The sequence below is a fragment of the Camelus dromedarius genome, chromosome 9, assembly GCF_036321535.1.
Source record: "Camelus dromedarius isolate mCamDro1 chromosome 9, mCamDro1.pat, whole genome shotgun sequence".
Taxonomy (NCBI): Eukaryota; Metazoa; Chordata; class Mammalia; order Artiodactyla; family Camelidae; genus Camelus; species Camelus dromedarius.
In genome coordinates, this window is record NC_087444.1 from 44,373,416 (window position 1) to 44,498,250 (window position 124,835).

The window sequence follows — 124,835 nt, forward strand, 5'->3', positions numbered from 1 at the left end:
TCAAGCAAACACAAAGCCAACTCAGATTTAAGGGGAAGGGGCATAAACTTCATTTATAGATGGGAGGAATGTCAAAGAATTTGTGGCCCTCTTTAATCCACTTCACCATCTCTGGTACTAAGAACAAATGGGAATAAAGATAATAGGTACCTACTTACTCAGGCAGGTGCCAGATACTGCACTAAACATTTAAAAACACATTGTCTCAAAAATAAATAAATAAACAAACAAAGACATTGTCTCCTTTCAAAATACTTGAAACCCTATGAGAAAAAAACAAATACCCAAAAGTTATGAAATCTTAATCAAAAAAGGCAACAAATGTTTTATTTCTTCAATGCAAATTACTGTATTCACCACAAGCTAAAGAAGAGAACATATATATATATATATATATATTTATATATATTTTTGAATTTATGGAAGACTAAAGACATGGAAAAAAATCCAGCACCCCAACAAGTACGGCCAGGAAGGAAATCAGCTCTGTAATAGGACAGTTTAATGAACTACAAACGAGAAAGGGTGGGAAAGGAAGAAAATAATGTGCATTGAATTTAAGACACTGTAAAACTCAGAAGACATATTTACTATTCAAGTATAAACTCAGTAAGGACTTGGCATAAATTGAAAGGCAGCTGCTGAGGTACACCATTATAAAATAAGTTCTATGAATTTACAATTCTACCTTCCAATTTTCTGGGAGAAAAAACCAAACTCTTGAAGGTCTTCCTCAGAGACCCTGAGAGGGAATAACACTTTTGATGAAGATATAGTCAACAATCCATGATTGAATTTACTATTCAAAAACATGTATTTATTTTAAACAATAGGAATACGTGCTCTCAGACTGTCCTCTAAGAGTTTTTGAGACTAGTTCAAGAGTTGCAAAGTATATTACTTCCAAAAACAATACTGATTAAAAAATTTTTTTTAAACAAAACCCAAAAAACCTGATTTGATGGTACCTTAAAAAGACCCTAAATACCAAATTTTCTCCAGTCTAACATTGCAGTTAATTTAGGAATTCCTCCTGCATTGTTAAAACATTTTTTTCCTCACAAAATGTGGGTGCTGAAATTGGATAGATACACCATGAATGTGAAAATACCACCAATTTTCTGTAGTTAAAAAAAACTAGAATGTTCTTTGGAATCACTGAAATACAAAAATTTGGGGTTTTTTTTTCCCTACAGTCTGTGCACCTTCTTTCAGGCCCTCCATGTTGCTTGTAGTATTGACCTGTGTGATTCTAGTTTTACAGCTTCAAGTCTTGCAGTGCAATATCCATGCTTAACACAACCAGTGGCTCTCTGACCATCGGGAAGTTATGCTTACCCCAGAAATGCTGTCATTTACTTCTCTGTAATGACTTTTGCCCAAAATAAGAACTTTAGAATATGAGACAAAACATCCTGTGTTAAACAATCAAATGAACCCAACCTGGAGAATTCTGGTGTGGTTTCAGCACGCAGGAGGGCATGGTCTCCTATTGTTTTTCATGGAAGTACCACAAGCCTAGCTGTTAGCATTCAGCTTTCCTTGACCTTAAGAGGAATTTCTCAGGGCTGGCAAGTTGGGTTAGATTCTAGGAGAATTTTGTCTTTGACAAACTACCATTTTTTAGCATAAAATCTGGCCATGGCTATAAGTTTCAATGTGCGTACAACTGATTAGAGATTTTTTTTTTTCTTTGTTTTTCTTTTCAACATCGGCTGGAATTGAGTAGAAATAAGTCCATGATGCCTCTTCACATGTGTCATGAAATATGAGAAATCTGTCTGACTCTAGACACTATTTCTTTACGACACAATGGGCAGGTCTCCAGTTGCAAGGCACAATCCATGCACAGGTCACTGAGGAGAAAGACATAATAAATGCCAGTTAGTTCAATGCTTCAAAAGGTCAAACTGACGAACTGGTGACTCAACCTAAAATGTTAATAAGCATGTTAACTGAAAGGGTAATAATCACACGTGACTAAAACATAAAGTAAATAGATAAACAAGTCTCTCTCCAATTTCTGGTCCTCTATCTTCCTCTTCTGAAGAATAAGTTAAAAGTTCACGTGCATTCTTCCAGAAAGCCTGTATGTACACAGCCTATAACACACAGAAGTGTATGTATGTAGGAGTGATACCACGCTGTTTTTTCCATTTATCCCAATTATCATTTGCCAAATAGTCCATCTTTCACCACAGATATAACATAATGCCTTTATCATCTATTAAATTTTTATTTGTAACTAGTTCTGTTTCTGGGCTTCTATCCTGTTACATTCTTGTATCATTCTTTTCATATACTAGGACCAAACTATTAACATTTTTAAAAATTGAAGTATAGCTGATTTATAACATTATATTAGTTTCAGGTGTACAACGTAGTGATTCAAAATTTTTATAGTTTATACTCCAATTAAAGTTATTTATAAGATACTGGCTATATTCCCTGTGTGGTATAATACATCCTTACAGCGTATTTATTTTATACATAGTAGTTTGTGTCCCCTCTTAATCCCCTGCTCCATCTTGTCCCCACCCCCTTCCCACTGGTAACTACTAGTTTGTTCTCTGTCGGTTTTTGTTTTGTTATATTTATTCGTGTTTTATTTTTTAGGTTCCACATATAAGTGATAACATGTAGTATTTGTCTTTCTTTGTCTGACTTGTTTTACTAAGCATAATACCCCCCAGGTTCATCTATGTTGTTGCAAATTTAAGTTATTTTCATGTATTTTAAGATGCAGTAGGTAGGGTTAGTCTTCTCCATAACTCTTCTTTTTTCAGAATTTTTTTTGCTTTCATATCATTAACTTTTAAATTAGCATTTTGATTTCTAGGGGTAGGGGGATGTCATTTTTACCTGGACCAAATTAAACTTAGAGTTTAGGGGAAATTGTCACCTTTACAATACTGAGAGGTCTTCCTATTCAAGAACAGATCCATTGATTCAAATCTTTACATTCCTTGGTAGTTTAAAAGTTTTCTTCAGATAGGCACCACATATTTCTTGGTGTGTACTCTGAGGCTTTTTTTTTTTTTTTTGACTACTGTAAAAGGGATCTTCAAATACATGTTCTAATTAGTTGCTATTTATACATAGAAAATCTATTGTTTTAAGTTTTTTTTTTTTATAACCAACTAGCTTATTCAATTGTCACACTGATTCTAATAAGCTTTTTTTCAGTCAATTCTCCTGGTATTCAGGTATGTAATCTGTCATCTCCAAATGATGATTTTGCTTCTTTTTCCAGTTTTAATCCCTTTTCTCTTTCTTGTCTAACTACCTTAGATCATACAATGCAAGTCATAGTGCTGACAGCAAGCATTGTTGTCTTGTCCCCAGCATCTCTTGAAATGCTTCCAGTGTGTCACCACTAAAAAGATGCCAGTGTTTGGCTGAGATATATATATGTCTTTTATATATTTTTTTAATGTCTTTTATATTGTTAAGGAAGTATCCATCCATTCTTATTTTACACTATTTTATTCCCTACATCCATTTGTTTTGTAGCATTCCATCCATTGAGATGGATACTGATTTTTAACAAATGTCTTTTCAGCATTTTTGGAGAAAGTGTTAATTCCTTACTCTCCTGTCCCTCGGCCTATTTGAGTAAATTTTTTTTTTTTTTTTTGAGTAAATTCTCTTAATTTCCTATACTATACTATCCTTGCATTCCTGAAACAAGTACACCCTCTCCCCCTGAGGTTGTGTTGCTGGGTCCTATTTGCTAATAATTTATTTAGGATTTTTAGATTTATAGTCATAAGTTTTCTTTTTTATGTGCATTATCAGCTTTCACATGATTATCATACAGGCTATGTAAAAAGAATATTGTGGTTTTCCTATTTTCTCTATGGTCTGGAGAAGTTTAGATAGAATCTATCTATTCTCTGAAAGTTTGGAAGAATTCACCTGTGAAACCATCTGGGCTTAGTGCTTTTACGGGGGAAGGCAAAGGTAAGCTGTGATAATCACCTCAATTTCTTCTATGGTAACAGAAATGCTTAGACTTTCAGTCTCTTCTAGGGATTGACTTACATCATTCAGTTTAGCTAGATTTCCTTTCTCACCTCTACCCTTCTAGAATTGCTGTTGCTGAAAGTGGAGCTAAATTTTCTTCTCATTTTTTTAATTTCCTCTTGCCACTCTGTTTTGGATATCTCTAGGATGGAAACTGGTTATACTTAAGATACCTGGCTCTTAAGTTTTTAGATTTCAGCCCTCATTCATGAGCCCTTATTGTGTGTAAAACCACCAACAAGGGCCAGAGAGCTCAAAGATTCTGATTCAGAGATCCAGACTTTGAGGAGTCCTGGGATGCAGAGTTGATACAGAGGAATAATCACAGCTCAGTCACTGTGCTTTTCTTTCAGAAGAGAGACTGGTATAGCTAACGGTTAAACAGACAAACTCACTGCTTGTATTTCCCTTACCAGCTGATTAGACAGCAACCCATTTCATGAGATGGCAAACGTATAGAGGCAGAGTCAGGGGCCCAGGCTGAGTCAGACCTGGGGGAGACAAACTGAGGCCCATCAGTCCAGGCTCTGATCCCCTAGGAGACCTGGTAGCTAAAGTTACGTCAAGAATAAGAGCAAGGGAGGCAATGGGATGTGATGAATTACAGGAGCTGGCCTACAACATCAACACGGGGACTGCTCACATACAGCCAGCACGCGTGCCTGGGCCAGGGCTGGGCCAGCACACTGCCCGACTCCTAGTCCCCTCACTAACCTTAGCTGAGATGGCCTTTTTTAGGGACTGTCTTCCCTGCTGCTCTTGCTGGTGTTTGGACACTCTGTTACACAGGATCCAGGCTTCCCTCTGAGTTCATCTCACAAACTGAAATTTGGTGAGATGGCAGGAAGGCACTGCCTTCTCAATGGTTAGGATGGTAACTAGTAAGTTAATGAGAAAGCTCTAAAACTAGAGGGGATTGCCCAAGAGGCTCATAAAGAGCATTAAACCTTTTACATTTTGTGAATGAAAACTGTATTAAAAATATAGTCCTATCACATCAACAAGAGAAAGGACAAAAACCACATGATCATCTCAATCGATGCAGAAAAAGCATTTGATCAAATTCAACACCCATTTATGATAAAAACTCTCACCAAAGTGGGTATAGAGGGAACATATCTCAACATAATAAAAGCTATATATGACAAACCTACAGCCAGCATAGTACTCAACGGTGAAAAACTCAAAAGCTTCCCACTAAAATCTGGGACAAGACAAGGATGCCCACTATCACCACTCCTATTCAACATAGTCCTGGAAGTCCTAGCCACAGCAGTCAGGCAAGAGAAAGAAATAAAAGGGATCCAAATTGGAAAAGAAGAGGTAAAAGTGTCATTATATGCTGATGACATGTTACTATATATAGAAAACCCTAAAAGGTCCACACAAAAGCTACTAGAGCTGATTGAAGAATTCAGCAAGGTAGCAGGTTACAAAATTAACATTCAAAAATCAGTTGCATTTCTTTACACTAACGATAAATCAACAGAAGAAGAAAGTAAAGAAACAATCCCCTTTAAAATAGCACCCAAAGTAATAAAATATCTGGGAATAAATCTAACCAAGGAGGTGAAAGAATTATACACAGAAAACTATAAACCATTGATGAAGGAAATTAAAGAAGACTTTAAAAAATGGAAAGATATTCCATGCTCTTGGATTGGAAGAATCAATATTGTTAAAATGGTCACACTGCCCAAGGCAATCTACAGATTTAATGCAATCCCTATCCAATTACCCAGGACATATTTCACAGAACTAGAACAAATCATAATAAAATTCATATGGAACCATCAAAGACCTAGAATTGCCAAAGCGTTACTGAAGAGAAAGAAAGAAGCTGGAGGAATAACTCTCCCAGACTTCAGACAATACTATAGAGCTACAGTCATCAAGACAGCATGGTATTGGTACCAAAAACAGACATATAGACCAATGGAACAGAATAGAGAGCCCAGAAATGAACCCACAAACTTTTGGTCAACTCATCTTTGACAAAGGAGGCAAGAATATACATTGGAATAAAGACAGTCTCTTCAGCAAATGGTGTTGGGAAAACTGGACAGCAGCATGTAAAACAATGAAGCTAGAACACTCCCTTACACCATATACAAAAATCAACTCAAAATGGATTAAAGACTTAAACATAAGACAAGATACAATAAACCTCCTAGAGGAAAACATAGGCAAAACATTATCTGACATACATCTCAAAAATTTTCTCCTAGAAGAAATAAAAGCAAGAATAAACAAATGGGATGGGACCTAATGAAACTTACAAGCTTCTGCACAGCAAAGGAAACCAGAAGTAAAACAAGAAGAAAACCTACGGAATGGGAGAAAATTTTTGCAAGTGAAACTGACAAAGGCTTGATCTCCAGAATATATAAGCAGCTCATATGACTCAATAAGAAAAAAATAAACAACCCAATCCAAAAATGGGCAGAAGACCTAAACAAGCAATTCTCCAAGGAAGACATACAAATGATCAAAAAGCACATGAAAAAATGCTCAATATCACTAATTATCAGAGAAATGCAAATCAAAACTACAATGAGGTATCACCTCACACCAGTCAGAATGGCCGTCATTCAAAAATCCACAAATGACAAATGCTGGAGAGGCTGTGGAGAAAGGGGAACCCTCCTACACTGCTGGTGGGAATGCAGTTTGGTGCAGCCACTATGGAAAACAGTGTGGAGATTCCTCAAAAGACTAGGAATAGACTTACCATATGACCCAGAAATCCCACTCCTGGGCTTGTATCCAGAAGGAACCCTACTTCAGGATGACACCTGCACCCCAATGTTCATAGCAGCACTATTTACAATAGCCAAAACATGGAAACAGCCTAAATGTCCATCAACGGGTGACTGGATAAAGAAGATGTGGTATATTTATACAATGGAATACTACTCAGCCATAAAAACCGACAACATAATGCCATTTGCAGCAACATGGATGCTCCTGGAGAATGTCATTCTAAGTGAAGTAAGCCAGAAAGAGAAAGAAAAATACCATATGAGATCACTCATATGTGGAATCTAAAAAACAAAAACAAAAACAAAAACAAACAAACAAAAACAAAGCGTAAATAAAGGACAGAAATAGACTCATAGACAGAGAATACAGACTTGTGGTTACCAGGGGGGTGGAGGGTGGGAAGGGATAGACTGGGATTTCAAAATTGTAGAATAGACTACACTGTATAGCACAGGGAAATATACACAAAATGTTATGATAACTCACAGAGAAAAAAATGTGACAATGAGTGTGTATATGTCCATGAATAACTGAAAAATTGTGCTGAACACTGGAATTTGACACAACATTGTAAAATGATTATAAATCAATAAAAAATGTTAAAAAAAAATATAGTCCTGAGGAAACAAAATAAAACAAAACCATGGGCCTTCCATATCAAGCAGCTGTTTCTATTTCCTGTACTTTCTGGAAGACAGCCGTGTACTACTTGGCCAACTCTAATGTCTCACTGGGCCCACTTTGGATATTACCAACCTCAATGAACAGCCTTGTAACTGGTAACACTGTAAAGGCAATTCAAGAACAGGGTGAAACTTTGTCTAATGGAATGTACAAGAGAGGAAATAACCACACAAACCCTCTTACCTGTGTCCACATGGCTTCAATTGTGTGTCTGCTACCTCATCGCAACACAGGGAGCAGCAGTTTTCCCGGATACTGACTTGCTTCAACAGAGCAAGACGCCTGTGCCTGCATAGAAAACACAGTTTGAAACTATTTTGTCAACAAATAAATGGGGCCTGTTAGCAGTGATGCATACGAAAGACCTGGAAAATACTCCTGTACATGTGTGTCTATTATTCCTTAAGCTTTATTCAGGAAAGTTTTCACACAAGACATCTCATTTCAACCTTACGATGATTTTCTAAAATAGAGAATGAAGGAGGTATAGTCATTCCCATTTTACAAAGGAAAAGGACAATGATTTGCATAAAGTCACAGACAAAGAAATGATTTGCGTAGGTCACACACAATAAACAGATTCAGGAATTAAATTCAAATCTTTTGGTTCTAAGTCCAGTGCTCTTTTTAATTTATCAGCAAATTTTAACCTCTTAAGTCACACATCTCTAAGAGTGTGATGAAAAGCATAGGGCGTTTCCCCCCAAAAGTGCACACACACAAGTTTTCGTACAATTTCAAGGTGTTTATGATGGCCCGTCATAGTCACCCTCGAAGTCCAGACGCCTCAGGTTAGAACCCTTGCATTATACCTTCACTCAGCTTGGAATGGAAAAGCAGACAGGCAGAAATGCTGTGCTGAAGGTATAGCCCTGATGGATGCGCAAGAGATACACGAAACTTTCATTCAATTCACAGAAGACCTTACTACCTGCCAGGCACTGGTCCAAGCCTTGCATATTTAGCGTGGAGAGGACTGAAAAAGTACCCTTGCCTCTGAAAAGAGCTTACACTCCAATGGGGGGAAACAGATTTGTTAATCAGATAAAAAAGATATTCAGAATTTCAAGTGCTAATGAACAGTATGAAGAAAAATAAAGCAGGGAGGAAAATAAGGAGTGTGTATGTGCGAGGCAGGGAGTTATAACTTTAAATATGGCAGCCAGGGAAGGTCTCACTAAGATGACATTTAAGTAAAGACAAGAAGGGAGTGAGCCTTAAAGGTCTTCTAGTATGTTAATAAGGCAACTTTCAGAAAGCCCCCTAGGCACCTAAGGATGGGGCTGGGAACCAACCAGGTGATTAGAGGGTTGGAACTTTCAGTTCCCTCCTCCCTCTCCGGCCCCACCTCCCAAGAAGGGAGGGAGGGGGGCTGGAGATTGAGTTCAAACATTAATGACCAGTAATTTAATGAACTAGGCCTACATAATGAAGCCTACACAAAAACCCCAAAGGACAAGGCTTGAAAAACTTCAGGTTGGTGAACATGGGAGAGGCAGGGAGAGTGGCACACAGATAGCCTGCTCCTGAGTTGTATTCTTTTATAATAAATCAGTAAACTATTAAGAAGTAAACTGTTTTCCTGAGTTCTGTGGCAGTAGCTCTAGCCAATTAATTGAACCTGAGGAGGTCATGGCAACCTCCAATTTATGGCCAGTTGGTTACAACCTGGACTTGCAATTGGCATCTAAAGTGGGAGAGGGGATGCAGGACTGAGCCTTCACCAGAGGGATCTGAGCTATCTCCAGGTAAAGAGTGTCAGAATTTAATTAACTGTCTGGTGGTGTTGGAAAACACATTGAGCCTTTCTAGAGGCAGGGATAATTCTAGCTGCAGAACATTCTAGTGCAAAGGCCCTGAGGCTACAACAGTAGACTTGGTATATTCCAGGAGCAACAAGGAGGCCAGGATGGCTGATATAGCAGGTGCTTACAGAGCCTGGTAGGATTCAAGCTTTTACCTTACGTGAAATAGGAAGCCACTAGGTAAGAGTCTTGTGAGCAGAGACGTGCATAATCTAACTTATGTTGTAGCAAAGTCATTCCGGAGGCTGTGTTGAAGAGACTGAAGGGGGTTAAGGCAGGAACAGGGAGACTAGTTCAAGGGCAGGACAAAAATAATCCAGATGGGAAATGATGGAGGCTTCTACTGTGGTGGTGGCAGTGAGAGGGACAAGAAGTAGCTGGATCGGGGATATGTTCTGAAGGCACAGCCTACAGGATTTGCTGAGGGATCTGATGTGGAAATGGAAGTAAGTCATACACTGCCATGTCAAGGCTACTCCAGAATTATGGCCAGGGAAACTGGAATGACATGGAGCTATTAATAGAGATGAGGGAAGACTGCAGGAGAAGCAGGTGGCTGTAAGTGGATGACTAGGTGAGTATATGGTGCTTCACTGTGCTATTCTTTTTTTTTTCCTTTGTGGGTATTTAAAGTTTTCCATAATAAAAAGTTTAAGGAAAAAAAAAAGGAATAAATGGAAAAATTACAGACAGAGAGTATATACAACATACAACAATTTACAAAATCCCCAGCAGACACAGGGCCACTGATCTACCTCAAAGCCAGAAAAGTATATTATTCTAATGAGTAAAAAAATACCCTTGAATATAAGCTTTTGGAACATGGGCTGAAAATATTAATGGCATAGAAAGCAATTTTAGGCACGTTCACACTTAAAGCCTTAATTTGTAATTAAGTGCAACTGGAATGTTAAGGGGAGCAAGGTACCAGCAGGAGCTTGGCATTAAGGTGGCCACACAATTAGTCTCCGACAACTCCTCTCTTGGTGTCACTGTCAGACACAACGAAGTCTAATGCAGCATAGACGTGCCCTAGCTTGTAACTCTGCTGGTTCTTATCCAAGCAGACTGCACTGTGGGTGCCAAATTGATGTGGTACCATAAGAGCATGTAGAGGCTGTTCATAAAAGAAGACTTTCTGACAGTTGGTACCTATTGCCATCTGACTTTTGGACAGTTTACTTCTGTAGGGGCAGTTAACTAAATGCTAAAGCAGTCTTAACTAGGGCCAGCCTCCAGGGGAACTCTTAGATGGACTGGTTGTACCTTTCAGGGTGTGAGAAGGCAGACTTGTCTATGGGTCACATCCAAGGAGACAGGCTACGTGAAAACGTAACAGGGTATGACAAACAGAGGTGTTACTTCACACTTTCATCAAGAGGAATTTTAAGTCCAGAATCCCTGTCATGCACCAAGACAAGAAAAGTCGAAGGGAAGTTCAAAGACTAAACCTCTAATCCCTGAACTGGGATGTAAGTGGCCCTTCTGTTCCTGGGATATAAGGAGGCTCTGCTGCTGCAGGCAGGGCTGCCATCACTATGTGACATTTTCTAGTTCATCTGGAAACTGCAGAGCCACTCTCAAGCCTTGGGACACTGAGTCCAAGGTAAAACACAGTCCAGAAGGGCTCTTTACAGACCTGCTTTCTGAGCCAGAACAGGACCTAGGATCACACACTATGTTATAGACACCTCCGAGGGCATAAGGGCCCAACACTGGCTATGCCAGGGCCAGTGTGGTCTCCTTGGCTGCTGAGAGAGACTCTGTCACTGACACAACACATGTGGCATTAGTAACAGGAATGCCCTTCCTCACAAAGGCCCAACAAGCTGCTCTATTAAAAAGTGATAAACTTTGGCTCATACTGTGAGACAAGCTTCAACTTGAAGTAATTACCAGGAAGCAGATGGAATCTTTCCCTGCTTAAGGAAAAGACTATGTTCATCTCATAAGGAAGAAGAACAGGCATTCATCCAAGGCAACAATTAATGCCAATCAGTCTTTGGCAAACAAGGGCTGTGAAATTTTATCCAAGATGGCATTCACTGTCCTAATGGTTGTAGAACAGTGTTGGCATCTTTGTCACACAATAAAACCCAACAATAAGTCTGTTTTAATAAATCCAGGTCTGTTAAAAGATGTACTTGATTTCCTAATAGTCAAGATTTTTACACTTTATATTCAAGTGAAGCTAGTTTGTAGCTTTTTGTGTATGTGCATGGGTCATACTGTCTGATTTTTATACCAATGTTTTTTAGCTCATAAAACTTACTTGGAAGTGCTCTTTCTTCCTGGGTTCTGTAACATTTTAAATAGCAATAAAATTATCTGTTATTTAAAGATTTGGTGAAACCACCTGGGTCTGGTGCTTTTGGGGGTATAGCTCTTAATTTTTTTCAATTTAATTTTACAGTAATAATTGGTTTGTTTATCTCTCTTCTGTGATATGTTTTAGTAATTTTTATTTCCTAAGAAGTCATCCATTTTACTTAGGTCTCCAAATTTTTTGTAAGAAGTTAAGAAAGTCTCTTAGAAATTGTTTTAATTTCTTATGAGATGCATGTGAAGGTCTGCAGATAGCCTAAGCAGATTCCTTACCTTGGCAAAATGATTTTCTCTTCAGCTGTTAGGAAGGCATAGTCATTAAAAGTGCTAAATTTCATAGACGGTGGATATTTGAATGGTTTTGCTCCAAAATTGAACTCACATTGTTGATATGACATGAAACTAGCTGCAGCAAAAAATCCAGATCTACAAATAAAAATGAGGACAGTGGTCAAGAGAATTCATAAAAACAAAGTAAAGCTCATACATAAAGTGGTTTTCAGAAAGTCAGAATGAAAGTCAGAATGAGTCATACCCTCGCAGAAAGGAAGGGTGACAGATTCTGTTTACTAACCTGGACAGGACTGTGAACCAGAGAACAGTCTGCTCTTATCTTCCTATATCAAACTCTAGGATAGTTTTAGGTATGACCAAATGGGTCCCCAGTTAACTTGAGATAAAATGATTTCTCATCACAACTGACTACATAAATGGACAAAGTTGTTATTTTTTTTTTCCCCTTGAGAAAAGTACATTCCATGCATCTACTCACATTTTTGACTGAGAAAAGGAACTTACACAGTAGATGAGAAGACTTGCTTCTCAGGAGGCAGCTGGTTACCATTTAAAAAGAAGATCATCTGTTTTTCATTCAAGTCTAACAGAAATCCTACTGTGTCTCCTAGAAGATAAAGTGCAACACTGTTAGACATCCTAAAGGATTCTGCTGTCTCAAGGGTTTTAATGTCACTGCATTAAGCCCGCTTTTGTAGCCATGCATTCAACATGTTCATCTTTCTTGTTTCTTCTGCAACTGATATGACCCCTTCATACCAATACTTTAATGTACCATTCAGAGGAAAATGCTGCCAGTTAATGTATGAAAAGCCGTCAATTGTAAGATGCATCCCAATTTCAAAGATGTTAAAATGGGGAGGAAATGTGCATTTTGGGACCAGAAAACATGGTAAGATCAAAATCACGGGCTTCTTTGCCTCTCTGGTGAAAGTTAGAACTCCCTGAGGTAAAAACTGCCTCCACACATTTTTTTTTTCCTAAGGCATTCATCTTCACTCAAAGTTCTTGTTTTCTAAATTGTCAAAGATAAACACATGAAATTACACAGTGATGACAGAAAAAAAAAAAGAACACTCAATGCTAGTGGAAGAAAATCTGGCAGTATATAGTAAAAGCGTTAAAATTCTGTATCCCTCTCGCCAGCGAAGATTCACTTCACTTCTAAGGATTTATTCTGAGAAAATCCAGAATGGTTTATACTTTTTTAATAATAATAATTTTAAAAGGCAAAAATGTAACTGTCCAACTGTGAGGCATCGATTAATATAATACTATTATATAAGGGAATATTGAAAAGCTGTTAAAAATAATGTTATTTAAATAATCTGGAAAGCTGTTCAAGGCATAGTAAGTGTAATGACAAAAAATATATACACCGAATTGTGTTTTTTAAAAAAAGCTCTGGATGGAGGAATTACAAGGGATTTTAGTTTCACTTTGGTTTTCAACCCTATTTTCCAAATTTTTATAATAAACTTCAATAATCCTTTTAAAAATTATTTAAAAAAAACAAACAAGGCAGTCTTTGCAGACAGTGCCTCTATCTCACACTCTGTTAAATGAAGAAGTTCTATGTTCCTTAAAGAACCTGCGAGTCATTACAATTATGGCTTATGTAGGCTTTTCAGGTTTTTTACTTTCCCACACTATCAATTAGTTAATTAAGAGGAGCTGGCCCCTCAGGGCAGTGGTCAAATTCTTGCTCTCTTAGCAAGCCTGAAAATTCAGTTTACATTTATATTGCTGACTGGGGCGGGAAACAGAGAGAGGGCAGCTTGGAGAAGGAGCCTGGCTATATCCCCTATCTAGCTCCAATGCTGGGAATGAAATTTTTCCAGAGGTTCCATCCCCTACGATATGACTCTTCATCTTCAGAACAAGGCGGGGTCCCAGGAGGCCCGGTGCTATACCACCTGCCAGCAGGGAAGCCCTGTTTTCACTGTATGTTTATTTGAGGGTAAAAAGACTCAATAACCTTAATTGGACTAAGGCCTTGGATATTGCAAACTGATTGGAACAAAAACTGAATGCGGCAAAAAAGATGCTGTTGATAAGATATATTCTTTTTTTTTTTTTTTGGATAAGATATATTCTTGCTAAAATCCTAGAGTCATGATTGAGAGTCCTGGTAGCCTATGCCCTCTACAGCATCCCAACCCTGACGCCTGGAGAACTGAGGCTGGGCAGAAGTGTCTGAGGCCAAAAATGCTTGAGTCCTTCTTAAAAGCTGCTCTAGAGGCATCCAGAATGTGTCCACTGAATAGTGCTGATTCTCTGAAAACAACCTCATTTATTGGCATTACAATTTCAATGTCCTCAATATCTCCATGGCTGCTTTGATTCAAGACACATATCCAGAGAAGAAAATAGAATGATAATTTTCCACTAAATTAAAAATAGTTTATAGTCTGAAATATTTTGCTAAAGGAAGGGCTTGACCAGAGGTGACTATCAGGAGGGTACTGTTCACGTCCATGGCAGGGGATACAGATGCCAATATCCCTTTTCACATTTAATCTTTTTCCAGTAAAACATTTTAAGGCCTAACAGAATAGATGTCTCATCATAACCAGATGTCTTAACCTAGTTGATAAATTCATGATGGAGAGGAATGAATACCTTCTTTCCAACAGGGGTGTAGGTGAGGCTTACTTCTGGCATTATACCATATCAGCTGCCGGCAGCCATCATACGCACAGGAGTATTCGTCATCCCCAATGCCGTAGCCTTCCTGGGGGGAGACAGGGCCGAGAAGATTAGCAAGGTTCTGCCTGCTGTGTTCTGGGAAAAAAGAGTGTGTCTTTTATAATCATTAACCTAGTGGCTGGAATTTCTAAGCTTTTTGGTTGAAGGGAGAGTCTACGGTTCTTGGAAAATACTACAATTCTGATGTAGAGTCAAAACAGACAATGACTTCACCAACAAATACTTTCCAAGTTTATGTTCTGTGTTAAGAGGAAATAAAGGCTCACAGAAGTCAACCAGCTTGCACAAAGACATATTACTAAAAAGTCAAGTTTGGACCTTGGAATTATCTGATTCCAAGGCTGGTGTGCTTTCTACTTCACAGTGGCTTGGCAAACATCTTTCCTGCATGTAAAACTTCCACATGCTCAGAGATTTCAAAACTTGAAACAAGAGAAAGGTTACAGTGGATAATCAGCTAATAGGTATTCTGAGATCCGCTCAATTTGAACATCATACAGGTCCTTGGTAGCTTCTTTTATTACTTACTGCCTTTTAATCATTTCACAATTATTTTATTGTTAACATAAAAGGGTGGATGGGATCTTAAGAAATTATTTTGAGTACATATAAAAAAATTGAAATAGATGAAGCATGCAGATCAGACAACTGCTATCTAAGAGTCAATGGTGAAAGATTCTAGTGAAGAAAGGCAACGAAAATATGGGCCAAATCCAAGTAAGATTTCAGATCCTGACGACAGTCTTCTCACTCTATGTGATAAACAATGAAATAAGGAGATAGACTGGAAAAAAGACTCCAACATATTCCTTGACTACTTGGACTACAACATACTGAATTCAGATGAGTGTTCTCCGAAGTGAGACTTCTTAATCAGCTGTTCTAACAGTCCTACTCAGACTACTCAAGAGTTAAATGAACTCACAAAAGGATATGAAGAAATTCACCTGTCTGTTAGAAAGAACACCTGGCTAATCCCTTTCAAAGCCTGAACAAATAAGTAATAAACTTATTTTTTATTTTGTGGGTGTGGGGGCACAGGCAAAAGGCAAGCAATTCTTTTCTAGCTTCCCTTTCTAATGTCCTAGGAAGTCCTCCACAGAACACTTGAAATTCATAGAAGATTCCTAGTCACCAAGAACTGATTAACAGCAAATTTTACCATGCAATGTCTTCTGTGCCTGAATGAATTTCACAATGGAGTGGCACTGTGGGGCAAAGGAAGAACTCTAATAACTTTAACCACAGGTCAACTTCTACAGGCTAAGAACTAGGGACCTCTGCTAAGTAGAGATCCCTTTAAAAATCCCTTTGAGCTTACATATCAAAGAGCAATCTAGATGTATTACACCCTCTTCCAACATGAAAACACTCCCAGCAGGACTAACTATGGCTTCCATCAGCTGAGACAGAGAAATGAGAGAACAGGGTAGTTATCCTGGCACTTGGGGTGCTAATTTTGATCTGCCCGTTTCTGGTTATATATAATTTAGCAATGGAAACATTACTAAAAACAAACAAAAGGGTTTATCCATAGCGTGTCATTTAAGGAATATTTTGATTCCTTTCCTGTGGCGGTGGACACCATCCTTTTTTCTGCTCTCTAGCATCCTGACCCTTTCCTGTTATGGGGAGTGTAATGAAGATACAGTGTCCTGCCTTCTGCTCTGGAGGTAGAGGGGTAAGATGTTACCTAGGCTTAGCCAACTGGACCCGCCCATCAGACCCCCAGTGTGGTGTGAGTAGCCCCCCATGGAGGAATGGATGGGACTGATTTGTGGTGGCAGTGCTGACATCATGACCTCTAAAACACTGGCTGTTCTATTTCCTGTCTCTTGGCCTTCCGGTGTTGCCTGAGTCTGTCTAGTTCCCAAAGCCCTCAATGGTGTGGGATCTCCTGATAGGTTTATAGTCATTCTTTTTCTCTTTAAGATAACAGATTTATTTTCTCCAAGGCAAGAGGCTTCAACAGGGAAAGGAGCAGGGCTACCTTGATCAGGGTTTGAATTCTTCTCCAGTAGTTAGTTGGAGGCTAGGTGACTTTGGCAAAGTTTCTAAATTAATTTCTCTGAACTTCATTCTTTTCATCTTTAAATGGGAGAATAATACCTTCCCGGACTTCAAAATGATTAGAGATGGGTATGTGAAAGACCTATCACATGGTAGAAGCTCGCAAAACGATAAAAGATATATAAGTCAAAATGCACCCTTGGAGACTTGTTCCTGCCAACCCCTATAAAGATACACAGCTCAACACTCTGGTCATTCTTTCAAAACTGAAACCAAAGCAGTAAGAGTTAAAATAAGAAGCATTATGAATAGACTTCAAATCTTTGGAAACTGGGTGTATCCTAGGAATGACTTATTTCATAAAACCACACCCTGTCTGTACAGGCAAAAACATTCAGAATCACCAGAACAGTGTCCATTTGAAGCAAAGTTGTAAGTATGGCAACATCATTAAAATCCTACATTTGGGAAAAGATACATCAGACTTCATCCATTTCTAACCAACCAGTACTTGGATCAAGGAAAAATGTTTTGTTTTTATTTTTTAAAGAAATTAACAGTCTATCAAGCAATCTGGAGTATAGGAAAACTATTTTAAACCTCTTAATTTGAGAAGCCAAAGTTTATGCAAATATATGGCAGAAATTAGTTTCATCCACCAGATAAAATTATTCAGCTTCACTGCCCCCCCCCCCCAAATTACAACATTCAGTCACAATGTGACTACACCTAGACCTGCAGTGTGTTTGCTGCCAAATCAGGAGAGACAAATTTTACACTGAATCGTCCTCTCTAGAGAAATCCACATTTCTTTTAGTTCTGGAACAATTTTTTACTTCCAAATGAGGAGGCTAGCTAATTCTCTGGGATTTGCCCCATTTTCAAATGCAAAGAACACAACTACTGTAGAATAGAAAGGGGACTGAATTCTAGTCCTAGTTCCTTTATGCTCCCCTCTCAGACTTAGTTTTCTAATCTATGAAATGGAAAATGTGACAGTAAAAATTGTGGGGATCGGATGATAGGCTCTAAAATGAAGGTGCTCTGGAAAGTAAGATTTTTTAAGTCCTGAAAAACTCATCCTGAGGACATCATTTGGGGCGGGCTGTCAGTGTAACTTACAGTATGTTCTTTAAATCAACGCTCAAGTTCGGCACTAAAAGACTAACTGGCATTGTTCTTCAGACCCACTTACTTCTGACTACATGGTGCCACAAAAAAGCCTCATGCTTCCATGTTTCAATTAAGACCTAATTGACCAGGAGGCCTTGCATCAGGAAAGATTCCCAACAAAAGCAGTGGCAGACTGGGGTCTAGTTTTCCACGCTGGACAAGAATCCAGACCTGATCTCTCCACTGGCCCTCTTTCTTCAATTTGTCACTTTCCAGCAAGGAGTTTACTAAAGTGCCATGAACAATTCAAGGATGCTGTATGGCCTTGCTGAAAGGGCCCTTTAGAAACTATCCTTCTGGCAGGCAAGTTTAGTTTGACTTTGTTGAATCACTTTAAAAACCCATCCCAGGCCCTTATACATGGGATGGGAAGCTATTATTCAGATTAACAAAACAAAATCTGAGGGGCTTTTCTCAAAGGGTAAAAACCTTATGTCCACAAAATATTCCTGATCAAAACTGGATTAAATCCAAACGGCTTATAATGTGACTAATAGAAGAAAGCTCATTGGGCTGGGCATTAGAAGGGTATAAAGTGTCAAGAAATCAACATCTGTAGGGAAGGGAGGAACCCCAACCTCTCACACTGAAGTAAAAGTAGCCCAATCCTGCTCCCTCTACTGGATTTAATCTTCCCTTTTATGTTTCAGCTTTCAATAACAAAAGATAAATACTAAATATTGAAAAGAAATGTGCCTACTAATTACAAGGTAAAAGTAAAGTAAGAGGAGTCAAGCCAGCATTTAGTATCTATGAAAGTAACAGAATTCTATGAAGTTCCTAAAGCTTAAATGCAAGGTAGAAACCATCACTAATCCCAGTATAAAAACTGAGCCAAAGATGTGGCTGGATCCAGAGGAGAGCCTGCAAAGAAAAAGGACATATCCAAACTCTGGGTGGAAAATTAATGTGAACTTAAAACTCAAGGGGGGAAAAAAGGCTGAGGGACAATTTCACTTGTGTTTTCCTATTTCTGAAGCAGTTTAGAAAACCGCTGTAGGGATCTGGCCCCAGATGCTTCAGCCCAAGGAACAATTATTGTGCAAACCTGTCTGAAAAATGAGAATCCTCCACCCATTCACCAAAAAAAATGCTGCAGCCCCCATCTGCACAGCTGTCCAAGGTACTTACATGATTGAGAAATTTGCTGTCTCGTGTAGCCCAGCCGATCTGCATGACGCCAGAAGTGACCACTGTTACTTCATAGTACCACACCCCAGCATCCACACAAAAGGTGCAACGCACACTTTCAAAAGAGGAGGCATCACAGCGAGCCTGGCAAAATCAAAGAGCATGACAGCCCACCATTAATGTCTGAAGACCACCAGAGATGACTGACTACTCAGAGATTGAATGTATTCTTCCTCATTAAAGCTCCTGGTGGACTACTGTCTCCTTCTCTGTGCATTTGCAGTGACAAAAAGTAGAAAAGCAAATGAAGCACACTCTATTTTATAGTTTTATTTCCAGGGAGTTCTGGATTGGAAGGACTGGAAGACCTCAAAGTTAAGAATTAGTGAAGGCTACTGGCTTCATTTTTAAGTACTTACAGAGATTTGCTCTTATAGTAGAATCTTTTACAAACGCATAAACATTGCTTTGACCTGTACTTGTTACGGAGGGAGACTGAGGGAGAGGATATTGAAGGGTATAAGATGGGGTACCTAAAAATAATCTACAGCTGAAAACTACATAAGGCATTTGGCAAGACGTAAGATCAAAGAGCTGTTTGCAGCCATTCTTCAAATAGCTCTTTAATCTTGACATGTCTAGTGCCTTATGGTACCTTCCTGTATATAAGCAGCTCTTTCATCAAGCTTTATCCCCAAATCAGCAACATTTCCAACATACAGGGAGAAGGTGAAGCTCTAGACTGAATATCACTGGTTATGCAGGGATTTTTAAAAGGGTGGGCCTCTTCTAAAAACACTAGTCTTTGTACTTTTAGCTGAGTAAAATGGCTGAGATTAAAATCAGACATTTAAACCAGTCAATAAACATTACAGTGCTTATGGGACCACATGAGATATGAAAGAGTAAGTAATATCCTAAACACCCTCTCTCCCGCCACTTCTACCTCTAACCACTCTTTGAGTATGTAATAAACTTCCATCTATTTTGCAAGAAATTGCTTTTGTTCAGAACCAGGGCATGAAAATGAGAACAAGATTTTCTCCTCAGAATGGTCCGTCTACAGAAACTTTACCTCCAAGCCATGGGGCGAGATCTTCAGGTACTCGCTGACATCGTTGCTATTCAGCATGGCCCTAATGCTGTTCAAGTCCACCTTCTCATAGGTCAGCTGCCTACCTTCTTTTAAAACTGCAAAGAAAAAGCGGGCATGTTTCTGAGGCAGGTTGTTGTGGGAGAAAAGCTACTGTCATTGCTAGCTGCCATTCCAGGTAAGAAGTGGAGGCGGTCATGAACGGCACAGCTGGTAGACTTACAACCCTGGCTTTGCTGCTACCCTGCCGTATGAAGATTAATTAAGCAAATGCTCGTAAACGCGGCACTGCTAGGTTTCTATTTTTGTTCCCTACTGTCATTATTTTGCATGCAACAAACTCCGAATGCTACTTTTTCAGAAATATCCTTTAACTGGCACTACACAGGCCGTGCACTGAGCAACTCCCCAGAGTGTTGCAGTAGGAGCAGAGGCTTATATGTCCAACTGTGTTTTAGCACAGTGCTACCCATGGAGCTAGGGTGAGGATACAGCAGTAGAATGGTTTTAGTTCTAGTAGCCCTTGGAGGAGAAAAAGAAAAGTTGGGAGGGAGCAACCTTTATGGTATCAGTAAGACACGACTTGAGTTTTGAGGAGCAAAGTTGGGATAGAGAAAAGAGTAAAGAGAGGGAATTCCAAGTGAGGGGAACAGGCCCAGGGGTAGCAATGACTGGTACCTGCTCGTAGGACAGTGAGAAAAGAGTCTGTGTTGGGAAGAGTCGATTAGACAGTGCCATCTGATTAACAGCCTTGATGAAGCAGGAAATAGGGTAACTAGTAAGAGTTTTTGAACAGAAGAGTGCTGCAGTTAGAAGCATTCCATCTAATTGTCCGAAGAGCCCCTGGAATCCTTTTCTGCTACTATACAGCCAACCTAGCAGTAGAGGACCTTATATAGAAAGACTCACTCATTATTACAAAGGAAAGACCAGTGATCCTATACAGGAAATGGATTTAGAAATGTAAACAAGCATTTTAGTAAAGGACAACTCCCACTTACAGAGATTGTCTAAGCTCCACTGGGCGCAGAAACCAACTTGACGTTTCAGGTAATCAGGATCATCAGCCCAGGACTCCAATGTGACAAGCCGGTTACTAATACTGGATTCAGATATAGTCAATTTATTTTCACCTGTTTGGGAAGACATAAACCTTACATTAACCATGAAAGAGTAGGATGATTTGCCGGGCAGATTAGTGGAGGGAAGGAGTGAGAAGAGATAATTAGAGAATATGGAAACTATAATGATAAAGCCCAAGAGCTCTATTTTCTAGAAAGCAGCAATATCATCACAATTTTTAGCTCTAAAAAAGTAGGTAATCACAGTCACCGAGTTCTGACTCTTAGGTGAGAAAACTCTTGCCTTTGCTACTGTTACATCTTACTGGCCTTGAGGTGTTTACCCAGACACATCAGAATGTATGCATGTTTGATGGGGTTCAAAAGCGTCAGCTCATCCAGTAACTAAGAAAAATAAGATGTTTAACAAGTGATACAGAAGATCATCAGTGCAAGAAGTCACTATACCTACTTGTCTGTGCAAACTTTTCCAGAGCGATAAGTGCAAAAAGCATGACTGTGGGGTGGGACTGTAATTTCTGAAAGACAACAAAAGATAAGAAAACAAAAAATTATTCCCCTGCAGAGGCAGCAAGTTATCAATTTCCTTTTCTTATCCAATATGTGCTAGATTGTTTCCGGAGCAGTCAGAAGTTTTACTTATTCAAGTCCTTGATTATGCATTTGCTAATATTGTTAGTAAGAAACAAGTGAGTCTCTTAAAACTTTACATTCTTTTATTGAAGTTACAGGGTTCATTTATAGATATGGAACTTTCAAAAGTATCTTGTTAAATGCACTATGTTATTTTACTTAGTAACATTTATATTAAAGCTTTGTTAAATAAAATCATGCTGATTCTTATATTCATTTAAGCAAGCCAAACAGAAGCCTAGAAGTATAGCTAAAAATGGCTTTCTATTCAGAATCCTAGAAAGAACTTTTCATCACTAGTCCCCAAATTATAAATAATGATATTAACAACAAATGGTTTCATTTTCAATCTGTTCTCTGAAAGGAATTCCATAAATGCTGCTGGTAGGTGGAAGAGGGCAACAAGTGAGCTCTTTCAGTTACATTTAAGCTCATGTCACTCACATGTGTTCAGATTTAAAGAAGGTCTATCTGTTTAACATCACATCTCCTCAGATCCATCCTTTCCCATAGCTACGTTAGGGGCCTGCAAAGGAGCTCTAGAGCATCAGATGATTTCTGCTCTCTCCTCTGGTGACCAGCTAGGTTCTGCAAAGCCCATATAACCACTATCCTCCCCTGCGGCAAAGCCTGTTTAGCACCCTGCTTCTCACCATATCCATCCTCAGTCCCTCTGTCTGGCTTTGCAGGCCCTGAGTCCTCCTGACCTGGCTATGCAATCTATGTCCTCCTGCCTCTCAACACTGTTTTCCCACCAGTCAGTTCTCTGTAATGTGCTGGGAACATGGCCATTTCTATATCTGGGCTTCTGCTGGTGATGTGCCCTTAGCCGAGAAACCCAATTTTCCCCTCCTGTGTACACAATCAAATCCTAACCTTATGGCGTGACCCAACTGAGGTCCCACCTTCATCAGGAAGTCTGCCTCCCATGACTCCCAGCCCCTACCACTAATCCCTCCCACCTCCCAATCACCTTCTCAGAACTCTTGGCACTTAGTTTGAAGGAAGCAATTTCGTCCTTGATCATATCCTGTCATAAAATGGAGGCTAATTATCTTGTCTGAGTAGTTTTGTTCCCTCAACTAGCCAGGAAACTTCTTGAGGGCAAAGGACTGTTATGCCACTTCTGTATCCCTGCAGTGCTTGCCTAGCATAGTGTTAAATGCTTTAAGTACATCTCATATAGGTACCAAAAAATAAGGTCTTTCAGATTTTGAAAAAGGCCAATGCACACTAGGCCTGCAAAAATAACTTTTAAAAGTACAGACCAGTCAAGACTGCCGTCCAGCAATGTGAGAGATCCCACAGTACAGCCTCAGCCAACCACAAGCTTCACAGACAATATATCAAATGCTCCATGACAATAATTTTAAGAGCAGTAGAGAGTGGGGAGGGATGGAGGAGCAGAGATTTATATACACTGGGAATCTAACCTGACGGTTTCCTGGCTTAGAATGCCATGTAATTTTGTTTCCACTGGGAAGGTTCCTACTACCATTTGGCAGACTCTAAGGACACACACAAAAAAGCCAATCGTAGCAGATATCTTATGACTAAATTTAAAACCAGACCAACTCAGCTGTTTTTGCTTGCAATAAATTCCTATCCTGTCCTTTTTTTATTTTTTTAACATAGGCGGGAATAAACACTCAGGAAACACCTGCAAATAAAATTTATAGCTGATTCCATTCTCTGTGCCAGTGGCTAAACTGGTAATTTTCGAAAAATGCACAATTCTAGATGACTAAGAATAACTAGCTTTGATGTCTCACTTACCAGACACTGTAGCAAATATTCCAGTATTCCTGGGCTAAGTAAACCTATACTTGCAGGACCTAGATGAATACAACAAACACTGGATATAATTAAGTGTGCAATATGATTTTGAATTAGTAACTAATATTAATAAAATTGTTCATGTAGAACTCTTTTACAAGGTACTCAACAAATGTGTTATCTTATTCAAGTCTCCTGCTCTCAAGTAGGGAACAGTACTATCCCCATTTCACAGCTGAGCAACTGAGCCCACAGACTCAGTCCTGAAGTGACTTACTCCAGGGCACTGAGGGAGCACACAGCAGAGGCTGAACCAGACCCATGTGCTCTGATTTCTAACCCATTGTTTCTTCCACCATAAATGATACAACTAGTTGAGCTTTGCTGTTAACTGTCCTAAAATGGATAATAGCACTCATAAACAAGTTAAAAATCTGCCTGTATTCTCAGGAATTGCTCCAATTCCTCTTCCTCTACCTAGTATTTCTTCATCATCTAGCTAAACTTTATAAAGTGTGTGTGTATATGTATATTACATACATATACCTATATAATCTTTATCATACTGAGTTTAGCCTTTTCTCTTATTTTTAAAGAAAATAAGAAAAACTTTTTATTTTAAATTTCCCCCTGAAAGTCCTCAAAGCTAAATTAGCTTGCATTTACCTCTGTGGCCTCATGTAATTTTTTTCCAGTTAGACCCTGTCCCTCAATTTTTTTTTTTTCTTTTGAGACACTTCTTTCTGGTAAAGCAGGTTTGATCAAAGACCTGCAGTGCAATCTTCCCTTTAACGTCAAACAACTTAAGATCTTCCTTGGCGGAGCTTCCCAGAGTTACCTGCTAGTTTCTCAGCCAAGCAGCCTAGGACTGCAGATGTGTTCCTGTGTTTGGCAGGATGACCTGAGTCCTGGCAAGCTACTTCTCCATTTAAATTGAGAATTTCAGTCAATTTCTGGAGTGCATCCTAAAAACAAGAATATACAAGTGGACTTGACAAATATATTACTTAGGGTTCTTCCCCAAGGTACTTCTTTGACACAGAAGCTATAACCCGGTGTTAAATTAACTCAGAATGACCATACAAAAATAATATAATGTATCCAAATGATAACATATCCAAATGATAACAGTAGTGATGGGAAATATTTAATCAACCTGAAAATTTTCTCCCATGAATGGCTAAATACCATTTAATTTAAAATGCACCAGTTGTAGCAAATATATACTATATACTATTGAACTATTAAACAGACTAAATCCACCCGAATGCCAATATGATTGATAACCATAGGGCCTAGTGATGTTGAAGCAAAAAGTAACTTAAAAAAATTTTTTTTTTTACCAATCAAGAACAAATATCACCAGAGTTTTTGAGGCAAATTATAACAGAAACCTCATATAAGCCCAGGCAAAGGTTAATTAATTCATCAGTGACTAAGCCAAAGACCTTTCCCTTCTGTCCATATTTTCCATGTTGGGCCCAAATGTCTGAGGCTTAAACAAATGAAAGATGCCAGAATCCAAAAATTTTTTAAAGAGGATTCCATTGAACATATGGAGTAAGACCATGAAAGTTTGATACTTCTGTTCTACATAAGGGATAATCAAGGTTATACGAATCTTTAACATGTTTAAGACTCAAAAGTGCTTTCTGCATAATTGTTTTTTTCTCTTAATAGAAGCATTTTAAAAACTTTTGTTATGAGGAAATTGTTCAGAGAGAGATAAGAAAATTGGCTCAGCAATTGAACATTCACTTCCATTTCAAAGATTGCCATTTCAGATATAAATGCTTCCATTTTTAACATTTTAAAAAATTTAAACTGAAGTTTAATAGTAAGCTATTATTAGAAAGAGGGATGTAGCAATTCATTAGTAATAAAGAACAAGTTTACATAATGAAATTAATATTAAATAAGAGTGACCCACAATATATAAAGAGGAAATGCATTATATCAAAGGCTCTTTGTGATTATTCATCCTGTGTTTAAGCATAGATGTCAGTTTCACAAAAGATAAGCATTAACTTACTTTAGTGGGCAATGGACATTCATCTAGTAACAATGTTATGACAGCTGGTCCCAGTGGATCTTCCAATGGAATAACTCTAATTAAAGACTGGACAACGTCCAACCATCCTTCATCTAAGAGCAAATCAAGAAGATTATATGATGGAGCCACTATTTTTAAAATGTGAAAATATTTAACTTGTAGCACAAGATGACTTCACATTAAAATAGAAACAGCTTGGCCTTCATCCTATAGCTTTTAAGCAGCTGATATGTGGCATGGACATAGTCATCGATTGCTAGTCATCACAGTAGACAAAGAATCCTAACTTACAGGAGTCTGGTGATTTGGGGCTATCTTTTATTTGGAGAAAATTCAAGCTATGGTCCTAGGTTTCCCAATTATGATTAAAACAGTTTTTAGCATCTTATTTATGGCCTAGGAGTTAACTGAGAAAATGAAGTATCTGAAACAATTGTCTCTATCTTCAGAATGACACTTAGGAAATTGAGGGACAAAAAATTACCCTCCCCATCCTAGAAGTCAAAGACCTGTCAATGCCAAAAATAATTTTATTTTAATAATTTCCATGAGATAAAACCATTACTGAAAGATACAGCATATATTTGGAACTAACTATACAGTACTTATTAATTACTGCACTTGTACAGGAAAATTTCCATAAACTGAGGGCTTTTCTCTTTGTCATGTGTTAAGCATTTTTGAAATCTTTTATTTAAAAAGAAAAAGTGGCTACATTTCTTCACAATCATTAATTAATTAGGAATTTTTTTTTAAAAAAACTTAAAAAATACCTGTTTCTGCCATTTCGTGCAGTGTAATCATTGAATAGGGAGGTTCCTGATCACTGAAAAACAAACATTCAAGACATCAAACTTGAAGAAGAAACGACAATTTCAAATAAAAATTCAAACTGGAAGTGTAGGTGTAGGAGAAAGAAGAAATGAACATGAGTGAATCTAAAGAAAGAGATGAAAGAGACAATCAGAGCTATAACCTAGAAGGACAAATCCACACCACATGTGCTCATTTCCAAGGTCACTGTCCATGATGGCCCACAAATAAAATGGGTAGAAGGGCACATGGAAGGACCACCATGTGGCCTGAAGTCAAAGCACAGGAGTAAAACTGGAGATGAGAGTCCACTTTCAGCTTTCCTCTAGAGGCCCAGTGCTAGTTGAGACAAGCCAGGGAGGTCCATATCATCTTCCTCATACTTACCTTAAAGAAATGCCAGGAATGGAGATGACAATCCCAACTGAGGACTCATGGAAGCAAGGCCTACATAAACATCTTCATTTTTAAGTGTTCTTCTGGGAAATATCACTATATGCTTAAACTTCGTAAGATGATGTTAGAAAAAAAAAAACCCAAACTTAATCAAGCAGCTTTTTAATAGTCTAGTCACTGCTCTACAATGGCATTTCCCCCTTATTTCGGTGGATTTTCAAACTGTGATCCCAGGAATCCTAAGGAGGTGCTTTAGGGGAACTTTAACAATGAATAAAATATTTTCCATCTAACAATGATAATCTAATTATTTAAGGACTATATTCACCATTTATTTGTTTACATATTGTGGCTCTCTGTTTCACTATGAAAAATAAAATAAAAACTATTGCCTTCAATCATTTAATCCTCAGAATAACTTTGCAATATAGAAATTACTAAATTAACTTCAGGTACTCATTAGGTGCCAGTATTTGACACATCCTATCAAGAGAAAATTCTTATTTAAAAGAATTATTTTAAATGATATAATTAACTGATACAAACATTGCTTTGGGACAATCTGGCAATAATGAAATTAAGTATGCATATACTCAACAACGCTTTGAGTATTGAGATTATCACACAGGTGATAGATACATATGACGCTATTTGCTGCAGTGCTATTTGTAGGAACAAAAATTTTTAAGTGGTAAACTAAATGACCTAAGTGACCATCACTGGATCATAGGATAACAAAATAACAGTACTTTCACACTTACAAAGGAATACTCCATAGCAGTCAGAAGCAGTTGTAGCTTTACATTCAGCAACATTACATTCAGGTCTCAAACATAATGCTGACAGAAAGTAAAACCAAAGAGACTTATCTGTTACATAAATTAAAAAAAAAAAATCACACACAAAACACTGTAGGTAAACTTCCTTATACAGACATAAACAAACATACAGCAGGTAAACTGGAAGAACACCCCTTAAATTCACTAGAATGGTAACCCACTGATACTTGGAGATGGTGGTAAAGAGGACAATGAGATTAGGGAAAAAGGGAAAAATAATTAAAATGTGACAAGGTCAGTGACCTATAGGGAATATGAGCACCTGAATTCTATGCAGACACACTTAAAGGACACACATACCCCTACATTCAAAAAACAAGATAAAATTCTTTGTGGAACAGAAATGGAGCAGAAACTTTCAGTGGGAGGTAGAAGTTAAAGACATTAAGATTCCTGGACTCTGGGTCAGGAACTAGACAGAGGTGACCAGGAGCTTTATGCCTGCACGGTAGGTAATGGGACCAAAACCCCACCTGTGCAAGGGATGCGGGCAGACTCACCAAGTAAAGCTGGGACAGGGTTTCCCTCTCAGTGAAAGGAGTTGAAAAAGTTCTGAATGATAATCTGAGCTGAAACTGGTATAGAGCTAGAAGTCTTCAGTGACAGAAAAAGGCAGAGAAAGCCACGCAGCAGGACCTGGACTTCCTATAGCGGGATGGGAACTCAGAACCAGCACTTTTAGGTTCAGTCATAGACTGAGGGTCCCTGGGACCCAGATGGAGACAACAAAAGTGAAAGATAGGAAGGGAGGGAGGGACAGGGAGAACATACACACAGTGAAGGGGAAAAAACCTTCTATCAGGAGGAATCTGCAAACTAAAATCCCAAAGCACATGACAATAACTAATACCATTATTGATCTGAGGATAAAGTCACTACCAAAAAAAAAATGCAAATAATCAACCTTCAAAATGATTTTAAAATAAGTGTATTTCAAGTGTTCTTTCCTATAGCAACTCTCTCACAATGGCATTAGGAATGTGCTGTCTTCTCAAATCAAGGTCATCCTCTCCACAGTAACAAGTAGAGAGAGAACATTAAACATAGATCATTTTATAACTGCAATATCTACATACATCCTTTTACATATATTCTTACTAAGCTCATCTGTCCTAATTGCCTTTCATGTTTCATTTTAACAGTCTTATAAACTTTACAGACTAAGAAATTCTTCCCTTTAACAGTTTCTAAAAAAAACAAGCTATATAAATATGTTTACAAACTGTCTGAACCCCGTTTTACCATTATATTCTCCAACATGCCCCTTCACATTTGCTCTGCATCTGCCTTATTTTTCCATTCTCAGAAGAGTTTTAACTATAATTCAGTACAAATAGATTTACGGTAAAAGTTGCCGTATTATTCCAATGTACGCTACTTGCCTCCTGTAAGTGGATTATGTACTTTATCAACAAATTCACTTATAATTTGTAATGTTTTTCTGAAGCTTGGAAATAAAGCTCTTTCTTGCCCTCACACCTGTTAATCACCCTTTTTAAAAATACAAAGTCTATTGTATACCTGTTTTTCCTTAAATAACACTGCTGTGGCTTACTTTCTTATTTGAGAAGGACAACTTTTCATTACAATTTCACAGTACGTTTTAAATGTCACCATGAAGAAACTTTATATAACAACTTATATATAATATTACATACCCCAAACTTGCTTGAGTTTGGGGGATGTAAATGGCATAGATTTGTATTCAATAGATATTTCCTATAAACATATCAAGATTAAATTAATTCAGATACCAGAACTACTCAAAAGCTGGTTTTAATAAACTTAGGAAGGCCCTTCTGAGCTGGTTATGGAGAGTATCTGTAAGAATTACCTTTTCCCAGCATGTTCATAGTGGACAGAAAAAAATGTGCAAAATAAATTTACTTCTGTGAGGAAAAAAAAGAATACCTCATAATAATATGCACAGGTATACCCTGCTTTATGCTATAACTTTTGAGGAACTAAACAAAACTGGGTTTTTATAAATGTGATGATCAAATTTAGATACTTAAATTTACTAGCAAAGCCTGAAGCAAAAAACCAAAAAACAAAAACTCAGATATAACTTTAAAAAAATACTTTCATCTACTGAGCAATTGTTACATGCAAGGCCCCGTACTATATGCTTTATATACATTATTTCATAATAATCCTCATAAGAAAGGCATTATTCCCTTCTTATAGATGAGGAATCTGAGGCTTAAAGAAGTGATTTACCCAGTGTCATGTAGCTAGTTAAGGGGCTGGGGCAGAATTTGAACCCTGGTCCACCATAATTCTAAAACTTTTACTCCTAACTACTGTATAATAAGATTAAGTTAAAATATTTTTTTTTCAGCTGGAATAATGACCTTTAATTTCATTGTTATTCAATCTGGGATTTCATACTTAGACAAAGCAGGGAGAAACAACAAAACAGGTACAGGTGTGCCCTGCATTTTCTTTCAATTTACAAGCTTCCCAAATAGATCTAAGGGAGCCATCTAAGGGGTATAAAAGAGGGAGGAGGATGAAACTCGTCTTGACCTATGTCCTCCCATTGCCAACAGAAGTTATGTGCAGCCACGCTCTTGGTTAAACAACTGATCTTGCATCTCTGGTCAGTGGAGTAGATAGTCAAGCAAGATAAGAGTGAGTCTGTAAAACCATTTCCTACTGCAGTTTCAACACAAACTCACTCCATATTGACTACATTCTCTTAGTAAGATCATAGCTCTAATTAATGTTTTCTGCTACAGAAATGTTTAGATATTTCCAGGCAGGAGTAGATGCTGGCAAGTGAAAACAACAAATCTTATAATCTACTCTGCCATCAGAGGAGAAATAAAATATTCTCCCTTGGCCTGTGAGAAGCAAGGCTTGGCAAATATATCCTAATGAACTGAAGGAGTCCAAAAGTTATGGTTCCTGGCAGAAGACTTTTCATTAGATAGGAGGTGGCTGTGAGTCAGATACTTACTTATCTACAAGAGTCCGTATGACTGCCAGTGTGTCCAGCACTAGCCCGTCTACATTTTGTTTCTTTCTCCTTGGCTCATGAGGTCCTCGGCCCCTCCTTGGTGGCCGAACGGGGTCCCGGGGATGGCTCCTCATGTCAGCAGCGGGCAATGCACTGTTCTCGGCCTGTTGCCGCTGGGTGTCAACGCTGTCTTCTGCTCCACTGTCGTCTCGGCAGATACAGGAATTACCCATGGTAGCAGTGGCACCTCTAGTCCCCAGAAAGTGGGCTATGTGCTCAAGAGTCAACAGCAGACCCTGGCCAAGGCTTCTGCTCGCTAAGAACACGGCCCAACCAAAGACAATCATTTAGATAGTTATCAGTTTTCCAAGTACTGTTTTCATAATCAGGAGTGGAGGAACTTGCATCCTATTTGTTTTTAACAACTGAATGCTGAAGGAAGTTGCAGAGCTGATCTCCAACATTATCAGTTACAGAGAATCCTGGTCATCCAGTGGCAGTTCTAAAAGAGAAAAAAAATAAAAAAAAGGAAATGAATCAAAGGTCTTAGCTACTCAATTACTCAAACTTCCCTAGTTTGATTTTATAGACATTAGGATTACAATGAAGAATCATCTTTGTTTATTTTTATAGGTTTCCAACACAAAGAGTGGTCTTTGCATAAGAGAATTAACAACCAGTAATTCCTTTTTATTATAGTATAAAGTTGACTGCTACACTTTATCTTTGCAAACCACAGGAGCTACCCTTTAAAAAAAAAACGATGCTTTTATCTATACAGAATCACCTTAGAAGAATGCAATTGTTTTAAGGGGTCCTTTTGTGGAATACAAAAAAGTAAATTGTCTTTCTTAAAGGTATGAGAAAATGTAATATGTTGCAAATAAAATATCTAATTTCAGATGTTTGTTGTTAGCACCCATTCGATAACAAGAATAATAAAAGGATAGAATGTTCCATCTAAATAACACAAACTGCACAGATTTCCCATTTGGAAGCTCTCTTGAGAGTTTACAGAAATCATACCAGTAGTTACAAAGCTTTTCTGCTATGTAAGCAAGACTCTGTTTTGGGAAAGGTAAATATATATCTCAAGGTTACATTTTTACAATGATAAGTTTGTTGTACATGTCTGCTACAAAGTTAAGAATAGGGATGCACCAATGATCTTCGTTTGAAAATACTGACTAAGCAACTCATACCAGGCACGAGGTTGGCACCGGGAGAATAAAGATGAACAAGACACAGTCCCTGTCCTCCAGGAACTTGTCGCTGGCCATTCTTATCCCACACAGCATGTGTATCATCAAAAAACCTAATGACAGAACCAGCTCTTTATTAAACTGAGAAAATCTGATTAGGTCTGGAAAGAAGTCAAGACTTGGAAGCAGAAGACCAACATGCGGCTGCGTAGCAAAAAGTAAAAAAACATATTGAGATCTGGAGACTAGGACCCATAAGGACTAGAGATTTGTGTGTAGTCCCTACTCAACCCTTGGCTATTTACAATTAAATCCTCATATACTGATTAATGGATCAGGAATAACTAGCTCTACATAGTTCTAAAAATAATTTAGTAGGATTAGAAGAGAAAAAATTTTATTTCCATTATTTTGGGCGGGCTTACAGCAAATTCTTCTAAATACTTCCAGTTTAGTGCTCATAGGGGAAAAACAGAAGAAAAAAAAATAGATGGAGATAGGAAGTCTTATATACATGTGTATATGTGTGTGTGTATACATATATATACATATATATATATATATGTGTATATATATAGTATGTAATCTAATCTAACATGTAGAGAAGGGGAGGGAAATGGGAAGGGCAAGGATGGGAGGAGAGGAGAAAGGAGGTACAACAGACAGGCATTATCTCTTTCCAGACTACTGAGACAGCAATGATTGAGCCAAGTAATACCACAGACTTTGGTGGTTTCCTCAAAAGTCAGGCCATCTTCAAAATTTGGCAGTTGTACTTTAAAAGATGTGACTGAAGTACAGCTAGGAACATGATGCAAGGACTCAGCTGGAAATAAGTCTTTTAAAAGAGAACACATTCTAAACGAGCCAAGAGTGGAAGTAATACCATTCCCATCACTGCAGGGACCAGGGTATATAATCCCCTCCAGAGGGCAGATAACCAAGTGATTCCAATGATTAAAAGGACAGGAGACAGAACCCAGAAAAAAAAAAACGGTTTTGTTTTGTTTTGTTTTTTTAAAAACATTTATTTATTTTGCAGGGGGAGGTAATTAGGTTTATTTATTTTGATTTATTTTTTAATGGAGTCACTGGGGATTAAACCTAGGACCTCGTGCATGCTAAGCACACTCTCTACCACTGAGCTATACCCTCCCCTAGAAAAAAAAACTCTTTTAGAAGGTGCCTGGTATAAATTTTTACTGATCTTATAAATTATACTGGTTTCTGAGAAAGACCAAAAAGCAACATTTAAGAAGTGATGCTTTGGCCCTTCTTACAGAAAGTTCACAGAGAAGGCACTATTGGAACAATCTGGATGAAAGGAGGTAAAGAATCCAAGTTTTTGTAGCAGGTCTGCCACTAGGCAGTAGCCTAGCTGATATGCAACTGGAGCACTTCCTTGAAATCTTAAAATTATTATTTAAAAATTTTCATTCAGTGATTTTTTAAAATAAAGTGAATACACATTTGTTTTAAGACCTAAATGCTATAAAAGTCTTTTGCTGTTTTCTGAAAGGCTTTCTTTATGGCCCGTTCCCTTCCTAGAGATAACCCCTGCTAAAAGCTTCAAGAAATCTATTTCCACAACTATTATTATGTACTTACAAATTGGCATTAAAAAAAAAAAATTGGACATTGCCATGTTCTATGATTTGCTTTTCCCCTCTTAACAACAGATCTTTCTATATACCAGTACATATATAAAACTACCCCATTCCATTAAGGCTGCATAGAAATTCATATTCTGGATTATCATAGTTTCTTAACCACTAATGCTATAAAAATCTGTGATTAAACCAGCTAATACTCTGCAGATGGCAGAGGGAGTGGTCCAGGATTTGCTACAAAGGAACTCTATTTGGGAATGAATGTTCTCTACTGGGGAAGTGCTCTCTCACTCCCAGTGTCAACGTTATCAGAACAGGAGGGAATTCCACTGACTTCTCTAAATCCTTTCCACACAATCAGTATAGAAGTTGGGATGGACATGATATGGAAGTAGTAGATTTAATCCAATCCAACACTTTAAATTGGGGAAGGCATACCTGAGGAAGGGAGACCAATTAGGTACACTAAAACTGCTGGCAATGATTTGAGGATATCAAGGTGAATTTGAGTCCCAGAAAATAAAGTCTTGAAGGGGAGAGGACAGGGGACCCTATAAAGTTAGTTTAATGCTAACACTTATAGAGCTATTTAGAATAATTAACAGGAAACAATTAATGAGAGTGACTGTGAGAAAAGCAGTTGGGTTAAAAAGAAGTTTGCAGACAGTGAAAACCAGTGGAAAAGTGTGTTATTTGATAACCTGTGATGATACAACTGACTATCCATGGAGGGGAAATGAGAGTCCCATCACAAGCCATATTTAAAATTTCAAATGGATAAAATTTTTTAATTTAAAAATAAATAAATAAATAAATACAGAAATACATAAGGAAAGAAAGAAAAAAGAAATCTGTTGGACTCCAAACTCTTAAACTTTGTTCTATCCAAACAATTTTTGTCAAGGCTTAAATTGAATGTAGAATAATTAAATCTATGCAGATTTCCATTTAGCACATTTCAAAGCAAATGGAAGATATTCAATAATACAGGTATTTTTAAAAACCTGACTAAATTTGGAGCTGAGAAGAATTAAAACTTTTTTTTTCCTATTTCTAAATTGAACTCAAGTATAGTTCAGGTCAATTTCTTCCAAAAGAGTCTTTTTCCTTAAATGACCCAGAAAATGATGTCAACCTCAAAATTTGAGAAGGAAATGGGGAGTAAAAAAATAAAAAGTTTTTCAGCATTTTAAAACCAAAGACTTTCTTTTTTAAGAACTAGCTGAATAAGACCGGGTGTAAAGAAGTTAGCCAGGAGGGAGAAATCATGAGGTATTTCAAAGGAAAGACTATGAAACAAAAAAGGAAAAAAAAAATAAGAGCTGTTATACTTAAAATTTTTTTTTTTCTGAAGTGAGCATACAGAGTGCTCTTGAGGGTTAAAGTCAAAAGCAGGACAAATAAATGAACAAAGTGTATGATCTTTCAGATTAATTCAGCACTAAAAAATATGTACCTTTTCATCTTGAAATGGCTGTCACTCATGACACTTCTTAGAGAATAAATCGTGAACACTTGAAGCAAAAGACTGGGTGATGAAGCTAAACAATTACACTTTAGACAGTTTTGTTTTATCTCATTCCAAAAAGCATTATGTGGCCCACTTTCCAAGGACCATTGTTTTGAGACAGTAACACTCAGCCTACAGATTTTGTACAGGATGTCAGAGGCCACCTACAGTACAGGGCACCCGCTTTGCAGTCAGACAGTTTGGGCACAGATCCCAGCCCTGCAATAGTTACAGACACACATTCTAATTACCCTGACTATTGACACACTTTAAAACATAAAGATAGTAATAGTTCTTACACCTCACAGTAGTACTGTGAGGATGAAATGGAATAGTAAGTGTAAAACACATGGCACAATGCCCAACACTTAAACTAGATCCAAAAATGCAAGATGTTATTATAAAATGAGCACATAGTTAATCAGAAGTAATTAAATAATCTAGGAGGTGGGGGCTCTGGAATAAGACTTGTCTTAATTAAGAGCACTAAGATAACTAACAAATTTATCTTTTATAGAACTCATCTGCTCTGTACTCAAATAACTTTTACTTATCTATACTTTCAGACAAAGAGCCTTGGAAAAGATTGTAGCTTAATCATCCCCAAAATGATGGGCATTAGAATCACCTAGGTACTTCTTAAAACACAAATTCCTGATTCTACTCCAATAGACAGCATCAGAATTTCTAGGATGTGGCCCAAGCAAGTGCTTTCTTAAAAGCTCCCCAGGTGATGGTGGCCAGGTCTGGAATCACTGTGTTATAGAACCTGGCACAGTAGTCAGGACCTATTGACTGAATAAAGGGACAAACTGAAACACTAAAGGGTGACTCTTCTGGGGTCTAAAAAGTTTATCTTCTTTTCCAGAAAAATGAACTGAGACTATCTTTGAACCTGGTCTTTTGGAAAGGTCAGCCAAAATAACCATTAGAAAAGAGTTACATCCAATTTATGTACAGTATACTATCAACACAATGAATAAAAACAGCTCCCTATATTTCCCAGCAGATCCACCGTATGAAGCATCATCCTGAACCTAGATGGTACCCTGCTTATGGGCAATGTTATGCAAGGGCTGACAGACTGAATGGAATGGAAAATGAATAAATAAGACTAAAGATGATGTAAAGGCAACACAACTATAATACCTATATACTTTACCTTAACTTTGAAGACTACTTAGCATTAGATTGTCAAGTCAGTTTTGAAACCAGAAGAAAGAAAAAAAAAAAAGAGCTAGTCACAGAATTCACATAATTTAAATATATACAGATCTACGGCTGTGGCAATCATCAACTGATTGGATGATAATGATACCACTGGATGCCACTGCTTAGTAGAAATACTTTTATTGCCATCTAAATGGTAATGCTTTTTAAAATCATTACACTGTTCACAGCTATTCTGCTGCAAGAGCATAATTATAATCAAACATTTCCTTTGCAAATTTATTTCTCTGAAGTGTGGTATTATTTATTTTGATCCCTTCCCTTTGAAAAAAGAAAGTAAAGACTATTCTTTCCATTTCTATATCATTTATGATTTATTAATACATTTTATATGTTTTAAAGCTGCTCTGAGAGGGGGGTAGAATCACACTTGGGCTTTCAGTAAGTTTAGTGTTAAAGCAGTGAGGTCTAGTACTCAAAACACAGACCTCTACCATCATAAACAGCTCATCACAGAGACATCTGCCAACTGGTCTAACCCTCTCTAACAAATAGTCCAGGAATCAATGATTCATCTCTTCAAATATTTGCTTGCATTCAATCATAATACAGTTCAGTGACATTAAGAACACTTTCTTTTCTTTGAAAATAAGACTTCAGGATTATGCTGTCAAGAAAGGAGAGATTGGTTAAATGAATGACCATAGAAGAAAAAAATTAACTTTGGGCATGAAATTACTATTGCTGTCATCTTTACTTCATTGATCTAAAATAGTGTTACAGGATGCAGCACTTCTTTCCAATCCACTCCCCAACCCCCATAGGCTAAATCACAGAGCATGAACAATAACACAATATTATACTCTGGAATTTTAATCATTTTCTCTCCTTAGAAAATGTTTTAGATTTTTTCCTAAGGCAGTGACTGCATTACAAGCAATAGCTTCTAGTGTCATGTTTACCCTCTAACATTTTATTACGAAAAATTTCAAACATACAGCAAAGTTGAATTTTACAGGAACACTTATATACCCATTTGCATTTTACTGTATTTGCTTTATCACATTCTATACATCTCTACCTATCATCAATCCATCAATTTTTTTATGCATTTCAAAGCAACAGTATACTTTCCCCTAAACAATTTAGCATGCATATCATTAACTGGACTTCAATACATTTTGAGGTTAAATTTATATATAATAAAATGTACAAATCTTAAGCATGTATGTGTTGAACTTTGTCTAATACATGCACCTGTATAACTCAAACTCTATTAAGACAGGGAACTTTACCCAGAACTATACTTGCTTTTAAAATATCCTGCAGGACACCCTAAAGACCACAATTTTCTTGTGTTTGAGTGGGGAAAGCTTGGAGGTCAAAAAGATTATTTGCTAGTACAGTAAGTAAATAAGAAGGCGTATTGTATATCAAGGGTACACTTGTCAGCTGAAACAGAAACCACCTAAAGATGTTTTAACAAGAACATTTTTGTCTCTAGACACTAACGTATCTGGTATTCAGGGAGAAGGGAAGGGGAAGATTGTGAAATATTTGTTTGGAACTTCACTTTTCCCCCAAAAGGAAAGGCAGCTCTGATAAGGCATTTTTACATGCCACCCAGGTGTCCTAAACTATCTGCAGTCACACTGGCCACCTGAGGTTTCTGTCACAATGGGTACTCTTATCCCCTGGACTGTAACCTTAAGGTGGTCTGGGAAAAGCACTGGATGATTCTGATACTTCTCTTATGCACTGACATTGGTTTAAGACAGTACATCTTTGAGTGGACAGCAGGTAATTTTTCTGGTTGAACTGTTAGAGAAGAAATATCTAGAAAAGTCTCCCCTTAAATGTTGAAAGATTTTTAACCCAGGAGCAGTGGTGTCTGTGGGCAGGTGAGACTTACAGCAGAACAAATTATAGAATACAATCCTGACTTGAAACAATACAAAGTAGAAAAGACAAATCCTTTTAGCATTCAAAAAATATATATTAAAAAAAATTTAGGGCTAGGATACAGTGATGAATTTCCAGAAGCAAATAACAGTTAAAAAAAAAAAAGTGAATAATCCCTGCCATTCTCAAAGGTTGAAAAATTTGCCTAGGACCCAAAAAGGAAATGCTAAGGAAGAACTGAGGTAAGTGCTAATGATGGCTGCAGTACAGAGGAGAAAAACACATGCAGTACCTCATGTTACTTGGGATTTTCTCCTCCAGGAGAACAAATAACAGGAAATCATATAGATGTGTCATTCAAATACACACATGATTCACAAATCTGAAGGAAAAGTTTTTTTTCTGTTACAGAAAACTTTGCTATTAAGAAAAGCAAGCAAAATGTGTAAACAGCATGAACAGCAACTTTCCTTAAGGAGATCTACTTAAAATGGTGTCTGAAAACACTCAACTGCACACTCAACTGGATACCTACTAGAACCTAACAGGTATTCAGTAAGTACTGTAAGTGAATTTATTCCAAAATCTTTAAAAATAGAAAACATTGATGATCACTTTGAAAAGCTGAGACATCACTCAATAAATATATGAATCCAATGCTTATACACCAGGCACAGAGCAAAGATGAAAAAAGGTCCCTCGAGCTCTTGGTAAAGGGCTGAAGGACAGTGACAGACAACACAGAGTACCCAACTCATAATAAAGTACATGCCATGAAGCCCATGCCTAAAGCGTCAGGTCCACTAGCAGGCCTCTCACTCCAACATGTTTCCAGTAGAAAAGGAACTTAGTAATAACATTCAAGTATCGCTGTACAAGAAAGTTTTCAGGTGACTAAATACATGAGCATTAGCAAAAGGGGAATGAAGGATTTACACTTGCGTTGTAACACTTTTGTGTCTTAAATGACAAGCCAAAATATTCTTGGTACAAATATCCCTGACCACACAACTGAAAGGTTAACCGAAAGCCCATAAATTAAATTGACAAAGATGAAGCTACTAGTAATTCTAATGGATGGGTAAATAAATAAATAAAAGAGGAAGCACAATGAAAAACCAATTTGAGACAATACTGATGATGCATCCCAAACAAGCACCCTTCCTGAATATTGTAGGAATCCCCATTCTGCATATGACCTATAAGAAGCTTTGCATTGGTGCCAACTTTCCCAGGACAGAACTTTCTGGGAGAAAAAGGTATCAGAGACAACAGTAAACTACATTGTTGTGCTAGTTTTGGTTCATGAATACTGTGCTTTAGTAATCCTTAGCAATTCACTTGGTAGGTTATTAATAAGTAGCCTTTAGGCATAGGTAAGTATGAAGCAATAAGAACTAAAAAAAGGAACTGTACTAACAAGAAGGAGTAGGGTAGGAACCATACTTTGAGAATTACTACATTAAATCATTGCACAGGAGAGAAAACTTGATTCTTCAGGAGGCAGAAGGAGTAAGAAAAAACTAATGCTGAAACATTAAACTGAGGTAATAATAAACTTGCCGAGTAAGGCATTTCACAACCTTCTACTTGATATGTATAGGACCCATGAAATTATGCCTGGAAGCTATAATTTCAAGCAATAAGAAAGTTCTATGCAGGGTTCATTTTTTAATCAAGCTTAAGGAGTGCATCAATCCTTTGCTATCTCAAATGCATTCTTAGTTTTCAAAAGCTTAGAGAGGGAGAGAGGAGAATATTCTCTAAGAGCTCACTATTACTTACAACTTTACCTCATTTAGCCTTGTATATATCATAGTTATCTACAGTTAAACATGCTTTTACATATTTAACCAGCAAGCATTCCCTTTTGGAATGGACACTGAGAGTAATATATAACAAATGTGTACTTTTTTTTTCTAATCGTAAAGCTTTGCAAGAAAACTATTTCAAAAGTTGACTTACTGAACAGATAAACCAAAGGGAACATATTCACTCTTCTGCATTCCTAACTGTTGTGAAAGTCTCCTCCTAAAGGTTGTGGCCCAAGTTATGGTATTCACTATTTCATGACTTCATTTTTTTTCAATTTTCTAATTTGACTACCAGGAAAAAAACTATCCAAATTCAATTAGAAATGTCTTGAAAATGCCCAAATATTTGAAGAGAAGCTAAATAGTTTATTATGCTCCCTCCATAACTCTTTGAAATAGATTCCTGACTGTGATGCCTAATGACTTTCCACTTACTTCTGTAATCTTGTGACTATCACATCCTACTTTTCAAGAATCCCACCACAAAATAGAAAATTTCAAATTTAAAGTAGTGTAATAGTGATTACTATCCTCAAGAATTCCTAATAATTTCTCAAACTATATAGATACTAGATTATCCAAGAAAGTTGGAATTTTAAAGAATGCCAAGTGGCTTCTCATTTCATTGTAACAAATTACTTCATTACCAGGAAAAGTATAGGCAATTCCCAACAGACTGAATTAAGCTCAAGAGTTGAAACAGACTGTAGTAAATGCACTTTAAGGAACACACAATGATTTTTTTTTTTGGTTATTCTCTTGCCAAAACATACTTCAGAGTTGTTTTTCCCTAGTCACTACAGAATAACACACTACTACACAAAATGCTATGTTTTTATTTCCCCTTGATTCTTGGCCAATTTACTAACTGAGAAGTTATTTTGCTGACAAAGCAGAAAAAGTCCACATAGGCCATGCTGGAACACGTCCTATAATCAATAATGTAAAAAGAATCATGGAGTACAGAAATAATGAAGGGTTTGTGAAAACAGCAAAAAGCAGGACACAGACATTAAGCAGTAGGTCAGGACAACATGTATCCTGGGAACCAGAACGCTCACAAAATCACCACAATGACTTAAAAAAAAAAAAAAGACTCACGGAATATAAGATTAGAAAAACAGGAAACACAAGTTCGCTTTTTGTTAAAAAAAAAAAAACTTCAAAAATCACAAATTACTCAATATTTGTTAAACCAGCTCTAACAAATGCCACTTACCAAACATTAGGAAAATGTCATACATGGGCACAATTACCTTATAACCTCATAGAGGGACCTACAAAGCAAGATGTCATCCCAGGAAACACAAACTGGGATGGGGAATTTAAAAGAAATTGCTAATATGCCTCATAACCTATGGTTTGGGGCTACTACAGGAAGGCATAATATTCATGGAGAAAAAAAGGAATTCTCATTTACAATATCACAACTGAGGGAGGAAACATATCCATCACCTGTAAACATCCAAAGGCCATGAATATATATATGGAAAAAGGGGAGGTGGTTTGCAATATTGAGATCAAATTACCTGGAGGAAAATCTCAGCCGTCAGAAAAAAAAAAAATTCCTGAAGGAGAAGATTGTATCATAGATTATCTTCCGCCAGTACCATCAGCAGTTCAAAGTAAATTAAAACTCTGGGAGCAAAACTAGAAATTCCTCCACCCCCATCTAAACAGAGGTTGAAACCATGGGTTTCAGTTATAATATGACCTAAAAGGCTGTAAACCTTGAAGATTTCATTACAATATGGCTCCCATCACTCCATAGGTGATAAACACTGTATTAATGCTAATCCCTTATATCTACATGCTGCTCCACAATATAAAAAGTGCCTTCACTTTCACTCTTTAACAGCAACACCTTTGATGGTAGAATCACTGTTCTTTTCTTCCACACATTTTGTACTCTGTATTTTCACACACTGCGCTATTTTACAGAAGACACTCAAGGAGGTTAAGGAGGAGGTGGTAGGTAAGGGGCCTGGACAACCGCGGGACTCTATTCAGTCAATTAGACACTTCCAACCTTTAAAAGTACAAAGTATAACACTCCAGGGGGAGCAACCTCATTCAGGCAGAGAGACAGGATAGAACTGCGGAGTCTTAGTGGACCGTTTCTGCCTCAGTCTCTGTGCCAAAGACAGAGAAACTGAGGTAGCAGGTAGTAACAAAAGCCTGATGTGGAATCACGCAGGGAGTGCTGGTGGGACAGACTTCCCCTACTCCACCTGCACTATGCCCAGAGCGGCTGAATCCTGTGTTTGAGAAGAAAACCCTCGCCTTTCCCGCTCCCCTCTCACTATTCCCCACCCGGGGTCTTCCTATGGATGGTGGTCTCTTCTTCCCGGAACCGCGCAGCAATCCCCTCACCCCAGGCCCTTACCCGTTTTTCACATCGGGCCTCCGAGATAGGAGAACCCAGTGGCTCTGCCTCCCAATTCCTAGCCTCCCTCTCTCTGAAGCGTCTCTTGACTTCAAGGCACGTCTAAGCCTCCCCAGGGATGGTCTGTCTCCCACTCGCGCCATCTAAACCTCAAACTCCACAAAAGGAAACCATCCCAGAACGTCCTACCTTCTACACCTTCCGCCCTGGGCACCCCTGAAGAACATTCCTAAATATCAGGAGCCTCCCAGGAGCCACCTGCCTCTCACCTGGTTCCCTTTAGCTGCGGCCTCTTCAGAAGGGCGACACTCCACAACCTCCTCCCGTTAAGAACCCCCTAAAGGGGAACACCCTCTTCCCTCTTCCAGGAACCTCTTCGGGTGCCTTCAGCACGGGCCTCGTTGGAGAACCTCCGAGCTGTTTCCTGGGCTCTGCCCAACGCCCACCCTTCCTAGGCTCCTTCTCGGAGCCTCCCCCAGCCCCAGACCGGTCTCCCTGCCGCAGACTCGGGCGGCTGTTCCCCTCCCTCACCGACGTCCCCAGCCCTGGGACTCTCCCCGTTCTGCGTCCCCAGGGGCTTCCCAGAGTAGCGCGGCTGGGCTGCGGCACTGACTTTCTCCAGCTCCCGGGCCCATCCGACGGAGGGGGCGGCGGCAGCGGCGCGACTCCTTTGTGACAGGTCCGAGAGAGCGGTAAAGATGGACGCGAGGCCACAGCGCTGCCATTACGTGAGGGGCCCACCCCCGCTTCGTACCGCCCCGGCCCTCCCTCAGTCCCCTAGGAAACGCCCCTTCCTCGGTGGCAATCCCTCTTCTTTATAGCCAATCATCTTTCAGGAAAGGGGTCACGGGACGGCACGGCACGGCCCGCCCCCCCAGCAGGATCTGGCCAATCCCCTTGCCGACGTGTGAATGGCCCAATCAAGTCTCTCCGGCTAAATTTCCAGGCACCGGATCTCCATCTGTCTCCTGGGGAGAAAAAGAGATGCGGATTGGGTGAGGCTGCCGGAAGCGGGGCGGAACTTTGTTGTGGCGGTGAGGAACAGGAAGCCCTGAAGGGTCAAAAGAAATATAAAAGCAAAGGCTATTTTTTTTTTCTCTCTCTCTTCTTTTTCTTCTTCCTTCTTTCTTTCTCTTTTTCCCAAAGAGCGAGCGGCCTTTGCGGTGGCGGTTTGGGGTGGGCGCCGCCGAGGTGAGGGGGTCTCGCCTCCCGCACGCCGGTAGGTGAGTGCGGCCTGGGCCCTAGCCAGGCAGCGAGACCTCGGCTCCTGCGAGACCTCGGCTCCAGCTTCCTCGCTGAGGAGATGGGGGGTGCTGCGTTACGATGTGAGGTTTAGAGCCAGGCCTGTTCTCAGCCTGCGCCCTCGTCCAGTGTTCTGAGTCACCGGGGACAGGGTCTTGCGGGGTCCAGCCTGAAGGAAGCCGAGGGAGCCCACGGGAATGCCTCCAGGTCCTGTCGGGGAGAATCCCGACCCTTTCAAAGGGTCCTGGGACTTCAGGCCTCTTGCCGGCTGTCCTCTACTTTCCTGCCAGGTGGGGCCAGTGAGGCTCCAAGTGAGGAGTGGGCTCTATCCCAGAGGTGCTTGGAATGGCTGCAGGCTACTCAGGAGATGTGAGGGTGTCTGGTTGGAAATGACTGAATCGCAGATTTAGTGTAGGATGGGAAGCATTTATTATGTACCATGTACCGGTTGGTGTGCACAGTGCATTTTTTTCCCTAATAGAAAACAAACCGGCGTGCTCGTTTTGCAGAAAACTTAGGAAACTAAGACCAAGGGTTGAAGCATCTTGTTTGAGAGTTGCTGGCCCATGTGCACGGCGGGAAAAGGGGGAGACCTATTCGTTCGTAGCACTAGTTCTTAAACTAGTAGAAAACACGATCTTCTGCGGCCCTTTGAAAGTGCAGATCTCGGACCCCACCCCAGATAGTCAGACTCAGTAGGTCTGGAGTGGGACTCAGGAGGCCAAAGGGAGAGCCTGGTGGTCAGAATTCCCAATGACCTCAAATGTGTACCAGCTGTTAGATAATATATGTTCCTTCAGCTGTTTGGCTCATTAATATGTTAGTAGGGACACCATAAAATGGTTTGGAGGGCATTGCTTATAAAATCCTTGAGAGGAATTGGTGTGTAGTCTCCTTTTTGATATAAAGAATTGAACTGAGCCAGAAAGAGAAAGAAAAATGCCATATGATATGGGTTATATGTGGAATCTAAAAAAAAGACATAAATGAACTTATCTACCAAACAGAAAGAGACTCAGACATAGAGAACAAACTTAACTGTTACCAGGGGGTTAAGGGAGTTGGAAGGGATAAATTGGGAATTCGAAAATTGTGCCTCTTGGGGAGTGATGGAAACGTTAGCTATCTTGATTATGGTAGTGGTTTCATTGGTATATACAGCTATCAAAATTCATCAAATTGTACATCTGAAATATGTGTAGTTTACTGTGCAGGAACCATACCACAGGTAAAGGTGTTTAAAAAAAAAAGAATTGAGCTAAGACAGGTTTTATAGTCTTTAGAGTTTGAGAATAACAGATTGTAAGGATCTGAAAGCAGAGGCTGCCCAATTATCTTTTTCACCTGAGGTCTTGGTGTCTTTGCCCCGTGGGGGAATTCTTCGCTTTTGGAAGAAAGGAAGAATTATGTCAATATTATGTCAATCCCATTTACCTGGTTAGCAGTCTTATCTTGTACCTTCTAAAAATCTTGATGTTTCGGTTAGAATCAGGCTACTGCTTCAGAAATTGAAAACTACTTATCTGGTAAATGAAGTAATTTAAGTGCATAGGTCAGCCATAGACTCAGTCATAGTGTATTTATGTCTTTGTGGCAGCTAAATGAAGCAGTTACAGTGTGCTCACTATTGCTTACCTTTTGAACATGCTTTGTCTTCATTCTCAAATATGGTCTATTTCACTCTTTAGCATGTGATTTAAAGATTGTTCTGTCTTTGTCTTTGGGTTTCTGCATTTTCATTATAATGTATCCAACTGGATTTATTTCTGTTCAATTTGGTGTTTATTACAATTCGTGAATTTGTGAATTAGTGTCTCATTAATTCTGTAAATTTCTCAGCCATTTTATATTTATGTATTTCTTCTGCCCCATTTATCTTCTTTACTGATTTAACAGACCTTTTTACTCTATTCTTTACTCTTTATTTTTCTATACTACATTCTGGATAATTTCTTCTTTATTCTCATAAGTTATTTCTAATCTGTTAATAAACTCATCCATTGTAATCTTAAATTCTGTTATTGCATGTTTTAGTTACTGAAGTTCTATTTTTTCTTTTCAAATGTGCCATCCCACTGTCTTACAGTTTCTTATTCTCTGGTATTAATTTTGAGGCTTGGTTTTTATTTCTTTAAACATGGTAAGCATAGTTGTTTTATAATCTTATGTGTTAATTCCACTATCTGGATTTCCTTTGGGTCTGTTTCTGTTGCCCATTATTTCTGCTATTTTTTCTTGCCAGTTCACCTTTACCTTGACAGTGTAGTTCTTTGGTGTACCCGATTAAGATGGAAAAGGAGGTTGTTATCAGACTCCACACTCCCTGTGTGGGCTCTCCCTGCTTTGACTTTTGTTTCTGTTGCTTCACCAAAACAGCAGCTTTCAAGATCAGAGAAATCCTCAAGAGGAAAACCAGTTTGAATATTGGCTTAATTTTTGGTTTTCACCTTGTCTTGGATTTTGGCCAAATTCTTTACTATCTTGTTAGCTTTTCTATTTGTTTAAGAAGTATTTAAAAAATTTCTTACAGTTTTACTTATCACAGAGGTAGAGGATTGGTCTCAATTACCTAGCTCACTATTTCTGGAAATGAAAGCCCCCTTTGATTTTGATTTTAGAATGTGAAATTTGTGATTTCAGGCAGCCTTGAATTAAATATTATTTTTCTTTATATACCTAAAACTTCCATCACTTCTCCCTGTGCAGTGTCATAGCTGCTATCCAAATTAAGCTTACCTGTGACTTTTTTGTAATCTTCCTTTTCTGAACTACTTAGTGCTTAATTTCTATTCTCTTAGAGCATTTAAACCTCATTCTGCATTTCCTTAAATGGCTTATTTAACTAACCTTATCTTCTTTACTGAATGCAAGTTCTTCACTTGCTAAAAAGTAGAGTGCCAACTTAGTACCTAGCACCACTGTGCCTTGCACATAATAGGTCTCCTGTAAAGATTAACTTCAAAAATACAACTGAATGAGTTAGTTGGCCTTATGTTTAGTGTAATGCAAAGCCTTTTTTTTTTTTTTTTAATTTAGTCTTAGAAAGGAGTTACATAAAGCCTGGAAGGTAGGGGTGGAAGAGAGTATGAGTTAGTGTGGGTTAGGTTCCAAAGTCAGCCCAGATGGCAAACTAGTGTATAATAAGCAAAGCTGCCTTCAAAAGTCTTTTAGAGAGGCACCATGTTGAATGTAGGTATACCAGCACAGCACAGTCCCAACATGGCCAGGTTTTCCTCCAGCTTTGAAACAGATGCTTTTTGTTTTTCCTTTGAGCCAGATGAAGTTTGAGTTTGGTTTGCATTTAGGAGTCACAATGTATAGAAAAATACAACCAATATTAGAAATTATACATAGTGAGGGAAGTGTTTATACTCTGAGAGTCACATGTGAACTGGGTAGCTGAGGATCAGTTAAGGGGACCAATATTTGTTCTCTTTTCTTCCAGTGGATATAGGTGAATTCATGGTAAATGCACATATGATGAGACTCTGTTCTTGTGCTATGGAAAGACAAAAGTATATTTAGGTTTTTTTTTTTTTTAACTTTCAATTGCATATGTTTTTTAGATGCCTGGACAGCCAGGTTACTTCAGACTGCTCTTTACAGTAAGTATTCTAAATATGAGTTGCATTACTTATGCTGTGCCCTCATTGTTAGATTGTTCTAGTCTCTTTTGTTAGTAGAATAGGTTAAATACGCCTTAGTGTTAGAAGAGACTGAGGATGACTTTGTCTAGTAATAAATGCTGACAACACTCAGTGGTTATCATTCTCTGAAGCTTTATAATATAGGGAAAGTTGGCTTGATCTAAATTACTGTAGCTTGGTGAAAGTGCCTTCTGGCCAGAAAGCAGCCTTTATTTGGAATATATTTGAGTTTGCCAGGTGGCAAATTCCTCTTACTTGCTGTCTTGAATTTTGAAATCCCCTGTGACTTGAACATCAGGGTACAGATATTGGAAGAGCAGTACTTAAGTGTGTTTACTGACAAAAAGAAAGTGGATTGGCCTGTGGTTCTTGCTGCCTAAAGGGAAGCCTTAGAATAGTGTCACACGGAACTCTGATCCCTCCTGGTGTGTTTTTACACATACAGTCTATCTGATGTTAGAATTAGGAGGGTATGGTGGCCAGTGATGTAAACACTTAAGTAGTCTGTCATCACAAAATTGAATCCCATAGGAAACCAGATCTCACTAACTTGTATCATGTCATGAGCTAAATGAAATGATTTTTCAGGTCAGCAGTGGCAGTTATTTTAGGGGCAGCGATGTAAGTTTTGTTTCTAAAAACTTGTATAGCATGCTCTGTAAAACACTGACCCTGTTCTGTCCCACCAGCCTGGAAGTTAAACGCCAGTCTCTAGTAAAAACACAGCAGTGTAGTGTTTAACATTTTCTTCAGCTTGAAATATAAGAACTGTTTCTTTGGCTGTCAAGAAAATTTGAAAACTTTATTTCTGTCAGTTTGAAACTTTTAAGTTTGGACAAAGTGATTTTGGTATGGTTTTAGTTTTCCATGCATTCCTTATTTGAAGAACTTAAATAATCCTTTTTAAAGTAATGTAACGATTATTATCATAATTATTTATTATTGATAATTAAAATTGAGTCATGAAAAAAGCTATATGAGTAAAGGAAAGTTGACAGCATTTATTCTAAAATTAAACACAGTAAAGGGGGGAGCATATAGCTCAAGTGGTAGAGCACATACTTAGCATGCAAGAGGTCCTGGGTTCAATCCCCAGTACTTTAAAAATAAATAAACCTAATTACCTCCCTCTACCCTGCCAAAATAAAATAATTAAATAGTACAATAATGAGTAAATAAAATATTATTTAAAAAGCTAAAAATAAATAAATAAATAAACATATTAAGGACAAAATAAGCATTTCCAATATAAATTCTCTTCATTCCTACGTGAATTTTTATAATTAGATCCCCAGGCCCCTGGGCTTTTGTTTGTTCGTGTTTTGTTTTATTTTTAGTTATTCTGGCAAACAAAGGAAGAAAATAAGAGACATGAAAATTTAGGTAGGCTGTAGGAATTGGAAATAAATTGCAGGTACTCATCACCTTCCTATTAACAGAATAAACAGTAAGTGAATATTGGACTCTTCAAAGAAAAATTCTTTGTGTGGGAAATAATTATTGCATAGTATACGAGAGCCATTTTTTTTTCTTTTAGTCAGTTGAAATTATAGTAGCAAGAGTTATTCTTGAAGAAGACATCAATTACCTAGTACAGTAAAGTGATTTAATTTTTGGTCCTGTGTTTCCTATTGCACAAATTGTATAGTGTTTGAATAGAATTCCCTATGGGACATAGACACTTCAGCACATTCTTGCTTAATGTCTGCCATTCTGTATAATTTACATTGGACAGTATCTCAGAATATTCATGTGAGAGTGTTAAATTCCTCCCTGCTTAAATTCTTCAAATCCTCTTCATGGTTGGTTTATTCAATAAATATTTATATACCCAGTATATGCCAGACACTGCTAATAAGCACTGTGGTTACAAAGAGCTGTTGGTATAGTCATAAATGATACACTGGATAAGTGCTGGAGGAGTTATAAAGAGCTGGACTGGGGACTAGAGGAGAAGCAGCGAGGCTAATGGAATGCTCTTGCAGTAGTTCATGCAAGATGAGGCCCTGAAGAGAGATTAGAAAGCAAAGGACTTTTAGAAGATGGATGAAAAAGAGGTCTTTATGAGGTAGAAACAACAGAACTTGGTGACTGGTGGGATGTAAGGGAATAAGGAAAGAGGAATCCATGTCCAGGTTTTTTAGCCTGGGAAGCTGGATTGATCCATATTTGTGCCCTTCATGACTGCCTCAGGTTTACCTGTACTGTTCACTTTGGTAATTCAGTATGTACAGTATTGTCTGGTATTAACTAGTATGAGGATACTAACTCTTAAAGTTTATTTTCTTTATGCTTCCCATAGAATTTGGCACAGTGCTAGTCACAGTTCAGCATTCAGCATCATGCTGAGTTTTTTAAGATCGAATTACTAATACGTAAAGCAGTAAAAGGGGAAATACAGAATTACCATATATATATGTGTGTGTAAGTTTTTCTCAGTTTGATGTGGTCTCCTTCCCACTTCAAATGTCATGGTTGTAACTTATGTCACATCATTATTTCTCCATTCCTTGAGTGAAGACAGCATTTCTCTCACTTCTATAACTAGACCTTAGTGTAGTGCTTTGTAGTAATGGCAGACCTTTCAGAGCATTTTTAAGCAGGTGCCAAACATAGTGCTGAGTGCTTTACCTGAATTATCTTGTTTCTCCTCACAAAAGCTTAATGTTGTACAGTACTATTTTAATCCTCATTAGCAAGTGCAGCCTCTGGTTTAGGAAAAACTAAGGCTCAGAGGAGTTAACTGACTTGCCCAGAATCATACAACATATCAGTAGCCGAACCAAGGTCTCTTAATTTCAGAGTCTCGTTACCTGTGCTCTCTCGTAGGGAGACTGCTACAGAAGAATTCGTTATATATCGGTTGAATTAGATTAGATTGTAGTGAAAGGGGTTTGAAGTTAAGCTGACTTCTTGGTAGTATTTATTTATTTATTATTTAAAAAAAAAATTTGACCACGACAGTTTTTTAATTACTCATATAATTGTACATACGGTTTTTCAGAAAAACAAGATTTCTAGATTAAAAGGTTTACACCCAATGTCTGTAGTTCGTTTCCCTAAAGAAATGAAATGTAAAAATTACTACTTCAAAGATACATGCTAAGTTCAATTTTTAGTAATGAGAATTGCCACATTTATTCTGGCTGAGAAAACTATTGTATAGACTAAACTTCATCGAATTTTAATAGACTTTGAGTTGTGTTTTAATAGCAGGCCAGTTAACTGATGGGATTTATTAAAAATAAAAATATTGATAAAAGTCATTAACTTTATTAGCATTTAACACTTGTAAGATTTTTTTCTCTGGTATTTTCCCAGAAGTATTATTTTATGGAGTTCCAGGAATTGTTGGCAGTATTTATGGATAGTGAAGTTTTGGCTCCTGAAAGACCTGAATATTCCTGGAGAAGGAATATTCTGAATATTACCCAGAATACTCAGGAGTATGATCACTTGTTCATGAACATTTTCTGTCCTTATCTTTGGCCTCTCATAACGTAGAAAGATGGCCAAATTAATTAGCCAGAGGGCCACTGGTGGCATTGAAGGCAACAAGTGTTGAAGTGCCAGAGAATGAGGACCCTGCAGAAGATGTGCACATTGAAGAAAGAGATGGGTAAAGCAGTCTCTGGTTTATCTTGTCCTTTTTTAAGTTCACAGAAATTTTTTATAATTAGGTGTGGCCATCTACTTTGTTTTATTTTGGGAATGAGGGAATATCAAGATTATATTATTTTTGAAGAGTACACTTTTATAAGTGTTCACTAGTTTTGAGTGTGTAACTGTGTTTTCAGGGAACCAACCCATTGAAGGAAATAGAGTTTCTCTGTCAAACTCCAAAGCCATTGTCTTTAAATTTCTTTTTTTTAAATGTGCTTCTCCCTTGTTTTCATTTTTACTAACCAACTGTGATTCTTGATTTTGTCCTTATGCATGAAAGATGGAGAATAGCACAACTAAACTCTTTGGGGAGAAGCTGAATTCTAACACTTATGAGAAAAAGACCGGTGAAAAAGAGAGTAAGAGTGTCTTAGAATCCCATAAATTTGTCTCTTCCCAAAAGTGGTTGATAAATGTTGGGAAGATTCTTATTTCTCTAGAGTTCCTGTTTCAGATTCAAACCCTTGTTTACATGTATCCTAAAGGCTTTGTCCCTTGCGTTTCAGGGATCTTTATTAAAGTTAAATGAAAGTAAGTTCTTTTCCCAAAAACTCAACAGGCTTTGTAAAGTAAATAAATGATTTTACACTCTTAATTTTGAGTTGTAAGAATAAATCTTAAGCATCTCTGAATTTTTATTTAGATGGAAGCATGTAAGACTCTAGGTTTTAATTTTGGCCTATTAGGAGAGTTCTTTCAGTATTAATATTTTTTAATAAATTTCATTTTTAAAAATGTGTAACGAGAGTGAAGAGATGCATTTAATGGCATACTGGTGGCACTGCCATATCCTAATATTTATTTCCCAGGTTTAAATAATATGCAGTTTGATAAGTTCACTGCTTTGGAAGATTTTTTCCTCCATTTTATAAGATTAAGGGAGCTAGAAATGTTTGACCCAGAAAAACACAAATTAGGAGGAACGTGGGAGTTGCCTTCAGACAACTAAAGCATTGTCACGTTGAAAAAGGGATTTGGCTCTTTTGTGTAGTCCCAGTGGATTGAACCTGTGTGTGGAATTTATAGGGAGATAAATTTCAGTTCAGTTTAAGGAATAACTGTTCTACCAGTCAGATCTGTTTAGAGAGTCAGCTGCCTGGGAGGGAGTGCAGTGGTCCATCTTGAAGTTTTAAAGTATGGATTGGATGAAAATCTCCTGGATATGGATGGTGGGTTCCGTTACCAGATGGAGAATTGTATTAGGTGGGTTATAAGGACTTGTCGCATTCTGAATTATTTACCAGGAAATAAGGATGAGGGCAAGAAGCTAGAGAGCCAAAACAGGGTGAGAAAGGAGAACTACAGCCAAGAAAGGGGACGTTGGGAGTCCAGTATGTCTCTCCATTCTATTAGAGTTCTATGTAGTTGACATTTTCTCTGCCAGAGATATTTAAGAAAATGTTGGCTCTTGTTCCATTATGGTTCCTTCTGCAGAACTTGAGGAATTTTTGGCATGGTTACAGAGAAACAGAACAGTTCTGTTTCTGTAATAGGCCTCTGGCTGGAGACATCGAGTAATGCTAAATCAGAAGTGTCCTGGTTGTGGGCTTTGGGTGGGAGCAACAGCTTCTTCAGTTGATTTGGTTTTCTTTCTGGTAAATTTAAAAATCCTCTCTTAACTGTTGTTACATTGAACTAAACTTCAGCAACACTAGGATTTAGGCTGAGACTGTTCTCTTGTTCTGCATGTTTGGATTTATTTTCTCAGCATCAATTTTCATCTTTACTAGAGAAAAATGTTTCATGAATACCCTTGTTAGCACTGGAAACAGATATAGAAAGAAAGCTGAAATTGACAAGTCCTTTTTAAACAGGAGCCCTGGTTTCTGGGGTGGGTTTTGGTAAAGTGGGTAAGAGTATGAATTTTTGCTGTCAAGCCTGGATTTAATTCTCGGTTCCACTATTCACCACCTTTAATACCTTAGACAAGTGACAACTTCTCTGGGCTTCTACTTCTTCATCTATAAAGAGATAGAATTTAGTGTCAACAGAGTGTAAATGAGATACTGTTCATTAAAAGTATTTAGTACATGGTAGGAGCTCAGTAAATGGTGGCTGCTTTGTTTTTGTGTTAGCAGCAGAGACTCCTATTTTTTGTTACTAGGGGTCATCCTGGATTGGACATTGAGCTGATGTGCTGGTAGTGCAGAATATGTGCTTTCTTGTTAGGGTGTAACTCTGAATAATACATAGCATGTCTGAGTAGAGTTAATTCCACAGTTCTTCAAAGCAAAGAAAAGCAGAAAGATTTAGTTTAAAAGGAATAATAATCACTCCTCTGTCTTTATTTCCTTCTCCCCTCCCTTCTGAAGGGAGGTTCAGGTAGAAGTGTACAGATTTGGGATTTGGGAATCTTCTGCATCAAGGTGTATGTAAAGTGTCTGAGGTCAGTGTGGGAATGAGAAAAGAGAATTGAGGATGGAATCATAAGTGGCACACTTGTGGAGTTTACAGGGAGGAAGACCAGGAATAGATGAAGGAGTCGGTTTAGTAGAGTGCAGAGTACATACATGGGACCTGAAGTGGGGAGATCTGGCTTCTTCTAGTCCCACTTTCTCCATTTTGTGGTTTGTGTGCCTCTAGGCATATCACTTCACTGCTGAACAGAGCAGACTCATCTCTGAGGCTCCTTGAATACCAGAGTTTCTCTTTTCTGAATCTACTTGGAAATAGGAACTGGTGAATTGGGGTAGTGTAATGTCCCTGAAACAGCAATTTCAAGAAGGAACAGTGTCAAATGTTCCAGATATAAAGGAGGATGAGAACTGGGGGAAAGGTAGGGTGCCCAGGAGGCCAATTTTTCTAAATGAGAGGGACAGAGAAAAATCTGGAATGTAAGATTTTTCTGTGGAATGGCATGTCATGAGAATTATTCCAGGTCCTCTCACTGACTTTGTAGATAAAATCGATGTTAATAAAACTACCTGATACATTAGGAAAACGAAATCCTGTGCTTTCCTCAATGACCCATGAATTAAAACTACTAGAGGATTTCTTCAATTCAAGGTTGAAGGGAGTTTTGAGTAGTCTGTTGCTGGGGGAGACAGAGCTGAATCTTCTTCTTTCTTTTTAGAATTTTAATTACAATTCTCACTTGAAAAGTTTTGTCTGTTTTTTGTAGATTGATCCATTATGGATGGAGGGGATGATGGTAACCTTGTCATCAAAAAGAGGTTTGTGTCTGAGGCAGAGCTAGATGAACGGCGCAAAAGGAGGCAAGAAGAATGGGAGAAAGTTAGGAAACCTGAAGATCCCGAAGGTATATAGGCTTATAGTTTGGCCTTCAACATAGTGATCTGTAATACTCACTACCTTGCAAAGTGGGTATTAATGTCTTCACTTCATAGTAGAAGAACTGAGGCTTGTGGGGGTGAAGGGACCTATGTGAGGCTTCCATAGCTGGGAACAGAACCAGGATCCTCCCTCCTTGCCCTTCCACTCTACCACACTATGTTGCAGGAGATTCTGCTAGTCTGTTCCATCTCTACAGGTGGATCCAGGATCTGAATAGCTGAGAATGCTGCTGCTACCATGCTGGGTTTGGGCAGATCCCTCATCCAGTTAACTGTCTCAGGCCATGGGCCCTATTGACATTGATGGTTGGTGTTGAGAACTGCTGGCCTCTCTCTGAGGTCTAAAAGGGAGCTGTGGACTTTGTACTATTTTCGTGTTATCTTTGCCCTCAGATCATGCAGAGACTTGACTTTATCTTTAAAATCCTTTGTGATTCCAAAATAATATGAAAGGATTCTAAAGTATGTATTTTTCCCCCACTCCCTTTCTCTCTCCCCACTTTTCTCTCTCCCTTTTTCTTTCAGAATGCCCAGAGGAGGTTTATGACCCTCGGTCTCTGTATGAAAGGCTACAGGAACAGAAAGACAGGAAGCAGCAGGAGTATGAGGAACAGTTCAAATTCAGTAAGCGTCAGAAAACAGCGTCCAAGGGACTCTTCAGGGCCTTTCTGGTGCACTTTTGGCTTGTACAACACTTTTTATAACCAGCCATGAAGTTGTCTTGATTATCTAGTCTCTAGATGCTCATTTTGGGAAAAGAGACAACTTTCTACCATCTAGACCATGTTGGACGTTTTTGTTTAAAACTCAAGATATCCATTTTAATTCTATGCTGATGTCTAGTAATAAGGGAGATGCCTTGATTTTATGCCACGTTATCTATCCAGAAGCCATGGTGTTTACAAATTCTTTCTTCTAATCCCCTGAAGGATCTGCTGTTTATTAAAAAAAAAAAAAAAGAAAGAAAAGGCAAAATCTTATTTGACTATATTTTCTCTTTAGCCTGCTAAGTGTTTCTTGTTAATTATTTCCTCAGAAAACATGGTAAGAGGCTTAGATGAAGATGAGACCAACTTCCTTGATGAGGTTTCTCGGCAGCAGGAACTAATAGAAAAGCAGCGAAGAGAAGAAGAACTGAAAGAACTGAAGGAATACAGAATATCCTTTGTACTTTGAGAGGAATCAAACAAGTGTCAGTTTTCTCAACATCTCGGAGTTTTGGTTTTTTCATAAGTAGAATGAAGGTCTTCGACTCGGTGATCTCTAAGTTCCCTTTCAACACTAATATTCCTGTGACTCTGAATAACTGGCAATGATATATAGAGTTATGTTGCATGCTAGAGTCTGTTCAATCAAAAGTCCAGATCCTTTAGGATTAACTAAAGGCCTAAATCCTAATTGTACCGGTATTCTTGCCTTGTGGGATTAGACTCTGAAACAGGTGGGCGATGCAATAAACCTCAATCAGGGAGAAATTGGCTTTTAAGTTTTAAAGGGAAATGTTTGGCAACTCTCCTGTATCCTTAGTAAAACCATCTTTTACAGATACAACCTGGTCTGTCCCCTTAGAGGGGTAGAGAAAGCATCCAGGATGACTTTGCTTTGATTCATTATTGCCTTTTTGGCATCCACTTGAGTGTCTTTTTTTTTTTTTAAAGGAGGTACTGGAGATAGAACCCAGTGCCTCGTGCATGCTAAGCATGCACTTTACCACTGAGCTATAACCTCTCCCCTCCACTTGAATGTCTTACTAGGCATCCCAGGTATAACTTGGATGAATAAAAATTCTCAGTTCCATGCTTCACAATTCCCACTCTCATCACATTGCCCTGCCCTGCCAATCTCTTTTTTTCTGGTCTTCCCAATCTCAGTAATGGTACTCCTATATCCCCCGGTGCCTGGGCCAAAAACTACCTCCAAAATGTAATCCAAATCTTAAAATTCTTGCTATCTCTAATGCCACTGCAGTAGTCATAGATGCTTCTCTGGACTACTATGACCATCTAATTGTCTCTGCTCTGCTCTCCTCCCCCACGATCCATACTCTAGACATTAGTCAAGGGGAACTTTTGAAAACATGCATGGGATCATATCATTTTCCTGTTTGAAATACTTGTAGCTTCCTGTTGCATTTAACTTAAGTCTACATTCTTGACCAGGCCCTACAAGACTGCATGATTTAGGCCGACCTACCTCCCTGTTACATCTTGAACTACTCTTCCTTGTGTTTAATGTACTCCAGCCTTCTGGCCTTCTTTAAGTTCCTCTCATACTAAGCTTTGTGATTCCATCTCATGGCCTTTGTATTTGCTGTTTCCTCAGTCTGGAATGCTCTGCCCTCAGATTTTACAAGGCTGGCTTTTCATGATATTTGGGTCTCAGCCCCCTTCCTCATAGAGACCTTCCCTAAGCACCCCATCTAAAATTTCACTCACCTCCATCACTGAGTGTAATGTCATTTTTTAAATAGTCTGTAACACTACCTGAAAATCTTAATTTATTTGCTTAGTGGTTTGTTTGCCTCTTTACTGCTGGAATATGAAGTAAGCTCCATGAGAACAAGGAATTGGTCACCATTGATTTCCTCAATGCTTGGTATATAATAGGTTCTCAGTATATATGTGAATAAATTAATGAATGACTCATGGTAGAGGTTAAAAAGGCCACCTTAGCTTTTTCCTCCTATGAGAAAGCTTATTTGAGTATTTCAGGCTTATGTGTTGAATAACCTCACTAGTGTGACTGAGCAGGCTTTACCTCTAAGATTGATAATACGACTGCATGCGTGTGCTTGTTGGTATCTTTTGTAGAGAGTGCTCAGTAGGTTCCATGAAAGGATTATATGGGAGAAAATGTGGACAGATTCTCAGAGATTTGATTTAAATTAAGGTGACTGATGGTGATTGAAGTAAGGTGGCAGTGTAGTGCCACAAAACCTGCTCTGGTAGCAAAAGACCTGGCTTCCAGTCCCAGTTCTAACATTAAGATAGTGATAGAAAGTCACACCTCAGTCCCAGCTGTAGAATTGAGGTTGATTCTTTGAAGCTTCTCTCCCCTACTCTCTTCCATGGTGACCCCAGGGTAATACTGTTCATTGTTATTTGCAGAGATGGGCATATATATGTATTGCATTGTTTCAGGTAGCAGGACAGTGATAGTGACACTGGTGCAGACACAACCCTAAATGGGCAGAAACTGGACTCACATTAGGAAAAAAAAAACAGACTTTTTCCTCTAAGGAAAAATACATTAATTACACTCACTTGAATTATGTCTTGACTTTATGTGCTTAATTTGGCAGACAAGCAAATAAGACAGAGAGCAATCTCCCAAAGCGGCATTCTAGAGAGTATTGTTGCTGTGGTACGAGTGTGAGAGGCCTGTCGGTTTTCAGTTCAAAGGGAAGAATGAATGGGGCAGTAGTGAGGCAAAAGAAACGTTTCTGTCTTGATAACATTACAGCACAACATTGAAGCCAGGGGTACTGGCTTTTATTGGAAACTTGGAAAGTTCTGACTGTCTAGAAGATCTGAAGCAATGTATACTGATGCATAATGCACTAATCCCGAGCATGCATACAGCCAGAGACATGCTGAGATAGGAATTGAAGGATTAGACATTTGTTTATTGAAGCTCTAAATCAGGATCTGGTTCTTGTTATAATATGATGCATTTTATAATGTGATACTTGTGAATACAAATAAGCTGTGATTTGTGCCAGTGTAAACAACAGAACTCTTGTTTGCGTTAGGCTGAAGCAGTATTTAGTAGTATTAAGTGTTTTTTAAAAACTATGTGATTTTTTAAAATGCCTCATCTCATGCACTCCTTGAGATTTTTGAGATGTGTTTCTGTATTTAAAGCTTTTTAGGGTGAGAGGGACTTAAGGGGAAAAATTGCTTATGCTTTGGATGTGGATCAAAAATAATAGTATATCACCTCTCCTGCCCCCACAAAAAGAAAAGGTTGAGGGCTTTTCTTCACTTCAGAAGAATAAAAAGTTAAGTGCTGGTTTTTGTCTTTGTCTTGACATTATAAATGTGTGGTTTTGTGGTTTCTTATATCAGTTTTTTCCATTTTTGTTTTCTTTTCAGTGTTTAATAATGAGAATTTTCTTTGAGAGTTTATCCTTTAATGATGGAGTTGCAAGTAAAAATCTCAGCATGCTCTTGGTTTTTGGTATTCCGTACTAGAAAGATGAAATTTGTTTCTTTAATTTTTATTCTAAAAAAAAAAAATGAATGTTTAGGATTAACATATTATCAGTTTCCATGATGACCTTAAAAACATTCAGTTGATGAAACTTGGAATAATACTGAGCATTATGCATAATCCCCGTTGACTATTGAAAATGTTCAAAATAACTGATGCCCATAAGAATCAAGTTAGTACCTGAAGAGTGATCAGAATTAGAATTTCCTAATTTCTGGTAAACCCAGTTTCTCCATTGTTCAAAGATACATAAATAAACGGCCTAGACCACACACCCCCACCCCGACCCCTTTGGGCTCATAGGTACTTCTTAGCTGTCTTGGGCACTAGATGTCACTATTGTTCCAGTAAGGCACTACTGCATCTTAAGTAAGGAATTGCACCATGTTCCAGTTCCTATTGACTAATAGGTTGTGAGAAATGATAAAAGGGAAGGAGGGGTGGGGGTTGATGGAGAGAACAAAAGAAAGTGACAAAACTTGAGAGCCAGAGATTGACTGCATCTTAAGTAAGGAATTGCACCATGTTCCAGTTCCTATTGACTAATAGGTTGTGAGAAATGATAAAAGGGAAGGAGGGGTGGGGGTTGATGGAGAGAACAAAAGAAAGTGACAAAACTTGAGAGCCAGAGATTGACATCAAGCATGGAAAAAGTGTGTTACAAGTGAACTGGTTATATTATGCTTTTAAAACAACTTTTTGGTCCTTGTATTGTACAATATATTCACAGGAGTTTCTCATTAAAATCACCTTGAGATAGTGTTTAAAACAGGTTTCTGGGCTTCTGGAGGTCCTCATTCAGTAGGTTTGGAACAGGGGAGGGACTACTTTTTTAATGAGCCTTAAAATGATTCTGATTTCCTGTACCAGCAGAGTAGGAGTTAGTCGTGCTAACACTGAATGCCATTGATAGTCATAGGACATTCTGCAGAATTTGATTTTACCCCTAGAGAAGGAAAAAAGCAAAAATTTTTTATGTTTTCAGGGAAGCCACATTTTTTTCTGTTGCATTCTTCAAGACCTTTGTCTTCCCCAGCAAGGATGATATTGGCCATGTCTTTGGTAATAGGTTTTCTGGTCATGCTCAGATTTTCATTGAAAATCAGAGAGAACGGTTTGCTTCTCTGTATTATTTTTGAGCTTGATTTGCCATCTTCCTCCTGTTCAACTTCATTTCTTTTGAAATCAGCTGTATTTGACTGGAAGAGTAAAGAGGGGAGGGCATTTTTTTAATGAGTAGGCTGAACATTACATGGCAGAGCTGAAGTGCTAGTGGGTTCTATCTGCCTTCCGTCTCTGCATTTACCATTGTCCTGCTTGCTTCTTTTTGCTTAGTTTGACCCTTAACCTGTAACTCACAGTAATCTCAACAAGGTTGGAATTTCTCCAGAAAACAAGAAAGAAGTGGAGAAGAAAGTGACTGTGAAGCCCATAGAAACCAAGAACAAGTTCTCCCAGGCAAAGCTGTTGGCAGGAGCTGTGAAGCATAAGAGGTCAGCCCACATTCACACCACTTAAATCTCCCTCTGTGTGCTCTGAAATGCCAGAGTAATGGTATCAGAGCAAAAGGTTACCCAAGCGTAAGTCCTGGTGAAGTTCCATTGATAGCCTAAGCTCTCTCTCTCCTCTACCAGATTTGGTGTCTTCTATAGCCTCTGACCTTTGTCTCTCTGATTGTTCATTCGTATAATAGCTACTCTTCATTGGATGCCTGCCATGTTCCAGGCGTTGTTAAGTGCTTTTCATGCATCTCTTACTCTTCTCAACAAGTCTATGAAGTACAAATTATTATAATCAGAGGAAGAGGCTGAGAATCTCAGAGGTTGAAAACCTTTGTCCAAGGTCACAAGGTAATAGGGGAGATGGAGTTCAGTATTTGAGCATCTGTGTTTCCAGGCAAACAAGGTGGTACGTTCTATGAAAGGATTTGTATAGGGTGTAATGAGAGTAGGGAGGAGGAGACACATAACTTCCTGGAGCAGATATGTGCTCTCATTTTGGGGAAGTCAGGGAAGGCATTAGAAGGGAGAGGTTGATTAGTTAGGACAGGTTGGCTAGGGCTTTGACAGGCATCCCAGGCAGGGGGAAGAGCTGCTGCAAAGACTCTGTGGCCTGTAAGAATATGGCAACTGTGACTGGGTTCCACACCTGGCTTGGTGTTCTGCTTGATAGATGTGGGGTGGCAGCCCTGCCTAGAGATCTTGATAAATTGTTATGCTTGCTCCTCCGTTTCTAAATCTTGAAATGGCACCAAAATGATTAAATCTGGTCATTTCAATTTGGCCAACCCAGGGGCAAAATGATGTTAAGCTTAAGTGCAGTCTATTAGGAAAATCAATATGGTATAGGGCAACCAGCCACATGTTTTGAAGGGAGTGCATTGATGCAGTTTTGTGGCTTGGCATACTATCCTTCTGCTGATCTTCCTAGGAACATTGTTGACATGTAAAAATGTCATCATGGTATAGCAGCAAAGGGGAGGAGTATCAGTGGCCTGAAAAGGGCCAGTTATCCAAGCCATGAATTATTCCTTTCAAGTTTTTATAAAAGTGTTCTTGCCTGGCTCAGTGTCTTTCAGGATTTGGACTGGGTTAGTTTTACTGGACTATACCAAGAAAGGTCTCTCTAGATGGGCAATTAGCTACTGCTCAGCGGTGTCTTGCTGCTAGCAAAATGGGTGTTATAAGTATCTCTCTTAATCCTTAGATCACCTTTATTAGACATCCTTTATTGTTGTGTTGTGCAGCAAGGTAATAAATTCGTCTTCTGAGGCAGGACTTCCTAATCCACTCAGCCTTGAGTTTATTAGAATCACTTGGGGGTTTGTTAATTCTATGGCTTGCCTCACATGAATTCTGGCTCAGTAAGTTTAGAAGGAGATCCGGGAGTCTATTTTTTAGAGTTCCATGGATGATTCTGATGCTTGGTGAACGTCTGATGCCTGGTGTGTGTGTGTGTTGTGAAGCATAATAATAAAACAAGCACCTGTGAACCCATCACCCAACTTAAGACTTAGAGCGTTGTCAACAATATTGAGTCTGCCTCTTGCTCCTCCCCATCGTCCCCCTGCCTTGCCATCCTCACACTACTTTTCCAAATCAAATTCTTTTGCCTTTCTTTACTTTAATAGTTTTGGGGTTTTTTGGTTGCCTATATAAGTATTATATTATAGCTTGCTTGTTTTTAAACTTTATAAAAACAATTTCATTATATATATGATCTTCTGTGACTGATTTTTCCCTTAAATTATTTCTATGATTGAAACAATATTGTGTGTGTATGTGCATATACAGCTGTAATTCATTCTGAAAGTGAGTTCTGCTGTATAACAGTGCATTATTTGAGATACCAAAATTGTTCATCTCCTGTGAATGAATGTTTGGATCATGGCAAGTGGTGCTGATACGTCAAGGACATGCTATGTTACGTATGTGCATATGTTTCTCTAGAGCTGTGCGTCCAGTATGATAGCCCCTGGCCACCTGTGGCTATCTAAATTTAAATGAATTAAAACTAAGTGAAATTTAAAATCCAATTCCCTAGCCACACTAGTCAAATTTTAAGTGTTGAATGCTAGTTGCTGCCCTACTGGATAGCACAGATACAGTGATACAGTGATTTATAAAACAGCATCTCCTTATAATCTTAACTTGCATTTCCCTGTTAACAAATGTAGTTGACATATTTCATATGTTGATTTGCCGTTCATGTGTCCTATTGTGTGAAAAAGGTTTGTTCATTCATATTGCCATTTTTCTACAAGGTTATTTGTATTTTTCTTACTGATCTATAGGTTTTGTTTTTTTTTTTAAACATAGTCCTCATATTATTTTCCCCCAATTTATAGCTTATCTTTTTACTTTTATTAATTTTAATATTTAATTTTAAGGTGGTCAATTTTTAAAATTGAGATATAATTGACATGTAACATATATTAGTTTCAAGTGTGCAAAATGACTTGAGATATATATATATATAAAATGAAATGATTGATCACCACAGTAAGTCTAGTTAACATTCATCACCACACATGATGACATATTTTTTTCCTTGTGATGAGAACTTCTAAGATCTACTCTTTTGGCAACTTTCAAATATACAATATGGTATTATTAACTATAGTCACCATGTTGTATGTTACATTCCCACAACATTTATTTTATAATTGGAAGTTTGTACCTTTTGAAGGTGGTCAATTTTAATGTGGTCAGATATATCAATATTTGCTTGTTATATTAGATCCTTTTATATTCAAGAAATTCCTTCTACCCCAAGGTTGTAATACAGTTTTTCTTGTAAAGGTTTTAGAATTTTGTCTTTCACATGTTAGTCTTTAATCTATCTGGAATTGATTTTTGTGAAGGTAGGGATCACAATTCAATTCTTTTCTTCAAATGAAAAGCCAATTTTCTAGCAACATTTACTGACTACTTCTGCCTTACCTCAAAGACCTTCAGTGTCACCTCTGTCTTAAAACAAGTTTCCATACATACATGAGTTTGTCTGGGGATTCTGTTTTTCTGTTCCTAGGATCTGTTGGACCAGTATCACACTGTAATTATTGTAGCTTTATAACAGATCTTGATATCTGGTACGACAAGTACCCTTACCTTTTTCTCAGGGATGTCCTATCTATTCTTGGCCACTTCATTCTTCCATATAAATTTTAGATTTAGTTTAAGTTCTTTAACAATCCCTATTGGGATTTTTATTGGAATGTTACTAAATTGCTTGATAAATTTATGGAAAGAACAGATCTTTATGGATTTGACTCTTTCTCTATCCATGGCATATATCTACATTTATTTGTTTCCTTTAATGACATTTAGTAAATTCTTAATAGTTTTTTTTTTTTTTTCAAAAAGGTTGTACATGTCTTTTGTTAGATTTAGTCCTGGGTATTATTTTTGTTGTTGTTGCTGATATATAAAAGTGCAGTTGATTTTGGAATATTTATATCCAGTCACCCAACTCTTATTAACTTTAATAATAACTCTTCTTATTAACTTTAATAATTTATCAGTGGGTTCTTTTGTAATTTCTATGTAGAGAGTCACCATCTGTGAATAATGACAGTTTTATTCTCTTCCTTACACCTTTTAATTCCTTTTTCTTATTGCGCTGGCTGGGACCGCCAGTAAAATGTTAGAAAGAAACAATTACTGTGCATATCTTTGTTTTATCTCTAGTGTTAAATAGAATTTTTATAACTTTTCACCACTAAGAATAGTGTTTGTTGTTTTTTTCTTTTCAGATATCCTTTAGCAGGTTAAGGAAGTTCTATTCCTAGTTTGGTAAGAGATTCTTTTGTAGCCTTGAGTTGTTAAATTTTGTCAGTTTTTTTGTGCTTTTAAATTGATAAAATAAACTTTTATTTTTAACTCTGTTACAGTAAAAAAAAAAAAAGAAAGTTTTTTTTTTTCTAATGTTGCATTCCTGTGATAAACCCAGCTTGTAGTGATGTATTTTCTTTTTTTTTTAATTGCTGGATTTGTTTTGCTAGTATTTTGTATAGATTGTTGCATCTACAATCATGAGTGAGACTGGCATATATTTTTTCCCTCATTTTATCTGATTTTGATATGAGGATTAAACCTAGATTCATTTAGGGAGTATTCCTTCTTTTTCTGTTCTCTGGAGGAGTTTCTATAAGCTGGTAGTGTTCTTTTGTGAAAGTTTGGTAGAACTCTATGAAATCACTTTGGGCCCTCTTTTTTTTAAATTTGTGATTATAGGACTTTTTATATTTTTCCATGTCTTTTTTGAGTCATTTTTTTTTCTTACTAATACAGTATTTTTTTGTGTCCGTCTGTAAAACCCTGAGCCAACCACTTTCCCCAGGCTGCCTGGTGAAGTACACGAAAAGGAACATACAGTTCAGACAAGACATAGGAGAAAGAACTATAGGAGGTGGAGATCGCTCCTTCACGAGGCGAAGAGGATGAGAAAGGCCACCATCCATCAAAAGAGCCTCATGGTCTCCAAGAGGTCAAAGCCCAGAACAGCACAGGAAAAGAGCTGTTGCTTCAGAGAAGGGTTCCTGGCATAACCAATGATGAGAATCCCAAACACACCTCCAGGTCCAGTCCCAGAGGCAGCCACCCCTGCTATGGCAGCCCCAGCTCCAATGAACTTGGCTGCTCTGTCAGTGTCCTGTGAGAAGGCACTGGCTTAGAAGCTGCAGCTAGGAATAAGTGAGGTGATTGGGACATGGGGCTGCCAAGCTGCTGTGGCTCTCATCTGTCAGTGTCTCCGTCTGGTCGTTTCAGCATCACTTTAGACAGTGATCAGTCAGCTCAGTAGTGGAGAGGTTCTCCTGATCAAGGAGTGGGTGGAGACAAACTTGGCAAAAGGGTACATTTTCAGGGAATGAGGGGCTGTGGCAGGAGATCTGCTCCCAGAGCTGCAGAGAAGACAGGGCTGAGTCAGTTTTATCATATTTTCTGGGAATTTGTCCATTTTGGTTTTTTCTCAAATACATGAGCTAAATTGTTAGTATTCCTTATTTTTCTGATTGCTGTTATATCTGTAATTGTCCCCTTTATGTCCCAAATACTGATGAATTGTGCTTTTGTTCTTATCTTGACTGTTTTCATGAGAGGGTAGTGTCTGTTTTATTAGTCTTTTCAAAGATCTTTTGGATTTACTTTTCCCTGTTTTTTTCTATTTCATTAATTTTTGCTCTTTAATATCTCCTACCTCCTTTCCTTAGAATATTCTTTACTTTCTTCAATATTATACTTTTATTATTTTTGTTATAAGTAACTGTCAGATACCAAGCTAATTAATTTTCAGCCCTTCTTTTTAGTTGTAGGCATCTAAAGCTACAGTTTTTCTTCAGCTTTCATTGTATACAATTTTATATTTCCAACTAAGTTATTTTTTTTTCTAATTGAAATACAGTCAATTACAATGTGTCAATCTCTGGTATACAGCACAATGTCCCAGTCATGCATATACATACATATATTCCCAACTAAATTTTTAAATATCTATTCTGATTTCTTCCTTGATTCATGAATTATAAGCATTTTTACAAACTTCCAAACATATTTAGTTAACTTAAACATTTTCATTTGTTCTAAGATGAACTTTTTTCTGCCACATGTTAATACCTTACAGTCAGTGGTGTCTTAGAGTCTGTGAAATATAATATATTAGTTTTCGTTATTGATTTCTACCCTAATTGCGTTGTGGTTTGTATATACTGGTTCTTTTGAAATTGCTTTAGACTTGCTTTATGACCTATTCCTGAGGTTAATTTTTGAGAATGCTCCAAGTGAGCTTCAGGAGACTCTGTTTTGTAATTGTTTGTTTTGGGTTCTGTGTAGGTACAACAGAACGAACTTGTTAATTATATGGTTCAAATCTTGGGTCTTTACAGATTTGTCTACTTGTTCTGTTAGTACTTGAGGGGAGAATTTTGAAATCTCCCACTGTAGTAATGATTTCTTGATTTTCTTCAGAGTTCTGTTGAACATAGTATACTTTTAAGCTCTTTAATTAGAAGCATACATGTTCAAAACTGTTATTTCTTCATAGTGAATTAAACTGTGTTTCATTGTAAACTAACCTCCTTTATCCCGTGTAACACTTTTGATCTTAAAGTCTATCTTCTTAATATTAATATAGGTACCCTAGCCTTCTTTGGGTTAGTATTTGCTGCGGTAATTCTTTCTCCATTCCTTTGCTTCCAATCTTTCTGGGTCTTAAGTTGTTTATTTTGCTTTTGTTAAGTTTTCAGGTGTGTCTCATAAATAGCTGATTTAAAATTTAGTCTGTTAATCTCTTTATAGATTGAATTTATTAGAATTTTTTAATGTAGTTTCTACTATCATAATGTTATTTGGCTTTGTATTTAAAAGTATTTTTCCTTGTATCTTTTTTATAAAAATTGATTATGGTTTTAAAATCTTTTGTTCTTTTTTTTTTCCATTCTACTAGTTTGGATTTATGTATTCTTCTTCTGTTCTTTTGGTGGCTAACCTTGCACTTTATCAGGAATACTTAGCAAAGCCTAGAGTAAATTACTATCTTACCTCCCTACAAAATTATCCATGGACTCTAGAACTTTTAGCTATAGTCACCTTCTTCCTACTTCACATGCTACTAATGTTCAGTACTTCAGTATGGTCATATTTGACACTGCGAAGTAGATGTTTTTTTGTATAGACAATATTTGTTTAGATTTGTATTTGCCAGATTCTTTGCTCACCGTCCCTTCCATCTGGGGTCATTTCCTTCCTCTTTGAAGTACATGCTTTTTTTTTTTTTTTGACTACCCTAACTTGTTTATTGGCTAAGAATTTTACAAACCTTACTTACATTAGTAGTGATGGTTGAGCTGGGGAGCATTATACCTTCTCCAAGCCGCATGGTTCTTTTTTGCTGTTGTTGTTTGTTTGTTTGTTTGTTTTTGGTCGGGGAAGTAATTAGGCTTACTTATTTATTTATTTATTTTTAGAAGAGGTACTGGGGATTGAACCGAGGACCGTGTGTATGCTAAGCATGCCCTCTATCACTTGAGCTATACCCTCTCCCAGAAGTATGTGTTTTTAGTGACGGTCTTCTGGGTGACTTTCAGAATCTTTAGCATGTCACTGAAGGTATTTTCTTCAATCTCTAATAACTACTAAATGTTTGTCATTTATAAACATGTCCAGATATTCTTGAAATCCATCTGTGGTTCTAACCAAGATGAATGATGACAAGAAAGAATCTGATGTTTAGGTGATGCTTGAAGAGATAATGCTTCACCTCCTTGAAATGGTCAACGGTTTAAATTATCTTTATAACAACAGTGTAACTGGAAGGAGATTAAGAACCTGAAATGAAAACTTTTCATTTCAGATCATCCCAACTCCTTGAGGCTGCCTAAGCCCCATATTAAGTGGTTATTGGAACTTCTGATTCCCAAAGCTTTGATCCCCAAGATTGGACATAGCTCAGATCACCATGTTTTTTTGTTTACAGCTCAGAGAGTGGCAACAGTGTGAAAAGACTGAAATCGGACCCTGACCCAGATGACAAGAATCAAGGTGGGTGGCAGCTTTCATTTCATTCTTTACTTACAATACACATGAAATGTAGTAAAAGGCTGAAATGCATTTTATCTGTGGAGGCATGTGCGTATCTCTACGCAAACCTACCTAAACTTAACCTACCAAACCATTTTAGACCATGCAGGACTTATACCTAGCAGGGTGTCAGCTGCCCTGCAAAATAGTATGTTAGAAACCAATGGAACTGATAAATGACAATTGTGCTTTCCCAGGAGTGCTTACAAAGCCAAAGTTCTGGTCATATCACCTCTGCTCACAAAGGGGTTTCTCTGTCTCCCTTAAATGTCAAGTTTCTTGATTTCACCTGGCTGGCTACCAGTGAGATAGAATGCCTGGCTCCTGCTGTTAGCTGGATTGGATTGAGCTTAGAAGCTCAATGCAGTTTCCAGGAGTACACTTTCTTTGGTAGTTACTTTTATACGATCAAATCTGGTACTGTATTAAGTGGCACAAAGTTATAAGTGAGGGTGAGTGTTACTGGGGATTGAATCAGGGATGAGAAATTCGAGTGTTTTCAGTTCTTCCATTCCTAACTCCCATTGGGATTGAGGCTGTTAAGTTAAACTTAGAGGGTCATCTGTAAAACAGGGCTTACATTTATTTCTCTTTCAAAAAAAGGATATTTTAAAACATATCTACTGAACTCCAGGAATGGTGGGCAGTTGCTGATACCTTTTTGCTCTAGAATTTACTTTAAAAAAAGACAGTGAAGAGCTTTCTTTCTACCTCTATGTCCTCTTCTATCCCATTCTCCTTCCCAGAGAGAAACAGTTTTATATATTTCTTACATATATGTCTAGAGCTAGTCAGTGTATGTACAAGCAGTTACAAATATATTATTTTTTGGAAAGTGTTTTATTATAGAAAGCTTAAGACATATTCAAGTGTTGAGATAATAGTATAATGAACCCCATAATGTAGCTTCAACAACTTTTAATACATCCAATCTTGTTTCATTTATGTTGCCTGTATTTTGAAGCAAATTCTAGACATCGGATTGTTTCTTCCATAGTTACTCTGTATTTATCCCTAAAAAATGTTTTTTTAACATAATTGTAATACCATTATCACACCTAGAATAATTAGAATAATTCCTAAATACTATCAAATACAAAATTAGTATTCATTTTTCCTCAGTTTTCTCATAAATTTTTTTCCTGACAATTAAAAATCAGGATCCAAGCAAAGATTAGACATTTTATTTGGCTTATATGGCTTAAAAAAATTGGTGATAATTTACATATCATAAAATTCACCCTTTTAAGGGATTCAGCTCAGTGGTTTTTAATATGTTCAGAAGAATGTGTATTTATCACCACTATCTAATTCCAGAATTTTTCATCACCCCAAAAAGAAGCCCCATGCCCATTAGCAGTTATTCTTCGTTCTTCCCCTTTCTGCAGCCACTGGCAACCACAGTCTGCTTTCTGACTCTATGGATTTGCCTTTTCTGAACATTTTATATAAAGGAAATCATGTAATATATGGCCTTTTGTGTCTGGCTTTGTTTCACTTAACACAGTGTTTTCAAAGTTCATTCATGTTGTGGCATGCATCAGTACTTTTTACCGCTGAGTAATATTCTGTCATATGATTTGCCACATTTTTGTTTACTCATCAGCTCACGAACATTTAGGTTGTTTCCACTTTTGAGCTATTATGAACCATGCTGCTATGAACATTCACGTTCAAGTTTTTGTGTGAGCAACTGTTTTCAGTTCCTTTGGGTTTAGTATATACCTAGGAATGGAATTGCTGAGTCATATAATAAATCTGTGTTTAACTTTTTAAGGAACTTGTTTTGTACAGCAGCTGCACCGTTATTACATTTTACCAGCAGTAAATGAAGGTTCACATCCTTATCAATACTTGTTGTCTTTCCCATAATGTACATCATTCTGGGTGTGAAGTGATGCTTCATTATGGTTCTGGTTGGGGTTTCTCTAATGACTAATGATGTTGGCATCACGTACTTATTGGCCATTTGTTTATCTTTTTTGGAGAAATATTCAAATCCTGAGCCTTTTTAAAAATTGGATTATTTGACTGTTTATTATTGCATTATAAGAGTTCTTTGTATGTTCTGGATACTGGACACTTGTCAGGTGATTTACAAGTATTGTATCTCTGGGTTGTATTTTCACTTTCTTGATGATGTTCACTGGAGCACAAAAGTTTTCAGTTTTGATAACACCCATTTTTTTTGTTTGTTTGATTGCTTGAGCTTTAGGTGTCATATTGCCTAATTAATGGTCAAGAAGATTTACACTTACATTTTTTTCTAAGAGTTTTATAGTTTTAGCTCTTACTTTTTGGTCTTTGACCCATTTTGAACTAATTTTTTTGACTCAAATTTGTTGAAAAGACTGTTCTTTTCCCCACTGAATTGTTATGACACTTTTGTTGAAAATCAGTTGAACAGCATGTGTGGGTTTATTTCTGGATTCTCTTTTCTCTTGCATTGATCTATATGTCTATCCTTATGCCATTACCACACAGTTTTGATCACTATAGCTTTATAGTAAGTTTTGAAACTGGAAAGGGTCAGTCTTCCAAGTTTGTTCTTTTTCAAGATCTTTTTGACTATTTGAGGTCCTTTGCATTTCAGTATGAATTTGGGGATCAACTTGTCACTTTCTACAAAAAAGGCAGCTGGGATTTTGGTAGGAATTGTCTGAATCTATAGATCATTTTGGGAATATTGCCATCTTACGGCATCTTAACAGTAAGCTAGTAAGTCTTTTAAGTCTCATTTAACCTATGAGTTCTTCCTCCTTTTTAAATTTAGTTTTTGTTTCCTTTGATGGTTTTTGTTTGTTTGTTTGTTTTTGTGAAGAAACTGGGTCTTTGTCCTGTGGAGTTTCCCACACTCTGGATTTTGCTGAATGCATCCTCATGGTGTTCCTTTCTACCCTATGTTTCCTATAAAATGGTAGTTAGATCTTGAGCTTGGTCCATTCATGTTGATTTTTTGGTAAGATTACTTCCTATGTTGTTTTGCACTTTGTATCATCATTATCATGATTTTAATTAACATGCTCTTCTGTTCATTGCTTAGTTACTTTGGGAATCATAGTATATCTGCACATAAAGAATTTCATTCCTTTTTAAGGCTGTGTAGTAATCCATTGTATGGTTGTACTATAGTATATTTATTTCACTTTTATTTATGAACATTTAGATTGTTTCCATTCTTTCGCTATTATGATGTTTCATTAAATAACCCTTACATGCATCATTTTTCACATTCAAAACATATTACGTTAAATACTTCGAAGTAGAATTATTGAGTCAGATATGCATGTGTAATTTAAATATTGCCAAATTGCCCTGCTAAGGAGTTATCCCAGTTTACATTCCCATCAGCAATGTATGAGTTCCATTTCACTGGTATCTTTTTAATATATAAGGAACTTGCTGAACTGTAGCTGCTTAAATAGAATAAGTATATCCTGTGTGCATACACACACATAAAACTTCATGGAAATCTAAAATATATTTCAGCTAGTTAACTAGTAACCCTGTATCTGGTGCTTATTCCCTGCTAGGAACTGTCTGCCTCAGTCAGTGGAAAGGAAGACTTGTGTGGTTTCTTTAAACTTTCTGTCAGATGCTTGTGTTTAAGAGCCATCTTTTCTGTCATTCTAAATCTCTTCTGTCTACCCTTTCATTCATATGGGAGAAACTGGGCAAGAAATAACCCTCTTTTGCCAGGAGCTAAGGGCCCACGAGAAGACTATCCTGGAAGCTTCTTTTAGAGTCTTGTCCTCGGCAGTAGAAGCCTTTGTCCCTTTAGTCCCCCAGAAGATAGCTCTGTGGTCCTCATGGAGATTCAGGCTTCCCCCACTGGAGGCTCTGGCTTCAGCTCTGAGCAGAGCCACTGAATGCACAAGTTGGTCCTATCTAGTCTCAAGTCACTCATCTGTCTGAATCTTGAGAACATTCTCCATTAGTAATTTTCGGTGTTAATTTGGTGTGACAGTGTGGTCCTGCAAATGCAGAAGTTGGTAGGAAACTTCACCAAATGGGCAAGATCAGAGGACACCATTTTGTTCTCTTTGGACAGTTAACTGCTTTTGGAATGAAATTTGTCGGAGTTGTAGTCTCTTTTCTTTCTTGAAACATCCTAGATAATTGGGAGATTTGGTCTTTTTGCTTAAACTCTGCTGATTCCACCATGGTCCAGATTCCTGTGGCTACATTTCTGTGGCTGGCTGCCATGCTTCCCTTAGGCCTGCCCTAGTCCTCCATAGGTGCTCTGACCTTGATCCTTCTTTTCTGTCTAAGATAGACCCTGAAATTCAGTTCACCCTTGAAATAATTAATAAGGTGACACATCTCACTGAACAGCTTCTCAAAAACTACTTTTCTGAGTAACTGATTCATACCCTTATGATATCAAGGTGTTTTTTTTTTAAACAATCAAATTTTTCTAACAGAATACTGAAAGTATCACTGTATATGTCAATGTAATAATACAACAAATGTTCAGGTAATGAATGGCATACAATGTGATGTTACGTCCTAAATTTTCAGATTCTCATCCCCCGCACCTCCCCCCCCCAATTCAGCCATTTGCAGTGAAACTCTATAACAGCACTTCCCTGCATTATTATGTGTTGTGAATGCTGGCCTGCTCTGTGCCCAGGGGATGGGATGGTGAGGAAGGAGTCCTTGCCCTCAAGACTTAGAGTCTGAGGAGAAGATACACAATAGGACTGTCATTCTTCTACAGCCTTCCTGAATGTAAGACAGGGATGCCCTTGGGGTTGCAGAGATAGAGGGGGCTATTCCTTCCTACTTTAAGTGGCTTAGGATGCTCTTTGAATTTTTGCATTTGGCTTTCTTAAATCTTGTCTGAATAGGTAGTTAAATGCACATAATAAAAAATTTCAAAAGGGACAAAAGAGTGTGGAGTAAAAAGTTAAATCTCCCCTGGTCCTCAGCCACCTACATTTAAGTCATTTGTTTCTTTTTCTGTGAAGTGTTTGTGTCTTTTGTCTACTTTTCTATTCAGTTGTTGGTTGGTTGTAAGTTTTGGAAGAACTTTTTATATGGTAAAGAAGTCAGCTTTTGTGATACTCTTAATATTTGCATCTGCTTTCTTGTGGCCTTGTTACCACCTCCTCTACATTCAGTATCAGCTCTCATGTCATTTTCTACATCTCCATGTTTTAGTATTATCTTTAGCAGCTTCCTTTCCGCTTTAATAGTAGTTCCTGTAAGATAAGCAAATGAACTACGTGTACTGGCTGTTTGAGATCTCTTTCTGCTTCTCAGTGGTATTTTTTATGTACTCCTGATTTCATCTACTTGGAACCACATATTCTTTTCACAGTTACATGAGGTGTTAGGGGTCTGTTAAGGCAAAACCTGCTAAGGTAATATATTTGTCAGCCTGAGACAATGCTTTTGAACTCCAGCCCTTACTCTACAGTGAGCTCTGGGATCATTTTAGTACATTAGCTTTTAACTCAGATTTAGTTTACCGTTTTCTACTATTCTAAGTGGCCTTAACCTTAGCTAGGGCTTTGGACCTCCCTCATCAGTAAGATGGGGCATTCCTACACACCAGGCTGCTGTAGTGATTCAGGGAGGCTGGAAACAGGAAGGAAGAAGAGGTGGAGGAGAGTCCTTAACTTTTCCTCTAACCTTCAGTTCAAGTCCTGTGTTTTCTTGATTGAGGCTTTCTGTCCCAGAGGGCTACCATAAATATGGGTTTCCTGGGATGAAAAGAGCCCCAACTACTTGGTGACATTCTGCATGGTATGAAAATGTTCTCTGCTGTGGCTTTGGTTTTCTCAGTTATAAACAAGGAACAACTCTTAAGATGAGGATGATAGTAGTGTTGACCGTATCGGCTTGTTTTGAGACTTCCAACATAAAGCCCTCAATGCATGGAAAGCACGCCATCAACTTTGGAAGAGGGTGATGAAGTAACAGGCCTTCCTCCTTTTTTGCAGGAGCCCCATCCTGCGTGTCTCTTGGAAGCACATCCCTGAGCGGTCCCTCCATCCACTGCCCCTCTGCCGCCGTCTGCATCGGCATCCTCCCAGGCTTGGGCGCCTACTCTGGGAGCAGCGACTCTGAGTCCAGCTCAGACAGCGAGGGTACCATCAATGCCACTGGCAAGATTGTCTCCTCCATCTTCCGAACCAACACCTTCCTCGAGGCCCCCTAGCTCCTCTGTCCTTACTGCCAGGAGCTCCACCCCAAGAGTAGACCGGACAGTTTATTCTGCCTCCAGGCACTACTGCCCTCAGAAAACTCCTTTTCCTGCTCCCTGTGCACACCATGATGTTTTTAACCTCATCTAAAAATGTGCCAGAATCTACTTGTGGCCCAAATTGTTTGGTTTCTCTTTCCAGCCTTTACAGAGGCCCAGACCTGTCCCATGGCCTCTGTCCTCACTGATGAAGTAGGGTGAGCAGAAATTCCCCTGAAAATGCTGTGGGAAGATAGGCACCAGCTGGCTTGGAAAGGGTTTGGTTTCGGTTGCTTGCTTTTTTGTTTTTTCTTTCCCAACATCACAAAGAAGCAAGGGCAGTTATTGGACAGATATTATTTAAACTTTCTATTCTAGATGAACGCGCCGTTTGGTTATACTGCGTTGTAGAGCATGTGGTGGGAGAGATGGACCCAGGGGATGGAATGGTGCGTTGCCCTGGAACTAACTGATTCTTGATGTTGTGCTAAGTAAAGATTCTAAACTACATCCTCAGGGAGTGTCACTTAACACTCATCATTCATTGTGAAGTTTTTCCTTACCCTTGGCTGTTCCTTCTCCTTCCTCCATCCAATCCCTTTTAAGACTAACCTTAGAGAAACAAACATAGGCCTTATTGTTTCATCATAGCCGAAAATCAGAAGTGCCGGTAGGTATGTGGATGAGATAACTTATTTCTAGCAACTACTGGATTCTAAAAGTCCACGGGACCCACCTGCGTATTCCATCTGTAATCTGTTGAGGCCCCACTCTGTTGGATACATTTATAGTTGTGGCTTTAACTATGGAAGTTATTTCTAGCCTAAAGGTGCTGCCATCATCCTTTCCTCTTCTTTGATCTGTTTCCCCTCCTGCTCTTCCCTTCCCACACAGAGCAGCCCAGAGGCTGTGAGCAGCCAAGAGCTAGAGGTGCTGCTCCACCTCTGTCTCATAAAGGGAGGGGGGCTCTTCCTTTGAGCAGGAGGGAAAGACAGAGGGGCGGGGAGACAAGGTATGGAGGCCTCGTGGACAGAGATAAGCTATGGGCTTAAAAATAAATTCTGTAGGCTTCCCTGTTTCAGAAGAATGAGCCTGCATGCTGCTTTCTTCCCCTGGGTTCCTACATCAATTGTTCCTACTTCCTTGGGTGTGAGACATAGAGAGACACACACAGAATGTGTTGACACCGTGATGCTGGCAGGCAGAGAAGCTACTCAGTTTTAACGTGGGCAGAGAGGCCCCTGGATCTCCTCCAACCCACTCCTTTCCCCTCCCAATGCAGTGACACTCTGGTGCCCGCTGGCAGATGGTGACTTCCCTTCACCCGTAACCGATGCCTTGTGAATTCTTTTTCCTTTTCAGAACTACTCTGTGCTAATTGTTCCTGACTGTCAGCACAGGCGCATCAGCTCCATCCTAACAAACGACGTTTAGGTAAAACTGTGTAGGCACCTTCTGCTTCTCGGCTTCGTTGTTCCTGCAATCGTGCTGTTGTTATTACAGCATGTACCCAGAGCAACCTCAGATCATTTCACGAGGCAGACCGAGGAACCACAGTCACCCTCTTTATGTGGTTTGACTTTTAAGAAGCCATTACTATACCTCGTGGCTTCTGTTGATGTTGGAAGAAGTTGACAAAGGATTGCAGGGACTAAAAACCTCCCTTAATTTGAGAGCTGATAAGCCTGTCAGAGAACAAGATCTTGCTTTTCCTGTGCTGAGTCTTGTGCTTCCAGCTCCCTCCGTTACAACTGGACTGTGTCGAGGAGGTTGAGGCTCTTCAGACTGAGATTTCTGCTCTTGGTGTTTCAGGAGAAATTGAGGATCGCCGGTGATTGTTTCATCTTCCATCATACTTGTTGGTGTAGAGCCCTGGGCCTGAGACACACGTATTAGCAAAGCAGGGTCTTGTCTGCCCAGCGGAGGAAGCAGCCTAGTGTAGACTGAAGTTCAGACCCAAAGAAGAATAGAAAAAATAGCGATGGAAGGGGGTAAAATCAGGAATTAAATCATAAAATTCTGCACTCCTGCTTTAATAGATAACTTGGATTTTATAACTAGGTAATAAGGAATAAAAACAAGGCTTGAGGTGGTTTCTTAACATCTGCTTGCATTGGCCTGAGTGGTAGTGTTCTTAACAGCTCTTGATCCGTGTGAGGGACAAAGCTTGTCTCCGAGGACTTCTGTTGCCAGTTCTATCTGTGTTATCCAGCTGTCACACCAGGCCCTGTCTCTCAGCCACCTCCTGCCAGCATCTACCTCTAGCCCTGTCACCCACCTGAGTGAGGAGAAAGGGAGCGTGAAATTCAAAGCATCCATTTTTTAATCTTTAAAAAGCAGGGAAGCCAATGTGACTGGACCCAAGAGCTCGTTGGCAACCTGTGTCTGCCTTCCTTGGTTCCAGACCCAGAAGGAGAGGAAGCTGGCTTCTCAAACCCAGAGTTGGGGGCATTCTAGACTTTTTCAGGAGCATTCTGGACTGAGAGTTGAGCCCCTACCTAGGAGTGGCGTAAGCTAGTCCTTTACATCCTCATTTCTTTCACCCTCCACCTCCAAAGGGTTCTTCCTTCTGGTTACCTCCTAGAGAACTCAACCCGGTTCTGTCTTCCACGGATTCACCACAGTGGTTACGAGCTTGGAGCCAGACATTTACTAGCCGGGTCACTTGAGCAAGATTCTTAACTCCCTGGGCCTCAGTTTCTTCCTCGGTAAATGGGAATAAGGACACCAACTTCTTGGGGTGAAAGATGATCTAGATTAGATCCTTGGTGTGGTATCTGGCACACGGTTCTCCATAAATGGGAGCCATCCTCAGTACTATTATCCTCAGCCTTCCCCGTTTCTGGGTAGAGTGTCTAGAGCTTCTGTTAGTAGTGATTTATGGCAGGTTTATTCATCCTACTGTCATTCTGCAGTTGCAGCTAGAACACTGACATCATGATGGGTCAGATCTGGTCGTCAACGCTCCACCAGCTTCTGCTATGTGCTTCCCTCTTAGCTAAATGTTAATTGCTCAGGCACACCCCGTTCCTTGGCTCGGGTGTCCCAGCCATGGGAATATGGCTCAGCTGTCGTCTTAAGCCCCTCCAGAAAAACAAAAAGGCGAGAGAGCTTGGTGGCAGTGCACCATCATTTGGACTTGGATATTTCTTGATTTCCTGGCGTGCCCACTTAGACGTAGCAGTATGGAATGCAAGTTCTGCTTGGTGGGAGGCTAGATCTTGGCAACACTTTCATAGTCACAGGTTGAACACAAGAAGCCAGCCACACATTCATGCCTTAGTGATGCTGGCAAGGGCTGGTATTTTGCTCCCTTACCTGCTGGAGCAACGGTTTAGGGAGAGCGGGAGCATCACAGCATTAACAGGCAGGAGGTGGCCCAGCGTCGGAGCTTCACAGAGTGATGGGCAGCGCAACCCAGAGACGACCTCTGCTCTGAGCTTCAAGCCGCCAGCTGGCCGTTTACCTCACTGATTTATGTGCTTCATTATCCCTTCCATAGATGTGTTCTCTTGGTCAGCATTTATTGAGGGCCTGCAATGGATGGGCCAGGCACTGTTTGGGATATTTGTAGACTGTAGTGTCTTTCATCCTGGAACAAAGTTCTGTGAAGCAGCCCTTCTCTACATTTTATAGCGGAAACCGAAATTCCCAGTGGTTCAATGCCTTGCCCAAAGTCACACAGGTAGGTGTCAGAACCAGAATTTTAATTTGAGCCTTTAACTCTGAGTCTAGTTTCTGTGCTTTCAATGAAACTTTAAAATAAATGCCAATGCCCAGGCCTCAGGGGAGGTGATTCAAGGGTGAAGGAGTCTTATAGTCAGACTCCCAAGTTCACTTTTCATCCTGCTATCCATGTGCAAGAACCAACTAGCAGCACCAAGGCTTGGTTTGTTTGTTTTTATTGAAATATAATTGACATGTAACATTAGTTTCAGGTGTTCAACATAATTATGCAATATTTCAGTTGATCCATCACTATACATATTTACCAAAATATTTTTTGCTTCTGATGAAAGCTTTTGAGATCTACTCTTTTAGCAACTTTCAGATATACAATATTGTTTTATTACTGTAGTCGCCATGCTGTACATTACATCCCCAGGACATACTTATCTTGGTTTTTTTTTTTTTAAGTGGTGATTTGCCTGGTCAGGAATTCAGGCACATTCCTTTCCCTGGTGAACTCAAGCCAGCTGGGAGTAGAGGGCTTGCTTGACTGATCCACGCAACTTCTGGCAGAGAAAGGGGAAGCAAGAGCAGAGATGGCTGGGTCTGCTCCCATGTGAAGCTGCACAGTGAGGGCTGCAGGCCCTACACTGAGGTAGGTGGTCCATAGGAGCTGAAGCGTTTGGGACGGGCCCTGGTGCATGGCCCACTAGATGTCAGTCTCTGCAGTTTCACCCATCTGGTAAATTACCCCCATGGGGAGGGGTAAGGGGGTCTACATGAGAAGTGGTCACCCCAATATACCATCCCCTGGGGGCTAAGGAGGGGATGTAGGGCTGGATGAGAAGGCTGTTCCACTATAGAAGCCCCTGGTCAATCAAATTGATGGATTCTCCCAGGCTGGGTTGGGTACAAACTTTCCTGGATGTGAAGTCCAGCTAGACTGACTTTAGCTACCAAATGGGAGGGTAAAGTAAGCAGTCATGTGCTGTTACTTCGACCAACACCCAGTCTGGCAGTTGGCCTGAGTGAGGGCTAGGTATGAACCAAAGTAGCTAGATGCATTTGGCCTGGGATTCCACCCACGGTGCCGAGCTGGCCTCTGGGCTGGTATGCTGTGATTTACCAAAGGTCCTTGAGGAAATAAGGGCTCCATGCAGTCCTGCAGCCCTCCTAGGGGAAGTGAAGGTGTCCCTCGAGGACATTTCAGCTGATTTGGTGGCCACGGCATCAGCGGAGATGGAAGCCTAGGATGCAGATGCTCCTTGCTCCCACCAGATAAACACTGGCTCCTGAGCTTACCAGGCACCTAGAGGTGGGAACCTGCCTGGTGCACCACCCAGGTCTAGCAGGTCACCAGCAAGAATTGCTGACCTGGGAGAATAGGCCGAAATGACTGACTGCCCAGTTTTATTGGTGAGGAAGGACAAATTCATTAGCAGCTTGAGCAGAAGACTCCCTTGTAGAGTTGAGGGAAGACGGTCCATGCATTGGAACAAGTGTGGGATCTGTGGAGTCAGCCAGACCCAGAGCTAAGTTCTGGCTCTGCCTCTAACAGATTAGATTAGCCTCTCTGCTTGCTTCCTTATCTCTGAAATGGTCATAGGCACGGGCTATTGAAAGAGTTCATCAAGATTGTGCCTGTAATGCACTTAGCAGGGAGCTGGAAACAGTGCTTATTATAAACGTTAGTTGTGGTTGCACATAATCTTGTGGCAGAGGGGCTGACTGGAATTCCAAGGTGGAGGTGGACAAAAGAGAAAGATGTGTTATGTGGAGGAGAGGAGGAAGTGGCGCAGACAGCTGGGGTTTCAGAGATGCGTCCGTCCCCTGGCTGGTTTCGTGAAGTTGGGCCTGAGCCCAGGGTGGGGCATGTGGTAGGAACCAACGGCCGCTGCAGCATGGACAGAAGCAGCCCTGTTTAGCATCCTGAGGCCAAAGAGGCTTTTACACGCTGCAGACCACAGGGGGTACCCTAATGCGTGGGAGACCTTCAGGAGGAGCAAATGGGTAACTGCCGTCCTGTGGTGGGGGGCGGGGGGGTGAGAGTTGGGGCAGGGCATAGGACAGAGTGTGGACCAATAGGAAGAAGGGTGGGGCACTATGTGGTGTTGGCTGGGCTAATATGGGCTCCTCAGGGACCCAGAAGCCCCACAATTGCTGGTGAAGGATCATACATTCCATTCATCCACAAATATTTTGAGCATGTACCATGTGCCAAGTTCTGTGCCAGTTTAACAAAGGTATTACTGTTCCTGTGGAATGCATGTCCCCATGTAGAAGTGATCACACTGACTTCACAGGCTTGCTGGGGGAAAAGGGTTTTCATGTTTCCTTTCCTAGATCAGTGAGCCCATCAGGTCCCAGCTGAGGAAGGAGCTGACACAGGGATGTCTGAAACTCCTTTATTACCCTGAGTATAACAAATAGAACACTGTCACAGTATAAAAAAACAGAGCAGGAATTAGGTGCAGGCTACCACACAAAGTATGCACTGGGGACATGTTCCTTTGAGTCTGTAGCTAGTTACTTGGAAAAAGCGAGTTAGTTACGATTGTAAAAATTTTATTCTCTTTAATAACAATAATAATTCCACTAAAATTATACAAAGTACATTCAATACTTAAGAGTGGCAAGGGTAGGGAGAGGAGGAGAGGAAGCCAGTTTGGCCTGGAAACACCATCAGTCGACTCCAACAAAGGAAGCCCAGCTGGGCTGGAGGAAGTTGGGGGTGGAGGTCCGGTTGTAAAAAAACAAAAATGTGGATCGGTTGAGGGGGAAAAAAAAAAAGGCCACCCACAAGGAAGCAGGGTGAACATGCATGTTCCTGGGGAGGGCGGGAGGCCCAGCCGGCATGCTGCTGCTGGGCGAGGGCTGCACTCAGGCGGGCTCCGAGTTGGTGGGGGGCAGGTTTTTATGCTTGAAATACTGAACGACTTGTTGGGGCAGCTCCGCCAGCACAGCTTTGGCCAACGTCTCTTTTGCCGCCTGCAGGGTAGGGTGGAGAGGGGAGAGAGCAAGAATTACTGAATGAAGTGGTGGCGGGCACCGTGCCCAGAGAGCTGCTGCAGACAGTGTCCCTGGAGGACAGACTCAGAGCTGAGGGCCAGAGTTGTCTGAAACTGGTGTCCCTCCGCCTAGCCCAGGCCTGAAATCCCACCATTAGCAGTGTTTTCCTTCACATTAAGTGTAACTCTAACCTTGAGCACTCGAAATGCCCAGGAGTAGAATTTTTGGATGACTGTCTATGGGAGGCTTTTTGGGGAAAGAGATGGTGGAGGCGAGCTGCTCAGCCTACTCATCTGGCAAACATTTCCTGAGCACCTTCTTGGCCGGTATTAAGGGGCTGTGACTGATTCACTGCTCAACACCCAGCCACCGGCTGGGCACATGAGGAGCTCGGTCAGTGTCCATGCAGTGTCCGGGTGGCCAGTGCTCAGCACTTGTCCTCAGGAAGCTCATGCTCCAGAGGAAGGAGCTGAACCAGCTCAGGTAAGCCCAGAGGGTATTGTGCAGGGATGTGAGCACCAGTGGGTACAAACCAGAGTGGCCAGTTCTTGCTGGGACTGGCTCCCAGAACCTGATCCACAGCACCCCGAGGCCCTTACGGCTGAGGGAACTGAGGCCAGGACAAGTCAGGGACTTGCCCAAGGCCACACAGTGTGCCTCTGGTCAAATGAGAGTCAGGCCCCAGGCTGGCAGTATGGGGTGGCATCTGAGAGACTGCTCCCTCTGGGGCTCCTTGTGAGCAGACCTGGGTCACCAGCAGAGAGGACCAGAGCCAGCTCCAGGAGCAAGGCGGGCCACCAGTACCCCCTGGAGAGACCCTTAGTGGGAGGAGGCCATCCTAAGATGGGCCTTGTTTTCCATCTGAAGTGAGGAGGCTGGTGAGGTGCGAGTCCCAGGAAAGCCACTTGCACCTCTGGGCCCCTGTTCTTTCTCCTGCAATGCTTTGCCCCACGTGGATAACTCCAACTTCTGGTTCAGGGTTCGATGGCAGGTCCTCCAGGAACCCCTGTCCTGGAGCCCCAGTCTGGACTGGGCACAGCCCTGTTCCATCAGCGTGCTAAAGCAAGTGCTGACACAGCTGTCAGACAGCCTCGCCAGGGGGCAGGGCCTGGCATGGCGCCAGGTCCACAGTACGTTGTCAGTGGAGCTGAGGGTGGAGGAGCCTAGGATTGGGCAGACAATCCCAGTGCCTTCCTCCTTTATTATTAAGTATGGTTGTTGGGGTCCTATAAGTGCCCCCTGCCCAGTCCAGGCCCACACTCACGTTGCGGAATTCTCGAAAGGGCACGAACTGCACAATATCACGGGCTGCCTCCTCCCCTGTGTGGGAGCGTACTGTGCGGCTGTCCCCGTCCAGGAACTCCATGGCAGCGAAGTCGGCGTTACCCACGCCCACGATGATGATGGACATGGGCAGCTTGGAAGCCTGCACCACGGCATGCCGCGTCTCCTCCATGTCACTGATGACACCGTCCGTGATGATAAGGAGGATGAAGTACTGCTGTGGGGGCAGGGTTAACAGACACTGAGCCCTGGGAGGAAGGTGGCTCTTCTCCCCTAGCTGTTGACAAAGCCTAGCCAATTCCCTAGCACACTTCCCTTGGCACCCTGCCCCTGCAGGCCTCTCATCCACCTAAACTCTGACCGGTCGCAGCCAGAAGCACAAACTGCTCTCTTCCTCCTGCCCTGAGTGTTGTTAGAATCTGTAGCTTGGGAGTGAGCCCTGGACTCCACGCCTGGCTCTGACCATCACTATACCGTGGGACTCTGAGCAACTGACTCAACTTGCTGAGCCTCAGTTTCTTCATCTGCAAAGTGGGAGTCCCTGTGCCTCTCAAAGAGAGGCCACGCTGGTCATGTGGCAGCAGCTCGGTATTGGTCAGCTGCACAGAGTAAAACCCACGGCTGCTGAGGAAGAAGTGTTCTAGCTGGTGGACTCCGAGAGTAGCCTCCCTTTCTCTGCTCCACCTACACGTGGACACCTATGACCCTGCTCGTTCCCCATCAGCACAGCTGGCCTCAGAGACCTTTTGCAGGAGCTAAGCAGGTCATCTAGGTCAGTGCTTCTGGGATTGTGGGACCCTGCTGGTAACAAGCGGACCTGGGGGCACACCCCAGACACAGCATCACGCACAGCGGGAAGCATATTAGTTTTACAGTGGTCTTTGAATTCTACAGACTGCACCCAGGAGGAAGTCTCAGTTTGGTGCTTGTGTGTCCCACTTGCTAAGAGAAGACAGGAAGCTCAGAGCTCCAGGGACAGTAGTCTCTAGGTAGACTTAGATACCACTGTGCAGCCTGTTGTAATTTTTTTTATTGTTACCCTCTATGGCAAGTGATAACTAACTTTTCCCTTACAGTGGGTTATCAAGTGCTTTACTGAATGAAGTTAAGGAAAGCTCAGTGGAATCTGTGGGCAGAAGCCCCAGGATTGTAAGCTGCCTGAGAACTTAACTTTCAACTTGGCTCTGTCCTTTGCACCCTCTGGTCCCTTTCTGGGAAATTCAGTTTTCTCCATCCACACAATGAACAGAAAAGCCCTTGTGGCCCTAATATTCTCTGTTGGGGCCTTTTGCCTTCTAGCCTGACACTTCTGATTCTCAGGTGAGGAAATGGGGGCACAGATTAGTCAAGGTCATAGAGCTAAAAGGAGCAGAACAAAGCCAGCTCTTGACCACCTTCTTATCCAGCAAAGCCATTTGCTCCCTAGGGAATGTACAGAGACTACAAATTCAGCCACCGAGGATGTCTTGTTCTGCCTGACCACACACACAACCGTAGAAGGAAGGATGAGTTGCATGGAGGTACGGAGCCCACCATCCCAACCACCAGCTCCCGATAGCAGTAGTACAACTCCTCCTGCACTGTGCCTTTAAGAGACCAATTGCTTAGCTGGGGATGGATACCTGTTGCTATGGAGATGGCAGCCTGAATCCCTGCAGCGGAGGGCTGCTGCTGCCAGACCCCTATTCTTGGGGTTGGCAACAGGACTTATAAGCCCATCCAGAACCTTGGCCCCACACAGCCCCCTATCGTCCAGCACCCTTTCCCCAAGTGACCATCTAACCTCACTTCTATCCTACCAGAAATAGTCCAGGGCAATATTTCCAAGGCACATAAGCCGGCAGGAGGGAGGGCACTGAGAGACCTGGCAGTGACGACAGAAAAGAATGCTTGGCCTTGGGCAACAGACCTGACCATTCAGCAGGTGGGACTGGTCTCCAAGCCCCTTCCAGCTCAGATAGTGGTCTCCCTCCCTCCTCCCCACATGGTCCCTTGGTTCTCCCCTTTCAGCCAGCCATGCATCTACCCTGAGACTTGGAGCACCAGGCCTGCGCCTCCCTCACAGCCTTGGGGCCTTCTCCAGGGAGGTGGGTGCAGACAGGGGCTGGATTCCTGCAGAACCACAGGCACCAACTGATGAGGTGAGCAAGTCTGTGCTAACACAGTGACAGTGACCATGACCACACACTCCTTGTCACACTCACGCTGGGATTCTCCTTTAGGAGATGGGGTGACAGGCTGGGAGAGGTTCAGTGACTTGCTCAACTCAGGAATGGCATAGCCTAGATTCAGACCCAAGCCTGGGCTCTTTCCACAATGTCCTCCTCTACTGGCCACTGCCATCAGGGGCCAGTAATTGTCTCTCCAATAGTGGGAACTGGCAGGGAGCTTTCTGCCCCCTCCCCTCAAGCACTCCAGTGTTGGCCCAGGGCAGGGCCCAGAGGCATGGCACTGGACTTTAGCCCTCACTCCAGCCACAGTGTCCACATCCACATGCCTGGCCTCAGCTGCTGCCCAGCTGGATCTGAGGGTCAATATCCTGGGCCAAGCTTGGCAATGGAAGTACAGCTGACAAATCCTGGGCTTTATACCCATCCCAGGCAGAAATGAGACTGTCTAGGAGACTAAGATGCACTGCAACCCCAGGCGTTCACAGTCCCATCCCCAAGACACATGACAGGGAAGGTGAGAGGGGGCTGTGGAAGGGGAGAAAGAAGGGAAGAATCAGGCAAGAGGAGGTGGGAAGGGGCTCTGCTGTCCCCATGGACAGTCCTGGTCTACCCTTCCCCAAGTTTTCCCACCTCCATGCCTTTCCTGGTTTATTTCCTTCTGCCTGGTATACCCTCCCCAGCCACAGCTCTGAGCATCTATTCCTCTGTCTCAAGCAGATGGGAAGCTTGCTCCAGCCCTGAGCTCTGCTCCTGCTGCCAGGATTACACCTTTGAGGAGGGCTCCTCTGGACACTCCTCTCCCTCCATACCCTGAGTGGTCCACAGGGCAGCTCCTTACACCTTCTGCATCTCGTGGGCCTGGTACCCTGTCCATGCTCCAGAAACACAGCCAGTCACTTTCAGGTCAGACCCAAAACTCAAACTCCTGGCACAGTTCAAGAGCTGAGTATCTCTTGTCCTTACCCAGAGGCTCTTTAGGCTTCTAGGGCTGTAAATAGCCACTTCCCCTAACCCATTTGACATGTGATTTGATTTGTAAGAAATTGACTTGACCATAGCAGTTCCAGGCAGAGTCCAGGGAAGGTGCACTGATTCCCTGGCTTATTTCTGAGAAGTTGGCTGCCAAGGGCCCTGGGCGGGTGGAGGGAGATTCCTAGCTTTCCTGCCACTGGGACACCAAATGCCTAGGCGGCCAACCAGGAATGGGCCATGGATGGCAAGGCCCAGGTCTTATGGGCCAGAGCAGGGGCAAGGATGTGGCCCCAGGATAAGTCCCCTGGCTCAGCCCAAACCTCTCAATACCCTTCAGTGACTCTCCACTGCCCTCAAGCTTCAAAGGCATCTGTGGGAGGTGGCCTACCTTTTCAACCTCATCCGCCCCCGACTCAACCCACTCTTACATCTTTCCATGGGTTACGCCACACACCATGCCTCCCCGCCTTTGCCTCCACTGTTCCCTCTGCCTGGGACACTCCACACACACACACACACACACACACACACACACACACACACACACACATACCCTATATAAAACTAACTTTTAAGCATCCTCCAAGTATCAGCTTGGACATCACTTTTCCAGGAAGCCTGCCCTGAGCCTTCTGTCTGGGTTAGGTGCCACCTTTATAATCCTGTACTTCCATCATCACAGGTTGAATGTGCTGGCATCACAGCTACTGCTTCCTGGCCTGGCTCCCTACTAAACCATAGGCCTTGGAAGAGCAGAGGCCATAGCTTATACATCATGGTCTCCCTGGTGCTGCACGGAAGCATACTCTGCAGAGACGATCTGTGTGAATGAATGGGAGAGTGCAGGCCTGCCTAGAGAGATGCTTCCACCACCTGCTCTTGATTTCCTGTGTGTGGGTGTGTATGCATGTTCGTGTCGGGGATGGGGAGGCTGAAACCACACCAAGTGTTTCCCAAAAAGCAGCTGTATAAATGCATCAGGTAATCCATAGATTATTTCCTTTTGCCTTAGACCTAAATGTGCTCACCATCACCAAATGCTGGCCCAAGAGGTACCCTCAGAATATTCACCCACCCATGTTTACTGAGTACTTATCATGTGCCAGCCACTGTGCTGAGCAATTTGTATGCTGATCTGGTTGAATTTCCCAGTGCTTGTATTAGGCAGGTACTGTTCCATCATTCCCATTGTATAGGTGAGAAAACTCAGGTTTGGAGAGCTTAAGCAACCTGCCCTGGGTCACAAAGCCAGAAAATGGGAAACCTGGGGTTTGAACCAGGTCAACTGGCCTCCAGAGCTTGAGGCTGAACCATCAGGCAGCCCCACCTTTAGTACACGGTGAGATGTGGGAGGGAGAGAAATATCTGTATCTTCCTGGACATCAGAGTGGAAGGGGCCAAGGGCCCAGGAAGGAGCCTGCAGCCCAGAGATGCTGGCCCAAGGTCTCACAACTGGGGTGGGCACAGCACTTCCCCAGGGAGAGGCGGCCTTCTCAGGTTGGGAGGATCAGGTCACAACGGAAGTGGCTGGGGTGTCACAAGGACTTGCTCAGAGAAAGGACCAAGTTCTTCCCTCAGAGGGGCCCTCAGCAGTTGTTCCAAGCCCAGGGCCCAAGCCCTTCCAGGTCTAGGATCCAGCAGGCACAGGTCCATTCTCCCCAGGATCTCATCTCCTGCCCCGGCTCAGCAGGTGGAAGAGCCCGCAAGGAACGCTGGGCTTCGCTCCTGCTCTGCCCCGCCCCATGTTTTTTTCTTAAACAAAAATGCAGGCCTTTCTTCCATCCCTTTGAAAGCCAGTTCAGGCGGATAAAAGACTGGGCGGGACAAAGGCCTGGCTGACAGCAGGAATCCAAAAGGTCTGTGAGCTGAGTTGTGAGGGCCTGCCTCATACTCTGCCCTCTCCATCCAATTCGAGCCCAGGACCCCAGGAATTTTTTAAAAACCACTCCTGATTCCTCCCCAGTTTTATTGTTCCACTTAGGTGGGCTTTACTTCTCCCATTTCATAAAGGAAATAGGCTCAGAGCAGGAAGGGACTTGCCTCAGGCCCTCAGCTGCCACCACCAGGGCTGGCCTACGGCGGATCACGCTTCCGAAGCAGAAATGACCAGGACCACCTTCCTTCAATCCAGAATCGTGCTGACCTCTCTCCTGCCAGGCCATGGCGCCTGCCCTTTCTTCTGCCTGGGGGGCTCTTCCCAGAACTCTCTGCTGCCTGCCCTTTCTCGTCCTCAGGTCCTTTTGGGAGCCAGCTGCTGTGTTATCTCATTTAATTCTAACACCACCACCTCAAGGTAGGGCCTTATCAGTATTCCCATTGTACAAATGAGGAAACTGAGGCTCAGAGAGGTTAAGTGATTTACCCAGGTCACACAGTGAGGAATGGGCAGGGGCAGGATTCAAACCCTGGCAGGCTGATGCCAGAGCCCCCTTCCCCACAGACCCTCTGTTGCATCCCAAACAATCAGACCATGTGCTGCTGTCCTGCCCTCTGCAGGCAGGCCCTGGTGTCCTCTCTCTCCTCATAACCGACCCCCTTTTATCTCTGCTGCCATCTCCAGGAAGCCAACCTCCACCTCCTCAGTGACCTTCCTCTGGGGAGTCTCACTGGGACCAGGTCCCTTTCCCTTTGGGAGAGGCCCTGGCCAAGGTGGAGTCTGACCTGACCCTGGCCAAGGTGCCTCCTCCCAGCTCCTTGCAGAGTGCTCAGCGGGGGCCACACAACAGGGGCCGACTCACATCCGTCCATTCCTGGAGCACGAGCACCTGCTGCAGCGCAGACCAGCAAGTAGATGAAAGAACACACAGACACAGCCCAACCCATGGAGCTGAGAATCCAACAGGGAGACACATAGTGGACAAGGAAACGAGTATGTGAAGGAGATACTGTCGCCATCATCAGAGTCAAGATAGGAATAAACAGAGAAGACGGGATAGGTTTCAGGTGGGTGGGCAAGGAAGGCCGCTGAGGGGTGGTATTTGAGGGGACACTGAGGGATGGGACAGAACAGCTGGGCTGTTCTGAGGTGGGGTGGGGGACAAGCTTGGTGACACTTGGTGTCTTTGAGGGATGGGACAAGGTCAGTGGTGGAATGGTGATGAGTGAAGGAATTGGGGCAGGAGAGGCAAGATCTGATGTCTGCAGTTAAGAGGACCCTCCAGCAAGAGAATGGACAGTAGGGGCAAGAGCGGTGAGAGGCAGCTGTGGTGTCCACTGAGAGATGAAGGTGGCCATGGCAATGGGGAGGTAGGCGAATTCAGGATAGCATTCTGGAGGAAGAGCGGAAAGGACAGTACAAAGGGACTTCAGCAGCAACCCTTTCCTTTCAGAGGAAAGGGGGGCTGTGGTGGTGTTCTGGGGGCCGTGGTCAGGTGGGAATTGGACCCACGGCGCAGTCCAGGTTCCACCACCCCAGGGCCAGGTGCCAGATTCTTAGCCTCACCTCAGCCTACTTGTAGCAGGAGCCCTTGTAGCAGGGGGGAAAGACCCCCAGCTCATGTTACAGGTCCTGGTGGATGGCAGGGGAGATGGGCAAAGGTGACCCTTGGTGACCCTGACAATGGCATTGGGCCTGGAGCTGGGGGGGCACGGAAAGGACCAGGGATGCAGATGCCCAGGATGGCCATGTATTCCAGATGGCAGTGCTGGCAGCGTCAGGCCAGGCCAGGCTTGCCTCATCCCTGAACACTGGACCTGGGCCAGACAGTTCCAAAGCCCTCAGTCTGAGGTGGGAGCTGCTCTGATTGGAACTAGGTAGCCCAGACGGTCAGCCTTAAGGCTGCAGATACCACAGTCTCCTGGTTTCTGTCTTCCCTGGGAGGCACTTCCCGTTAATCGCAGCCCTATATCCTACTAAGTCCAAGAGAACAGAATTGCCGCATCTTCCCCTAGTCTGTGCTCCAGGAAGCCAGAACAATCAAGATGAGTTTGCTCCAACCCCCTTACCACACCTGCAGGTAAACTAAGGTGCAGAGACACTCACCTAGGGGCTCACCTAGAATTTTAGAACAAGGGGAGGCATAATATCCAGCTCCTCAGCCCCATGGGCAGGGAAGGTAGGAGGGACTGATCTCTGTCCAGCAGGGAGGGCCCAGCTTATGCCAGCCCTACACTGCACATCCACACTGGTGGTCACCTACTCACCGTGGCTGTCTGCTGCTGCGTGGCCTGGGCCGCAAACCGGGCCACGTGGTTGATGATAGGAGAGAAATTGGTGGGACCATAGAAGCGGATGTGGGGCAGGCAAGCCGAGTATGCCTGGGCAATGCCGTCCACACCTGCCTCAGGGAGAAAACTCTGGATTAGCCCGATCCTCCCTGACCCCACACCCACTCTCATCCCCACTGCTCACTACCCCAAATGCCCCTGTTGTGGCCAGTCTGGGCCCTGTGAGACTGGAAGCTCCCAGAGGGCAGGGCCAGGGCGGTATAAAGTAAAGAGCTCAGAATGTGGAGTCTAACCTGAGTTCGAATCCTGCCTTTGCTACTTCTTGGCGGTAGGACCTGGGGGAAGTTGTTTAATCTTTCTGAGCCTCTTTGTTTGTCAATAGGACTAATAATCTATACTCTTGGGCAGCTGGTAGGAGGGGATCAGGCAGGCTCTTCCAGGGAAGGGGTGGGCAGAGCCTGCAATGATACATCTGGGAGCCATCCGGAGGTCCATTCCGGACACGCTGTGACTGCTTCTCAGGGTTGCTGGGGGTACTGAGATGCTTGTGTGCCCCTGCACCCAGGGGGTGCTCTGTATATGGCCACCATTATAAGCCTAAGAACAGCCCACTGCCTGCAGTCTTGTTCAGAAGCCCTCTGACCATGGATAAGGTTGGCCAATCCGAACTTGGATAAAATGTCTCTCTAGACCTGTTTTGAACCAGACAGACCCCAGCAAGACGGCCACAGCCAACAAAGGCCCATGGCTTCTGAGTCATAGCATAGTCTCCAAGTTGGTGACTTCATGCATTTCCCCTCCAAGTATAAACCTGACCCAGCTTCAGGGGTCCCCAGGGAAGGTAGATGCCCCATCCAAGGCAAGTCCTAGGTCTCATGGTGGCAGGGATCACCCTCTTCCACACCCACCTGGAGCCCCTTCTCCTTCACTAGTTTCTTAACAGACTCTGGGAGGCTCAGAAATCCTCTTAGGCCTGGAGCAGGGTGAGCACAGATACCACACTCGCTGCCTGCCCCTTCCTCCTGCCCAGCACCCCTACCCAGGCCATGCTCAATCTTTGGGAGCCAAGGCTCCTTGTGGAAGGAGGGGAGAACAGAGTGGGGCGTGACAGGGCTGGGCCCTCCTAGCTAGGGTGGGAGGGAGGTGAGAGGCAGGTGTGTAATTTGCTGCCCTCACTTCCTCCTGGTCTACACAGGGCTCTCTGTCACTGCTTCCCTTAATTCTCACCTGATCACCCAGTGAGGTGAGCTACACAGGTATCACACCTTCCTGGGGCGGGTGAGGAGGCAAAGACCCAGTGGGGTGCAGTGATCTCTCCAAGGGCACACAGCCAGGAAAGGGTAGCAGCTGGCCTTGAATCCAGGGCCACCTGACTCCAAACTCCAGCCTCTCCCCATCTGTCATTCTGAACAAGCGTGAGGGGAAGGGCAGAGATGAAAAGGACAGAAACCGGTATTCCCTCCCTCTGCCCAGGGAGATGGTCAGGCCCGGCGTAAACTCAGGGCAGAGGCAGGTGGGCTTGACACTCACCTGAGCAGAAGGGGTTGGTGGGGTTGAAGTTGATGGCAAACTCATGGGAGACCTGAAATGCAGAGAAAATGATGAGCTGGCAGCTTCCTGGCCCTAAATGTGGGTAGAGGCCTGCCCCGCCCCCACGCCCCTGCCAGGCCAAGGCTCCTCTGCAGGAACCTGGTTTTTTGCTGTCCTACCCCAGGTCAAGGCTGTTGATTCCCTCTACATCTACTTTCACCTCCACTGCTGGGTCTGACTTACAGAGAGGCCTGACCATGCCTACTTCATAATGGAGGAAACTGAGACCCTTCTACATCACCCCAATCTCTTCCGGGAGGGGGTGGGTCAGGGCTGTCTCTGCCTCCTTGCCCCACTGAGTGAGTCCCCAAGGAGGGCAGAGATGTGTCTGAGGGTGGTGGGTTCAAGGAGCAGTTGGAGTGCCCCTTTGTCACCCTCTATCACTCTGGTGGGGCTATAGCTAGAGCCTTCGGGCCTTGAGGGCTTTCCCCTATCTTATTAAGCACAAGTGGGCTTGGAAGGGAGCCCACCTTATGCCAGTGAGCCAAACTGGAGCCTAGGTAACAACCTGCTCAGAGCTGGACTGGGGGCTCAGGAAACACAGTGGACCCAGAGGGGCGGGGAACAGAGGGGCCTGTCCCAGTTGCTGCAGACCCAGCCCCTAGCCCAGGGAGATCAAAGGCTGACCCTTCACGCTCCCAGATTCGCTGGTCCACAGAGGGACCGATCACTAGACCCCATTCAAGGCTGCAGGTAAAACTGTAGTGGCTGCAGAACCTAGGGCCTCAGGAGGGGCCAGAGCTCAGATGGGGGGATCTCCCTCCCTCCCCTGCTGCCTCATAGCCAAAGCCCCCTCCACCCCCTTCCCTATGAACCGTGTGCCACAGCCCACGTTTGGCACTTCACAGGCATCCCCCACTCCTTCACAACAATCCAATGGAGAAAGGCCTGGTATTATCCCATTTTTCAGATGTAAAACTGAGACAGAATGGACTAGAATGTCCCTATGGTATCACATTTACTGAAGGGGAGAGTTGGGACTAGAACTAAAGTCAGGCTGCCTCCTGAGCTCACAACCCATGAACCCACTGACCTGAGGTGTTCCTCTCCTGAGGATCTGAAATAGGAGGGCGAAGAGATATCCACGGGGAAGGGATCCCCCGCCCTCAGCTGCTGGAGAAGAGCTTCAGTCCGGACACAAACAATCCCAGACAGACTCTTTAGCTCCAGACACTACAATGAGGGTACTGCAAGGCTCCACCAAATCCAACATCCCCATTTTACAAGTAAACAAAGAGACCCAGAGAGAGGAAACCAGGTGCCAAGGCTACAGAGCAGAACAGGCCTGGGACCCAGGCCCCTCAAGCCTGGTGAGTGGGTTGGGCCCCTGGCCTTGGGGAACCCTGCTGGGCCAAGACAGAAGGGACTTAGCGGCGTTGACCCCAGCCCTGCCCTGTACCTGAGAAGACCCCTCCCTGTTGAGGGGGAATGGGCTTTTCTGTTCTTTGCTCCCTCAGCCATAAGTGCCTGGCATGGAGCCATTCCCCTGATGTCCCTCTTCACTCTGTCCCCAGTCTGGGCTCCAGGTGTAGGGGCTGGAGGTCCTTGTTGCCATGGAAACCTCATGAGCCTCTATAGCGGTTAAAAGGGGGGCTTGTACAGAGGGGGCTGAGAGAGGAAAATGGTTGCCAGCGAAACTGGCCTCCCTTGAGCCAACGACTTCCTGCAAAATCAGATTTTAGGAGATTTTAGAGACCAAGGGGGAAAAGCCCCCTCCTGATAGGGGTGGAATAATAGTCCACTTTCTCAGCCACCCAAATTTTTCATTCCCCACACTTTTTCTCTATTTGGGGGGGAGTGGGGCCTGATGATCAAATGGATGGGGCTGTGGGAGGCCACCCATCTACCCTGGGGCCTCTCCAGTCACCTCCTCCATCCAGCAGCTCCATTTCACAGGTGGAAAAACTGAGGTTCAGAGAGCGCCAAGGAATGACCAAGTCACATGAGTGAGCCACAGCAAAGTCAGGATCAGATCTGGGGGATAAGAGTTCATGCTGCCTGTGGCAGCCCAGCCCCCTCCCATACTTGCTGCCCTGGTTTGCCTGAGAAATGCCAGCAATGAGCTTCCTGGAGGCCACCCCAAGCCGATTAGGGGCCCCTGGAGACTGGCTGGCCACAGGTCTTTGTCCTGGGACTCCCTGCTGCCTTCTGACAATCAATGGCTTGTTCACCCCACTTGGCTGGGCCCAACCCGTGGTCAGTGAGATACTTAAGATACTGTTCCCTCTAGTCCTGGCAGTGGCAGGGCAGTGGAAGTTGAAAGGATCTCGGAATGATCATCCTCTCTGAGCCTCAGTTTCCTCATCTGTAAAGTGGAGAGAGTCATAAATTGTGCTTTTCCCCACCCCAGACCTTTGCACAAGCCTGTCCTTCTGCCTGATCCCCCTCTTCATCTGACTAACTCTGGCTCACTTTGAAATGCCAATGCTTTCTGAGTCCCTCAGCCACTACCCAGGACAAGGGTCCCCTTTGGGCTCACCTGGCCCAGGCCCAGGGAGAAACTGAGGTCCTGAGGGCAGGCTGCCAACTTGCACGCTCCTTCTAGCTCCTTCCAATTTCTCACACTCAGAGGACCAACAGCTCTGTCTGCTCAGGCCACTGGGCCCCAAATTTACTGTCAACAATCATGTACTTCACACCAAGTGTGTACCAGAAGCTGGGACACAGAAGGAAACCAGTGCCCTCCCTGAGTGTTATGCTCTGGAGGGAGACAATAAGCAAACCCACACATAGAGTGACCACAGGGTTCGTGAGGACAGTGTCAGGCAAGGAGGAGGGGCCCCATGTAAGTGTGCTCAAGGAAGTCCTCCCAGAGGGAATGATCTCTCAGCTGAGAGCCGCATGGGAAGTCAGTGAAAGGGGGCAAAAGGCCAGGGGAAGACCACATGCAAAGGCCCTGAGATGGGAATGAACAGAAGAAGGCTCATGTGGCAGGAGCAAGGTGAGTCAGAATGAGAGGGAGGGTGTAAGGGGCTGGGAGGGGCCGGGCCTGGCAGGCTCTAGTGGCAGAGGGAGGTGGGACAGAGCATCTGCCTTTTCCAAGCCTGGTTCCAGCAGCCCTCCTGGCACCATCAGGCACGCCAGCCTGGCCAAGCTCCAGTCTCCCTAGAGTTGCCCTGTGACATTTCCAAGGAGGCTTTTGCGCAAGAAAACATCTCATTCAGCTAGAGTTCTCTGAAAGCTGACTGGTGTCTTAGCAACGAGCTCATGCTGGCCAGGCCGGGCCAGGCTGGGCCAGGCCGCACCAGCCCACCCTTCCCCCAGTGACATCACCATGTCTGCCCAGAGGCCCAGTTTTGGCCCCACAGGATCCTGCCCCCTATCATACAATGGCCAGCATGCCACAGAGCAGCTTCCTAAAATTCTAGGTGAAAACTGTCCTCCCTGGAGAGGATGCGAGGGGAACACCCACTCTGGAAACAGCATGTGGTACAGCAAGGCAGACAAGAGGGAGCACTGGCTGAGACATAAGTGCAGATTTAGGAGCCCTCTGTACCCACACCCCCAAGCTTCTCATCAGAGAGGCAGCAAACTCTGAGAATAGACTTGAGCATCTACCTGCCCAGCTGGAATCCAGGCTTCCTGTTATGAACATGACCTTGGGCAAGTCATTGAGCCTCAGTTTTCCCACCTGTAATAGACATCACTCCTTTTCTCCATCCCTCCATCCTGCCCATTACCCCAGCCAGTCCTCACTCAGCAGCCAGAGTAGGCCTTCAAATATGCCAGTAACACCCCATGTAGACCCACTTTAATATGCACTGGAAACCCTGCATGACTCATTGTGGGTTTGGGGTAAAGGCAGAGAAGTCAGGGCAGCTGGGGCCCAGACAGACCTTTCCAAAGCAGACCCCACAGAGGCCATAAACACAAATCCCATCTCAGCCAAAAGGAAAGAGTCTGGCTTCACTTACCTTCCAGTCTGGGGGTAACTGTGCCCCAAAGCCCAGAGCTGGAAACATCTTATCACTAATCAGAGAGAGGAGAGAAAAACACTGTGAGACAATAAGACAGGGGCCTTCTCTGCCCAAGCTCACCCTCCCAACCCCCTACCAAGGGCTGGACCCACTCTGCCTTGCACACCTCCAAGGACAGAAAGAAAGGCTCACCACCTCTAGAAAAAGCTCTGAATCATCTATTGAGCCCAAACCCATCTCTGGGTATCTGGTGAACAAGAGGCTTGAGCCCATCTACACCCATGGCAGACATTACTAATCAACCATAGCACTTTTAACCATTGGGCCTGAGTGCAGCTTCTAGACCCTTCTCAAACTGGGACCTTGGCAATAACTAAACCACAGTCATGATGGAAGTGAAATGTAGTGGCTGTCAAGCCATTGCCACTTATGGCTGGGAAAAAATGCTAAAATGTGAAACAGTGGCTGGAACCAGAGGGTTGATGATTATTTAAAAAAAAAAAAAAAAAACAAGTAGAACACTGGCTTGGCATTCAAGGCCCTTCATGATCTAGACCTAGAGCCTAGTGTCAGCATCCACCTGCCCTCCTTCATTCCCCAGCCCTGGCCACTAGCTTCTTGCTGTTCCTCAAACACATAGGACATCTTCATGCTCCAATCTTGTTGCACTCCCTCTTGAAATACCTCTCCCCAATCTGTTCCCTGTGGCAAACTCCTATCCATCCTCTAAGGCCCAATTCAAATGGCCCCTCTCTCTCTGGATTTCCCTAAACCCCAGAATGCCTCTCTCTTTGGTGGTCCCATAGCTCCTGCCTCACACATAAACTAGTCTCTTGGAACTCCAGTGATTTCTTCCCTGTGTTCCTCCTTGAGTGGGAACTCCCTGAGGGCAGGGACCATGTCTCATTTGTTCATTAATTCAACATATATTTACTGAGGAATCCTCTGGCTACTGTGAGAGGATAGACGTCCAGGGGCCAGGGCAGAAGCAGGGAGGCCAGTGAGGAGGCTACTGAAATGATCTGGGCAAGAAGTGATGGTGGCTCAAACAGGCTGGGAGCAGTGAGGGTAGAAGAGGCTGGATTCAAGCATGTTTTGAAAGGACTTCTTTAAAGAATGATGGGGGAGATGAGGGAAAGAAAAAAATACGAAGAGTTTTCGGTAAGTGGTGGTGCCTCTCACTGAGATGGGAAAGAGGGTGAGGGGGCAGATGTGGGGTAGGAGTCCAGTTAAGCCTGCATGCCCATGAGAAGGCTCAGAGAATGAGCTGAGTGGGCAGCTGGATAAAGGGTCTCTGGAGTGGCAATGGCAGGCTCCCCCACCCAACCACGCAGGTGGGGACTTCCACCTCCCCTGCTCTGCGTGCTGTTACCTCTCTTAATGTGGCCTGGGATCAAAGCCACCCCTAAGGCCCTGAGCCCCCTGGGAGTCAGAAGCTGATCCGCAGGCTGCTGCTTTTGAGGAGGCCAAGTGCACACAGGATTCCTGAGTCTGCTCTTGTTCCCACCAAATCTGGGACCTGTTCCTTTCTCCCCTGTTCCCCATGTGTTGGCCCCCTGGTCATTCCACCTTCCGACCTGGAGGTCCCAACAGGCACCATCTGTGATGATGACACCACAACCCTCAAGTGACTTCTGGATCCTCCAAGCCCTCTGGGACTCTGGATTTGACACATCCTGTTGGTGACCACACCCTCCACACAACTCACCTTCACTGCCTCGGCACTGTCCCCCCACCCAAAGGTCTCCAGGAAGCATGGCCATGGGAAGAGGATCCACATGCTGGGTGCTCCTCTGAAATTCCCAACAGGAGTGAGACAGTTGGGCCATCAGGTGGCGGGTGCAGGAATTGGAATGTCTGGGTTCCAGTCCCTCTGATCTGTGTGACTTTGGATAAATTCTCTATCCACATCCTAGACCTGTACTTCCCCAGCTCTAACAGTAAAGGTTGCGGCAATAGCAAATGAGTTTCATTTTCTGTCTTGACTCATTTTCTTTTCTTTCTTTTTTTTTAAATTGACTTAATTTCTTACTACTTGGCATACTGTGTGGAGAAGGATCTCAGTATGGATCTGGGCTTTGTAGGGCTAATCAGCAGCTGATTAGCAATGTCTGCCACAGGTACAGGAAGGGGCAATAATTGCACATATGCCCTGTGCTAGCCATTCCAAGGTTTTATGATTTCTGGGTCCATTCTAGCTTTGACAAGCTGAGCTTCCCAGATGGATAGAGTCTGAGCTGACCTTTAGAGTCCCTCCCCAAGCTTACCTGTCATAGTCCTGAATGATCTGCCCGACTGCCCAGATGGCCGACAAATATTCATTGGTCCCCATGGGGTTGATATAGTGCAAAGAGGAAGGGTCAAGGGGATTTCCATTGGAGGCTGTGAAGTCTATTCCAACCTGCAGAGTGGGGAAAAGGCCACCCAGTGTGACCAGAGACCCCAGCTCCCTGTCTCACTCCAGGGAACAGAGAGGCTGATGCGATATGGGAAGCCCAATCATCTCCCAGCCCCGACCCATACTTCCATAAGATGGTCCAAAACCTGGAAACTGTCTGACTGTATTATTCCTGTGGTTCTAATTCTGTCTGTGGCTCCCTATTGCCCAAGCATAAAGTCTATGGCCCAGACATGATACAAAGCCAAACTACAGCCCTAAATTCCTTTTCGCCCCTCACTGTCCCTACCCACACATTCACCTGCTCGCATTTGGAGGCCTTTATTCATGAGGTTCTCTCTACCTGAAGAGCCAATCCATCTCTTCTCCCTGTCTAATTCTCTTCCAACTTTCAGGCCCAATTCAGATGTCACTGCCCCACTGAAGCGTTCTCAGACACCTCACCCCTAAACTAAGCCATTTCCCCATTGTCCCTCAGTCTACCAAAGGGCACCAGGACCTGGACTGCCTGGTAGGGCAGTGCCCACCTTCCCAGTCAGACTGGGTGATCACCGCAGGTAAGACTCATGGCCCTGGAGCCAGATCCTGGACTGTGCACAGAGCACTGGGCAGATGCCCCACAGGGACCAAGGCTGGTGGGTAGAGAGTGGGCTCCACCTGGTCTCTCGGCCCCAAGGGAATTTCAGCCTAGCCTCTGGAGGGTAGCACAGAAGGGTGGGCAAGACTGCCCAGCAGGGGGAGGAGTAGGTGAGGGACCCAGGGGATGAGATGGCCATTTGAGAACTCCATCAGGATCAACTGAGGGACCTGTGCAGGAGCACAGCCTGGTGTCTGGCACACAGGAGGTGCTCAGTATCATCTGCTGAGTAAACACATGCACGCAGGAGGAATAGGGGGGCCCAGCCTCCCTGCAGGGAAGGGGGGCAATGGTGATCAGGGAAGTTAGGGGTCAACAAGGCCAATCCCCTGCCCCCTTATAGTCCCACAGGCAACTTCCAGCCCCCATGGGATCTAGAGGTGGTGATGGACAGTGGGGAAGCCAGGTGGGAGGTGGACAGAGTATGGGACCCCAACAGATTCCCCCAGGGCCTGAGGCTTCCCTTCAGGTGAAGAACAGGACAAGTCTGTGGGGTACACACTCCAGGCTACAGGCAGAGTGACAATTTACTCTTCCAACAAGTATTTACTGAGTGCCTGGTATGTGCCAGGCATTGAGTGATACACTGAGGTTGGAGTGGAAACAAAACAAAGACCCCGTACTTAGGACACTCTCAGTTGCGAGTCGCTAGTGGGATGGGGATATCAAAAAATACTTAAGAAAATTTCAGAGTGGCAAGTGCCCTGAGGATAATAAAACAAGAGAAGTGATGAAGAGGAACAGGAGGCACCCAGGGAGGTGATCTGGGGAGGTGACCTCAGTGTTACGGCCTGCAGGATGGCCGGGCAGCCGCTGCGAGAAGGTTCTGGGGAAGAGCCTTCCAGGCAGAAGGAACAGCAAATGCAAAGCCCTAAGACAGAGCAGAACTTGGCGTGTTGTGGGAACAGTGAGGATCAGTGTGGATAGAGCCAAGTGAGCAAGGAGGAGGGGGGCAGCACAGGAGGCAGGAAGGGGAGCGCGGATGAATTTGGCTTTGTTCCTTCTGAAGAAGTGTAGCCAGGGACACTCTGAGGGCTGGGTGGCCAGGCCCTGACCTGCAGCTAAGCCCTGACTCAGGCCCATCCACCTATAGCCTCTCCTATGGGCCAGTCCTTCCTGAAGTTTATCCCAAGTCCCTCCTGCTGCAGTGGCCCAAGCCCTTAGGGAGAATCCTCACTGGGGTTGAGTAAGGTGGGGCGGGGAAGAGCCTTACAGTGAACATGAGCTGGCAGCCTCCCAGGATGTAGTCCAGGAAGGAGTAGTCCCGCTTTATCTGGAAGGAATCAGAGGGTTCAGTGGGTCACCACCCTCACTGGGCCACACTGCACAAAGGCTCTTTGGGGGGTTGTTACTCTGTGCCCTGACAGGGGACAAGGAGACCAAAAAACGCAGACAGACCACATCTGATTACAACAAAACCCGAATCTCTATCATAACAAAGCACTCAGAACAAAGGTTCCCGGTGGGGGGGGGGGGGGGTGATGCGCACGCACGCGCACACACACACAAGATGATTCCAGGCAGTGTCCCAGGCCCCAGTGTCAATCATACCCAGCACTTTCATAACAGACCTTTCGGTCTTTCAGCCTCTCTAGCCCTTACCAACCTCAACTTTGAATGGAGAGAGGCCAGACCTCTGGCCCAAGGCCTCCTGCTGTAAATTAACAAAGCGACTAAAACATTGTTTGGATGGTCTTTGCCTCCTTTTGGCAAAGAATACTGGCCTTCTGGTTTTGGTGACATTAGAAGGGTTCCTTTCAAAATAAATGTATTTAAGTAAAGAAGACACAATAATCAGGAGAGGGAGGTGGTTCCAAAAAATAAAAAGGCAGGTGCCAAAAATCACGAACAAGGGATGTAAGTGACACAAGTTTCAGAAACAAGGACCTGAAATCATGATGCTGCAACCTGTCAGCTTAATTTTCACAGAGCACGTCTGCATGGGAACTTTGCTGCAAGTTCATGTAAATCCTAGTCTCCAGATGAGGAAACTGAGGCCTGGGGTGGGCCAGCCAATAGAGAGAGTGCCAGATCTCAGAACCTTCAGGTGTAGCATCCAGAGCTCTCATCGCCCTGGCCTCGGCTGCCTTCCTTAACATCCTGCCCGATTCCAGCAAATACACGGCCACCAGATACCCAGGTGGGCCTGGCCCCTGACCTCAGCCTGCCTACTGCTGGTATTAACTTCATTGTCCTTCTGGGCCTCAGTTACACTACAGGAGTTGCAGTTACCTAAGCCCTTGCTGATGTCACTGACAGAGGATGGGTACCCTAGCCCGAGGTCCTCTGCCTCTCTGATGCTGAACATGCAGTGGGCAAGCCTGGGAAGTAGCAACTGCCAACAGTTCCCCTCCTACTAGGAAACCTTGGAAGGTCATCTCATGCCTTGACTTCCACACAGCAATGTAATAGGAGACTAACCCTTTACACACTTTATCCTGTTAACATCCCAGTTCTACATACCAGGAGACTGAAGACCAGAGAGGCTAAGCTCAGAAGGTCACAGAGACAGGATGTGACAGAACCAGGATTTGAACCCAGGCCTTGCTGGCTCCATACCCAATGCTCTGTCTATCCCTTCTGCAATGATACTTCTCTGAGTGACCCCCAGACCTGGCCCCGGCCCTGTGCCCACTCAGGCTGGCTCACCTTGCAGGAACGCAGGATAATGATGCCCGAGTTTTTATAATTCTTCTTCTTCCTCTGCTTCTTGGGGTTGATACACTCAAATTCCCGCTGGGCAACACAGGAGGAGAAAGAGAAGCTCAGCTTGGGGCTTTCACAGGGATTGCTCCTCCCCTGGGCCCCAGAATCTACTCCACAGAGTTGACTAGGGGGCAGCATGCCTCCTCCAGGAAGCCTTCCCAGAAATGGTTCCTGCCACCCTGGGATCAGGCCAAGCTATACCCGCCCAAGGTAAGATCTGCAGCTGCCCTCCATCCCTGGACAACTCTTCCATGTCATGTCCACTTGTGCACCCAGAACCATCGCCCAGGGAGGGCCTGGCTTCTCAGAGTTAAATGGACAGCTCCTGAGTCCTCGCTAAGCACTAGACGCTTTACCTGTATAATCTCATTTCATTCTCATTCTGTTCTTCTGCCTCTACTTGACAGATGGGGAAATTGAGGCTCAGAGAGACCGAATGTCTTACTCAAGGTCAAAAGGCAGAGAGGTAGGATCTGAGCTCCAGTCTGCCTGATTAAAAAACCCGTGCCCCTTCCCCACCACGTGCATGAGCACATCTTACCGGGATGCCATCATGAGCCTCACACATCTGTGACACTGAGGTCTGGAACTCCCCAATGAAGTCATGGCCCCCATCGTTGTCATAGTCATAGCACATAACCTAGAGTGGGTTCAGTGAGATCACCCTAGAGCTGCCCTGCCTAGGAAGGCACTTACCAGCTCCCCTCACCTCCCTGAGCAACCCAACATCTTCTTTTTGGGTGTGCCTCCCTCTCCCCACAGATCTGACTAGCTGACTTGGGATGATGCTGGTAGCTCCCAAACTGCCTCCTGCAGGAAGACTTCCATGATTGCTGGGGAAAGGAGAAAGGGTGCCCACTCAAGTAAATGGAAGCTGTTCTCTCTGGGGCAGGAAGCTGCACACCTCACACTTGGCTGCTAATCTGTCTTGGTCTCATGGGCCATGGCCTGGAGCCCTCCCTAGACTGGTATTTTTTCCCCAAGATGGGCACAAAAAAATACCATCTTGATTTGCTCTCTAACTTAGCTGCCATGACACTCCTAGGAGGAAGGCAGGAATTATCATACCCGTTCCACTGATGGGTAACCCGAGGCCCTGAATGGGAAGCATTTGCCCAAAGTCTCATAGTGGCAGTAGTAGACCCAGAACTAGAACTCAAGTTTCCTGATACCCTGTCTGGGGATCCCTACATGGTCTTGCTGCCTCCCTGCATCCCATCTGCTCTCAGACACAACCCTGAGGACTGAGAGCTTTTAAAGACTAGTGATCATGGGCTTCATCACAGCAACCACACTCGGCTGTTTCCAAGGCAATCCTGCATTCATTATCCCAGCTAACAGCACACAGCCCTCCAGGAAGAACAGGGCAGTCACTGTTCCTGTTCTAGACAAGAGATCCACAGAGATGAGGGCCCTGCCCAGATCACTGAGAGTCAGGCAGACCCGGGAGAAGGACCCAGGTCTTCCGCCCCTCCCCCAACATGTTTTTTTTCCGTCTTAAGAGCTTTGCCAAGGCACCCCAGGAAGCCTCGGGTAGACTGGGAGGCTGGAGCTGTCAGAGTGCACAGCAGGGTTCTCGCAGCCCCCCTCACCTGGACGGGCTTCTCCATGTCCCCATCACACAAGGACACCAATGGCACAGTGAACGGCTTCCACACGGGGTCCAGCGTGTACTTGATCACCTGCAGGACAGTGAGGAGCAAGGGTGAGCTCAGGCCCAGGTCAGCCCAATGGGACAGTGGGTAACAAGGTGGAGAGACCCACAGCCAGGCTTCTGGGGTTGGAAGTGAGTATCCCTGTGGCAGAGAGGGAACGGGTCCTACAGGTGCCACTGTGGGTTTTCCTGTGCACTGCAGAGCTGTGACTGCCCAGCCCCGTCCTGAGCTGTTGGGGGTGGCTGGACTGCAGACCCCCTGGCTCAGAGACTCCCAGAGCCCCACGCACCCACCTCAGTCCTGTGGACCAGCATCCACTTGCCATCAACTCCTGGTTTATAAAACTCGAGAAATGGGTCTGACTTCCCGAAGAGATCCTGGAGGAAGCAGGAGGATGTGGGTGAGGGAGGCACAACTCTACCAGATTCAGATGGGATGGAGGTGTGGCCCAGCTGCCTCCCCCAACCCAGCATCAGGAGTGGAAGCTGTGGGCAGAGCCAGCCTGGTCCCTCTCCCCTCAGCCTCTGCAGGGCTCAGCAAGAGGCCCAGGGCAGCTGCAGCCCCCAGGACCAAGCAGCATCCCCAAGAGAAACCACGCCATCTTGGGGTAACCAGAGCTTGCGCTCAGAGACGCTAAGCCTAATGGAAGTTACAACTCCAGCATCTCAGACAGAGCAGGACATCAACAGGGAGATTGTTCCCAGGGCAGGGGAGGCATGCATCCAACCGGATGGGATTTTAATTTACTGGGAATCTGAAAAACTGAAACTATCCTAGCAGAAGGGTCCTTTAAAGCTCCATTTATTAAAGTTAAAGAAAATGTGTCACTCTAAAGAGACTATATTCAAGAGAGGGGATACATAAAATGAGTAAATAATATACATTAGGCAGCAATTAGTGTTAAAGAGACACATTAAAGCAAGAGAGGGGAGGAAATCAGGGATCACTGCAATTTCAGGGAAGACCTCCCTGGGGGGTGATGTAAGAGCAAAGGCTTGATGGAGGTGAAGGAAGGGCCTGTCATGAGAATACTCAAGGCAAAGAATAGCCCAGGCAGAAGGAGCCACAAGTGCAAAGGTCCTGAGGCAGGAGGGTGCTTGGTGTAATCCTAGGACATGAAGAGGCTGATCTGGCTGAAACAGAATGAAGGTTGGGAGTGTGGAAGTGGTGAGGTCAGGAAGTCAGGGGGCTGTGGTCACCTCAGGTGGGGTCCCAAAGGTTATTATAAGGTCTAGAGTTTCACTAAGTGAGATGGGGAGCCCCAGTGAGTGGGTTTCCAGCCATGTCTTGAATATCTCTAAGTGACAGGAAACTCACCACCTTAGTGGTGAAGAGGTGTTAATTTGGGGTGGCCAGTAGGACTGTGTGCTACGGACTTGTCCCGAGAGGGGTGATGAAGGTCGTGACCAGAAGCCCCAGGGCTGGGGGAGGATGCTGCTTCTTGATGGAGAACCCCTCCCCCATCTGCCTCACCTTCTTGTCCAGCTTCCTGCCCGCCAGACTCAGCGTGATGACTCGGTTGTCTGATAGCTCCTGGGCAGCGATCTGTAAGGCCAGAGGAATGCCAGGGGTCAAGGCCTGTTCCCGAGACTCCTTCCAGCCCCTGTTTAGGCAGGGTGGACGTAGGTTGCCCCAGGAGTCAAATCTCCAGGGCTGGGAGGGGAGGGGAGGGCAGGGGAGGGGAGGGGAGGGGAGGGGAAGGGTAGTGCTAGATGACATGGGACAAGTCTCTTATCTTCCTAAAACCTCACTTTTCATCTTCTGGAAAATGGGGTAATAACTCATCAGGATATGAGGAATCAGAAAGTGACCCCAATGTGGCTCGAGAGGGGCCATGAGACGGTGGAGGGAGATGAAGCAGGAACCAAACACGGGGGGTGGTCTTGAGCCTCTGGGAGAGGTTCTGGGTCAGAGAGCAGCCTGACAGGCCCCCTCATGCCCCCACTGCAGACCCAGAGAACACACACTACCACCTTCAAACACCAAGGCATCGGAAATTCCAGCAACTTCACTGTGCAGCCAGGGAAACCGAGGCCCAGGGCAGGGATGGGACCACCTGAGCTCCCTCTGCTGTCTTGTCAGCTCGCACTGGTCATCCATCCTCTGGGCCTTCTCCATCAGCCACGGCTCTGCGGGACCTCGAGGCTGCCATCTGCCTTCTCTCGGCCTCTCCCTCCCCCTTGCCCGCACAGTGGCAGGAAAAGCCCTCTGGCCAACAGAATCACAAGTGGGCTTCCTCCCCTCCCACACCTCTAGGATGGCCTCAATCTAACAAGCTATTTGACCCTGAGAACCTCAGACAGAGGCCAGGTTGGAGGCCTCTTCTCCCCTTCTTCCACTGCAGCTGAGCCCTGCTCAACAGCCCTGCAGGGCAAGCCCTGTTACTGTCCCCATCTCACAGGTCAAGGGAACCTAGGTCTAGAGGGACCTGCTGGGAATGCTGGGGATGGCATACCCGCCTGGTGGGGTTCGTCTGGGTTGGCCGCCACGTGGAACGCAGCTGGCTTATAGAGGCATTTAGATGGGGAGGTTTTGAACCCCAAGAGGTGGGGAGAGGTTGGGAGGGGACATTCCAGGTGGCAGAAACAGTGGATAAGGGCCTGGGGTAAAGTGCAGGGTATGCTACGAACTCAGTTTGCCTTGAATGCAGGCCACGTACATGAAGCGGGTAAAACCCAGCTGAGACTGCTGGGTGCCTCACAGCCTAGAATGCACGGCTCCACAGGCAGCAGGGAGCCAGGAAGTTTCCAGAGTAGGAGAGTAACAGCTGCTGAACACACACAGGGACGGCCCCCCTCCATCCAGCACAGCCCGCTCGCCTGGTGTCACACATACTCTGAGGGGGACAGTCCAGAAGGGAATCTCACTAGCTGAACCGCCCCAGGGCACTTCCTCTTTGGGCTTCAGTTCCCTCATCTGTGAAACCAGGTTTCCCCGCCTTCCGGGAGTCTGAGGACCCAAGAACTCATCAGCTCAAAGGGCCTGTGCACCACAAGTATCACTGCGCATCGCAGGCATTGCTGTGCATCGCAAGAATCATTGCGCATCACAGGAATCACTGCGCATTGCAGCCGCAGAGCTCCGATGGGCAAGGCACTCCTGAAACGCCTGAAAGACCCCCCAAGGGAGGATAGGCTGGGGCCAGTGTCGGGAGTGGGTGCTGGGAGGCTTCCTGGGATGAGCAGGGGTGCCTCTACGGGGTGGGGGCGGGGAGGCCGCCATGGGGGCCCTGGTAGTTCCCCCAACCCCAGCTTGGCGGGCCCAACGCATCATATGTGGAGCCAGGAGCCCGTTGCTAAGAGACCTGTTGCTAAGTTGTAAGTTGGGCTTTTTACTCCAAACAAAGCTGGTGATTATCTGCCAGTGAAGCGGCCCATTGATGGGGGAGGGCAGTGGGCAGCGCAGAGAGGGAGCGTGGGGGGTGGGGTGGGGCTGGTACCGTAATCAAGCCCTTCCCCGCAGGCTTGTCATTCATCAGCACCAGAGGCCGAGTGATCTTCTTGCTGGAGACGATCTGGAGGGAGAGAGGAGAGAGAGGCACTTGCTCTGTGAGGGTTGGTGCGGAGACCTAAGCAAGAAAAATCCTCAACAGGCACTGCTCACAGAAAATACTCTATGCCAGGCGCTGCCTAACCTCCCCCTGCGTGATCCTCACCATGGGAGCAGACAGCAACCACTGTTAACCCCACTGGGCAGCTGAGGAGACTACGGTCTCCAGAGAGGTTAAGACACTTGCTCGAGGTCTCACAGCTGGGATGGAAGCCCAGCAGTCCAATGCCCACTGACCTGGCTGCCCCCTGGAAAAGGCTCTTGCAACGTTCACATTCTGAAGGCCACTGCAGGGAGTTTAGCCCCCTGACTGCCTCCCCCAGAGCTATCCAGACCCCATTCTTCCATCAGGGATCACACCCTGACTCCTGTTGTTTTGAACAGTGAATACGTTCACACAGGGTTCAAGGATCAATACATGGTAGGAAGGAAGAGTGGGACACACTGTAAAGTCACCCTCCCACAGTCTCTGTACACCCCATTCCCCACCCACCACCGTTCTTAGTTTCTTGGGGAAAATGCCAGGGTTTCTTTGTGCTGATGTGAGCATGTTCCTAGTCCCTCTATGGTGGCTTTTCTCCCCAGGCCCACTCTCTGCCCTTCTTTGCCTGCTCTGTGTCACTGTGGACTGCATCACCTGGCTCCCCCATCCTCTGGCTTGTGGGGGTTCAACTGATGGGGGCGCCAGCAGGAGCTGGGAGAGCAGGAGGAGAGAGAGGCAGGGCTGTGGCTTGGTGGGATTTGTTGTTCATCATCAGCCTTGGCACCAGTCTAGAGGCCTCCCTGGGGTGGCCACAGCTCTCCCCAGGCCCCTGGCAAGACCACTTCTTGCCCTGCCCCTGTCTCCAGGCTAGGGGTAGCCCGGCTTCCCGCTGGTGTCAGGCCCTGCGTAGGTTTTCCTGCCCCTTGTTTGTTCCTGGCCCCTGGCCCCTCCTGGTCCTTAAGCTCTCTCCTCAGTTACTCTTGGAGGGTATAGACACATGGCAGGAACCCTGACGGACGCACCCCACTTCTTACACAACTGTTGGGCCCTGGCTTTTTTCATTGAACATCATCTCCTGGAAGGCCCAAGGCACTTTGTTCTCCATTGGAACTTCTCAAAGCCTTTTCCATTTTATTTATCCACTGCCTTTTTCTAGGCTGGACAGTCCTTGAGTAAAAGATGGGGAAAGTGAGGCCCAGAAGGGTGTAGGGGCTTGCCCTAGGACACACAGTCATCAATAATGACTGTGTCAGGGGCTCCTCTATTAGCTCACCAAGAGCTGAGCTGGATAGGGAAGTGTGGCTCAGAGAGGGAAAGGAAGTTGCCCAAGGTCACGCAGTGAGCCGGCCGCGAAGTGGGACTACCACGGGTGTCGTGGTTGCTGATTGTACGCTTCTACCCCAGGAAGTCAGACTGCACCTGCTTACTTCTAACAATCAGAAGCTCTGGCCACATGGGGCCCCCACTCCTGGGTGGCAACAGCTGGCTGGTGCAGTGCTTAGTATCTTCCAGTGGGAGCATTTCAGCCTGGCCCCAGCCCCACCAGGATACTTCTTCCCTTTTGTGCCTGCTGGCTTCTAAGTCTGCATTTGTGATGCCACCTCGGAAGCCAGCCAGGGAAACTGAGCCAGGGAGAGCAGGCAGCAGGGACCCTCCCCATCCTTGGGAGCTGGGTGATGTGGGGAGTCGGTGTGGGTGCCTGTGCTGCCCCCGCCCACCCAGAGGGGGCCTGGCTCACCGTGCCCAGGCTGCAGGAGAACTGGCCCAGGAAATCATGCTCCTCAAGCTGCGTGCTGGACTTGTCCTGGTCAAACAGGGCAAACTTGAGCTTTTGTACCTCTTCAAAGTGGTAATCAAGGACAAACTTCTTGGAGAATGCGGGGTTGAGGTTGTTGATTGCAGTTTCTGTCCTGTCGTACTGGCAGAGGGGCAGGGAAACAAGAGTCAGAATTAAGCAGTTGGTTCAACCCTTCTCAGCTGCTGGAAATCATGGTGTTAATTCGCTGAGCACGCATCTCTGTGCTAGGCCCTCGGGGCCAGTTACCTGGGTGACTGAGGTAATCATTACTGCCAGCTCACAGATGAGGCCAAGGAAGCACAGAGAGGTTTAGTGACTTAGCCAAGGCTGAACAGCTAGAGGGCAGCGTCAAGATTTTAACCCACGTCTGACTCTAGCACTCACATTCTTCAGTCTCGGGCCTTAACTCCATACTTAAGTGCCAGGGTAAGGGTGTGGTCCTTGTCTAGGTAGGTGACAGAGGGAAAGTCCTATTTCCCAGCTGGGCCTCAGTTTCCACTTCTGTGAAATGAAGGGATGTGACTGTCTGTGGTTTTCATCCTTTTTATTTAGGGAGAACCCTTTTTTCAAACTACACTTTACATGGAAGCTGAGAGAAGAAACAGAGAGAAAGAGGAGTATTTAGGGGAAGGTGGGGTCAGGGGTCCCCATCTCCCTGGGGGCAGATATTGCTACCTTCATAGAACCCTGGAATGTCAGAATTGGGAATGAGTGGCCCCCGCTGTCCCACCGACTGTGGAAACCTGGGGAAAGACAGGGCCTTGTACTGTGGGTCACTGGTGGGGCTGCGATGGGAACCCCGCCTCTTGGCCTCTCTGCATGGAGGCCCCAAACCGCGGAGTCTGGGTGACAGTCTATTTTGGGGTTGTGTTGATTTTTCTTCCCACCCATCCCATTTCCAAGGGCCGGGGCAGCAGGGAAGGAAGAGGTCTTGGCCCCAGGCTATTTTTAGCCAGGGTGGCCGGCCTGGGTGGGAGAGAGATTGTCAGGGAGGGTGGGGGAGTGCCATGGGTGGGGGTGGGTGCAGTGGGGGAGGACACCATTTCCTGAGGGATAGGCGGGATTCAGGACATGCTGGCTCAGGCCTGGGGCTCCCCTGTGGAGTCCTCAGCGGATCCCACAGCCCACCTCCCACTTCTGGCTGTATCACCAATATACTGGGTGAGACAGGCAAGTTCTTCCCCGCTCTGGGCCCCAGTTCCCCTCTGAAGTGGGTAAGCAATCCCAGCCCATTTCCTTGGCATCAGAAGAAGGAGCCAATGTCTGTGGAAAGTCTTTGTAAACTTCAGGATGCCCACTGAGGCCCAGTTAAATAACTATGTAAAATAGAAACATACTTTGGAAAATTTTCATGCATATAAAACTACCTGAAAGGCCGGATACCAAACTGTTAACAGTGGTTCTCCCTGAGAGGCCAGTTCCCAATCATTTTGATTTTTCTTCTGTAGATCTACCTGGGTTTTCTGAATTTACTACAATGAATATAGACCCCTTTTGGAATAGGAAACAAAGTCATTTTTAAACCCTGAAAGTCTTAACAGTTTGGATTTCTCAATATCCTTCCTTAAGCTGCATCTTTCCCCAACCCTCGAGCCAAAGTCTTTCAGCTCAGAAGTCCTTGGCTGTGGCTCTATCAACATCCCCAGCTCTCAGGCTCTCCAAGGTAGGCAGGGAAAAAAATCCTCATTTCAAAGATGAGGAGACAGGCTCAGAGAAGGATAGCCACTTGCCCAGGGGCACATGGCAGGGAGTGACAGAGCTGGGTCTGGGCCTAGCTCTGGGACTAAAGTCTGAGTTCCCTATTTCTCTGTTGGCTCCTCACTGACTGTGCTCATTTAGGAATAAGTGGGGAAAGTTATTTTAAAAATGGAAGCAAGCATTTTGCTAAACTCTAAGGTTTAAACTATATATTATAGTAACTTAAAATATAATGATATAAAACATTAATATAAAATTATATAAATATATGAAATAATTTAAACACAAATATAATTATTTTAAGTAACATTATAAACATTTTAAATAAAATTTAATTTTAAGAGTAACAATTTTCTACATAATCCCCAGTCCATACTCCAAATACTTCCAAGGGCCTGACCCCAGGTCCCTGGGATCCAGTGGGAGTCCCTCCCCAGCCCCTAGCCACCTTCCACCCATCGCAGCCGCACACAGGAGGGGGCTCTCACCTCGATCCACCTGCCTTCATTCTCTGTGAAGAGGACACAGAAGGGGTCAGACTTGGAGGTGACGTCCCGGTCCAGCAAGTTCTGGCCACTCACCGATAGCTCCACCTTGCACACGCAGTACTGGGAGCCCAGGGGGGCTACCCCCGATGCTGGGGCACCCCCACCCGGAATGTAGGCCATGGGGGTTGGCAATGGCGGCAGCAGTTCCTCGCAGTCTAGGAGGACAGCACTGAAGGTCAGAGAGGGGACAGACATCTGCCAGACAGACGCCTGGGGAGATGTCACCTCCTGACCCTCAAGATGTTGGTAGAGAGATGGAAGGAAAGGTGTGTGGGGGGGTGGGGAGGAATGGGATGGAATAACAGGCTCAAAAGATTGGAGAAAGGAGAATGCAGGAAAGGCACGGAAAAGGAGTCTCTTGTCATGTGTTCAGTTTGTCTTTGAAGTTATTCTCTGCTTTGGTCAATCTTTGTGTGATACACACAGATTCAAGTTGCCTCTGTCAGATCAGCAACAAATCACAGTGGACACAGGCATCCCATTCATTTTTGCCAGAAAAACCTGGGCTTCTCCTGAGCAACTGATACTCACATCTTGTGGCTACAATGGAGCCTGTAAATGCTCAGCTTTCCCTCACTGCTTTGGCCACTAGGAATCTCACTTCTGGTCACTTATCCAAAACTTGGCTTTGTTCATTGTCTTCTTGGTCATCCTGTATCACCAGCTTAAGCACAGTGACTGGTGCACAGGAGGCACTCAGTATACATTCGTTGAATAAAAAAGATAAGTGTATAAATCAATGAGTGGACAAATCCTCCATATCGCTCAGATCCTGCCTGAGTTGGTCCTTATGCTCAAAGTTGAATTTACCCTGTCACTTGTACACAACTTAACAAAATTCCATGCATTGGGCCTTATGTACCTCCTCCAATGTCAAGGCTAATTACTGACATTTGCTTACTTTAAGCAGATGTGTTTTCCTCCAAGTGCAAGTGTTCATTTGGAGCAAGTATGGAGGAACCCATCTCAAGGGGCGGAGAGGAGCTCAGTCTGGGTCCCACCCATAACAGGCCCTGTACACAAGCCAGCTGGCTCTCTGTGCTTAATCTCCCTCATCTGCCCCCGAGACATCATGACACAGTCCTCCAAGGCTCCTGTGGCCAGGTCTTCTCTCCACTGCACATCTGAAGTTAACATAGGCCCACATCTGTGTGGACGAGTCCAGTCCCAAACACTTATGTACAAAGGCCAGGTTCCAACTCCTTGACTAATATCTCGTCCCCTCACTATTGAGTGGGTAACTGGCTCTGCACTGCCCCAAAGGAGGGAGGGGAGAAGAGGGCATTCCTTCTGGGACCACAAACCCACCTGACCACATTGACAAGCCCTGACTGTGAGCTAAGCATGTCACCTGCATGACGTTGCTAATCCTTATCCAGTCTGAGGAGGTAGGTCCTAATATCACCCCATTTTCCAGACAAGGACACTGAGGCTCATTCATTCACTCTAGAGTATTTACCAAGCATCTACTAAGTCCCAAGAACTGTGCCAGGGCAGGGACCCTGCAGTGAGGAGACTGCCCAGCCCCAGCCCTCTTAGAGCTCAGTTCCACCTGGCTGAGAGTATGGGAGGGCAGCCAGGTCCTGAGGGCTGAAGGCTCTGAGAGGGAGTTGGGGCTTTATTCTAAGAGTGATGGAAGTCTCGGAGAGTTTTAAGCAGCGAGGTGACATGATCTGATTTCTGTTTTTAAAAACTCACTCCAGGCCCTGTGGGGAGACGGGGTTGTTAGACTAAAGAGAGGCAGCAGGGAGGCTGGCGAGGAGGCGGCTGTCATCCAAGCGGGAAGGACCGAGCCACAGTGGCAGTGCTGGACCCACTTCCCCTCCCTCTGACCCAGCCACAGCCCACTCCCTGAGTGCCAGCCTCTCGCTGGGCAGATGAAGCCCCCATCTGCAGGAGGCCTGGGCGAGCGTGGGGCCTGCGGCCAGAGGCCCCTCTCTGGCTCCCGACCCAGGGTCCCGGGCATGCCTGGAAGGGAGAGGATCTGGACAGTGACAGAGCCAGTGCTCAGCCCCCTCCCTCCCACTGTCTGTCCCTAGAACCTCATTATAATCACACGAGCCCAGAGCATCAGGACGGCACTGCAATCTGCCTGCAGGATTTATTCCTGTCGTGTAAAAATTAGTTTCCATTGGAGGGGCTGGAGAGCTGTACTGCCTCTCAGTGTGCAGCTGGGTGGCCGTGCCAGGTGGGGGAGGGGCGAGCAAGTCCTCGACCTGGAGAGGACAAGGCGGGACAGGGATGTCCAAAATGGACATCTTGCCAGATGGCTGAGAGAACACCTGTTTATGCTTACAACTACCCAGAGGTAGGGTAGGCCACAACAGTCGCCCCCATTTTACAGATAAGGAAACTGAGGCTCAGAACAGAAGTTACCTGTCCAAGGTCACATAGCCAGGAAACAACAGAGGCAGGGTGTGAGCCAAGTCTCCAGACTCCCAGGCCAATGTGTGGCTAGGGTTTGGGGACTGCTGGGCATGGTGGGGCCCTAGAACCTAGTGGGGGCACCTTGGGGGTCAGCCAGGCCAAAGGGAGCCTGAGTCTCAGAGGGCCCCAGAGCACCCAGCGTCACCCTGTCCACATCCCTGTCTCTCCAGTCATCACTAATGGGGTGGAATCCAGCTCATCCACCTCCTCTCCACCTCACTGGCCCCCTTCATGACATGCTAGATGCCACCTGGGCCACCATCCCCCCTGCTGCCAAGTCAGAGACCTCTGGTTTCATCCTGAGGGGTGTCAGGTACACACGCCCAGGTTCACACACTTCCTTGTGTGTGGACACACAGATACACATGGACACACGAGCCCCCAGACCAACATACGTAAGGCAAGCGCTCATATGAACACTCTGGGGCCACTTCTTCCCCACCCTCCCCCTGAGCTGAGCCACCATCATCACTTGCCTTGGTTACTGCACTGTCCTCCTGCCCCTCACTGGCTCCTGGCCAGGATGCCCAGGTCCCAGGGGAGGGTCAGGCTGGGCGGGGTTCTTCAGAGTCCACCACAGCTCAACCTGGATCAGGGCTCCACCTGGATCAGCTCACTGGCCCCAGCTAGCTTCAGCAATGGGTAAGTGGGCGGGGAAGGGGCACTCCTTCCCCAGCTAGGGGCAGGTCCCCCATCCCCAACTCACCCTCTGGTTGGAAGCTTCTGGATCCCCGAAACGGGGAGCACATGATGTCTGGAGTTAGGACAGGCGGGGGTCAGAGTGGGCCCCTCTGTGCCAGCCGGCAGCGGGCAGGCGGGCCGGACCCTGAGGCCTGACGCAATGGAAAAAGAAACCACAGCTTAGGCTGGGCTGGGCCCCCTCCCCTCCTACTCCAGCAAGAGGGCAGGCTGGCAAGGTGTCATTAAGGGAGGGTTGGGCCTGCCATGCGCATCTGGGCAAGATGGAAATGCTCTCTTGTTCCCTCGTGCAGCACCCGCCCCCCCCCCCCCAGGTAATTTGAGGTTTCAGGCTGGAGAAGGGGCCTGCAGCACTGGGCCTACTCAAGGATGGTCCTGACGCCTGGCCCAGATGGACACAGGCCTTCTGGGGTGACCAATGCCCCAGGGAAAGAACTGGAAGGCAGGGATACAAAACTAGTAGTTCCTTTCACAGATGGGTTAACTGAGGCAAAGAGAGTGCAAGGCTTGGGAACTCACATTCATTTGTCCATCCACCCATTCAACAAATATTCCTTGAGCACCCTCAGGCTACAATGAACAAGTCAGAGGCTTCAGCCCCCACAGGGTCCACTGGCACCAGATCCTAAAGCATCCTTCAGGCAGAAGGATTTGGAGATTGGTGCTGAGCCACAGGTCCAGAACAGTTTTAGCCAGAAACCTAGGAACCCATCATCCTTGACTTCGCTCTTTCCTTCACCCCCCATATCCCACTGCTGCTAATTCCACCTTCAAGTTGCATCCAGTATCATCCTCATCTCTCCACTGGCCAGGCCCCCATCACCTCATGCCCAGCCATGCAATGGCCCATGTCAGGTCTCCCTGAGCAACCTCAGCCCCTAGACTCTCTCTTTTGCACATTGGAGCCAGAGGGAGTCTTTAAACATGCAGATCAGATGCCACCACAGCCCTACCTGAAAATCTTCCAGTGACTTCCCCTTACAGGTGACACAATCCAAATTCTCCCCAGGACAACAGGGCCTTACCTGACCCCACCTCATGCCACATGTCCCCTCACTCCCTGCACCCACCTACACTGCCCTCCTTTTGCTCTGTGAATATGCGAACCTCTGTCTTGCCTCAGGGCCTTTGCACTTGCTGTTCTACCTGCCAGAAATGCTTTTCTTCACATGACAGGTCTTAGTTGTCAGTTTAATGTTACCTCCTCAGAGGCCTTCCCTGGTCACCCAAGCTAATGTAATCTCAGTCCCACAGTTTTCCTCACAGATCAATGCAATGTACAACCATTCACTAATTTGTCTATTTGCCTTATGTCTGTCTGTCCCTCTAGAATGTAAGTTCCACAAGGGCAGAATCCCCACTGTTTCCCCAGCACCTAGGGCAGCACCTGTGCACAGTGAGTGCTGAATAAATATGTGCCAAATGAACGAGGGAAGGAAGCAACCAGGCACTCTCTTCAGTCTGCAGCCCCAGAGGAATCACAAGCACCTCCCTGCTGCACACATCACTTGAGAGATCACAAAGCCCCTTCTCAATCCCTGGATCCTCATAACTTGTACAAGAGGCCAGCAGTAGAGGGGTTAGTGTCCCACTTCACAGAGATGGAAAATGAGGCCCAAGAAGGGGCAGGGGTGCTTCTAAGCCAGGGAAGAACAGTGCTTAAGCTAAGAGCGAGGGCTGCTGGACTCCATCTTTCCCGCCCACTCACTGGCCCCAGTGGCTCAGGACCCAGGAGCTGGGTTGTGAACGCCACCCACTGTTGGGAGGAGATGCTGAAGTGGCCTGAAGGGCCCCAAATTAGTGATAGGCAGTGACGGGAGACCCCAAGAGAGGCAGGCACAGGGGCCAGGGGAGGCAACTGGCTGAGGTGGCGATCTGGAGACCCAGGTCAGGGAGAGAGGGATGAGAGGTGCAGGGCAGGGCTGAGGCGCCCAGGGAGGCAGCAGCCCCCACTCCAGAGTCTTGTCTGGTGGAGACCATGGGGTAAGTGCAACCACGGGACGGCTGTCAGCACTGGGGGGCATCGTGTGCCCTCTGAAAAAGCATGTTCAACCTGATGTCTGAAAAATGAAAAGAAATCCTCTTTTCAGTGCCAACCATAGGAAGTAATGCTCTACAAAGTTTTGGTGGCAGTTAAAAGGATGGGGAATACTGCCCAGTGGTTAAGAGTACAGACTCTGGTCTCGGACTGCTGGGGTTTGAATCCCTGGCTGTCAATTACCTACTGTGTGACCTCAGGCAAGTCATTAACCTCTCTGGTCTTGGTTTCCCCCTCTATAAAACAAGAACAGTAAGAATGCTTTCCTCAGATTGAGGATTAAGTGAGGTAAAGCTCTTGGAATGACACTATGCAGCTTGTGTTATTAGCGATTCTTGATGGCTGGGGACAGGGGAAGCAGGTCAAAAACTGGGGAGACGTGTGAAGTTTACGGTAAAGGGGGCCAGGAGTTAAAACTGTTAAGAATATGCCCCAGGCTCCCCTTCCCAACTGGAAGACACAGCTCACAGATGCCAAAGTAGACCAAGGTGGTGGATGAGGGCCCAGGGAGGGAAGAACAGATTCAGACCCCACATCCACATGCCCTTCAAGGTGTTGCACTCCTGGGTGTGGCCTCCAGGGCCTCTGGATCTCCATCCATGCAGCAAATCCTGCTCAGTGAGGTCTAGTCACTGACATTAGAGGATCCTGGGTCAGCCTTAGGCTGTCACCTCTCCAAGTGTGGCTCCCAGATGGGCCTTCTCAGCATCTCCTGGGAGCTTGTTAGAAATGCAGGTTCCTGGGCCCCAAACAGACCTGCTCGATCAGAGCCCCCAGAGTGGCACTTGTATTTTAACAAGCCCACCTGGTGACACTGTTGGTGGGGGTGGCTAAAGGACACACAAATCCCAGATGGGTGAGTAGGTGGAGCATCTTGTTGAAATGCAGATTCCAATGCAGCATTCTGGGGAGGGACCTGAGAGTCTGCATTTCTGACCAGCTCCCAGGTGCTGCTGAAGGGCCCATCTGAGACCACACTGTGAACACTGAGTTCCTAGGGGGAGCATGCTATGTGGCCCCCTAGTGGCTGACCACACCCCAGGGATGGATGTGGTTTAGCCCACACTTGGCATAATTAGCCAGATGTCACACTTGGTCCCCATAACAGCCCTGTCAGCTTCACATGCTGAGTTCCTGTCGGGTCTCAGCAGACCTCTGAGTTTGCAACCTCTGGTCTAGATGGTGACACTCTGATAACTGGAAACCTTGGCTAACCAGATGCCTGGTCCCCACTGGCCCTGATGGTTGCATTCACTGAGCTTTCAGGGCTGGAATGTGCCTTGAATGCATCCAGATCAAGTTGCCTCCTCCACCCCATTTCCCAGGTGAGAAGATCTGGGAAGACAAGCAGCAACTGTATGAGGGGTCTCCAGGGAGAACAGAACCAACAGGGTATCTACATATAGAGGGAGATTTCTTTTAAGGAATTTGCTCATGCCATTGTGGGGGCTGGCAAGTCGGAAATGTGCAGGGCAAGAGGGAAGGCTGGAAGTGCGGGTAAGAGTTGATATTGCAGCCCTGAGTCCAAACTCCACAGGGCATGCCAAGCAAGCTGGAAGCTAGGCCCAGTTTCTATGTTGCCATCTTGGGGCTGAATTCCTTCTTCTTGGAGAAACCTTAGTCTTTGCTTTTAAGGCCTTCAACTGATTGGATGTGGCCCACCCATAACTGGAGGATAATCTGCTCTAAGAAAAGTCTACAGATTTAAATGTTAATCATGTCTAAAAAAATACCTACACAGCAAAATCAGACTGGTGTTTAACCAAATAACTGGTCACCATAGCCTAGCCAGTTGATAAATAAAACTAACCATCAGAGCAACCTTTAGGTCCTAGGAGGGTGCTGAGGCTGCAATTCCAGGCCAGCTCTTCTTAACTGTGGGAGAGGCCACTCCCACTCTGTTAGCTGGAAGAGAACAGAGGGGGTGGTATGGCTGATGGAAACATAATATAAAATGAGAGTAATAATAATGCCTGCCCCAGGTACTGTGCCTAGTGCATTATGGACTTGAACTTCTATACTTCACAGCACCCTTGAGTGAGGCATTATCACCACCCTCATTCTCCAGATGAGCAAACTGAGTCTCGAAAGAATTTGCATTCCAGGCCCTCTGCTAATATGCTCTGGACAAGTCATTTAGTCTTTCTGAGTCTTGGTTTAGTTTTCTTATATGTCAAATAGAAATTACAAAATGCCTTACATACTGTAGTTGCTAGCTTAAAATGAGAAAAAACTCTCTGTGACTCCCTACCATTCTCAGGAGAACATCCAAACACCCTGATAGAGCCGCCCACCGCAACATTTCTGGCTTTAGCTGTGCTGTACACTACACTAAGTTCCAGCAGTACTTTTTCATGCCTCTGTAATTTTGCATACCCTTTTCCATCTGCCTAGAATGCCCTTCCCCCTTCTTCACTTAGTTCTGTCATTCTCCAAACTCAGCTCAACAAAATCAAGTGCAATCAGTACCACAATGCTCCCCCCAACTCCCACCCCCGAGATGGTCAAAATCAAAAAGGCTGATAATATCAAGTGTTGACAAGGATGTGGAGCAACTGGAACTCTCACACATTGCCAACAGGAGTGAAGACTGGTACAACCACTTTGGAGAAATGTTTGGCAGTGTCAACAAAGCTAAATAAATGCACCCCTTGCGACAAACCAGCAACGCCTGGTAGAAACACACAATGTGTTTACCAAAAGACAAATGCAAGAACTTTCAGAGCAGCACTATTTGTAATAGCCCCAGTCTGGGAGTCCCCTAAATGCCCATCATCAGAAGGGATAAATAGAATGGTCAACATCCACACAACGGACGGCACTGCCTGAGCATGAAGGAAACACAGGGGCACCAACAATAGGAACGGGTCTCACGAGCATGTTGGGTGGAGGAAGCCAGACATAATGGAGCATGGCAATCTGTATAACTTCACTTATAGGAAACTAAACACAGGCAAAACAAATCTATGCTGTTGGAGGAAGGGGTTGCAGGATAGTGTGAGAGGCTGCTAGTGACCAGAAAGTGCCACCAAGAGGCTTCAGTGATGGTCAAGCTTCTGTTTCTCAGTTTGGGTGCTGCTAACACAGAAATTTTTGGTTTGTGAACAGTCATTGAGTTGTATATGTGGGAAGTCAGCTTTTATACGTCAACAAAATGTTTAAAAACACACACACACACACACACACACAACAGAGGGATAGATATAGCTCAGTGGTAGAGCACATGTTTAGCATGTAAGAGGTCCTGGGTTCAATCCCTAGTACCTACATTAAAAAAAAAAACATAGAACTTGGAGACTGCTCTACAAAGCACCCCCAAGCCCCTGGTCTTGGAGGCGGAAGCACTTACATGGTCATCATATTGTAACCACTGGCTTAGGAAATGTCACCCTCACTTCAGCTTAAAGATGGGACCAGATCTTATTTTCACCTCTGTTGTTCCCTGTGCAGAGGGGCACTGAATGGGACCTGGACAAGTGTTTGCTGAGAGTAAGGAAGAGTGAAAAGGTGAAGCGAAGAGGATCTGCGGCATCTTGGAACTACAGAAGCCTGGGGCTACAGTGTCACAGAATCCCACGACTTGGGAATTCTGGGATTTCAGAATCAGGATTTCTCTGAATCGCTGAGCTGAAAGGCTTTACAGTTAATCTGGTTCCACCTTCCAGACACACAACTCCAGCCACAGCCCCACCACCCCAATGTGCCACAGCCTTGGCTCATGGAACATGGGTGTCCAGCCCCAAGCTGCTCATACTCCCTGGGGCCCTCTCTGCACATTCACTGCTGCACTGGCTCCTGCCAGGCGGTGCACAGCCCCTAGAGAGCAGACGGGTGTTCTCGTCAAGGTAGGGGGTGGCATCTTGTCACAAATCACTTCTCCGCCTCAGCTAAGGCTGCTGCGCTCTGAAGACGCTGCACTCCCGATAGGCCATTATGGGGATAAATATAGATGCAGACAGCATGGTGAAGAGGCTGCCGCAGGGGTCGGTCCTGATACCCTTCCCCCGTGTCCCCAGCTTGGCCAGACCACACCCAGAGAATGGTCATTCTCTGTAGCCCCCCTTAATCACTAAGCTCTGGACTCTGGGGCAGGCGACCTCCTTCAGGACCACCAGGACCCCTGTACAGCTGAGCCTTGTTCTGAAGGGCTGGGCCCTGGGGTCTCCCCAGCCTATCACCCCAGGGGCTGGTGCAGCAGGCTGAGAGGCAGCCTCCACCCTTCCCCTCAAGGAGTCCCGGCACTGGGTTCTGTCCCGCTTCTGCCACCTCCTCCCTCTAGGTCTTAGCGCCTTCATCAGAAAAGTGGGGCTGGCAATGCCCTGCCCTCCCGCCTCCCAGCAAGAGCTGTAAGGGATGGGTGTGGATGGACTCTGGGATGCAGAAAGTACTTCAGGGACCTCGGGGTGGGTCCGGCCAAGTTCAGAAAGGGGACCAAGCTAATGGAGGGTGGAGGGCATGGTGGCAGTGACCACCGGCCAAAGTCATTCCAACCCAGCTTCATTCAAAGGGGACTGTGGGGCAGCCTCAAGGCCTGGGGCACAGCCCTGGGGCCCAATCCTGTGGCACCCACACCTACCCAGGGGCCTACCATGGGGAGAGTAAGAGACAAGGGCTCCTAGCTCTCTATGTGAGCTCCCCACAAGTCCTTTCCCCTCTCTTTGCCTCAGTTTCCCTGCCTGTCAGGGCTCACCCTCCTTCCAGCCCTGGGGAGTCTACAAGTGCCCCTCAGTCTTTGCTGGGCTACCCTGGGCTTCTAGCCCCAAGCTCCTGCCCAGACTCTCAGGGCTGACTGGGACTGAAAAGTCATCTGGGCTCACCCAGTACCTGAATCCCCTTGTGGGTTCCTACTGCAGCTGGGCACCCTCTGCAGATGGGGAGCCCCACTTTTTGTCAGTGGTTTTCACCCCACCACACTGAAGAGGCACACCCGCCTCTTCTCATCCAGACAGTGGGGAGGGGCTCCTATGAGCCTCTGCATCCAGGCAAGAGGCCCACAGCCCAGCCGTGGGCCCTCCTCAGCAAGTCCTTCTGGCCAAGGACATCACCATCTGCTCCTCAGCTCCTGGTCCCAGCTCCCAGGAAGTCTTCACTGAGGAGATGGAAATAACAGCACCCGAGTGCTTCCTGTGTGTCTGGCCCTGTCCTGAGGTTTCCACGTTTCCATGTAGCCTCCCTGCCACCCCAGGAGATGGGCCCTATTATTATCATCCCATTTGACAGATCAGAGAACTGAGGTGCAAAGAGGTGATACAATCTGCCTGTTAGAGGTTGAACTGTGCCTCCCTGGAAGAGATGTTGAAATCTTTACCTCCCAGAACCTCAGAATGCGATCTTATTTGGAAAGAGGGTAGTTGCAGATGTAATATGAGTTAAGATGAGAACATACTGGAGTATGGGGGCCCTTATTCCCACACGACTGATGTCTTTATGGAAGGACAATGTTAAGACACAGTGGGAAGGCAGCCATGAGGAGGCAGACTGGAGCGACGCTGTCACAAGGCAAAGGATGACTGCAGCTACCAGAAGCTGGAAGAGGCAAGGAAGCACCCTCCTCTAGAGCCTTTACGTGGGAGTGTGGCCCTGCCGATACCTTGAATTTGGACTTCTAGCCTCCAGAACTGTGAGAGACTGCGTTTCTGTTGTTTTAAGCCACCCAGTTTGTGGTGCTTCGTTCCAGCAGGTCTGGGAAACTAACACACTGCCCAAGGTCACTCAGCTATTTAGTGGCAAAGCTGAGTGTGAAATGAGGCAGAGTCCACTGTCTTACCCAGCACAGCGCAGCCCTCCAGGGGACCACAGGGATGTGACTCTGACTCACTTTAAGACATTGTTGGGGCCCCAAAGTAGGGAGAGGTTGGATATCATCTTCTGCTGGGACCTGAGCACGCTGTCTCCTGTGTCATGGGGAGGGGACAGCCAGGGGACCTGGGCAGACCAGATGTCCCTAGCTCCTGACAATATACAGCAGCCACTGAAGGAGACAGAGAGCCGGACAGTGGGGAGAACAGGCTCTTGGAATACGCTGATCATGTTCCCACCTCAGGGCCTTTGCATGTGCTGCTTCCTCTGCCTGGGCACTCCTCCCTTCTTCATTTATTCAAAAATATCCATGAAGCATCTGCTGGGAACCAGGTAGGCTGGGCACAGCCATGAATGTCATGCCATAGATTAACACCTCAGCTTGAATGTCACCGCCTCCTCCTCCAGAGGTCTCCCTGACCCTCAACACCCTCCGGCCCCACCTCATCACTTTACCCTGCTTCATTCTTTTTATGTCATTCTCCACGATCTGAAGTTTTCCTGTCTCTTTGTCATTTGCTTGCCTCACTCTGTCTCCCCAGCTCTATTCGGAACTCCGCAGTTGTACCCCCAGCTTCGGCACAGTCCCTGGTGCAGAGAAGCCATTCAATAAACATTTGCTGAGTGATGAACAGATGGCTGCATGGTGAGGGCAGCCTTCTTGGAAGGCAGGGACCCAAAGCCACAGGTGGAAGAGGAATCACACCATTTGGGCAAAGCCCTCTTGGGTTTACAAGCCCTTTTATAGCTGCTTTAGGAACCACATGAAGAAAGCACTGGGAACAACTCCCAGTTAAAAGTTCCCCGTTTTCTAGATGAAGAAACTGAGGTCACATAGGTTAAGAGGCTTGGCCCAGGTCACATGGGGGATGGATGACTCTCCCCAGCACACGCTAGTCCCCTGGGTCAGCAGCAGGTGACGCCCCACCCAGGTCAGCAGCCACCATGGCCGCCTCCCCCAGACCCCAGTCCTTCCATGCCAGACAAATCCCACCTTCTCCCCAACTCACACCCTTCCCACCCCCTGGCCAGCACTTGTCCGTCCTCTACTGGCAAGGCCACTGCCCTCTGGCTGCTCCCTAGTACTCAGTACGGTGAGATGGGGATCCCTCCAGAGACCTTAAAGGGCAAGCTCATGATTCTTCCAGGCTCCATCACCCAACGTCACAGACCCATTTAACAGGAGGCTACAGGAGGGGCGGGCTCAGCCATTCATCTTCCCAACACTGACTGAGCACCCAGAGCCCTGAGCAAGATGGACGCTGCCCTCGTGCATTTGGGGAGCTGACCCTCTGGGGAGGAGGGCAGATAACAAGCTGACACACAAATGAACAGATCAGGTGCCTGGAGAGAGTGGCTAATGCTCCGAGAAGAATCAAGCAGGGTGGCGTGATAGCGAGGCCTCAGCTGCCATCCAGTTTCATCCCAGGCCCTGGAGGCACGTGTGCACAGGGCTGGCAGAGAAACACTCCAGGACGTGGAACGTCACAGTCCTCTTGACTCCACCACGCAGTGTAGGTCAGGCGGCCCAACCAGCGGAGAGGACACTGGGTTGGGAGCCAGGAGGCACCTTGGACCCCTGCTCAATCCTTAGGCCCTGTGGGACCTCAGGAGGCCATGAATCCGGAGGACCCCATAGCTTCCTGGCCACAATGGGTGGGACATAATCACCACCTTCTCCAGTTGCTGCCTGCCAAGATCCGAGGGTGACCCGGCCTCCGAGCTCCCAAGGAGCCCACCCTGTGTCCTACGGGGTCCAGGCAGGGGGGAAAGGGATCCTGCCCCCTTTCTGAGGCCATACTCTCCCAGTGGGAGTGGCTGGATTCCTGAAGTGACTGGCCCTGACTTGGCAGCCCCTGGAAGGGTCAGAGGAGGGGAGGGTTAGGGAGACCTCCATCAGGTAGACAGGATTTGGCCCTGATTGAGGGCTTCTCAGCGGGGACCTTGCCTGGAGACCATGCCCCTGAGGGAATCCTGAGAGAAAGCTCTTCTGTGCTCCATCACTCCTTAGAGCCATGCGAGGCCAGCTCCAGGCAGGGAAAGCGAGAACACCCCACTGGATCTGCCATCCCTCATGGTGTTCTCTTCAGCCTAGGGGCACCTTTCTGCTCAGGACCCTGCCCAGAAGCCCGACATTTCAACTCTGAGGCTTCTGTCCCCAGGGAGGAGGTGGGAGACAGAGGAGTGAGCTGGCCTGAGAAAATCCCAGAAGGAATCCTAAACCAGTAACACACATCAGCCTTACTAATATTCCCATGAATAATGATAAGGATGGTTAACTGAGAACTTATTACATGAAAGTCAGTCACAGCGCTGGTCCACCAGCCCTTTGTCATCTAATTTCATCCTCACAACTACCTTTAAAGAAATACACAATTACAATAAAAGACTATAAATGTGTACCGAGTATTGTTCTCACGACTTTACAGGGACAGAAACTGAGACTCTCTCCCCGACCTTCTTATGTCCCTGAGTTTTTAATTCTCGTGGCCTCTGGGAGGGAACTCCCTTGAAACACCACCAGTGCACTCAACTTTGCAGAACACCTTTGCCCTGCCCAGTTCTAGCCTCCCAGCAGACTTGTAAACTGGACTGTGTCATATTTTGCTTTATTTTACAGACAGAAAAGCGCCCAAGCCCTACGAGTGACAAGGCACGCAAATAGGTCGTGGCAGAGGGCCCGGAGAACCCAAGCGTCCACCTTCTTAGCTCCTGGTTCTTTGAATGGGGAAAACTGCCTGTGTGACCCCTCCCACTCCAGCCAGCTATGTCACATGCCTGGGGCAGCCCTAGCACTCACTGGGCCCCATGCCAGAGGGACTGCATTAAAACCACCCCTTTATGTTTGCACCCAGCCTCCAGATGCACAGGCTCTGGACGATTAGCCCATTTTACAGATGAGGACCTGGAGGCTCAGAGGGGAGGAGGGTCTGGGGCCCAGGCCCACTGATGGGTAGTGTTCAGACCCAGGTCTCCCAAAGCTCCCCATCAGGGCTGGCCACTGTAAGCTGCCAATGGCGGAAGGTTACACCCTGGCTCCTCTCCCCAGTTACTGAAGCTATGGGAGCCCCAAGAAACAGAAAAAGCCCCCCATCCCTCATTGACAGTCCACACCCCTAGAGGTGCAAAAACTAAGGGAAGACAAACAAAGGACCGCTCAGATAATTCTCCCAGATCCTTTGCTCTCGTCGCTTTCCCCAGTACATGGCGGGGCTGGGGGAATCACAGACACCCGAACCTCCAACTGGCTACCAGAGCCTTGAGTTCCAATTCCTTGGGCAAATCGCAGCCTCCTCTGAAGAAGTCCCTTCTCCAAAAGGGCTTGTCCAAGGCTGGGGGATGGGATGGGGAGAGGAAAGTAAGAATCCTCTTTCCAGAGAAGCAGCACTGCGGGGGATCGCGGAACGGGAAGAAAGGGCCTGGCTCTCTCTTTCCCCATGCTCCCCCTTCCCCGCCCCTCCTCCGCAAACACACAGGTGCCAGACAGCTTTTGCGGGAAAAAAAATAGTTTGCAAACACACACCGACTTCTGGGAAGCTGCCCAGCTCCACTCCCTCTCTTCGCTCCCCATTCCCGGGCCGGGAGCTGGCTCTCTAGCAGTTTCCTGGGGCTAGGGGGACGCCGAGGGGTTTGGTGTTGGGCAAGGGGGCAAGGAGCCGGGCCGAGCCAGCCCGGAGCCGGCCCGACCTCAAGACTTCCGCCGCTGTGATGGTGGCGGGATTCCACCTTCCTGACACCCCCACGCTCATGGGGGAGGTAGCTGGGTCCCTAAACAGCTGGGCTCGGACGCAGGAGAGCGCTACCATGCTCCGGGGACCCTGCCCGCTGTTCCCCCTCAGTCGGGGCGAAGCCGGAGCGCCCCCGCGTGGCCGGGCCGAAGCTGAGTCACCCAAACGCCGGAGTCCGGGGACACGCGGGTGGCTACGGCTTGGGGCTCCGCAGCCCCTAAGGCGGAGCCCAGCTTCCTTCCAATCAGCCACCGGCGCCAGAAGCCGAGCCTCAGGGCCGAACTCGAGTTCTCGAGCCAGGGCGCCCCGCCCGCCCCTTGCCCGCCGGGGCCCCACTCACCGCGGGTTCCGCGGGCGCCGCCGCCCTCACCGCGCGGCTGCCGTTCCCCGCGCTCCGGGCCACCGGGGCATCCCTGGGCGCTATCCTGCTCGGCCGGGCCCGCGGGCGCGGGACGGGCTCAGGGCGCAGCCCGCGCGGCCATGGCCAGCTCGCGTGCGCTCCCAGCTGCTCGCGGTCGGGTCCTCCTCCCGGGCCAGGCGGGCTGGCGGGCGTCGGCAGCCGCTCGGGCTCCTCCCTCGGCCGAGGAGGGGGCGGGCGTGGGGAGGGAAGTGGGGAGGCGAGGCGGGCGCTTCCTGGAGGGGCGAGCGTTCCCCGCGGGCGGAGCAGGGGCACTGTCCCGCCCGCCGCCTGCGACTGCGAGCCCGCGGCTGGCGCGCCTCGGACTCCGGTCTCTCAGCGCCTCGGGGCCCTGAATGTTCGAGGCCGGAAGCCGAGGGTGCGAACGTTCCAGGCTCGGGCTCCGCGGATCGGAATGCCGCGGTTTCGCACTCTCCCCGGGCCGGCCTCGCCCGAGCCGCGGGCCCCTCCGAGTTCCCAGCGCTGTGCGCTCAGGGCCGCCGACGCGGGA

At 44.5% G+C, this 124,835-nt stretch overlaps 3 protein-coding genes, 1 long non-coding RNA gene and 1 pseudogene across 17 annotated transcripts; 2 read left to right on the forward strand and 3 right to left on the reverse strand.

The window, feature by feature from the left end:
• Positions 1 to 301: 301 nt before the first annotated feature.
• On the reverse strand, positions 302 to 42,916 carry RSPRY1 (ring finger and SPRY domain containing 1). Of its 4 annotated transcripts, none has more exons than XM_011000001.3 (15): positions 42,775 to 42,916; positions 30,568 to 31,069; positions 26,331 to 26,383; positions 25,537 to 25,649; positions 24,343 to 24,469; positions 23,505 to 23,563; positions 21,547 to 21,613; positions 21,015 to 21,146; positions 19,996 to 20,111; positions 18,921 to 19,064; positions 14,520 to 14,631; positions 12,402 to 12,504; positions 11,877 to 12,029; positions 7,657 to 7,761; positions 302 to 1,856 (listed from the first exon to the last, which is right to left on the reverse strand). In XM_011000001.3, exons 2-15 carry the CDS (start codon positions 30,912 to 30,914, stop codon positions 1,760 to 1,762), a joined length of 1,728 nt encoding a protein of 575 aa, XP_010998303.1. In that variant the 5' UTR covers positions 30,915 to 31,069; positions 42,775 to 42,916; the 3' UTR covers positions 302 to 1,759. The 4 variants fall into 4 exon arrangements, with proteins under 4 accessions (XP_010998303.1, XP_031314242.1, XP_010998304.1 ...); XM_031458382.2 differs by having other exon boundaries at positions 42,693 to 42,909; XM_011000002.3 differs by lacking the exon at positions 42,775 to 42,916 and adding an exon at positions 42,431 to 42,640.
• A 204-nt stretch (positions 42,917 to 43,120) lies between these two features.
• Positions 43,121 to 73,995, forward strand: PSME3IP1 (proteasome activator subunit 3 interacting protein 1). 9 transcript variants are annotated; one of them, XM_031458391.2, is made up of 8 exons: positions 43,158 to 43,195; positions 46,970 to 47,008; positions 53,835 to 53,972; positions 54,532 to 54,630; positions 55,043 to 55,164; positions 59,578 to 59,711; positions 67,192 to 67,256; positions 73,244 to 73,995. In XM_031458391.2, exons 3-8 carry the CDS (start codon positions 53,846 to 53,848, stop codon positions 73,459 to 73,461), a joined length of 765 nt encoding a protein of 254 aa, XP_031314251.1. In that variant the 5' UTR covers positions 43,158 to 43,195; positions 46,970 to 47,008; positions 53,835 to 53,845; the 3' UTR covers positions 73,462 to 73,995. The 9 variants fall into 9 exon arrangements, with proteins under 9 accessions (XP_031314254.1, XP_031314251.1, XP_031314249.1 ...); XM_031458388.2 differs by lacking the exon at positions 43,158 to 43,195 and adding an exon at positions 43,244 to 43,384; XM_064489143.1 differs by lacking the exon at positions 43,158 to 43,195 and adding an exon at positions 45,526 to 45,543.
• Positions 64,144 to 64,754, reverse strand: LOC116154864 (ATP synthase F(0) complex subunit C2, mitochondrial-like; annotated as a pseudogene).
• Positions 73,996 to 77,610: 3,615 nt separating the features above from the next.
• On the forward strand, positions 77,611 to 96,227 carry LOC135322037 (uncharacterized). The gene is made up of 2 exons (XR_010382296.1): positions 77,611 to 77,809; positions 95,848 to 96,227. It is a non-coding gene; the product is annotated as an uncharacterized LOC135322037 (long non-coding RNA).
• CPNE2 (copine 2) lies at positions 79,546 to 124,474 on the reverse strand. 3 transcript variants are annotated; one of them, XM_064489141.1, is made up of 16 exons: positions 124,268 to 124,474; positions 109,177 to 109,391; positions 106,931 to 107,110; positions 105,100 to 105,174; positions 103,134 to 103,205; positions 101,954 to 102,037; positions 101,598 to 101,687; positions 100,547 to 100,645; positions 99,949 to 100,035; positions 98,513 to 98,572; positions 96,532 to 96,665; positions 94,262 to 94,316; positions 90,288 to 90,339; positions 88,734 to 88,867; positions 81,428 to 81,664; positions 79,546 to 80,142 (listed from the first exon to the last, which is right to left on the reverse strand). In XM_064489141.1, the coding sequence occupies exons 2-16, from the start codon at positions 109,354 to 109,356 to the stop codon at positions 80,035 to 80,037; spliced, it is 1,647 nt and encodes a 548-aa protein (XP_064345211.1). In that variant the 5' UTR covers positions 109,357 to 109,391; positions 124,268 to 124,474; the 3' UTR covers positions 79,546 to 80,034. The 3 variants fall into 3 exon arrangements, with proteins under 3 accessions (XP_064345211.1, XP_064345210.1, XP_064345212.1); XM_064489140.1 differs by lacking the exon at positions 124,268 to 124,474 and having other exon boundaries at positions 109,177 to 109,757; XM_064489142.1 differs by lacking the exons at positions 100,547 to 100,645; positions 124,268 to 124,474.
• Positions 124,475 to 124,835: the final 361 nt, after the last annotated feature.

Coding starts and splice junctions, on each gene's coding strand:
- RSPRY1 (XM_011000001.3), bottom strand. CDS start 30,914: ATGATTGTCTTTGGTTGGGCCGTGTTCTTAGCGAGCAGAAGCCTTGGC. Junction 20,112..21,014: donor GTGGAGCTTAGACAATCTCT/GTAAGTGGGAGT, acceptor TTTTCTTTGCAG/TTTTAAAAGAAGGTAGGCAG. Junction 12,030..12,401: donor CAAGTCTTCTCATCTACTGT/GTAAGTTCCTTT, acceptor TTTTATTTGTAG/ATCTGGATTTTTTGCTGCAG.
- PSME3IP1 (XM_031458394.2), top strand. CDS start 53,846: ATGGATGGAGGGGATGATGGTAACCTTGTCATCAAAAAGAGGTTTGTG. Junction 53,973..54,531: donor GAAACCTGAAGATCCCGAAG/GTATATAGGCTT, acceptor TTTTTCTTTCAG/AATGCCCAGAGGAGGTTTAT. Junction 54,631..55,042: donor TGAGGAACAGTTCAAATTCA/GTAAGCGTCAGA, acceptor TTATTTCCTCAG/AAAACATGGTAAGAGGCTTA.
- CPNE2 (XM_064489140.1), bottom strand. CDS start 109,431: ATGTCTGTCCCCTCTCTGACCTTCAGTGCTGTCCTCCTAGACTGCGAG. Junction 94,317..96,531: donor ATCATTCAGGACTATGACAG/GTAAGCTTGGGG, acceptor CTCTCTGATTAG/TGATAAGATGTTTCCAGCTC. Junction 80,143..81,427: donor CCTTTCGAGAATTCCGCAAC/GTGAGTGTGGGC, acceptor CCTACCCTGCAG/GCGGCAAAAGAGACGTTGGC.